We start from the raw sequence: 122042 nt of genomic DNA, 5'->3' as shown, positions 1-122042 counted from the left end.
ATGGATGTTTGGACCCATACCTTGACTACTGTAGTTGTGTGGCAGAATATGAGTGTTCAGGTTTCTCTGTGGTATGCTGTCTCAGATCTTTTGGGTGTATATATATATATATATATGTGCCCGGGAGAGGCATTTCTGGATCATATGGAAGTATTTATTTACTCATTTTTTGAGGGACATCCAGACTAATTTGTTGCTAAAATTCCTTCCCAAGAGAGACAGAAACAATTGCCATTTTTCCTAAAGTCTCAGCCACAAATCTAGCATCATTCTGCTTGAGTTCACGCTGGAGAACCAATATTCCTTACAGAGCATAGGTGAGAGGCTGAGTCTTCCCCAGCAGGCCACACCCGGAAAGCCTTAACCCAGCAGAGTTGAGGGCTTCCCTACCGCCTCAAAGGAGCGAACTTCTCCCATGTATTCTACCATCTCCTGGAGGCTACAGCAATTAAGGCAGAGGTACCTACAACAGTCGGTAGGGAGTGGCTGGACACTTGGTGAGGTTTTGTGACTGCCCCCATGGCCCCAGGGCTGTAGGAAGCTGGAAAGTTTGGCTGGGACAAGCTTTTGTTAGTGGCACAGCTGAAAGCCCAAGGCTGGAGTTCCTTGGCTGGGAAGACTGTCACTCACAGCAGGATTTCCTAAGTGACAGCACAAGTTTCCAATCCCACCCACTGGTTCTCTTTCTCCTTGTCATTGTCAGTGTCCTTGATGGTAGCCAGGGTGACTGGGGTGAGAAGCAATCCAGAACATTTAAAATTAGCCTCTAGCCTTTTTTTTTTTCTGCCCTTAAGGATGTTAGACACCTTTTCAATAAGTTGTTTTGGCCACTTGTATTTCTTCTTTTGGAAGCAGCACGTCCTATTCACCAGCCCATTAATTGGCTGGAGGATTTGGGGTTTTAGAATTTAATTTCTGCAGGTTTTTTTTTTGTGCATTCTAGGTATTATTCTCCTGAGACTAAGACTAGGTTGCCAAAGCTCCTTTCTGTTTGTTAGGCTGCCTCTTCATGCTGCGATTGTTTACTTTGCTGTGCAGAAGCTTTTTAATTTCACACAAATGCAATTCTATCTATTAATTCTTGGGAATATTTCTTGTGCTATTAGAATCCTTTATAGGGACCCCCCCTACCTTGTTTTCCCTTAAAGTTTTTCTCTTGAGATACAATTTCGTACAGTCTTAAATTTGGTATGTATACAGCTTAGGCTAGCCTTGAACTCCCTATTTTCCTGACGCCAGCATTGCATCATAAAGCATTCGGCATGGTTGCCTTTAGCTGTCTCAAACCTTACACTAAGGCCTTTGATCTGTTTTGGATCGATCACTGTGTGGGGCGAGACAAAAGAACTTGATTTCACTCACGAGGTCATTCAGGTTTCCAAGCATCATTTGTGGAAGAAGTTCCCTCCCTCCCTCCCTCCTTCCGACCCTCCTCCCTCCCTTGATCTTTCTTCTTAGCCAGTTTGTTATTGGTGTACAGAAAAGCTGACATTTAAAAGTATTTAAGATAGGGTCTTAAACTGTGTAGCCCTGGCTTACTTAGAACCCACCACACAGAGTGGGCTGGCCTCCAACACAGAGATCCTCCTTACCTAATTCTTGTGTGCTGGGATTAAAGGTGTGTACCACCATGCTCGGTAAGCTGCTAATGGTTTCTATCCTGCTGTATTGCTGAAATGACTCATTAGATCAGTGGTTCTCTACCTTCCTAATGCTGCAACTCTTTGATACAGTTCCTCATGTTGTGGTGACCCCAACCATGAAATTATTTTGTTGCTACTTTGTAACTGTACTTTTGCTACAGTTATGAATTGTAGTATAAATGTCTGGTATGGGACCCCCCCACCCCCAGAGAGATCCCACAAGTTGAGAACCGCTGTATCAGATGGGTGAGTTTTCTGGTGGAGTCTTTTGGGTGTTGCCAAAGAGTCCTGCCATGTGCAGCTAAGGGTCCTTTGGCTTTTTTCCTTACTTATTTGTATCTTTTTGTTTGTTTCATGTTCCAGTACCTTACTAAATAGGAATGGAGAGGGTGAGCATCCTTGCTTTACTCCAGATTTTTTGAGAAAACTTACCCAGTTCTTCTTCATTTCATATACTGTTGGCTGTAGGTTTTTGCATTTAACATTTATACGTGGAGGCATGTTCCTTTTATTCCTGGATCCTTCAGGCCTTTATGCTGAAAGGATGAACTTTGTTGAAAGGTTTTCAATATTGATTTGGATGACCATGCTGTTTCTGGTTGTAATTCGACGTACATGCTATAGCACATCCGTTGGCTTGTGTATGTTGAGCTAAGGAAACTAACTGTCATGATATGTGATTTTAATGTTCTTGACATTCGTTTACAAGTCTTTTGTTGATAATTTTTGCTTGTATGCTCACCAGAGTTGTTGGTCTATAGGATTTCTTATTTCCTATGTGTCGCTTCAGTTTTGGTTTCAGGGTGATGATGGTTTGGTGGAATCAGTTGGTAGTTTCTTCCTTTTATTTCCCCATAGGATTGTTTTGGGGGATCCCTGTTTGCATCCTCACAATATCACCCTTGTTTGATCAGGTTCCTTATCAGTGTGGCTCTTTGAGTACTGCAATCTCACTCAGATGGTCTTTTTTCTTTCCTGTCATATCTGTAAAGGTGCCTTTAAATTGTCTGTTGTCTCAAGCTCTTCCAGGCATATATTATGTATTTCCTGTCCCACATTTAGAGTCAACCATTGCTTCCTGGTTCTTTTTATTGGGGAACAGAGATAGAAAGCACTGGATGTGCCATGACCCCTTGTTTTTCTGACAGTCTTGTATTCCCATTGGGTAAACTAAGGCATGGTTATATATTTTTTTAACCCATCTTTTCCATGTTAGTTTTAAAAAATAGATTTTTCTGTTTCTCTTACAAGCATACTGAGAATTTGACCACTCAGAATCTTTGAAAAATATATTGCATGCAGCTCCATGTGTACCGAAGTATGGATGCCACAATACTGAAGCAAACTTTTCATTTATTTTTATTACATCTTCTTATTTATTTTGTGTGTTGATGTGCGCATGTGTGTGCACACTTGTGCAAGTGCAGAAGTCAGAGGACAATGCGCGTAAGTCTGTTTTCTTTTCTACCTTGAGGGTTCCAGAGATACAACATAAGTTGAAAAGAAAGCATCTCTTTTCTAAGCTGTGTCTCCACTCTCAAACTATTGATCGGTTAATATGTGTTGCTCGCTATATTCTAATATAGCGTGAAATCTAGCGGAGAGTTTAATAGCTCGCATAGAGACTGGGTTAACACATCACAGCTGACATCCTAGCTGTTAGCAGTGCCTTCACTGAGCTCCCTCCTATACAATTAGAGATGTGAGTTTCTTCAAGCTACAGATGACGTTTGGCTGGAAATCACAGGGCAATCAAGACTCTGACAATAGGGAAAAATTACAAAGCAAAGAAGACAAAGTTTCTTCCATAAAAGGGTAAAGACTTCTCTTTTTGTGAATTTGTGTAGTATTCTGTTTTAATAGCTCTCCCCTTTTTATTAGGGCGTCATGGATAACAACATAAGACAAGCTTGGGAAGAGTGCTCACCAGAGAAGGACATCATGAGAGGCGAACAAAGCAAGGTAAAAGGAAAAAGTAGTAGACACTGCAGACAGCTCCTGTCCATTTTTTTTTTAAAAGGGAGAGAGTTTATTTTGGCTTACAGGTCCAGAAGAAGTCCATGGTTGAGAGGAGACCACATCTTCAGTCTCACACAGAAAGCAGAGAGAGCAGAGGGGACGTGGAGTGAGGCCGTGGGTTCTCAAAGCCCACCCTCAGTGATGTGCTTCTTTCTCCAATAGCGTAGCCAACTGGAGACCAGTGTTCAAATACCTGAGCCCATGACAGACATTTCCGATTCAAACCACTGCGTTCCGTTCCCTGGCTCCCACAGGCTTACGGGCATATCGTGTTGCAAAGTATACTTAGTCCAACTTTAAAAGTCCCATATTCTTTAACAGTCTATTCGTTTTTAAGTGAGGAACACTTTATGTTTTTGGCATTGTACGGCTGTTTGACTTTTCAAAAGATCCTTACATGCATTGTACTGGAAAAGCTTCACGCTGACAGTTGTGCTCCTGTTTCATTTCTTAACAAAAAATTAAGTGTTTTCTCACCTCCTTCTTTGATGGGGTTTATACCAGGAAGTGGAGTGAGTGTCTATTGAGGCCCCAAGTGGAAACGGAGGCCCAGGTGCTCAGAGCTGTTAGCAAAGCACATTTGGCCTGTTGCAGGATATTTGAACACATTGTGATCCCCAAAGATTGTGAACTGGAAAAAAATCTTGTTGTGGGGCAGGTCAGCCTTAGCACACACCTTTAACCCAAGAGCTAATTAAAGTCAACTCTTCGTCAAGAGGGGGAGCAAGCAATCAGCTGACAGGGAGTGAACATAAGTAAAGAAAAAGGCGGGTCTTTGAGTTTAAGGCCATTTAAGACAGCGTGGAGAAGGAGAAGGGACTTTTATCTTCTGGGACACTGGTAGAGTAGGAACATCAGCTGGGTGCTTTCCCTGCCTCCCTGAGCTAGCTCACCCCAGCATCTGGCTCCTGTGTCTTCATTGGCAAAAATCGAAAGGCTGTGAGTTTTGTTTTCTAAAACAACCGGCTACTATTGGAATCATTGCTGATAAGAGAAACCAACAAGCAAATGAATAAAAAACAAAATAAATAACCACCCCAAAAACAACAATATAACACAGATGACAAAACAAAACAAACAAAAAGCCTGCCCCAGTATAATCTGTCCCTGATTAGAGTACAATTTAGTCATATAGCTTCAGATAACTTAGGAGTAGTTAGCTAAGTCCAGAATGTCTGGGCTTCATTCTGTGGCTTACTTACAAAGATTCCTGTATGTCTGTGGAAGAGATCAGTTTCTTTGTTCATATAACAGAGCTAAGGTATCTCAGTAGGAATAGAAGATTCATCGGGCTGTAGAACAAGGTGGTAAGTAAGTGAATGCACTGTTAATGTGGGCAAATTTGTTCTGACACTGTCCCAAGGCTGCCTAGGCTTAGGGTAAGGGGACTGGCTTTGAATTCATTTAGAAAAAGGAGCTCAAATGTGTTTAACTTTTTCCCAATTCTTTGGTTTTTTTTTTTTTTTTTTAGGGATTACTTCATGAAATTATGGGGGAAAACAACAAGCTAGACGAGGAGATCAAAAAACTTGAAGCTGAATTGCAGTCGAATGCCAGAGAATTCCAAGTATGGTGATTATTTCATATTTATATACGTTTAATGGACATGTGCGTGAGAAGGTGATTTAGTTATGCGGGATTAACTTTAAAGCATTATAAACTCTCACCACCGGTATTTTTTTTTTTTTGTTGTTGAGATCAGACCTGGCTGGTCTTGAACTCATTATGTACACCATGCTGGCCTCCAGCTCACAGAGATCTACTGGCCTCTGCTTCCTGTGTACTGGCCTTAATGGAGTGCACTGACAGGTCTGGCTTGGGCCACTCACTGTATTGTAATAGCCTCAAATGGAGAACAACCCAAGCGTTCTTCCACAGTAGAACGAACTAATACATTACTGCGTAGCTATACAAGTAAATTCTATGCCAGAATAGAGCAAACGATTGTATAGAATTCTCCGCCATAATGAAAACAAATGATTGCATACAACACGGATGAAGGTGACAGGAGTGACATGGGTACATAAAAGGCAAAGCAGGGCATTCTCTATGCTCCCATTGACATAAAGCCCATGCCGAGCAACCTAGTGGCTCACTCTGGAGGCAGGTGAGACCCTTGGGAAACCAGGAAGACTTCAGTGCCACTGTCTATTGTCTGGGTATTAGCTTCATATGATTTCTTCACGCACTATACTTGTGATGCATATTTTTTCTTACTACCTATGGACAGCATGATACAACTTACAAAAAACCCCAACAAAATTAACACAATTAAAAAAAAAATCCAGAGCCTTGCTTATTGTAGATTACTTTCGGGTTAAACATTTAGTCTTCTCACTGGCTGCACTTACTGTCTTCTTCTGAGATGATGAAGCAATTTAAATGAATGTCACAGCTTGAAGAGTTTGCCATAATATGGACGTAGGGACACAGCTTTAATCCTAGCACTCAGGAACTTGAGTCAGGGAGATCCCTGTGGGAGACTAGCCTAGTCTTCATAGCACGCTCTGGGCTAGCCAGGGCTATACAGTGAGACCTTGTTTCAGAGCAAACAAGTCTGGAATATATTAATTAAGCTTTGTCATTTAAAGTCTCTCCTAAATTTTCCTATGTTTGGATCATCTGTTAAGTGTTTATCCCTATTTCTTCTTGACAAACAAGGTTGTTACAACATTGAAACGGTCACTGTCTTTGTTTCTGGGAGATAGGATGTTCTGAGGTTATAAGATGGGTGACCAGGCACAAGACTGTTAGGATTTGGTTACTTGTCTGGCTCTGGCCAAATCAAAAGGCCCTGGGAATCCTACCAGCCTGGTGGACCCACTTTACAGAGGACTGAAAGTGGGATATATTTTTGTCTTTCTCTAATTCTGGAAAATGCTTGGAGTCCGAAGGTTTGAACACTGTGTGTTTCCACGTTATTGGTAAACACTGCCTCTCTTCAGGCTTGGAAGAGGGTTTGGAAGTTAGCCTACTCTAACTAGAATCCTATTGATTTTTTTTAAAGGTATGGTAAGTTTTAAAAATCATCCAAAGACTCATTGACTTGCAGTTTCTTTCTTATAACACCTTTTATTTCACTGTGTAAAGTAACCATGGTGGATAGATATGTGTACATATAACTCAGTGGTACATTTATGTATGCTTACATATTTGCTGATACCAATAATTTTAAACAGGTAAGTATAACCACCCGCTTTTATTCCGTGGGTTACGATTCTTTTTTTTTTGGTTCTTTTTTTCGGAGCTGGGGATCGAACCCAGGGCCTTGCGCTTCCTAGGCAAGCGCTCTACCACTGAGCTAAATCCCCAACCCCGGGTTACAATTCTTGTTGGCAGTATTTATGTCATTGTTACATAAATTTAAATTATGAAAATGGCTAAAGAGTTGATGGGTAGGTTAAATGTGGTAACTTGACCATATCAGCAATCTTAGCACTGGAAAGGCTGAGGTAGGGAGAATCCTGAATTCAGGGATAGCCTGGGTTACATAAATCCCACCCTTACCCCCCAAAAAAACCCAAACGGTCTTCAGAGATTTGGGGAAAGTTAGAATTTAACTTTGGCAATTTTCGTATCATATATATCATATCTGGATATGATATATCAGGAGTCTTTTTATAAGAGTGGAATTAACTGGACTTTTTTCCATAAAAATTAAATTACCCGTAGTAATAGGGTTCTTCATCCTAAAGGGAACATCTCCGTTACCCAATGCAGGCACAAGGTACGTTGCTGAAGAGAGTGGAAAAATGGAAGGGCCAGAAGCTGGGGTATATAAGCAGTAAAAAGATGTCCTCCGATATGACATGGCCATCATGAACTTGATGGAGATGTAGTTATCTGCCCAAGATTGGGCAGTTAGCAATTCACCACCAATGGAGGAAGGGCCTCGAGGCCCCACCCCTCCCTAAGAGTATATTGACTGTTAATCTTTGGTGGGGGTGGGGTGCCATTTCCCTCAGGTGTAGCCCCTGATAAATTGCCTTGCTCAGATAAATGACCCCGCATCCGCGGGTTGGGGATTTAGCTCAGTGGTAGAGCGCTTGCCTAGCAAGCTCAAGACCCTGGGTTCGGTCCCCAGCTCCGAAAAGAAAAAAAAAAGAAAAAAAAATGACCCCGCACCCATGCTCAGACTCAGGGGTCACCATAAGGTATGAAGGCACGGAGACTTATTGGGTTGAAGAAACGATGTCATCAGTAGAGAGGAGTGAAATGAGAGAGGGGAAAAGGGTGACAGTACACGCCACGGCGTGCGTGTATGGAGCTGAACGAATATGAGAAGCCCCGCAGTGTGCACGGCCTGAAGCTTATCTCACTTCCTGTGCTTCTTCTCCGTGAAACTAAACATAGCCTTTAGCAATTTGCTTCTGAGATCGTGCCTTACTGGCACAGTGATGTAAAAGGTACGTATTTCCATAAACAGTGGGCACTTTGGAATTGAACACTGTGTGATATTGATTGGCCTAAACATTGGTTAGGGAAAGTGAGAGGATTGTATGTTTATGAGTTCATCTATAAGTGACATTAGAGGATCAGTACATGGGAAGAAGCAATTACCGTAGATGCTAAGTAAGACCACAGCCGGTAGATATCCCATGAAGCTCTAACGGCAGGGGAGAAGGGATCACTGGGTGACTAGATCGTGCTGTCACTGGAAGACCTTAAGTTGTTTCTTGTTTTGGTTTTAATCAGACACATCTGTTTTAATTAGATTAAAGAGAATGTACCAGAAAGAAAGCTTAAATTCACCTCTGTGGAGAGACCCGAGGATGGAGACCATTTCTCAAATAGCTCCTGTTCATTTCAAGTGAGGTCGCAAATTCTTTATGAGGTACAGAGAGGACAAGCGCTTATCACCTTTGAGAAGGAAGAAGGTATGGCTGATCTTAAAAACATGGTGGTGTCACTTTTGTAAGCATCTTCCAAACCTTCCTTAGATGTTTGCCTCTCGCTTTACAATTTGGGTGTTTGCACTTTCTTCTTGTCCTTGTAGAGTGGCACTGTGGGGCAGATGTGATAGTCTCAATTTACAGAGAAGGAAACCAAGCACTAGGTATGACTAGATGTGGGTATATCACCTATAATATATAATGATATTATATATATGTAATATATAGTACTATGTATATAGTAATGTGGAGTACTGACAATGTCACATGTACAGTGATAGTAAAGGACACATGTTTTTCACACATTCAAACAGCAATGACTCTGAAAATAAAATATAGGAATTGGGGTTTCTAGTGTCAGCCTCTTTCTAGTCCATATGTCCAATAATAATAAGCATATTAGAAGATTGTAATAATACTGTAAAGAAGTTGAACTTGGCAGGCATAGTGGTGCACAGCTTTAATCATAACACTCAGGAGGCAGGAGCAGGCCTATCTCTGTGGGTTTGAGGCTAGCCTGGCCTCCATAGTTTTAGGCTAGCCAGGGCTACATAGTGAGACCCTGTCTCAAATAAAAAAAAATGAGTAAGTAAGATGTTAAAAGTATAAAAGTAGCAGACTGTACTTTTCCTGGTGTTTTTTGAGACATTTTATTTCATGCTTGTGCAATTCTATAAACACAGGACAGCAAAAATACTTGTATATTTTTGATTGGCAAGGAAACAGATCCTGGGCTTAAGTGATTTAGTAAGTGGATTAACTGGTAATTAGCCTAGGAACGAGAGCTTTGGATGGGACCTGATGTTGGTCAAGTTAAAAAAAAAAAAAATGGATCCCTGGAGAGCTTGGCTCCCTTCTGGAGCACAATTTTGGCTTTGTCCTCTCAGGATTTTGCTCTCTGTAAGCCTCATATTTGGATGACAGGCTTTGTGGTCTCCCAACTTCATGAGCAATTTGTTTATGAAGTGAGAAATGTGCACAGAACGCACACACCAAGCAATACACCCATGTCAGCTGCCATTGCTGCTGCTGTTTGAGGGGTTTTCCAGATAAGGAAACAGAAGTCTAGAGAAGGGCATCTGCTGCTGAACTCCCGGGCTGAGAGGGTAGCTCAGGACCTGAGTGCTTCCTACCGGACTTAGACTCCCGAGGGCAGGCCACTGGTATTCTGGTACTGCAAAGCTCCAACATGGGCTCTTGTGCTCCTCTGGGCCCTTTCGGGTGTAGGTCCTTAGAATCTGTGATTTCAACCTGTGTCTTCTGGCATCTGGCCCCTCACGCTGGCCTGGAAATAAATGGTAAAAAGGAAGCATATACAAAGTCAAGACAAACAGAGATGAGGGCTCCACCCATTGGGTGATTTTGTTCCCTCTGGAATCCATACCTGAGGGGAAGTTTTGCTGGAAATGGGCAGTCACTGGAATGTTACTGACAGATGTAAGGGATGATAAGGGAGCAGGTTTCTGCATGGCAGTCACCTGGGCTTGCTGGGGTTTGGAGTCGCCTCAGAAGCAGCCTTGAGGCTGCTTGCTCCCTGGATGTGGTTCGATGTCCCCATGCCAGAAGCAGCTCCAGGGGAACAGAAGTAAACAGGAGTTGCTTTGACAACCATAGTCACTAAAGTTGGGATACCAAGGTCCCACTCGGTTGAGTCAGATCACCAGATGTTAGGGGTTTGGGGATAACGAGAGGATATCCCAGTGTTACTTCAGTGAGGGTTTCTGTTGTCATTCTGTTGCCATTAGCAAGACAAAAACAAAACATCTAAACTCTAGGCTCATATTGTGGTCCAGTGAGCTTGGATTCCCACCCAACGAGGTTCTCTCTCCTCTACCCTGTTTCTTCCTCAGCCCGTGGTGTGCTCCCTGGTGTCATAAATGCACACTGCATTTATTTATTTATTTATTTATTTATTTAGGTTCTTTTTTTCGGAGCTGGGGACCGAACCCAGGGCCTTGCGCTTCCTAGGCAAGCGCTCTACCACTGAGCCAAATCCCCAACCCCGCACACTGCATTTACAATGGAGGAGGAAGCAAGCATCTCTTACCTTCATGACCAATTAGAAGAAGAGACTCCTCATACAACAGCTGGAGTGTTACATAACGTTAGAGCACGCAATTAAGAAGACACACCTACCCATACATTCTAAAGGAGTACGGTGTTGTTCATAGACAACATAGTTATATGACAGAACCTCTCTGGTCTCCGTGGAGAAATGTGAGACCCCTCTGTGATGGGGACCACGGGGCTCTCAATGTTTGTGGAAAAAAGAAAAAGATCAAAGTAATGTTTTTCCCCCCCCTTGGAAAGACAGAGGCTAAAAAGATCATTTTCTTTGTTGCTAGCAATGTATGAGCACGGCAGAATCAAGTAAGATAAAACTGATAATTGAGGTGACGCTGGCCCACAAAAGTATTGATAGCTCACAGAGCAGGGAGGGCATTCTGACTGAGAATTTACTGTATTAGAGGAATTCCCTGGTCGTGCTGTGGAAGGGAAGCATGTATTGGACCAGAAGGGTAAAGAATCTGCAGAATTATTAGGCTTATGTTATAAAAGGGGAAAAAAGGTAGATTCATCCTTTAAGATAAATTTAGAAATTGAAAATTTCTATGTTGTCATTTTTGCTTAAACACCGTGATGCTGAATTTTCCTATTTTGGTGATAACGCTATAACTTGGAAATCCCAAGGTGGGGGGGTATGTTAAAATTTGATCCTTTAAAGCTGAAGAAAATGGGGCTAGCAAGCTGCCTCAGCAGGGAAAGGCTTTTGCTGCCTGGAGACCTGACTTGCATCCCTAGGACCCACATCCTGGAGGAAGACAACCAACTCCCAAAAGTTGTCCTCCGACCTTCACACAAATGCCCCCTCCCCCACACAAATGAATGTAATAAAACGAAGTTGAAGACAATGTAAAAGACAATAACTTGCCCTTGAATAAAAAGCATGGCGTTTTCGCAGGCTATCATGAACGAATGCTTCTAAAATTATTTTTCAGTTGCACAGAACGTGATATCGATGGGGACGCATGTCGTGCAGATGGAAGGCACCTCAGTGAAGGTCTCTGCACATCCAGTCCCACTAAGCACAGGTGTCAGATTCCAGGTGAGACCGTCATTACAGCTCTGGCCCTTCCATTGGACACAGGCATTTTTTTTTCCTGACCTATATTCGTGACTATGAAATGCTTTCCCAGGTTCATGTGGACATTTCTAAAATGAAGATCAATGTTACGGGGATTCCCGATGAACTGTCTGAGGAGCAGACAAGGGACAAGCTGGAGCTGAGCTTCTATAAGTCCAAGAATGGCGGCGGAGAAGTGGAAAGTGTAGACTATGACAGGAAGTCCAGAAGCGCTGTCATCACATTTGTGGTAGATGGAGGTACGCAAACACCTCGCTGCCCATTGCAGTATTTCTTCCTGGCTGTACATTTGAAATGCATTAGCCTGGTAAATGGGGGAGCTTTCTGTTTTTGAATGCTCTCTAAAAACATTTATTTTCTTAGATTTATTTATTTACTTAATGTCCATGTGTATGTGGGTGGAGGCTTGGGGGCCAGCCAAGGAACTAGTACGGAGGTCAGGGGAGAGCTGGCACCTATTGGCTCTTTTCTTCTACCATGGGAATCCTGAGGCTTGAACTCGGTTTTGGCAGCAAGGACCTTTTTCTCTTGAGCCATCTTGTTGGCCCATCTTGGTGTTTTCTTATTCTTATATATATATAAAAAAAACAAAAACAAAAAAAACTACAGCCCAGGAAACAATTTCCTAAGTGCTCCTGAGCATGTTGCAATTACAAATACAACTGCATGAACTGTAGTACGTGAGATCACATGCCAGGCAGGACAGTGGATGTATGTATATAGCCCCGCCCCCGTCATCACAATTCCTTCTCATCATAACTCTGACAAAGGGGATACATTCACGCCACTGACAGGAGGCAGAGGTCTACAGAAGATAAGTAACATTCCTAAAATTGCACAGTGGGTGTGCAATTTTGGCTGATATGTGGTGCACACCTCTGCTAGTCTCATTAATATAGTTCTATGGCCTTTCCTGAATTTACAAATGATAGAAATCCTGCTATGCCACTAAAACATGGACTGATTAGGTCATTTTTTCCCCAGTAAACTAGTGTAGCTTTTCTTATTTTATTAAATGTCTTTTATTCGTCTTTCATACATTACATCCTGACCACAGTTTCCCTTCTGCCCTTCCCTTCTCCCAGTCTCTCCCCCTACCTCTACTTTCCCCCAGGTCAATTCCTCCTCTGGTTCCCTTCAAAATAGAAAAGGAAACAAGAAAAGGCCTCCCAGGGATGTCCCCTGAACCACATGACCTGACAAGAAACGATACGACTGGGCACAAACCCTCCTATCATAGCTGGACTTAGCAACCCAGTAGACAGCAGAAAGGGTCCCAAGAGCAGGCAAAGGAATCAGAGACACCCACACCCCTATTTTTGAGAGTCCCACAAGAACATCAAGTCACACAATCTTAAGGTATATGCAGAGGATCTAGCTCAGACCAGTACAGGGCTTGTGTGTCCTTTCCATTTCCTTGTCCCTTTGAGCCCTTCATAGTTGATCCTGTGGACTGTGTTCTCCAAATGTCCTCCACTCCTTGGATTCTACCATTTTTCCTTCCCCAACTTCTGTGGGGTTCCCCTGGATCAATTTCTTTCTTTATTTCTACACTTATTCCTTTTTTAAAATTCTATGACCCAATATTGTATCATTCAGTAGAGAATTGTTCAGTTTTCATGAGTTTGTGGACTTTCTGTTGTTTCTGTGGTTGTTGAAATCCAGCTTTAATCTATAGTGGTCTGATAGGATGCAGGGGTTATTTAAATTTTATTGTATCTGTTGAGATTTGTTTTTTTTACTAAGTATGTGGTCAGTTTAGGAGAAGCTTGTGTGAGGTGTTGAGTGGAAGGTATATTCTTTTGTGTTTGGGTGAAATGTTCTGTAAATATTTGTTAGGTGCATTTAAATCATGTCTGTTAGCTCCAGTATTTTTCTGTTCAGTTTTTGTCTGGATGACCTGTCCATCAGTGAGAGTAGGATATTGAAGTCTCTCACTATCAATGTGTGAAGGCTGATGTGTGATTTAAGCTCTAGTAGCATTTTCTTTACAAATGTGGGTGCCTTGCATTTGGGATATAGATGTTAAGAACTGAAAAGTCGTCTTGGTAAATCTTTCCTTTTATGAGTATGAAATGTCCTTTTAATTTTGTTTGAAATCTATTTTGTTAGACAGTAGACTGGCCACACCAGTTTGGAAATGGCCACACCATTTGCATGGAAAACCATTTCCCAACCCTTTACTCTGAGGTAATGTCTATCTTTGATATAGACGTGTGTTTCTTGTATGCAGTTGGAGAATGGATCCTGTTTTGTATCCATTCTGTTAGTATGTGTCTTTTTATTGGGGACTTCAGACCATTAATATTAATATTGAGAAATCTCAATAATCAATGATTGTTATTTTGGTGGTGATGGTTTTGTGTGTGTGTGTGTGTGTGTGTGTGTGTGTGTGTGTGTGTGTGTGTATACATGCTTCCCTTCTTTTGGTTTTCTTGGTGTGAGATTATTTCCTGTGTTTTCTTAGGTATAGTTAACCTCCATGGGTTGGAGTTTTCCTTCTGGTATCTTCTGTAGGACTGGATTTGTGGATAGGTATTGTTAGAATTTGACTTTATCATGGGATATCTTGTTTTCTTCATCTATGGTGGTTGAAAGTTTTGTTGGGTATAATTTGACAGATGTGTCAATTTTTTCAGTGCCTTAGATTCTCTCTTCCATCTCTTGTATTCTTCTATTGGTGATGCTTTCAACTGTAGTTTATGTTTGCTCATCCAGATTTTTCCATCTCCTTGATTCCCTCAGTTTGTGTTTTCTTAATGCTTCAATTTCCATTTTTAAGTCTTGAACAATTTTATTCATTTTCTTCATCTGTTTGTTTGTTTGTCTTGGCTTTCTTTAAGGACTCTATTTGTTTCCTTTGATAGTCTGTTTTCCTGGCTTTCTCAGAGGCATTTATCCATTTCCTTCAGTTTGTGATTTCCTGGATTTCTTTAAGGGATTTATGCATTTCTTCTTTCGGGGCCTCCTTCATCTTCATAAAGTTGGTTTTAAGGCCTTTTCCTGTGCCTTGGTTATGTTGGAATATTCAGGCTTGCTATATGGGAATGATTGGGCTCTGGTGGTGCCATTTTACCCTGACTGTTGTTGATCGTAGTGTGCTGGCCTCTAGGCATCTGGGTTTGAAGCAATTATAGATTTAGGTGTTGATTTCTGAGTTTGTCTTTGTTGGATGGGAGTTTTTTGTGTGGCAGTAGACTATGCCAAGAAGCTTGGTAAGGTTGAGTGGGTTCAGAGATCCCAGCACCCAAGCACTCGCCTGAGACAATAGGTGACTCCCTGCTGCGGTCTAGATTCTTGGCCCAGAACACATGACTCCCCACATCAGTCATGTGGCCCAGAACAGTGTTCTCCGTGCTAATGAGGTGGTAGACCCTGAGGGTTTAACCAATAAGCTTCCCTTCCTGGACATTCCTTCCTGCAAAAGGTATTTTCTTGTTGAACAATGATTAAATTGTTTGAAACCAAGGGCCGCTGTGGGGAGCATGGAGGAAGCCTTTGTCTACAGAGTTGCAGTGTCTAAATCTCCTGAGAAGACCCCTCCCAGACAGTTGCTACTAAGCTAAGGATAATTACTGATGAACTAAGCCTGAGCTTCTCATCCCTGTAGCCTGGGGCTCCTCAGCCAGCGGACTGAACCCCATTTCCAACTCCCTGAGACCCAGCAGTATCTGGATGTCCAGGAGTTTGGGAGCCCCTGGCCTTGGGCTTCTCATCCCAGACCCGTGGACCTCCCAACGACCCTACATTCCAACTCCTCTGTGCAGTTTCCAGTGGCGACTGAACGCCCGGGAGTCAGGGAATCCCAACTTTGGCCTCCCACATCTTACGCTGTGTTTTCCCACCTCATGTGCGGTATATTGGCGCAGGGTAAACGCAGTAAATGAAATCTCTGCGTTTCATCTGCGCACCAGCATCCTGCACTCCAGTGTCGGGGCAAAGGGGAAACCACACTCTTGGTTTCTCTTTCCTCTCTGGTCTTCTGGCTTGAGTGGCCTGGGGTTCTGGTGGCCAGTGAGTCCCCTGGTTCAGTAAGGTGCCTCTGCTGGGGTTCTGAGTTCCAGCATGGCCTCAAGTAGAGTAGGAGGCTTCAGCTGGAGTTGGGAGGTTGGGCAGGCCATGTATAAGTGTTGAGAGTTTTTGGGAGGGGCCTTATCTGGGGTTCTAGAATGGCCTCCGGTAGAGCAGGGCAAAAGAAATATGTGTTTTAAAAAAGAAACTGTAACGATGACAGTGAAGTATTAAGTAGTATCTTCTCAAAATTCCCTTACCTCTGGTATATAAGTAGTTCTGGTTAGTAGCAGATGTCTCCAGATCTTTCTATGGGCAAATGCAAGCCCACCCCTATGCATTTTTGGACCTGAGTCTTTGAGTAATGCTTATGAATTCTCCATGGGTGTGTCATAGTGAGAAAGTCTAAATCTGTACGTTTAATTTGTCTGATTGATGTTACTTGCTCCATCCCTTAGATTTAGAAACAACCAGGAGAAACTCAGCTATAAATCACCATGTAATTTGACACCCTGTGAGCTCGGAAACACATGTTATTCTCTGCTCTGGGGAGTCCTTCCCAGAGGTGGTGTCCAGCCAATGTTAACAGTTTTAGATAATTTTGGAAGTGTATAGTTTTCTGGTCACTTCATAAGTAGTGTCCTATGGCCTTACTGTAACCAGGTAGGTGTTGTAACCAATTCCTCAGGACGCCAAAGCTGCACGTGTCACAACCAGTGTAGTTGGGACTGAGGCAGGCCTGTTCATGTGAGGCTCTTCCCTCCTTCCTCCCCCTTCCTCATTCCCCTTCCTTCCTCCCCACTTCCTCCTCCCCCCTCCCTCCTCTGCTCCTGTCTCCCCTTACCACTTGAAGCACTTTAATTGTAATATTTAGGGGTCTCGAGATGGCTTGGCTGGTGAGTCTGCTGTCAGGCCTGTCAACCTGTGGTCAACATCTGGAAAACGCAGGGTAGATGGAGAGAACCAATTCCCACCTGCTGTTCTCTGACTTCTGGTACACCATGGCATGCCTACACACATGCACATACAAGCACACACAAAGTTAATTGAAAAACATGTGTACAGTTTAGTGGCATTGAGTAAAAGCATTCACAATACTGTGCAGGTAGCACCTTATCCATTCCCAGAGTGCTTTATCATCTAAAGTAGAAACTCTTCCCATCAAGCAATTATTCCTTTCCACTTCCTCTTTCAGTCTCTGGTATTCCACACCCCCCACCCTTGCCCTGTAGTTTGTCTCTACAAATTCTCCTGTTCTAAGTTCTTCCCAAAATGGATTCATGCAATATTTGTCCCTTTTATATTTTCCTGTTCAAGACAGAGTGTCCGGCTTCCTTATTGTGTAGTATTGTATTTTTCAAAATTATTACTGTGAAGTCCTCAATATGGACTATAGAGTTTCTCAGAAATGAACTGTTCACCTCACTGGTTATTTTGATAGTATTCTTTTGGAGGGAAGTTTTAACTATGATTAAAAATGTTTATGATATAAAAGAAAAACACCCCCTTTTTTTGTTTACTTTCAGTTGCTGACAAGATTTTGAAAAAGAAAACCTATCCTCTCTACATGAATCAGAAGTGGTATAACGTGACTGTTTCCCCATTTATAGAAAGACGCTTGGAAAAGTACCAGGTAGGGTGTCTCCCCTCCTGCACCTTGGTAGGGCAGAACTGCATCTCACTCCACACAGACCGTAGAGTGGACAGTGTGTGATGTGCATCTTGTCACTGAGGGCTACCAAAGCAGTTTCCTCACTTCAGTGTTGCTTGGTTGGTTCAGAGCGAGTTTGCATTTATGAACAATATATTAGTGCAAGGCTGTGCCTTATTTTAAAAATTATGCCGGGCTTGGCGGTGTGTTCCTGGAATCCCAGCCATTCAGGAGGCTGAGGCAGGAGGATCTCAAGTTCAATGACAACTTGGGCTAATTTAAAGAATTCAAAGATGACCTGGGCAACCTTAAGATCCTGTCTCAAAATAGGAAGTAGAAAAGGGTGTGGGGGTCGGCGGTTGGGCTATAGCTCAGCAGTAGAGTACCTTCCTGGCGTGTGCAAGCCCCTAGCCTCTATCCCAGTATGAAAACAACAGAGACTCCCACACCATCAGAACCCCTGAAGTCAGTCGGATGATATGATTGGTCCTTATCTTATAAACAGAGACCTACCTAGCAATATTTTCCCATATATCTATTACTCACTGGGCTTCAGACAATATTTTGCTTAATGTCACTCAGCTTCCTTTTATTCTAAACCTGTACTACCTACCTACTTTGTCTACCCACTTTCTGAAAACTATAACACATAACTCTCCCCCCCACACACACATTTTGGGGGGAGTCTTGAACACTGAATCCAGGCCTTCATGTAAGCACTTTTTTTTTGTAACCACTCTACCATTTCCCCATCATTCACAGTTTTTTGAGTCAGGTGAGTCTCAAACTCACCATTCTATTGCCTCAGCTTCCAGAGTTCAGGCATGTGTCACCCCACCTGCTGAAAACCCATATCCTAGTCTGTGTTTTTAAATCCTCCAGCATTCATCGGGTCCTTGGTATTACCAATCAGTCACACCTCTGACTGCCGGTGGACTGCTCTTTCTGTCCTGTGAGATGCTCCCCTCCCTTTATTTTCTTTTTTAATTTTTTTTATTTTTTATTAACTTGTGTATTTCTTATTTACATTTCGAGATCCCTTTATTTTCATAATTGTCATCTTTCTCAAACAAAAGTCTCCTTCGGGAATTCTCTTGCTTGAACATATCCCTTCAGTTCCCATAATGATTCATCTCTTTCAGAAGCTGATTTTTCTTCCTTAGGTGTTTTCAGCTGTGTCCAAGAAGACAGTACTTCTGACTGGATTAGAAGGCATTCGTGTAGATGAGGAGACTGGGGAAGACTTACTCAACATCCACTTCCAACGGAAGAATAACGGAGGGGGAGAAGTGGAGGTGGTCAAGTGTTCTCTAGATCAGTCCTTCATAGCATGTTTCGAAGAAGAGACCAGAAAAACCACATGAAACTTACAGCTCTGAGCCCAAGTCATTGTCAACATTTACGAAATATTGTTTTCCTTAACAATATTTTTCATTTGCCAGTGTCTTCTTATTCTCTGATGCAAAATCTACTCCTAAGCCTTAAAATTCTTCTTTGTTTGCTCTACTGTGGATTTAGAAACGCCAGAGTGGCCTGCGTGGGAGGAGTTTGTTTCCTAATCTCTGTGGCTGAACTCTTTGACTCTCAGGAAACACTCAGCCGTGGGTGCCCTTTGCCCCTGCTCTCTGTCTCTGTCGTAATCATATGAGCCAATTCCATTTTGGGCCCTTGCTCAGAAATATGTAGATCTGATGCATAATGTCTTCCAAAATAAATCCAGTTCAATTTAGCAGTCTTTGGATTTAGTAGGACTTAACCAGATTCAAAAGGCTGTCCCACTTTGCCTCTCAAAACTCCACAACTCCCAGGTTCTTTGGTTTTGTTAGAAAAAGGACATCTGCCTCCCCACCATTACAAACTTAGACTAGAGCCAGGTTTTCTACTTTACTCAGAGCAGCTGCTGACTCCCCAAACACCCCGTAAGGCCGGCATTTCCCTTTTTTTACATCTTTCCTGATTTCCTCCTCCTCCTCCTCCTCTTCCTCCTCCTCTTTCTATTGCTCCTCCTCTTCTTCCTCCTCCTCCTCTTCCTCCTCCTCTTTCTATTCCTCCTCCTCTTCCTCCTCCTCCTCCTCCTCCCTTCCCTCTCCTGCTCCTCTTCTTCTCCCCATCCTTTTCCTTCCCTTCCTTCCCTTCCCCTTCCTTCCTTCCTTTCTTTCTTTTGGAAACAGGGTCTCATTGGGTAGCCCAAGCTGCCCTTGACCTCCTGATCTCCAACCTCAACCCATGGAATACAGATATCGCCACCATGCCTGGCTTCTTTTACATTTTCATTAGGAAGACTCAGCATAAGAGATTGAAAGTTTTGGAATGTATCCTCTGGGGGTGCCAGGTGCTGTGGAATGCCTGGAGTCAAAACTCAGCACGTGCCTTCTTGCAGCTTCTTTAGTGGGAGAATGTGCAGAAACCTTAATGATAAAATTAAAGCTCCCCCAGAGAGAAAGTGAATTTCTTTTTGCCAAGGAATCTTTGACAGGTTTTATTCTGACACATTTCATGACCTGGGAGTAAGATGACATTCAAGTCAGGCATGGTGGTGCATACCTTTACTCCGCACTCATTCTATGGTTGGTTTTGCAAGTCCATTGATAGCATGTTTTCTTTATAAAATTGTTAAAGCTTAGGTGAAGCTCGATCCATGTATTTTCCCCCAGTACTTGTGGTGTCATTGTTTCCCAAGCCCTGGCCAAATCCAATGTCATGAAGTCTTCCTTGTATGTTCCCAACTTAGCACTTACATGTAGGTCTTTCCATTAGCTTGGGTTAACTCTGTTGATTTTCATGTATGCTTTTAGGCAAAGGCCTACCTTCACTTGGGGGCAGATTGCTGGCTGAGTTAGTGCCTACACTAAGTCAAACAAACCCTCAGACCCTTCATTACTTCGTATGTAGATATACTATGTCTTAAAGTCATTTATTTCCCCATTGAATAGCCTTGGTACTCTTCTTGATAATTGTTCAACCACATAGTTTATTGGAGAAACATTGGCTTGTGTTGCCCATAGATAGGGTTTTGCTATGAGGGTTTGTCTCTTGAAGGGAAGCTGATGATATGACTCTAGTCTAAGTTTGTAACGGTGGGGAAGCAGATGTCCTTTTTCTAACAAAACCAAAGAAGAAAAGATAATTAATAAAAATAGGTTGAATTTGGCTGAGTGTTGTGCTATATACCATCGTTCCAGCCCTTGGGAACTGAGGCAGAAACAGGAATGGTCTGAGCTCAAAGCCAGAGTGGGCTGTGTAGTCTTAAAGGGTATCTGTGGTAGCTTTGCCTTTCTTCTGTTTTGTTCCACTGGACTCACAGTAGAGTAGACAATGCTACACATTGGCGATGGGAGAGCCTTTTTATTTTTATCCACTCTACCAATTAAATGCTTATCTTTCCTGGAAACACTCCCTCGCATATCCAGAAAGGGTGATTTACCAGTTTCTTGCTCATCCTTTAGCCCAGGGTAACAAGTCAACATTCCATCACTGTAGTAGTCAGCTTTCTGTCAGGGAGAAAGCGTACCTGAGAGAATGACCTTTAAATGGGGATAGAGTGCTTTTAGTTCAGCTTCAGAGACGTCATTCTATGCCCCCTTTGCTTTGTTGCTTTGGGCCTGTGGCATGGAGGTGTACATAGGGCCGAGAGTGAAGTAGAGTAAAGCTGCTATATTCCTGGTGGCCAGGAAGCAAAGGCAGGGGAAGAGGCCAGGGTCCCAGTGTCCCTTAAAGGGCATGCCCTCATCAACCTACCTCTGATGAGGCCTCACTTCCCAACAGCACCTCAGATCAAACCTTCACCATGTCGTGGCCTTTGGGGGCCTTTTGGATCCAAACCATCAGAGCCATGTAAATGGGAGTTGATTTCTGGCTGGACTTATCTTTATGTCATTCCCGTCTTAGTTCAGTCACTGTAAGTTTGAGGTAATATTTAAAAATTGAGATGTGTGAACTGTCCAGATCTGTTCTTTCTAGAGACTGTTTTGACTATTTTGAAATGCCCTGAGGGTCCATAAAACTTTCATATAAAAAAGGAAATTTTTTCATCATCCAGCAGAGAATGCAAAATCGAAGCACTTACTAATGTAAGGAGACTATAAAACCTTCGCCTACAGAAGTAAAGTTGTTCACTCATGTTGGTCTTCATCTCAGCCGATTTTCTTCTTGGAGGCTTGTACCCCTGAGATGGTTTAGTCATGATGGTTGACCTGATCCACTCTAAGAACAACAACTGCAATATTAGTAGCCAACTTAATTGCCCAATATTCTTCCAAGTCGGTATCTAGAATACCGCATCCAACATGGCTTGTACAGCAGAATTTCTGCCTTAAGATCTAACCCAACAGTTTTATTTCCTTCTTGGTTCACTACACATATTTTAGAGATTACATCATTGGCCTTAACTCTAGAATTTTCTAACAGTGCCCATGAAATAGCTTCAAATGCTACAACAAGCTTCTTTCTAGTATACTGTTCAAGTCCAGCCCTTGGCTCTCCATATGGTGTGATGTGTTTGGCTAGTTCAGTTTCTGATCTTTCACCCCACCAAGCAAGATGTTTATCCCCTGTGAGAACTTCAATGCATCAACACCATCATCTCTTGCTCTTCCTATATCAACCATCAGATCAACTATAGAACCTCAACACAGTATAGTAGAAATGGTACCGTCTTCTTTTTCATGATTGAAAACAACCACCCATGCATCTCTAACTTAATAGAGGCAAATGCTGTTACCTCCATACCTTGAAGAAATGCTCTATTTCTTCAAGAGTAAGAGGAATCAATCTGGGGAGAGCTGTAGCTCTAACTCTTTTATTGTCTCTTGAGATCCCATTTTGAGTCCAGCCTTACCAACATGGTATTGCCTTTGTTTGCATAATGAAGAGCCATGTTTGTCAGTTTGTCACCTGTTTTAATGTCGTCTTCATCACTTCCAACAGTAGCTTTGCTTTGTGTACCCATGAGATTTTCTTCTCCTTTAATGAAATCCAGCAACTCTTCAGCAGTCTTTCTCGGCACCGTTCCCTCATCTCTGTTTTGCCTTCAAAAGGATAAGAGTACTTTCAGTTTCTTTCTTAAAAACCAATCCATGGGTTACCAGATCCCAGAAGTTTACAACTCTGATGTTTTTATCATTGAAATTATGAATCAGGAAAAATAGTCACTGAGTAGTAAGTGTGACCAAAAATGTGTTGTTCGTAGTGTGCACTCGTTTCTGGGGTAAGAGGTAGGGACGATACTTCATCATCATCCTGAGAGATTTACAGGACCTCATCGTGTGATCAGAAGGGTGCTCATAGGCTTTTGTCGTGTGCCATTTCGTAACTTATCATCTCTGAAACTGAGCAGCTAGCCCTGAGAAGGTATTCAGCTTGTTCCAGAGGACTTCAGCAAACACCAGAACGGAATTTCTGCCATCTCCAACTTCTTGCTCTTGAGGATGAGAGACCATGGTGTCATTTGTGCATCAGGATGCTATACTTCCAGATCTTCAAAATGGGTTCTGTATCATTTATCACAAACCACTCTCCAGGTGACTTAAAAATGTTTAATTCATTCCACTTGGTCCCTATGCTGTATGAAAGTTTGGGAAGATTCCTTGCAAGCTTGTGTTTTTATATAGAAGAGGTTTCCAGCCTCTTCTAAGGCTCAAAATGTTTTGTTTTGTCCTGGAGCATCTGGGAAAAGACCGGAGGCTTGGGGGCTTGAAGTGATGTGATCAGCCTGCAAGAAGCTTTGGAAATCTGGAGGAACTAAAGAGCAGGCAAGCTCAGCTACTTCCTTTCTTCTCTCTCCTCCTCGTCCTCCCCCTCCTCCTCCTCCTCCTCCCCCTCCTCCTCCTCCTCCCCTTCCCCCCCCCTCTTCCTCCTCTCCCCCCTCCTCCTCCCCCCCTCCTCCCCCTCCTCCCCCTCCTCTCCTCCTCCTCCTCCTCCTCCATCTTTCTTTCTTTTCCTGTGAGACTGGGTCTTTCTATGTAGCCCAGGCTGTCCTTAAACTCATCATTGAGCTCAGCAGCCTCATGAATGCTGGGATCTGGTGGTGTTACCACACCAGTTAAAATTGTTTTTTCAATTTCTATATATAGTGCTTTAGAGATTTGGGAAGAACAACATTGAGTCTGTAGGTGCGTGTGTGTGTGTGTGTGTGTGTGTGTGTGTGTGTGTGTGTGTGTGTCCAAGCACACTGTATAGCACATATGGAATCTGAGGACAATTTGTGGACTCTCTTTGGGGGCCCCATGGATCAAATTCAGGTTGTTAGGCTGGACAGCAAGCAGGTTTACCCACTGAGACATCTTACTGGCCCTATACATGCGCCTGCACACACACACACACACACACACACACACACACACACACACACACACACACACACGGGATTTTAAAATTGATTAAACGACCTTTGGCACGCACGGATCCTGCACGCACACACACACACACACACACACACACACACGAAGGGAGAGAATATGTCTAAAATTGATTAAAGAGTTGGTGATTGAAATTTTCCCTTTGCTTTGTCCCTACCCCTTTCTATGCTGCGTCCTGGGGACTGTGTGTCAAGATCAAATTGAGTATCTCCTTCCCAGACACCAGCTATCAGAAATGCACCCTTTCTCCATTAACCTGATTATGTATTTGATCACAGCAAAAGGAGAGGAAGCGAAGACACCACGCTGTATCAAGAACATAAACGTGGAGTGTAAACAAGATGTAAACAAGGGTTTGCAGCAGGGAGTCAGGTGGATAGCGCTTGCCTATCATGCACGGACACTGGCTTCAATCCAAAGCATAGGGGGAAAAGTTCTTTCTGTTTGCTCTCCTTACATTTTAGATGTTTATTAGACATTCAGATTGGCATAGTGGTGGTGGGGAGGTGTCAGCATGGTGGCATAAGCTTGAAATCCTAGCACTTTGAAGGCTGAGGCAGGAGGATCTGGAAATAAACTATAAATTGGGCAACAATATAATTACACGGAGTTCTATCTCATTCTGTCCTAAAATCTTCATAGCCTTGAAGTACCATCAAGCACGTAAGTAGGTTCTTTCATTGATAAGCAGTGTAAGCTCCTTACTACAAGCAGCATATATTCATTTCTGTATAGCCCCTTAGACTCACTCATGCACTACCATTGGAGGGGAACTTCTAAGAGTAGAACTGTAAGTTTGAGGCTGTCTGCACATTTACGCCTTTGCACGTCATTGTGTTTTGATAATACTAGAACAGGAAGACCTTTACCTTAGCCATGGTAAAGGTAAAAGCTACCAGACATACTGGAAAAAAAAAAAAAGAGCAAAAGAACAGCCTACTAATTTTATTAATAGCTTATCAGCATTGAATGTGAACCAGAAGCCATCAGACAGAAACAGCCAAAGGCCCAAAGAAAACAAGTTTTTCTGCTCAAGGTAGATAAATAATGGACAGCTTTGGGAAGGAAGTTCTGCTTTCATGTTCTGGTTGGCTCTTTATTGCTGGGATAAACACCATGACCAAAAGCAACGTGAGAAGGTCTATTTTGGTTTAAAGCAACCTGAAGGAACCTGAAGCAGGAACCCGGCAGGCCTGCTGCTGACCACTTCCTGTCTGCTTGCTTTCTGTTACATTTCATATAGAGCGGGGGGTGTGGGGGTGTTGGGGGGTGGGGGTGTGTGTACCTGCCTAAGGATGGTGCCGCCCACAGTCGGCTCAGCTCTTCTGTATTAATTAGCAATCAAGAAAATACCACACCGCAATAGTGGTAGCACACTCCTTTAATTCTAGCCGAGGCAGCAGATCTCTATGGGTTTGAGGTCAACCTGGTTTATAGAACAGGTTCCAGGACAGCCAGGGCTACACAGAGAAACCAACAAAACAAAACAAAAACAAACAAACAAACAAACAAACAAAAAAACCAAACAAACCTAAAACGAAAAAACCCAAAACAAAAATCAAAACAAAAAACCCCCAAGCCCACCACCACCACCACCACCACCACAACAACAAAACAAACATAAAACAGAAAATGCCACAGACATGCCTACAGTATAGAGGTAGTTCCTCAACAGAAGGTCTTCTTCCCAAATGTATCAAGTTGACAGTCAAGATTAGCCACCCCAGCCTGTCTGGATTCTTCTTTGCTCTGTGCAGCATTCCTTCCTGAAGGAATGAGTCTTCCCTCGGAGAGAGGGGAGTAGGTTTCATAGCCTATTTGGGACGAGAAGTGTATATTTTGTATGACCCACTTTGGGGAAGAGGAATCCTGATTTCTGTGACTGGTTTAGGGTCAGCAAAGGTGCAGGAGAGAGTCAGGAATGGGTCAGAGGGATTTGGCTTCAAGTATAGGGCATGCTAAAGGGCGAATGTGGGGGGTTGGGGATTTAGCTCAGTGGTAGAGCGCTTGCCTAGAAAGGCCCTGTTCAGTCCCCAGGGGAAAAAAAAAAAAAAAAGCTGTGTTCTGAGTCCCGGAGAGATGTCCAAACCTTAAAAAGGGTTGTACTTAAACCGGCTTGTGCTAACATTGGGTAGCTGCTAATTTGGGCAAACTGGTTGAAAATTGGTATCTCATGATTTCACTTTCCACTTCTTTACATGGGAGTTCATGCTCTCTGCCTTTGCCTTCATATTTCTTTTGATTTCATTGGGCTAGATTTATCCAGCACCGCCCGGCCATATGGTTGAGTTCGGAGGGCAGGATCATAGGGTCATCCTGCCCTGGGCTCTGGGCTCTGCAGCCTGGGCAGACCCCGCGGGTGGGAAGGAGGTGTAGGACGTCCGGCTTGAGAGAGCGCTGTTGAGACTGAGTGAAGCCCAGATGCCCCCAGGACGTCTTGCGCAGGAAACGCAAAGGCGCGGAGAGACTAACCTAGCGGGGCGCCGCCCTTTCAAGCTGTGTCTCCAGGGCGACAGGAACTAGAAAACGAAAGTGGAACCTACTCGCTGCCAGCTTTTAGGCCTTCCCGCTGCCTGAGCATCTCCTCCCTGCCCAGGCAAGTAGCTTTTCCCCTGGTTTGCAGTGCAGGGAGGCGCGCCGAGGGTCCCAAAGCATGTGTTCCGCGCGGTCGCGCGCCCCGAAGTGGCCATCGCGGGAGCGGCAGGTCTGGCTCCCACGGGTGGGGACACGGGGGCCTTTCTAACCCCACTGATGAATAGGCAGGGACTCGCGGGTTTCGTCCGGAAGGTGGTTTGGGCGGGACTGCGGTGGTTTAGGAGTAGGGGCGAGGACAGTGACCCAGAAATGGAGGCCCTAGCTAACTACTGGAAGGAGCTAGTTAGAAGAGTCTGAGCTGAGGGCATTGGCTTGCTGCCCCTTTCTCTTGGTGCTAGGCCTTTGCTCAGGGACCCGGGTTTTGTCTAAAGACCTAGGTGATTATGTTTTGGAGCAGTTACTGTGCGTGCGTGAGTTTCTGTATATGTTTCACCTGATGAGTGTGTGTGTGTGTGTGTGTGTGTGTGTGTGTGTGTGTGTGTGTGTGTGTGTGTGTTTTACTTGGTGAGCGTCAACGTCTAGTCCTTGAAAATAAACAAGTGTTTGAGAAAGTAAATAGAAACCAAAACAGCAAATGAAATGTTTCTTCTTAGTGCCACATTTAAGAAGTTTTACTTTACACCATTGTCTGTCTCCCTCTCCTCTTCTCTCTCTCTCTCTCTCTCTCTCTCTCTCTCTCTCTCTCTCTCTCCCTCCTCTCTCCTCTCCCTCCTCCCTCCTTCCTTCCTCTTCCCCCCACACCTACCTCCCCCTTTTTTTCTTTCCTTTCTTTCTTTCTTTCTTTCTTTTCTTTCCTTTCTTTCTTTCTTTCTTTCTTTCTTTCTTTTTCTTTCTTTTTCATTATAAAGGCCAGAGCCCCTTAAAGCGGAGCATGGGAACTGTAAAATGCCACCATACCTCTGCTGAAATCCCCTTGTTTCACAGTATTTGAGTGGATTTTTTTTTCCCAGGACACCCACTTTTCTTCTTTACTGTGCACAGAGGAGACTGGTAATTCTCTGCTCACAATGGGTCTCAGAAGACCTGCAGCCATATGTCCTCAGACATGAGTGAGTTAAGGAAGAAGACGCAGGGCACTGAAGAGATCACAGAAGGAAGTGAGGTCTTGCAAAACAAGCTCCACAGGGAGCTTCTTTGATTCTAAAGATAAAGTGCGCCACGCCACGTAGACACTTGAATTAAGAAACACAATAGTGCTGATGAGGTGTGGAGCTTTCCTGAGCTCAGATGGATTTTTGTCTTTGCTATTGATGAGCAGCTGGAAGGGCGGTGCCACCATTTACCGAGGAGGCTGGTGTGGGCTGTCAGGACACTGAGCTGCAGGGATAAAAGTCAGGGAGTCACTCAGCCTGGAGATCTGAAAAGTCAATTGTAAGGGACTTTTCAGTTGTAAGGGACTTTGCAATAAGTGTCTGGGGACTAGACTGAGGAACACTTGGGTCTGCGTATTTCCATCTTTATACTATACCATCTGGAAGACAGACCGTTTACTGCCATGAAAGTGTCCTCTTTGTCATATACCTGCCATATATTTTATCTTTGTCTTGTATTCTATCAATATGAAACATATGCATTCCGCCACCTCCCTGCCCCAAACGACACCCTCCTCCTCCTCCCTTCTCCTCCCCTTCCTCCTCCTCCCTTTGGATTGGTTGTCCAAGAGAGTGTTTCTCTGTGTAGCCCTGGCTGTCCCGGAACTTCCTTTATAGACCACCATGGCCTCACACTCACAGAGACCCACCTTGCCCCTCTCCCAGTGCTGGGATCTAAGGTGTGCACCGCCACCGCCCAGTCTGAAAATGTCTTTTACTTGCTATTTGGTTGTATGGAGCCTTCAAGGCCTCTCGCTCACGGAGCCTCTCTTGTACTGTATCCAGAATTAATCTGGCTTCTTAATCCTGGATGGCATTTACTGTAGTTTTATAGTAAATATTGTGGGTGAGATGTGTTTTAAATGAGATATTCTGTTTCCTTCCGTAGAGCAATAGAGAGCCCTCTTTTCTGCAAACCAAGCTCCTTTGAAATGGCTTAACTGTACTTATCCACGAGCTAGAAGTCCCTCGAAATATGAATTATAAAGCCCATCAAATGCTTCATGGCAGAAAGAGGACACAGCCATTTTTATTCATTAAGTTTATTTTATCATATTTTATGTGTGTGTTTTGCCTGCGTGTATGAATGTATACCACATGCCTGCCTGGTGTCTCAAAGTCCAGAGGAGGGTACCAGATCCCCTTGAATTGGAGTTACAGGCAGTAGTGAATCACCATGTTGGTGTTGGGAACCGAGCCCAGGTCCTCTGTAAAAGTAGCAAGTACTCTTAACTGCTGAGCCATTTTCTAGCCCCCTACAGTACATGTTTTGAAGAGAACAGAATTTCATAGCGACCATTTTCTTTCTGCTCGCCACTTGTAGTGTAGTGCCCAATGTATTGTCAGATGTGGAAGGTAAGTTTGATGAATACGTTTTTTTATTAATGTCTTAAGTTATAGGATGCATGTGGTGAGAGTGTCATACGTACATTGTAAACTTAAAAGCACAATTTCCTTAGGTAGGACCTGCGTGCCATCTCATCTTGACTCAGCTACTGGTTGAAAGGACAGCGATTCTGAGACCTGCATCTTCTGGGCCATCACCACCACTGCCTTAGTTTTCTGAATTCCACGATGGTAAGTGAGGAGGAGCGACCGCTTTCTTCCATTTTCAACACTGGGAGCTGTAATCTCACTTAAATTTTTTCTTCAGGCTGTTTTTGTACCTTCTATAACGTACTTTGTAGTTGTACCTGTATAGAATATTACATGATTTCTGTAATGTAACCTCATCATTTCCCCCTTTAATTTCTGTCAATGCAGCCTTTATTGCTATGTTGAAAGCATTGGATAGCTTCACTTTCTTTTGTATCCATTTTTTGAGTTTTTGGAATTGCGAAGACTTGGCACATTTAGTGGAAAAGTTAAAACTCAACAGTGGCGCATCCTGAGGAGCAAATACGGTTCCAGCAGGGTCTAACTGCTTGCTAAAGATGCTTTCCTCTTCTGGTCTCATGTCATGTGTTTTCTTAACCACATAAAGGGCAACGTTTCTAGTGATGCTCAAAGGATCTTTTCCATTTTCGCTTTCCCCTTCTACTTAAGATTTAGTTCGCTCGTGATCTTTAGGCCAGGCTCCCTTCAGATGCCAGAAAAGAGGCCGCAGTGCTCATGTGTGCCCGGGCTAGCTAGAGTCTCCAGAGGGTTAATTTAGGTATCTTCCTCAGCTTTCACTGAGGTCTGTTCCAGTGTCTGCCACTATGGGGCTTGTGTGCTCAAGCCTGTGTGTATGTGGGGCTAGACTGTGCTTGGAACAAGCTGGGGCGAGTTTGTTACTGGTAGCCGTTCATGACTTGTGCGTGTTTCTTTCCTTCACACCTGAGGGTCTGTGGTGCAGACTGTCACCTTTACTCCACAACCCCCTTTTCTTACTCTCTGTTTGTTTCTTCTGTCTCGTCCTTACATACACCTGCACATTATTTTTGTCTCCCTGAAAACGGTTGAAGTCTGTCCCAGTGAGCTGATTTTATTCTTTTGCTTTCATTTTTAAGGCCGTCAGGGTGAACAGAACACTGTGTGTACATACGCCATTCCTTTGCTGTCCTGCTGGGGAGCTAGAAGTAGGCTTCTCCCCCAGACAGACCTTACTTGAAATATAGTCCTTGCCTTGAGAGTCCAAAGCTCCTTTGCAGTTGGTTAACCATCAGTAGCTCAGGAGGCGTGGTCCTTCCCAGCTAGTTAAATGGATTATGTCTGAACTTTGCTGCAACTGGTCCTGGTGGATTGCACATATCTTGAGTGAGCAGATGGATTCTCTTTCCTAACTTGAGGTGGGAGACAAATGAAGATGCTAAGCAGACGTGGATTTAGAAGGCGGATCTAAATGAAGGAGCTTTGCTGGGCACTCCACACGGCACCAGCTTCTGTGTGAGCATGTCCCTCTGTGACTCACTGTCACCTCAGATCCCTGGTGGAAAGTGCGGTGTGGTCTACGCAGCCAGCACCTTGCTGCAAAGACTTCCCATTGATGCTGACCATAAGAGGGATGCCCTGCTCACTGGCTTACATACTTGGGTCTCAGTAATCCAGGAAATGCATAGCATCTTTCAAACGTTGTCTTCTTTGTAGTTATTTTAATAAACCAGGACTTTATACACAAGACTCAAGCCCTCTATCACTGAGCTGTATACAAAGCCTCTTTTTTTTTATTTATTTATTTTTATTATTATTAACTTGAGTATTTCTTATATACATTTCGAGTGTTATTCCTTTTCCCGGTTTCCGGCAAACATCCCCCTCCCCCTCCCCTTCCTTATGGGTGTTCCCCTCCCCACCCTCCCCCCATTGCCGAGCTCCCACCAACAGTCTAGTTCACTGGGGGTTCAGTCTTAGCAGGACCCAGGGCTTCCCCTTCCACTGGTGCTCTTACTAGGATATTCATTGCTACCTGTGAGGTCAGAGTCCAGGGTCAGTCCATGTATAGTCTATACAAAGCCTCTTTAAAGTGTTAGAAAACGAATGGTACATCTCCCTGATGACTTTAATCCCAGCACTGGGGAGATGGAAGCAGGGGGATCTCTGAGATTGCAGTCATCCAGGTCTAAATAGCAAGTTCAAGGCCAGCTAAGGCTGCATAGAAAGATGTCATCTCAAAAAACAAAAAAAAAATTTTTTTTTTTGGAGATTTTATTTCCTTTATTGAGAAACTTAAGTCTTGGGTACATCAAAACCAATTTCTGGGAGAGGGGAAAAAAACAGAACTCATAATAGAAAAAAAAGTTACCATCATCTGGGCCACAACAGAACCCAGAGAATATATTCTTATAATTGAAAAATTCTAGGTGCTTCAAAAAATATTTCTTTATTTCTTTTTCATTTTTTTTTCCCCACGACACTCTTCTTTTGGGTCTTCCTAAAATCAAATATTTAATACTGTTTTCTACCTATTGGAAAAAATAAAGGGATCACTGTGCACAGAACTCTCAAATTTGACTAACGTCTATGTTGATAAGTGGAATGAGGCAGACAAACTCCCACTGATCAACTTTGTGGAAGGATGCGTTGTATCCCACTGATGTGATTGCACCTTTCGTAGGCTCATATTTAAACAGTAGCCAACTGTTTTCCTGCAGGCATCAGCGTTGACGGTCAAAGATCCCACAGTTTCTGAGAGAACAGTTGTAGTTTCTGGGCTTCCAGTCGGCCTCTCAAAACACCAGTTAGTGAAGCGCTACTTCCGGGATGAGGGCGGACATGTGGAAAAGGTGATATATCCATCAAGATCCAAAGGAGTTGCGTATATCATCTTCAAGGAAAAGAAAGGTATTTCTTAATCAAGCACATCTGAGAAGTGCTTTCTCAGTGAAATTAAAATTTCATATTGATAAGATCGTCGATGGGATTGGCAGCGTTTCAAGTAGAATTAAAAATTACTCTATTCTGAAAACCGGCCAGTTTTACGTTTGCAAAAATATATGAAAATAGCTCATGAAAATGTCAGTGAGTGAAAAAAACTTGAAGACTTTAAAAAATATTTTGCTTCTTGGGAGGCAGATATAGAACATGTGTAAAATAAAGTTAAATTACATATAATCTCCTAGATAGGACAATTACTCTGGGAGTTTCAGGTGGCAACAACAATATAATCACACTCTGTGCTTCTAATCCTTCAAACTATCAAGTGGAAAAATCTTCTCCTCCCCCTCTCCTTTCCCCTTCCCCTCCTCCTCCTCTTCTTGTTCTTTTTAAAACGATTTACTTATTTATTATATATATACATATATATATACACATATATACACATATATACACACACACACACACACATATATATATATATATATGAATGAGTACACTGTAGCTGTCTTCAGACACAGGGCATTGGATCCCATTACGGATGGTTGTGAGCCACCATGTGGTTGCTGGGATTTGAACTCAGGACCTCTAGAGGAGCAGTCAGTGCTCTTAACCACTGAGCCATCTCTCCAGCACATCAAGTGAAAATTCTAATAAAGAATTTGCTTTGCCACTGGTAACATTGAACTATGGCCTGCACCTGAAATAGGACCGAGCCATTCTGCCTCCCACCTCAGGTTGAAACAGCCAGCTGGTTGGCCGCAGATTGCCTTTGCTACGCCAGCCTGGAGGAGGGATAGTTCTTTTTTAGGCTTAGATACTAGAGGAATAGGTGCCAGAGAACATTCTCCATGCTCTACCCCATCAGGAGTGAAAGTTCCATGCAGGTGTATTAGCACACACACACACACACACACACACACACACACACACACACACACACACACAGCACACACACACACAAAGGCTCTGTTTGAGGGGTGTTCAGGTATGTGGTTGTGGCGAGGGCTTGGCATATCTTTAAATATTTGGCAGTAGTGGTGCAAGATGATATTTTATATAGCGAATATTGAAAATACTATTCTGGATGATGTTGAGAACACAACCATGCATGGAATACGCAGTCTTTTTGGTTTTCATGTACATCAGTGAGGGTGGGTGTTGATTAGGGCAACGGATGTACATATGTTTGTGCTTTATTTATAGCTATACATTTATGTTTACATCTGTTTCTATGTTAACATATAAATGTTATGAAAAAGTGTGAAGAATAGTAAAGAGATAAAAGTGATTGGGTGGTATCGTTTTAGGTAGACTGGGTTGGGAAATTTCTTTTGCTCTTGAAAAAAGTTCTCTCTGTTATTTTTATTTTGTGGTGCGTGTATGTGTATGTGTGTGTGCATGAGTGTCTGAATGTCATGTGTCTAGAGGTGCTTGAGAAGCCCAGAAGAGGGCGTTGGATCCCTGAAGCTGGGTTACACACAGGAGATTGTGAGTCACCGGATGTGGGTGCAGAGAATGAGACTGAGGTCCTCTAGGAGAGCAGCAAGTGTTCTTTCCTGGTACATCATCTCTCCAGCCCTCTTTCTCATTTATTTTTTGAGATGGAATTTTATCATGTTGCCCAAGATGCCCAGGCTGGCCTTGAACTAAGGGCCTTCGGCTTTAGTTTCCTGACAGTTGGGATTACCAATTTACACTACCAGATCTGGTTGGAAATCAATGGGTCAGTGTCGCTCTCTCTCTCTCTCTCTCTCTCTCTCTCTCTCTCTCTCTCTCTCTCTCTCTCTCTCTGTGTGTGTGTGTGTGTTGGGGATACATCCAAGGTTTCATGTACACTAGCCATATTGGGGATAACATACCCAATACCCAAGGTTTTATCTATGCAAAACATGTGCTGTACCAACTAGGTGTGTTCCCAGATCTGAAATACTCTGTTTCTGTAACAGTTGAGCAGAGACCAGAATGAAGCAAAAGGGGGTGGGGTTAGGGGATAGAGAGGGATTCATAAGGATAAAGGGGAAGAACATTCTAGGATAAATGGACTGGTAAAAATTGTTGTGGTGGGGAGTGCAGTGAGGAGGGATGGGGAGAAGTATGTTGAGTGTTTGCAGAAATAGGAAGGCAGGGATGCGTGTGAGCAAAGTAATAGGTATGAGGACCTTGAGAGCCGGGACCCCTGTGTGCTGAGCAGCCTGTGGTCCCGGAGACATTTCTGGGTTGTTTGTGGTGAGGTGGGAGCTGTTGGAGGTTCTGAGTAAGGGACTGAGGAGTGGAGTTGCTGTTCTGAAACAATGTTGCAGTGTGGAGAATACGATTTATCAGTGGCTGCGGCTGTAGAGAGGCTGGAGCAGAGCCCGTGAGTACTTAGGACGCCTCAGTTTTGGAGACCTGGAAGACGGTATTTGAAGATGCTCAGGGGAACGCTGACCAAGAAGTGAGCTTTCCTCGATGTGACACCTGTTAGGACAATGAAGTAGGAGCAGAAGTTTGGAAGTGATCACGTAGAGATGTCCAAAGCCATAGAGGTTGAGATTAGCCATGGGTGGTTATAGTGAGCAGAGAGGCCCCAGGTCTGGATTTGTCAGTGTCGAGAGAAGGGCAGGGATGGAAATTAGCAGAGAGTTAGACAAAAAACTTCAGCTGTGTGGAGTTTCCGGAAGGCGGTAATCCTCTGATGGGTGGCATGGAGCATTGACATTAGGCTCTTGCTTTTTACTCGTGTATGGATTTGTGTGTGTTTAAAAATAGAATTAGTATCTTATTAACACCTTTATGGTGAATGTTAGTGTGGTAAAGCTCGAAGGAAAGGCTATTTGGATGTCAGGTGTAGGAAAAAAATGTAAAAAAAAACTTACTTTGCAAACAATAGAACTGAAGGTCTCCATTTGTTAATTAAGGTACTTGTTGGTGTGTGTTGTCATGGCATAAACACTGTTGATGCTAATGTTTCCATAGTTGCACAGACCGTCATCAGACAAAAGAAACACCCTCTAGGCTCAGAGCCTCTGCTCACAGTCTCTCACTTCAGTGAAAAGGTGAGCGTGGGCCCTGGGCTGTATTTTGAGGATTGGACCCCTTTTGTTTTGGGAAGTCTTTTATATATAAGGATACACAAAGGGCTCTAGTCCCATGGCTTCTTAGGAAAGAGAAGTAACTTCTCAGTTCTCAAAGGCAAAAGCTGCCTCTAGAAATTTTTTTTTTTTTTTGTTTTGTTTTTTCCCCTCGGAGCTGGGGACCGAACCCAGGGCCTTGCGCTTCCTAGGCAAGCGCTCTACCACTGAGCTAAATCCCCAACCCTAGAAATGTTTTTATATTTCAATATTATGTGTGTCCTGTGATGCCTTTAAAGTGACTATGAGCTTTTTTGCTGTCCTGGATGATAGCAGGGATGAAAGTTTTATACTAGGGAATAACAATTAAGATGAATATTTAAAAAGGAACTTTGAAGGAACGAGGAAAGTGGGTAGAAGAATGAAAGTTAAAATCCAGGCTTCTGGTGTAGCCACTATTGAAATTTAAGTTGGAAGATGTAGGGCAGGACTGACTGCAGGGGGATATCTGGAGTCAGGCTTATACCAACAGTTTACATATCCATGGATTCTGAAAAGCACTTCGATTCAAAACAGAATTTTGTCTTAAAATATTGTTTGACTTCATTTCTGGGATGTGTGGTATGGGCTGTGAATCCATGTGGAGCAGTGTAGGCCCCTCTGGAGGGGGTGAGCTAGATCGAGAACTGATCTGAACCCCTGGGAAGAGTGGCAGGAGGCAATGTGTGCCACTTGCTCTGCGAGGCAGTGCTGTCTTGACTTTTTTCTCTTTCTCGTTGTAGGTCTTCAACTATGTGATGGCCATTCTTGATTTGTCTGTTTTTCGGCCTCAGATTGTGCTAGAAAGCCTAGTAGTAGACCTGAAAAAGAAAATCCCAACTTTAAATTTTAGCCCATTGGGACGCAGTGGGAAAATCTCTGTGCAAGGTTCATTTCTGGCCATCCTGAAGCTCAAACAGGCTTTGATATCAAAAGCTAATTCCGCTTTAGAAAACAACAGGAAATACGCTGGTGAGAGGAGAAACTGGACTGGACAGAATCTTAGACAGGTCCTGCAGAAAAACGAGAACTCTGCACCGACTCTGGGGACCTCTGTACCTGAGCCTGCCGGCAGCCCGGAAACACTTGTGCTTGATACAGATGTTTTTCTTTACCTGAAACACAAGTGTCAGTTTTATGAACCAACACTGAGCAAATACCACGTCCTGTGTCAGGAGAAGGTGGATGGTGACATCACTACCCTTTGTCTACAAGATGCCCGGGATGGGTCTTACCCTGGCAGCGTCAGACATGTGAAGGAGCTCATTGAGGAGTGGGCCCAGGAGTTCCACCTTGAGCTCAGAAAAGAGCTGCTGGTTTTGGAAGGAAGGAGAGAGAGCGAGAAAAGAAACATGAGGCAGGTTTTTGAACAACTGTGTTGCAGATATCCTAGAGTTTTGATGAATGTTCACAGAACACATATTGACCTTATAGGACCTCCTTCTGACACGTCCCTGTTTAAGACACAGCTCATGAAGTCTGCAGGGCAAAAGGTCACTTGAAGTCTCGGCCACAGTTATCATGGTCACTCCCCCCGCCCCTCCCCCACCCAGGGTGTAGGTGAAGATTTGGATATGAAGATATGGATATGAAACTACTTATCCAAAGTTATCCAGTAGATAGTGAATGGGACTGGCATTGAATAAAAAGTAATGTCTCAATCAAGCCTTGAAAAAAAGAACTCACTAAATGTTGACTGATTTCCCCTGCAAATCAAAATTATTAGGAGAAGAAGTCTTCCCCTGCATAGGTTTGCATGACTAGTGTGCTGTTGCTAAGCTCTCGGGGTTTGTATTCACCCCACATAGCATGAGAATGTTGGCCGAGCTCACTTGGGAAGTTGTGGTTCTGTCAGAATTGTGGGGGAATCTTGGGAGAAGTCTGTGTGAACGCTTTTGTGTATGCTTCTTGCTTTCCGATAGTATGGTGTCCAGATGAGCATTGTGAGTCGAAAACATTGTGAATCAGAAATGCCTTTAATCCAAGTAATTTGCAGAACATGCTAGATTTGCCAAACTGCCCACAGTGAGGAGATGACTACGTACCCCGGTTGCTTCGTTGACTGACAGATAGGCTCATCGATGCTCTGCACTGCTCGACAGCATCGGGTAGTGGATCAGCACTTGTCTGGAAGAGATTCAGTGTCCGAAGTACGATTTCTAGACTATTCCTTTTGCACCATAATAAAGGAAAATGTACAGAAAATTAAATTGTGAGCTGCATCGTTATTGCGTGAAGGATCATCTGCGTTCTGAGCATCCGCGATCTTCCTCCTCAAATGCTATTACTTTAGTTGGCACGGTAATAAAGACAAAGAGAAGCCACAGGGATTTGTTTCCAGGTCTGCGACTCCCTTGACTTTTAGCCTTAGAATAAGTCAATTTTACATAACAGAGCTCTGCAGAGCTCATCTTGGTTAATAAATAATAAAACCGTATCTGTTCCTCTTCAAGTAAACAAACATGCCCATGGTTGTTGTAACTGCGTAGGAATCTGTTGGGTCTTTATTCTTCTTTGCCATCTAAATCCCAAAACACTTTGTTTCCTTGGTATATTTCTGACACCAAAAAACACAGGCCACCAATCCAAAACTTGACAAATGGGACTACATCGGTCTGAACAACATGTGTGCCCCAGAGAATGTGATCAATCTGTTGAAAAGAATGCTTCCACTTGTTTGGGCTTCTGTAACAGGTTTTGAGAGGTGACTTAAACAATGGACATTTCTCAACAGTTTAAAGGCGGGGGAGGCAGATCAGGATGCAGTGTGATAAGGCTGGACTGTGATAAGGGCCGGATTCCTTTAAGAAAGCAATGTAGTCCCCTGTCTCTTAGAACACTAATTTCATCCTGAGGGGCTTCCTTCATAACTCAGTCATGCCCTCTCAGGGCCCCACCTCCAAATACCATCTGTGTTAGCTTCTCGTTGCTGTGACAGTATACCAGAGCAAACTCACAAGCAGGAAAGTTTGTGGCTCCCAATTTTAGTCCATGGCTGCTTGACCTCGTCTAGTGTGGTGAGAGTACCCCACCGTTACCATGTTTCCAGTCATTAGGGCAAAGGGGAAGGGAGGTATACCTCCCCCTGGGTGTTTTAGGATATAGTTAGCGTTGCACAGATCCAGCTGGGACTGAGATGCTCACTTAAAGCATAGCTGTCTGGGGCAGGTATGAAGTCACATAATTTATTATAAGCATCTTCCAAAGGGTTCTTACACACTTCTGCATGAGAGTGGGGAGGAACAGCTTGCTTCTGATGGGTAATTATGGGAAATACCCACCTTTCTGCCTTTTCCCGGAGAGCTGGGTTTTAGAGTGAAAGTCCCACGTACTCCTTCCTGTGTTCTGTAAATTGCCGAGCGCTTTACTCTTCACCTTGGAATAAAGCTTCCTTGCTACGTCGCTACGTCTTCGTGCACCTTTATTCACTGTCTCCTTGCTTAAGACGTGGTGATGGTTTTAGTGAGAACCTACCACAGCCTGAGTAGGAGCCTAACCTGTAAGATTGCTCAGATTGCCTAACCTGATGGGGGAGCATCTTCTGCAAGCCAAGATTTTAAAACAGAAAAGCACAGGAGGAGGAAGATTTCTCATCTTTGGCTCACCGGCCTTCTGTCTTGCTACTGGGGGCTAAGGGAACACTGTAGGAAAGGCGGTGGAGGGGAAGACAGTAAGATCCAGCCGTGGGCAAGGCTGGGGCAAAGCAGTGTGTTCCAGGCATGACAGCAGGATGGGTACAGTCAGGCACTCATGGTGGCCGTGCTTGCCTGCATGAACTCAAGCCACTCTGCATTCCAGGCCTGATGGGCAGGGGGCACATGAGCTCCCACTCCTGACGGAGGTGGTCAGTAGTTGATGGCTGCTAGAGGAGGGAGAATCAGTATCCTTCAGGGTGTGGTCCTTCAGGGAAGTTGGCCATGCTTCAGTGTATGGTCGTTCACCTGTGCACATGTGGGCAGCCTGATTGCATTCAGTGTGCTAGTTGAAGAACATGCATGAAGAACATTCATGAAGAACATGACGTTGAGTAGGGGGTACGGGGGGCATACATGAGACCTGGGAGGAGCGGGGAAAATAGAGAAATTGAATATGAATGGAATACATTGTATGAATCTTTAAATTTAAAATGTCCGTCTGTCTAACTATCTACTGTCTTAGTTAGGGTTTTATTACTGTGAAGAGACACCATAATTAAAGCAACTCTTATAAAAGGACAATATTTATTTGGGACTGGCTTACTGCTTCAGGGGTTTAGTCAATTATCATGGCAGGAGGTATGGCAGGGTGTTAACTAATTAACTATAATTTGAGATCTTGCTATATGGAGACCAGATTGGCCCAGAACTCATGATCTTGCCTCAACCTTCCTATTGATGGGATTTTAAAGTGTGTACCGCCAGAAACAGTTCTTTTCAATCTTGTCCAACTGGGACAAAGGCTAATGCCTTTGTTTGTCATTTTGTGGGTATCAGCAAATGGTTCATTATAGGTACGCCTTAGCGCATAGGGTTACTCATAAACATGGAGTCAGTGATAAATGAAGACAGATGTACCCAAAAGTTGAGGTCTCTGCTCATAAAGATGCCTGCACCCGGGGGGCCAGCTCCCTAGGTATTTTTGATTGATACTGTTGACTATACCCTGCTTTCTTTACTTGTAGAACCTACACATCAATGATGGCCACCAGACAGTTACCTTAATGAGAATGACAGGCCAATGGAGACGAACAAATGAACAATGAGAACAAACCCAGTGTCTTTGATAGGGTTTTACTGCTTCGAACAGACACCATGACCAGGGCAACTCTTACAAGGATAATATTTAATTGGGGCTGGCTTACAGGTTCAGAGGTTCAGTCCATTATCATCAAGGTGTGAGTATAACAGTGTCCAGCCAGGCATGGTACAAGAGGAACTGAGAGTTCTACATCTTCATCTGAAGGCTGCTACAAGACTGGCTTCTAGGGAGCTAGGATGAGGGTCTTAAAGCCCATGCCCACAGGGACACACTTCTTCCAACAAGGCCACACCTTCTAATAGTGCCACTCCCTGAGCCAAGCATATTCAAACCACTACACTCATACACCCAGGGTAACAAAGTTCTTTTCCAGCCTTAACCTCTTCCACTCAGGAATCTTTAACAGACTTTTAGTATCACGTAATTTTGTTCTACAAAGCCCTCTGTCATGATGACTTGCTTTGCTATGAGCTGAAGGTGATGGGAACCAAACAATTGTGTATGGACACATTTGAAACCATGAACCAAAACAAACATTTCTTCATCTAACTTGGTTTCGTTTGAGTATTTTGTTACAGGCATCAAAGACGGCTTATACAAGGAGCTGTGAGAGGCTGTCTCCGCTACGATTCTGCCAAGGGAGTTGGAGAGTAAAACTCAAACATCAAAGAGACCAGGTTCTAGAGAGCTTGACCCTCAAGGATGAGGAGAGGGTCAAGGGTCAAGCCATCACTTCCTTGTAGAGGAAAACCCTAAGGCAGCAGCATAATAGACAGTACATGCTTTCATTTATAGGCAAAGTATGGAAAGAAGTCTCTTCTACTTTTTATTTATTATTCTCTCATTCTGTCTCTCTGTCTTTCTCCTTCACCCCCACCACTCTCTCCCTCTCCCTTTCTCTGTCTCTCTACTTTCTCTCAGTCTCCATGTCTCTGTCTCTTTCTTTCTCTTTCTCTCATACACGCACGCACGCGCGGAGTGTGCATGTGTGAACTATAGTGTGCATGTGGAAGTCTGAGGACAAGTTTCAGGAGTCAGTTCTCTCCTTCTGCTGGATTCTGGGGAGCTAACTCTGGTCCTCTTAATCTTTCTGGTCCGGAAGTCTTAATGGTGTTCCCTGGATAGCTGAGTCTTCATGGCCCTGCTGGATGGAACAACATTATTGAGAAAAAACAAACAAACAAACAAACAAAAACCAAGGCATAGTCAACTGGGCTGACTGAATCCAAGAAGAAGATAGGAGCCACCATATCATGGGTTCCAGATAATTCTTTTTTATTAGGTATTCTGAGAAGCTTGGGAAGCAAGGAAGCATTTCTGTTTTCGCTAGGATTTTTTTCATATCTTCTTGTTCTCAGAGAGAAGTCTTTCAATTTCTTTCTTTCTTTCTTTCTTTCTTTCTTTCTTTCTTTCTTTCTTTTTTTTTTTTGTAGCTCAGACCCCCAGGAACTCAACCACACCATGCAGATTATGCTTCCTAGAGGAGAAGAGATTAAGATATGCAATAAAAGGTTCTCGAAAATAAATTCAAGAAAACATGGTTATGAATTGATCAATTCTGAAACTGACACAAGACTCATAGGATCCAACCCTGTGTCTTTCCTAGGGGCGATAGTTCAGTACTTGCTAATTCAGTGTTCTTGGAGACTTCGTAGGGCATAAATACCAACAATGAAGTTTGTAATGTCAGGGAGCCTGAGTCAGCAACCATTCTCGAGTAAGGGCCTGGTCAGGGCCAGATGCTGCTAGTTCTCAAAGGACCTCACAGAGCCTCTTGCTGTTCTCCAGTGGGCTCTGCACTCTCTTGACAAGGGAGCCATGTGCCCTGTCTTCACCGTTATCTGAGTAGGGGTGACAGAAGAAGATAAGGTAATCTTCGGCTCAACAGTGTCACCCGCTCTCACTCATTTCGGCCGACTGCTGCCAGCCTGCAGCCTCTGGTTTTTCTTTGGGGTCAGATACAGAGAACATGTCTCATTCTGGCTTTGGGATGATCTGGAGCAAGAATGTCCCTCCCCACCCCTTTTTTACTCTAATACATGATTAAAAAAAAAAATAAAGCAATCACACAATAGACTGTTTCTGAAGATCTGAGCTGAGGGAGGGTAATGTGAAGACTGAAACAGCCACCAGGGATGGATGGAAGCTTCGAGTGATTCTGCCTGGCAACCGTCAAGGCAAGTTCACACTGGGCTGGGGATTGAAGTGACACTGAACCGAAACTGTAGTGGATATACTGAATCACACCCTTTTTTAAAAAGGATTTATTTATCATGTGCACCCGGTTTTCTGCCTGCATAGAAGCCTATAACCTAGAAGAGGGCACTGAATCCCATTACAGACGGTTGTGAGCCACCACGTAGTTGCTTTGAATTGAACTTATGACCCCTGGAAGAGCAGACGATGCTCCTAACCTCTGAACCATCTCTCCAGCCCTAAAACGTAACCTTTGAGGATGAATTTAAAGGTGACAATGTTGTAAACCTGACTTTCTCTTCTGTATTTATTAAGCCTTGAAAAGTTGTTACCACTGGGCTCCTGTGTGTGTTCATCTGGTGTCCAGGAACGGAGCTGTGTTTATATTTTGCTGCTCTTCTTACTACATCGTCTCCTCCTCTTCCTTTCTTTTCCTTCTCTTCCTCCTCCCTTTTCCCCTCTCTTTTCCCTTCCTCCTGCTTCTTCTCCTCTTACAGGGTTTTGCTACGTACCTCAAGCTGGCCTGAAACTCAGGATTTTCTTGCCTTAGCCTTTCAAGTGTTGGGATTCTAGGTGTTCACCACAAGGCCACCTCAATTTTACCCAACCCCCCTCAAAATATGTATTTTAAAGTAGCTCATGGCATTGTGCTGGTTGGTAAATGTTAACTTGATACAAACCTGGAAAGAAGAGAATCTCAAGTCAGAGACTGTCTCCATCAGACTGGCTCAAGGGAATGTCAGTAGGCCATTTTCCAGATGAATGATTGATGAGGGAGGGCCTAACCCACTGAGGGGGCTGTCATCTCTGGGCAGGTGGCCCTGAGTTGTATAAAAACTCAGGTTGAGCAAGTCAAAGGCAGCAAGCTAGTGAGTGGCATTTCTTCTTGACCGCTGCTTAAGTTCCTACCCTGACTTCCTTCAATGACAGACAGTGGAAGTAGGAACCAAATAAACCCTTTCCTCTCTGAATTGGTTTTGGTCAATATTTATTGCAGTCACAAGAAGCAAATGAGAACAGTAGCAATTATTTAAAACACATGGATAGAAAAATATGCTTTAATGTAGTTGTAGCAGAAAATGCAAACTTTCCATATACTCAGGGATTTGGAATTACCCAAGGTACATCAGTGTTTCTTGGTTTGGTGTTCCTTTTATTTTCATATTAGTTTGACATTCTATATAATCAATTATTACTCAAAATATGTTAATTTCAACATCTCATTTAAAACACACCATTTCTAAGACAGTCTATACTTCTTTTGTCCTGTCTTCTGGTCATGTGGCTTGGTCTTAAGAATTTTTATAATGCATTCATTTGGCTTTCTTTAATATTGCCTCTCTACTCTGTTCTTTTGGTGTGCCATGACAAAAGCCAGGAACCGTTCATTTCCTTTTGAGTAGGCCTTCTTTACCCTTTCTGGACCAACCTGAATGTAGTTATGAATGCCGTCAAGAAGCGGCAGTTTGAAGCATGAGAAGTAAACACAGTGGAAGTACGAGGGAGCAGTGGCCAGACGCTCCAGCTCCAGCATAAACAATGATGATGTCACTCTGAGTGATGGGCTGTGACATCCTCCTTAGTAATCTGAGGGCTCGAATGAATGGGTAAACTGTTAGCTCTGAACTTGGATTTCAGTGTTATCTCTCAATATTAAAGAGACGCACTGCTAAGGAGTGTTCTGTAAGTAACTTAGCTGAAACGGCCTTGAGTGGGAACCAGTGACACCAGGGTTTGTTTATTTTTGTTTCAAAAATTGGGTTGAGACTCAGAGGCAGCTACAATCTGAAAAAAGCACTAGAGGGCGCCAGACCCCTTTGTGAAGAATTCTTTGTCCTGCAGAACACAGCCCCTTTACATCAGCCTGTCAACCTGCGAATTCAGGATCAGCCTGAGTCCGCAGGCGCGATTACACATGCATTAGAAATTTAACAATCACAGACTTTAGAGGAGAGTTACGACTGCACATTAAAATGGACTTGAGAGGCCTATTACCTAAGACAATCTATGGACCTTACTCGAGTCATGGTGCGAACATCGTTCTTAAAGTGATGTTTGTGAGACAACCAGGGAAATTTGATCACGAATAAAAGTTATATTGCAGAATTATTATTTGTTTTATTAGGTGTGGTAATGGTATCTTGGTGATGCTAAAAATTCCTTAACTATTAAATGTTTGCATGGAATCACTTGATGCCAAAGCTCATTATAAAATATTCTACAACAAGGGTGGGATGCAGCTTGGTTGTAGAGTTGCCTAGCATCTACGATAAAGTGATGAAGCGTGTGCATGTGTCTGCCTCTCTCTTTCTCTCTGTCTCTCTGTCTCTCTCTCTGAGCAGTGAATAATAGAAGATGTGGGACAGATAATATCTGGATAGTTGTTGGAACAGGAGTCCATTAGAGCATATGTTGTACTTTTGTGGGTTTCTGAGAAATTCTATGAAAAGTAAAGAGGAGGTCTGGAGGGGTGTTTCAGCTGCTGGGGCGAGATTGGCAGTCTGCGGTTGATTCCTGGAACCCACAGGGCAGAAGGGAAGAATCCACTCCACAGCCTGCCCTCTGATTACCACACATCCACACATGCAGTATGGTACACACACACACGGACACACACACACACGTGTACACACACACACACATACACACACACACACACACACACATACACACACACACACACACACATACACACAGACACACACACATACACAGACACAGACACACACACACACACATACACACACACACAGAGACAGACAGACAGACAGAAACTGACTGACTGCTATCTCTCCGTGAAGCATGTGGCTTCTCATCTGGTGGATAGGTAGAACCCTCTACAGACGTACAGAAAAAGATTCTACAGTCCTTCAGAGCTCTGGCTGCCCAGGAAGGCCATGAGCTAAAGGGCTTATGAAGAAAACTTCGTTGCTTAAGGCAATAATGATGTATGATCGCATTGAGTAATCGTAATTAAAAACTTAACGTTTCCTTTTACACAGGAAGAAACTAGGGAAGCATTAGGAAAGGCTACCAACATGGCGGAAGGCTAGGGTATGGGCCAGTGTTATAGTGCATGCTTAGTGTGCACACAGGCCTGGCTTCAATCCCTAGCACCGTACACACAAAAGGTAGTTAGGAACGTGGGGTCCGGACCTGAACAGACCTGTATCCTGATCAAGACCCTATGCCTTTTAAAAGTGGGTATCAGGTACATATTTAAGTTTTTCTTATGCAACATGTCAGTATTTAAAAAGCAGAGTTTTGCTTAAGCAAGACTATGTATAGCAGATGCGCAGAGAGAATTTGGCCCTTTGTATAAAACTCATCCATGACAAGCATTTAGAAATATTGTTAACAAACAACAAGCAGCAAAAGCCTCTTATCTAATTTTTCCACCTGGTTACTGGATCTTTCTCCTAAGACTTATTAAGCTATTAGCTCAGGCCTTAAAGGGCTGTGTGGGAATCCAGGTGGAGCCCCAGGCAACGAAGCTGCCACGACTTAGGAAAAATGTTCTCTCTGGCATCCAGTCCAAGGTCTGTGGAGCTGAAACTCCCCTGGTATTTCAAGAAATAACTGGGAAGCTTTCATTCCCAGTGAGGCCCATCCTTTATGAGCTGTCAGTGGAAAGGAAGCAGATGAAAGGAGGAATTCTTACAGTATCATGTCACGGCGGCCTCAGGAAACAGAGGGAAAGAAACCCAAACAATTTATAGTGGACGGGCTTCCAGATGTTTACTGTCAAGACCTCTGCTCAGGATAGAAAGAAAACCTAAACTGTGCTATGCCCCTCTCCTGCCCTGTAAGAAAAGGCCACGCTTCACTCCTCAGGCCTTCCTGCCTTGATGACCTTGGCATTCTGGTCAGGAGAGAGAAAATGGTGGACGGCTGTTCTGTTTCTCTGGGACGCCTTGACAGAAGCTCCAGGCTAAACCGCTGCTGACTCCTTTCTGATCTTCGACGTTAGGTCCCAGCCCCTCCGGAAAGAGGTGTCCAGCTACAGAATGAGTTTTCTTCTACATGCAGGATGGTGTTGAGAAGGTACCAAGAATCAGCTCTGCGTGAGAAATCCCAGGCTCACGAACATGCTCTACATCCAGATGCAATCTTTTAATTAATCATAGGAGCTCAGAGCGCTCAGCTGCATTTTAATGCTTTTAAAGTAAGTTCAGTGGGGGAAAAAAGCTTCGTTTTTCGAAATCAATGGTCATTATACCGTTTCTTAACAGAAATCTTTCAAGTTAAGGAAAACTTAAAGAGTGCATTTGGGGTGGGGGGAGGGCCCTGTGAAAGTTTCCTTTTAATGCTATAAATCTTGTGATTACATTGTGTGCCCTCAGATAATCCAGATAAGTCCTGTATCACAGAGCCCACAGCATGTTCACATCTGCAAAGTCCTTTTGCCTTATAAGGTAGCATATTTATAGCCTTTGAAGACTAGGGGTGGATTTTTCTGAACCATTATTCAGCCCACCACAGTCTACTTCTGACCACCAACGATTTATTTCCCTTCCTCACGCAGGGTATGTACATCCTAGCCTACTTGTGAAAGTCTCAGCCCAAAATACAAAATGTCTTCAATTCAAAGTCTCAGGTCTCAACAGGCCTGGGTGAGGCCCATACAGGCCATTCTGAGGCAAGAGTCCTCGCAGTCAGCGAACGCTTGCATCTCAAGAAGCGCTTTGTCTGCTCCACACAGTGGTGGGGCTGGCCTAGGATAGGAAAAGCTGCATTCCGGAGAGTCCTGGGAGGAGTAAAGATACCGCAAGGTCAAAACCCCGCTGGGATGTCAGCATCGGATTTCATAGCCTGGGAAAAGTGCCCCGCCCCGAGCCCCATTTTGTAGCTCCATGCTCTGCGCTTGAGCCTTTCTCTATAGAATATTCTTCGTGACGAATAGTCTGTATTTGCAGCTGAGCACTTTTGTAAGTCGGCTTCCTGCCTGGAGAACTTTTGAAGTCTTAACACTCCCCCACCCTCTCCCCCAATCCCTCCACTTCTTCCTTTTGGTCCCAGTGTTGGCTGTCTTGTAAATGAAAACGAACCGGGTTTTACTTTGGCCTGCAGTGTTGACTAGAGGCTTTACTTCGGGGTCGGTTGTGATGCTTTTGGGTCTGTGGTACCTCAGCAGCTGTGGTGGAGCGTCTGTGAGGGAGCAAGCTGCCCAGCTTGTAGAGGCCAGGAGGCAAAAAGAGAGGAGACCAATGCCCCACAGCCCCCGTCAAGGGGAAGAGTTCTAGTGACCTGCAATCAGTTCCCATCTCCATTTCTTGAAATCTCCCCCACCTCCCAATAGCACCACAAGAGCTTATAATAGATAGGCCCTGGGCACCATTTTAGATCCAACAGCAGCTGTCTCCAGATTCCGAGCTGGCTGTTTCTGCAGCTTCACGTGAACCTTGGGAGCCTCCCATGTTTGTCGTGTGAGGATTTACTCCATTAGACCAAAAGGCTTCTCTGTAGTACTTTCTAACTTCCACTGAGATGTTGAGGGGACCCATGAGTCACAGGAGTAATCTCTTCAAAGAATCCTCCTGTAACCGCGTCCTTCTGTCTCGTCGTTCTTTCTGAAGCATTAGCGAAAGATACTTATCCACTTCCTTAGCTTTCTCCTCATTAGACATCAGTCTCCTAATTTTTGTGTGTTTTTTAAAGATCAGAATAGGCTTCAAGCCCTAAGTCATCAACGGCTGGCTTCTCTTCCATTCAACAGTTCTGGCAATCCACCCTTTTCTCTTGCATTTTACTACAAGGACTAAGACACAGGTTAGACCTGCAGCACGTGGGAATCTCAAGTTCCTACCCAAATTTATTGCTTGAATTTTCTCTCCATATGACTATAGGACCCGGGCCACTGAGGCTTTCTGAGACTACATAAAAAGATTTTTTTTTCACCTATAATTCTCAGTCACAGATTTCAAACTACTTTGAGCCCAAAGGGCAGTGCCTTTAACATCTGCCTTTTCACCCATGTTCTTTTGGTGACCATTTAGGTATTATTTGAGAATATGTTTTTTTTTTCTTCCACCATATTCCCCACTCCCTTGGGAATCTTCACTAGCAGAATTAATTTAAAAATTTAGTTTTAAAAATGTACCACAGCAATGTAAGATTTTAATAATAGGGGAAACTTGAGGGTAGAAGAACATGAGGTTGCTTGGTTTTCCTGAAGCCTTAAATCACTTTACAGAACCTACTAAATGGGGCTGGAGAGATGGCTCAGTGATGAAGCACACTTGATGCTCTTGCAGGGGGCTAAGATTTTGTGTCCCACACCCACTCAGTAGCTTACAACTATCTGCAACTGTACTCCCGGGTAATTCAAGGCCCTCCTTTGGCCTTCCCTGGCCCTGCACATACATGGTGTGCATATATACACGCAGATGAGTAACTCAGACACCTGCAATAAAAATAAACTTCAAATGGACCACTAAACTGATAAATTATTAAAAAGCAATCCCGCGCAAGTCAGCTAAGCAGTAAGTCCAACTTGAGACATCAGAGAATACTGCAGAGAGTTGGGACACATGACAGGGACAACTAGGACGCGGGTTGATCTAGTTGTGGGCTCTCCAGTGCTTTTGCTGGTAGAGCTGGAAGGAGAGAACTCCCTAAATGTATGTCCTATTTGTTGGTCTTTACCCCTAGAGGAAAGACGAGAGTTTTTATTTTGCCTTTATCTCAGTCCTATCGGATCAAAGTAGTACTCAGATAAAATTTAAAGTAGCCCGTTTTGGAACATATTTGAGTGTCGTAAAATTATAATTAATCTTTAATTATCTTTTATTCCGTCTAACACATTCAGGACGTAGTTTATCCTCTTCTAGTGTGGGGCCGGGAAAGTCTAGTCTGGTAGTCAGGAGAGAGAACAGTTCTCTAGGGAATGCAGGCCAAGTTTGACACGGTGCAAGGGGAGTCTGACATGGCCACGTGGCACCAGGATTTGCAGTAGATTCCCTCAGAGAAGTGTGTGTGTGTGTGTGTACATGTGCATGCACACAGATGTTGGAACAAAATCACACAGCACTGGGTTAGGGAGACGCTTACAGCTGTTCTTGCCCAAGAGACCAACATAGACTACTGAGCTGAAGTTATAAGTTCAACCATTTCATTCTCCTTTCTTACCAATATTCCCTTACATTTCCATGAATATGGGCCCAACAATATGGCGTATTAGGGATATCATACTTTTCTGTGGGAATATGCATGTTCTTAGAAAGACTCAGCCAATCTGTTTTGTTTTTTTTTCTCAGTGATACTGTGGCTAAAGTCTGTCAGAGAAGACAAAGCCAGCGGCATTGAAGACACCCATGGTTCATTGCCAGTAGCAGAGTGATTAACAGCCTCTCTCTAGTAATAGTCTGACAGCATCCTAGGCTTTTCCAGCCTCTACCTGTTGCTCAGGTCCGAAGCTAGCTTTGCAGGTGTTTTGTTTACAGCAGCGCCCCCCTCAGGTTCCTAACTCTATATGCATCTTCTGTTGGACCACGTTTCTAAAAACTCAGTGACTTAAAACAACTCATATTCCTTGCCTGGAGAGCAGAAATGTGAATAGTGTGTCACCAGGCTGCAGTCCACGTGTTCCTCAGGGTGTGTTTTCTGAGTCTCCAGGCGAGGAGCTTTCCGGCTTGCAGGAGCTGCTGGGGTTCACGCATTTATATCCCCCTTTCCAGAATCACATTGCTCCAACCTCTGCTCTCTTCACGACAGCGCCCTTTCTGAATCGACTTTCCTATTTCTTCTATAAGCTCTTTATGGGCGCTGGATGGAGCTAGCAGAAGAACATACTGCTGCCCTAGCATGTTTAAGGACTGATCTTAGTCACCTCAATAAAGGAAAAAAAAATCATTCTTATGATTACGTGGTTCCCATGGTTTCTTTATTTAAAATCTCTTTGTTAATTACACTGGTTTGTTTTGCAAGCAAGGCTACGTAGTATAGGTTCTAGGGCTGAGGACACTCTAGCCTGCCTGTCTTCCTTCCTTCCTCCCTCCCTCCCTCCCTCCCTCCCTCTCTCCCTCCTTCCTTCCCTCCCTCCCTCCTTCCTCCCTCCCTTTTTTTTCCCTATCACATCTCGGCAGTCTCAGCTTGAGTTTTCTGGAGTCGGACCTGAGAGCCTGTCTGGACTGTGAAGATACATCAGGAGTTAGGTACTGAGGTACAAAGGTGAGCGGCGAGACATGCGAAGTGTGGTGCAGGCCTGATTGAACTCTGGCTCCCAGAAGGCCGGCTGCGGTCAGAATTGTTCTGTGTTGAAGCAAATGTTCAAGCCTCCGTTCCCATGCTGTGCGCAGTCACGGCAGAGGTGCTGTGTGCAGCCAGACGGCTTTCTGCAGCCACAGCAGACACGGAAGGAGTTGGTGGCTGGCAGTGGGCAGCTGGCTGCAGTCCGAAAGAAGCCCTTTCTAGAAGGGAGCTCTGCCCGGTGCATCTCTGTGTTTCGGACTCATGATGGGTCCATGCGAGTGTTCAGGGCTTGGAAGGTGTGTACTCATGCTTCTGTGACCTTTCAGTGTTAGGCTGGAAGCTTCTGGGCCAGCTCAAATTATCCAAAAATCACGGTAGAATTTCACAGCTTTTACAGTCTTTCCATTAGCTCGGGAAAGAGCTTGGTTAGATTCTTGGTATCTGCAGGTATCTTGGAAGATTTCTTGCACGATTTAGATCATTAGAGGAAGTCTAATTGATTCAAGGCCAAGTCATGACCCACGTCTCTCACAAATACTCATTCAGGGATAGAGAGCTTCCTTGGCATATATACATAAAGCCTTCAGGGGAAAATTCCCAACATTTATGCCAATATTCACAGTCATCATCAATAGTCATCATCAAACTAAATATTAATATTTAATTAATTAATTAATAGTTAATTTAATATGTGTCAAATATTAAATATTTGCAAAATGTGCAAGTATATGTAAAATACCAAATATTTTGCATGTATTATCTCATGTGATCATTTCAATATATTGAAACAGTTCAGGAAGTTGGTATGGGGTCAGCAAGAGGGAGTATCTGAGTTCTATGTCTCCAGTGCTTCTTCGTGGGCTGTGACATCACAGCTTGGTAGTGACACAGTGAGTAGCACTCATTTTGGCCTAAAGCCTGACATGCAGCATGGAGTTCAATTGTTTGAATTCTAGAATATAATTTGAACAACCAACTCTAACACCAGCACGTTCTAGTATTCTTTTGAGGGTGGGCACATTCTTATCCTTTGAAGTAGAACTGGGAGGCAGGAGATAGCTCAGTGGGTGATGTGCTTGCCACATAGGTGCAAACACCTGATTTCCATGTGCAGAATCCATGTAAAAATCCAGGTGTGGTGATGTGCACCTGTAATCCCAGCATGGTGGGATTTACTATGCTGAAAGAGTTCAGGAAGTTGGGTCTGTGGGGATCTAACTAGGTTCTGGTTCTGATTAGCCTCCAGTTGGTGAGCTCCAATGAGACATCTTGTCTCAGCACGGCAAGGTGGACAGAACGGGAAACCTGAAGGACACCCGAGGTTCTCTGACCTCCACATGTGAGTATGTCCTCATGTGCACACACAGACACATACACACAGTAAAACTGGAAGCTATGCCTATAATTTCAGCATTTCAGAAGCTGAGGCAGACTGTCTGCCACGAGTTAAGGCTAGTCTATAAGACCCATAAACACACACACACACACACACACACACACACACACACACACACACTATGCATTGTGATTTGTGCCTTTTTCTTAGAAGGACTAGGATGTAATAAAAGGACAGATCTGGCGTGCTGCCTACATCATTAGAGTCTAATTGCAAATTAACAGTGCTAAGTGAGACTATCAGTCTGGAAGGTGTAAGAAAATATGACCCTCCAGGTTTCTCTGTTGGTGTGAATTTGTGTGTGTATTCTTGCTTTTGCCCACTATTTGTAGTGATCACACAACAACCCATCCTATCTGACATTGAAACGAAAAGCTGTTTGCAGACATGCTTGAGGTTTGTAGGATGTGGTGTCTTTTTGAAGTTTCGGGCTTAGCTATGAAAATCTGCTCCACTCTTGTGGAGCTAAACATTCTGCCTCCTTGTAAACTATGGTGGCATATCCGTGGGAGACAAATCAAACCCTCTCGTTTTGTAATTTTGGACTCAAGTATTTTAGGCTACGTGTTTGAAGTCTCTTGCGTGATTACAGACTGCGAGCATAATTTCTCCATACTCTCTTCCTAGTTCTGTAATCAGATACGTGTCTGGAGCTTTCAGACTCCAGGCGTGCGTAGACTTCCCATTGCTTTGAATCAGGAGCTTGACTCTTTCTCTTAGCAAGGACACTTGAGAGGGCAACTTTCTTGTAGAAATCAGATTATTTAGTTCAGCCATTAAGGTCATACGCAAGAGAGAAAGGGACACAAATAACTACTGATCTATGCTATGAGGTAAGTCTGTAACAGTGGAAGGTACCTGATAAATCCCTTGTCCCTAGCCTTTCTGAATTTAGGCTGTTGCTACAAGTGCCCTGTATCAGATTGCTGCTTCTGCTGTAACAGATTTCTGCCAGTCGGTGGTGGTTTCTAAATGACACAGAAGTCCAAATGTACCTTGTGGAAAATCAGGGTCCCTGCAGTGTTCGTTCCTCACAGATAATCTAGAGCATCCTTATCTTGCTCAGCTTTCCCGGGTCACCTGTGTCCCTTGGTATACGGCTGCCAATCACTCTGACCTCAGATCCTTTTCTCTTGTTTCTGTCTTTTGTCTCACTCTGAATCTGGCCCTCTTTGTTTCTACAAGGAAGTCATTGGTTATATTGGATAAGCCTCACAGGCTACATAACTATTTAAAAAAAGGCATTTATTTCTCAGGGTTCTGGAGTTTAGGAAGACCAAGATCAGGGCATCAGCAGGTTAGAGTCTGGTCTCTCTGCTTACAAGGTGGTACCTTAAATCGTGCATCCTCTAGAAGGGGGAATACTAGGTCCTTGTGCAGCAGAGAAGCAGAAGGGAATCACCTACCCACCAACCTTTTATGGTGGCATTGCTCTACTGACCTAGATGCCTCCAATAGGCCCCAGCTTCCAAGCCATTGCATTTGGAATAGGCAATAAAGGCTTCTACTGCATGAATTTTGTAGGGACTAAAAATACTTACAGCCTAGCAGATGCAGATGTCTTTGGTGGACTTCTAACTTACTCAACACATCCTCATTTGTATTGTACATCCTATATAAGCAGGTTTCTCCAGATGACTTTCTAGCCCCCACTTCTTCCTGCACCACGGTCACACTTACTTGAGTGCTTTGTGAAGCCTTTAGATTTTAGACCCACGTCTCCTTCCCAACATTAGCTCTTACTCCTTAGCATTTACCCTCTGCTTTGCCGTATCTGGCTAACCGCAGCCCCATGTCTGTTCTTTCATGAGGATGCCTGCTCTTCACTTACTCCTGAATCTTCCTCATTTCACAAAGTTTATGATCAAGTCTTGCCTCTAAACTGAGACTCCCCTGATAACTCTTCCCATTTTGTTTTCTTCTTCGTGGGTGTCCAAAGCAGTGGTTCTCAATCGGTGGGCCATGACCCATTTGGGGGGGGTCAAATGACCCTTTTACAGGTATTGCCTATGACCATGTGAAACCATAGACATTTACATTGTGATTCATAACAGTAGCAAAATTGCAGCTATGAAGTAGCAACAAAAATAATTTTAGGGTTGGTATCACCATAGCATGAGAAACTGTATTAAAGGGTCAGAGTATTAAGAAGATTGAGAACTGCTGATCTAAATCATTCATTATTTGTGGATACAATTTGTGTTCATGTCTGCACAGAATATGGTTTTTATGATGCTTGCTTCCTTACTTTGATTGTAAGCTCTTTGAAAGCACCCTGTTTGTCCTGAACATTGAATCCCTCTTGACCTAGTGCAGTTGGATAATATCAAGGAAACTATTTGTTTACTGTCTTGTTTAGAGCTGAGTTCTGTTAAATCCATGTTTTCAGAGATGTTCACTTAGAATATAAGAAACAGAATCTAGTCTATCATCCACCGAAGAAACAACAGGAGAATCATTTTTCCATTTTGTAGTCTAATATCTCCATGTTGTGAGACTTTTCCTGGAGAGATATGTAACACAGTCTATTTACCTTACAGAAGAAACTGATGGCAGACTAAAGAAATTATCCCTCCTTACATCTAGCTTGGCAAACCAGTGAGTTTATTGGAGTTACTTATAGGAACACAGGGGAAGAGTTGCTTACAGGAGCAGGGACCATTCAAAAGCAGCAGCCTCGTGGGCCAGTCCACGCCAGAGAGATGATTCCTATACACTGCATCCCTGGAGCACCCTGAACAACGTGTAGGCACCTCTCAGGGAATACGTTCTCCTAGCAATTGCCTGTTGCTTATAGAACCTTGAAGGGACCCTTGTGAGTCCTGTACTTTTTTGAGTTTCCTGAGCCTGGAAAGTTCCATGAGCTTCCTGAGTGATTTTAGTTTTGTTGGCTTCCCAAGCCGATGAACGTGCACTCCCAAGCCTCTGCACTCCAGGAGGGAGTGTTTCAATCTGGAGGCAATAGCTATAAATCCCTCATTTGCATCTTGATTTCTTCGATGCTCTGTGTTTCTATTCAAACTCTCCCAGCCCTGGGGTAAGAGTTCCATCCCATTCAGTTCTGGTTCTATTAAAATGCTCCCCCTTCACTGTCCAGCGTAAGGAGGGTTCTGCCATTTTTCTTGAGTGGGTAGTTGGTGCCTGGCTCTCAGAAACTGTCATGTTGCCCTCAGTGTGAGCTGTTCATGCTGGTCAATTATAATGATCTGACAAACTTAGAAGAATGGACCATATGGCTTTGCCGGCTCTAATTTTTTTCCTTTTGCCTATGGCTTGTAGTAGTTTATCACTGTGGATGGAGCCGCAGAGGGCTTCCCACTTACTTCTAATTCTGAATCTATCAAGGAGGCTTTCGATATTTGCCCAAAGAATTTGACAGCTGCTGAATGGCCATTTTGGCTTAAGTCAGTTTTGAATAATGAACCTAGAAGAAAGATATTAACATATTAACCTCATTGTATATATAAATTAACAGAAGAATACACTAAGGAGTGACAGATCAGTGAGAATGTAAGGGTTGGGATCTAGGGAATGAACATGGAAATGTCTATCTTTATACTAAACAACTGAGCTGGGAGGGTCCACATAACCTGTAATCCCAGCACCCAGGATACTGGAGAGATTCAGAGTCCATCAACAACAGCACAGAGATTGAGGTATATTTCCACTCATCGTACATAGATAACCTGTGACTTCTCATGTGAACAACAGACTCTTCCAAATAGAACAGGACAAGAAAACACTATAGGATTGGAAATGGCTGGCGTAAGTGGCTTTTCTTTGGCATGAGCAGCATTGGAAAATAAGGCACGTCTTTTGACATTCAATAAGTGGACTTTGTTTCCTGCTCTCTTTGCACTGGAAGAGAAGATAAGTAGAAAGGAAGCTATTGATTTCCTCCCAGGCAATGTTACTAGTGGAATTTTTCCTGAAAGGGAGTTCTATTGTTCCTGCCTACCAGGGTGAGAGACCATTATTGACAGCAAAATCACACTCATGTAGGAGCCGGTGGTCCATAGACACTGATTCCTGAATGCACACACACACACACACACACACACACACACACACACACACACACACACACACACACACACACAGACACACACATTATTGTGAAGATGCCCATACATGTGTTACATAGAGCTATTTTGATTTATGTCAACCAATCCAATAATATTTTTACTCAGAAGTTTCAAATCATGAAGCTGTCTCATATTTTTCTTTGGTGCCAAAATATCTGTGCTTTTACAGAGTTAATCATCGACTACATGAGAATGCCACTGTGTTATTTGGCTTTTGTATAATTAGGGTGGATATTAAAGGATAATAACAGTTGATAATCAATTTTAACCAGAGCCGTTTACATTAGGATATCATTTTCGGTAAAATGTATGAAACATGAAACACTTAACACAGCAAAATAAATAATAATTTGGCTCTTCCGGGTAAGAACTGATGTCTGATTTATGCTCTGTTCACAAATTATGATCCAGCCATCTGCATCACTGTAGATTCTGGAAGACTAGAGTAATAGCCACCCTTCATAAAAAAGTGGAGAAGCATAAAATGTTAGTCTTCTAAATTTCCTTATTGACTGGTAAACCCATCTATAGTAAAGAGCATCCTCAATCATCATCACAGAAATTGCTGCTGTTGCCTCAAAACACAGTGTGCGGAGTCGTCCACCTGATACGCAGCCCCCTGCAAACCAATGCCTACCCTGCTTGAACCATTGAGCTAGGACTTTTAAAATTTGAAAGCATGATTTGTTTTTATGTTCCAAGAATCCTAAATATATAAGATGTGTGTTTCCACACTGCAAACCAACAGTATTTTATGCTTCAGTTTTAGCTGTTCTGGGATGCTTGCCTGCCCATGCCATAGCTTTGATGTGTTATTTATGTTCGAGAACAGTATTCTTGTAGCTGGTAGTTTTCCCATCTAGGTGTTTCTACATGTAAATCCACATTTGATAAGAGTCTGATCGGGCCATTCATGCCTGACATAGAAACAGAAAATGGATGAAAATTTATAATTATTTTTTAAATAAAGTAGAACATGAGAAATGGAGACTGACTGACATAGAAAGACAACGCAATAATGTTAACCCTTAGACTGCTGAAGGATTGGACAAAGGCAACCTGATAAACTTGAACAGAAATTAACTCAGAGTCACATTCTGGGCACTCAGAACATTCCATGTAAATAAAGGCTGAGGAAAATGTCGTTGGAATGAAGTAGCTTTTTCTATACCTTTCTAACATCTACTGGGCCCTTGGAGCCACCAGAGTAGAGTCTAAGCCTGCAGGGGTAGCAGCTTCTCATTTGCCTGAGTGAGTCGCTCAGGGGACCACCCCTTAGTCAGCCCGTGCTTGTACTGTTGGGGCTTCAAAGGTTGGTTCTGAAGCAGTCCAAGCATTAAGAGGCCCAGTATTTCAGTCAGGATCATGGATACACTCTCTAGACAGGAAATAGCATGCACAGAGCTTTCGGCACTAGAAGAACAGTTAATTAGTCAGCACTCACTCTGAGAACCTTGTAGGGAGAACTTGCAACAGGTTTTACAGTCACTGCCAAAAGTACACTTCATTTGTAGATTTAGTTTGTTTTAAAAGTTTTTTAATATAATAGCTTTGTTTTTTTTTTTAAAAACCTTTTAAAATAATACAAGCACCATTTTGAGGAAAAACCAAATTTCTGGCTTTTGAAAATAGACAACAGAGTTAGAATTTGATCAGGTTTACCTGTTTAACTTTTAGAAACATAACATCGTAAAGAATAGTTAATTCAAAACTTGAAGTAATGTTCCAGTTCACAAATAAGAGGCCAATTAAAAGAGATCTTTCTACTAGATAACAATGTAAGACATTGTTTTCAGTCCTGGTGAATTCAGTTTTCAGGATCCACAGCTCCGTTTTACATGCTCTCTTGTATCAGTATTGAGGGAACTTCTGTGGAATGGTGAGAAGATGTACCTGTCTTGTGTTTGGGTGATTATATTTAGGGATAGCATATATTAGTTCCAGTGTCCTTTAATGACCTGTCCATTGGTATTTTTATGAGTTATAAGTTTAGGGGTTTTCTTAGTTTAGATGGTTTTCATCTGTTCTTCACTGGTGCTCTTATTTTCATTTGCTACCTATGCAGTTTCGGCCCAGGATCAGTCCATGGTATTCTTTGGGTAGTAGCTTTCCCTGCACAGAAGCTCTGGTTGGTTGGCATTGTTGTTCAAATTCAAGTCTTTCATCCTTCCTGATTCCTTCAATGGGTTTTCAAGTTTTGTTGAATATTTGTTGTATTCTGGCTGTCTCTCAGGAGAATCTACATCTATTCCTGATTTTTGCTTCATCCATTTCTCTGATTCTGTTGTTATGTCCTTCCTTTTCTATTTCTGATCCCCTTTTGTTTCCCATTTTAAAGAAGGGTGAAGCATTAGCATTTTGGTCATCCTTCTTGATTTGGATCTACAAGCATTTGGGCTGTGTGTCCCTCATTTTTCAGTCTCCATTTGGTTATCTATCTTGTTGATTTTCTGAAAGGACCCATTTTTAATAAGGTTTGTTGTCTCCCCTGCATTCTAAGTTTGTGATTCTTTGTATATTTTGTATAGCCCTCCAGATTTTGGTATTTTTCCCAATCTGTTGGTTGCCGTTTTGTCCTGACCACGCCTCTGAGTTTGATTTTTTCCCATTTATGGATTCTTGACCTCAGAGCATAAGCCATTGGTGTTTTGTTTCTTTTGCCCATGTTCTAGATGCTTATCTGATTTGATGTGGAGGTCCTGTCAAAGCTTTGCAGGGTGATATGGATCGATCTCATCCTTCCCCTCCATTGAACCAGCACCATTTACTTCCCATTGGATGGTTTTGGCTCTTTGTCAATAATCTCAGGCTGTGAGTTCATTTCTGGTCTTCAATTCTATTCACTGGTCAATCTCAGCTGTCTCTGTACTACTACACAGTTTTTTATCACTATTGCTCTGTAATACTGCTTGGTTCAGTCTTCCCCCAATCCTTTTATTGTTGGGGATATTTTAGCTATCCTGGGTTATTTGCAGATTTTTCATTTTTTGTCTAACTCTAAATTCATTGAATCTGTGGTCTTTTTGGTAAAATGGCCATTTTACATTCTTTATTTTTCCATCTTCTGACCTCTTCAAATTCTTTCTTCCAAGGTTATTCTTATTGAGTTTCAGAAGCACACGTTCCATTATGATTTTTCCCTAATTTCTTTATGTGGGTTTCTTTTTGTGTAGAAAGGCCTTTTATTGTTATTTTATACCCAGACCAGGTTTAAGTAGTTCTCTGGTGGAACTTTTGGGATCATCTGATATACTACTCATCTGCAAATTGATTTTTGATCTTTCTGTATCCCTTTGATCTCCTTTTTTGTCTGATTGTTCTGGCTAGGACTTCTAGAACTATATTGAATAAGGGAGAGAGTGGGAGAGGCTTGTCTAATTTTTCTGTTTCTCTCCATTTAGTTTTAGTTAGCTACTGGTTTGTTGAATATGGCTTTTTACTATGTTTTATATCCTTTTTTTTCAGGATTTTATCAAAGGGGTGAATATTCTCAGCATCAAATATCATGTGGTTTTATCTTTCAGTTTGTTTATATAGTGGATTATATTGATGGTTTTCCATATAATCCATTTCATTCATGATGGATGATTCTTGTTTTAGTTTGTTGATATTCTATGTTCTCTTTTTTATTGGGTTTTGTGTGGTTTTAGGTATAAGATTGTGGCTTCATAGAAGTCCATCTGTTTCAATTTGTGTTGAATAGTTTGGATAGTATTTTGTGAGGTCCTCTATGACAGACCTATATGGTCTGTTAGAATTCTGCACTGAACCCATCTGGACCTGGGCTCTATTTGGTTGGGAGACTTTTAATGACTGCTTCTATTTCTTTATGAGTTATGGGGTTGTTTAGATGGTTTATCTGTTCTTGATTTATTTGGTAGGTATCATAGATATTTCCATTTCCTGGATTTTTTCAAGAGAATATAGTGTTGTTAGGATCTGATTTTTTTTGAATTTCCTTGATTCTGAATATTTTTGTTAATTGGACACACCTTCCTCTATCTTTTTTCTGATGACTTTTCTAGTTGAAGCTCTGATTTTGATTATTTCCTGCCTTCTATTTTATTCTAGATTTTTATTGAATGGTTCTCTCCTGTTTCTTCCTGCAGGCACTCAGCTTTTTCTTTATTTCATGTGTCCCATAAGTTTGGGTATGTTTCATTTCATTAAATTCTAAGAACTTTTTTCTTTCTTTATTTCTTTTTACCAGAGTTATCATTGGTAGAGCACTGTTCAATTTCCATGTATGTGGGTGTTCTTTCCTTATTGTTATTGAAGACCAGCTTTAGCCTGTGGTCATCTGATAGGACACATGGGATTATTTCTATCTTTCGATATCTGTTGAGGCCTGTTTTTTGACCAATTATATAGTCAATTTTGGAGAAAGTACCATGAGATGGTGAGAAGAATGTATATCCTTTTGCTTTAGGATAGAATGTTCTATAAATATCTGTTAAGTCCATTTCATTCATAACTTCTGTTAGTCTGTCTATGTCTCTGTTTAATTTCTGTTTCATGATCTGTTTGATGAGTGTGAGGTGCAATGTGTGTTTTGAGGTTTCTTTTACGTATGTAGGTGCCCTTGTATTTGGGGCATAGATATTTAGGATTGAGAGTTCATCTTGGTGGATTTTTTCCTTTGATGAATATGAAGTGTCCTTCCTTATCTTTTTTGATGACTTTTAGTTGAAAATTGATTTTATTGGATATTAGAATGGCTACTCCAGCTTGCTTCTTTAGACCATTTGCTTGGAATATTGTTTTTCAGCCTTTTACTCTGAGGTAGTGTCTGTCTTTGTCTCTGAGGTGTGTTTCCTGTAGACAGCAGAATGCAGGGTCCTCATTGCATAATCCAGTTTGTTAATCTTTGTCTTTTTATTGGGGAATTGAGTCCACTGATATTGAGAGTTTTTGCTTCTTGTTATTTTCGTATTTAGAGGTAAGATTATGTTTGTGTGTTTGTCTTCTCTTTGTTTTGGTGCAAAACTATTAGTTTCTTGCTTTTTCTAGGGTGTAGCTTGCCTCCTTGTATTGGGCTTTACCATTTATTATCCTTTATAGGGCTGGATTTGTAGGAAGATATTGTGTAAATTTGGTTTTATCATGGAATATCTTGGTTTTCCCATCTATGTTAATCGAGAGTTTTGCTGGATACAGTAACCTGGGCTGGCATTTGTGTTCCCTTAGGGTCTATATGACATCTGTCCAGGATCTTCTGGCTTTCATAGTCTCTGGTGAGAAGTCTGGTGTGATTCTGATAGGTCTGTTTTTATATATTACTTGACCTTTCTCCCTTACTGCTTTTAATATTCTTTCTTTATTTTGTGCGTTTGGTGTTTTGACTATTATGTGATGGGAGGTGTTTCTTTTCTGGTCCAATCTATTTGGAGTTCTGTAGGCTTCTTGTATGCCTATGGGTATCTCTTTTTTTAGGTTAGGGAAGTTTTCTTCTGTGATTTTGTTGAAGATATTTACTGGTCCTTTGAGCTGGGAGTCTTCACTCTCTTCTATACCTATTATCCTTAGGTTTGATCTTCTCATTGAGTCCTGGCTTTTCTGTATGTTTTGGGCCAGTAGCTTTTTCCATTTTACATTATCTTTGACAGTTGTGTTTATGATTTCTATGGGTTTACGATTTTCATTCTTCTATTCTGTTGGTGATGCTTGTATCTGTGGCAGCTTGTCTCTTCCTTTGTTTTCTATATCCAGGGCCCTTGTGCCTTTATTGTTTCTATTTCCATTTTCAATTCGTCCCCGTGTTGTGTTTTCCTGTAATTCTTTCAGAGGGGTGTTTTCCTCTCTAAGCCCTTGTTTATTGTGTTTTCCTGCATTTTCTCTCTAGGAGTTATTTATGTTTTCTCCTCCATCAGATCAAAATTTGGACAGATCTTGAGTGTGTTGGATATTCAGTTTTGGTTTCCCAGATGCCATGTTTGTTTCTGTTGCCCTCTGATCAGGTTGTCTCTCCTGCTATTTCTGACAGGGATTTGACTGTCCTATAGGGCTGTGGGAGTGCTGTTTGTTTTCCTGTTTCTTTCAGCCAGTTAGGTCCAGAGTGTTCTGCTTTCCGGGTGTGTAGTCATTCTGTCCATTTCAGGTTCCTGCAGTCTGTCCTGAGTCCACCAGGTCACAGGGGTTTTACCTCCGGGCCTGCAGACTTGACTACCAGAAGGGCCTGCCCTCTTCCTGTTCCCAGAGGCCCTATATTTTGTTTCCTCTAGGTCAGGGATGTGGACAAAGGTGGGGAGACATGTTTGCCCCTCTGAAGGTCTCCTGCCCTCCCATCATTTGGGTGTGGGGAGGTTGACCAGATCCATTCAGATCTGGGTTCAGTCTGGACCACAGGGGTCCTGATGAGCCCCTCTTCCTGTTCCCAGGGCCCCTTTCTGGTTGCTGCCCTCCTGCCCTGCAGAGGATTGCCTATAAGTCAAAACTCTCCCATGGGGCCTTCTGCCCCTCAGGAGCAGGGAGTGTCAGGATCAGTGAGGTTCAGGCACCAGCTCTTTAGTAATCTTTCTTTTGCAAATGTGAGTGCCATTGTACCTGGGCATAGAAGTTAACAGCCAAGGAGTCATCTGGGTGGGTTTTTTATTTGATGAGTATAAAGTGTCTTTCTCCATCTCTTTTGATTGATTTTGGTTGACAGTCTATCTTGTTAGATATTAAAATAGCTAGAGTAGCTTGCCTCTTGGGTCCATTTGCTTGCAAATTCTTTTTCTAAGCCTTTACTCTGAGGTATTTTCTATCTTTGATGTTGAATTGTATTTCTTGTATGCAGAAGAAGGAGTGATCCTGTTTTTACATCCATTTTGTTAGAATGTGTGGGTTTTTTTGTAATTGGGCCTTGAGTCCACTGATATTGAGAAATATCAATGACCAGCGACTATTAATTCCTGTTACTTTGTAGTTGTTGGTTGTGGTAGAGTCTCTGTGTGTGTTCTTTTGGTGTTGTTGGTGTGAGGTTATTTATTTCTTGAGTTCTCATGGTGTAGTTAACCTCTTTGGGTTGGGAATTTTTCTTCTAGTTCTTTCTGTAGGGCGGGTTTGTGGATATTGTTTAAATTGTCTTTGTCTCTGTCTGAGTCCTCCAAGCTGTTTGTCTGGTCTGGGTGACCTGCTAATAGCTAACTCTGTCCAGGTTTGGGGGTGGGGCTTGGTAGCAGGGCTACTGGTGCAGGAGAGGGTGTCAGTAGGGTGGGTGTTTGAGATCAGAATCTAACCTTCTTTTTTTGGTGGTCGAAAAAGTCAGTGGACTCTTTATTGCTTCTGGGGTGTGGGGCCCAGGTGCTCTTTGTGGATTGGGTCCATTTCCTCTTCACCACCACAGGCTTCTGGCTTCGACGGATGGCACTGGCCCTGCGGTTAGCTGCCATACGCAGACCAGGGCGGTACTTGTTCTTTCGGATCATGTGCCTGATGCTTCTAAGTGGCAGGTTTCGCTGACCGGATCTGCATTTCATAACCACCATGACCCCTTTGCCATCATCAGCCACGGCTCCACTCTGACGGTCTTGCGGTGAATTAGCCTGTTGTAGCAGGAGTTTTGGACCTTTAGATTATTGGGCTCCGTGCTGCACGTCTGCTTATTCTACTTGATCAAGAAACTGGAGCAGTCCCGAAGGACCATCGACTGCAGATGCGCGGACATGGCGGCGGCTCCTCTCCCTATAGTGGCCGGAGACAGAAAGAGCTTCACCCACTTTTCAACAGTCTTTTTATCTCATTGCTTTTCTACTCTCTCTCTGAGGCATTTGTACACTACAGATATTGCAAGTTTTGTCTTTTACATTGTGGCTGGACTTTTCAACTCTCTCTCTTTTTGACTCTTTAAAATTTGAAACTTCAATTTTACAAAAGGGTGCCAAACCCCAAAACATCACACGCAAAAATCAACCAGACCAAACCCAGCAAAGTCTATACAAACTCAACGAGCTTCTACCCAGAAGAGCCATTCAGAGCAGAAGCGGCGGCGCTTCGCACTGGATTTCATCCTTTCACCGTGGGATAAGTTTTTATGCGTTTATGCATTAATATGAGAAATGGTGACAGACTGAGAACTAGAGAAATATTAGCTTCATTTCCTCTTTCATAACTCACGTTTATTGCCCGCACTCAGCCCTTCCCCGTATTCTAATATTTAGCTTTTCTTGTTCTGTTTTCATAGAACATTGAACACATTAAAATCTATTAAGAACAATAAATAAATACACTCCACCCACACGCACATTTGTTCACTCTCCTAATGGTGCCTTTAATGAACAGAGTTGTAAAACCGAATGCAATCTAGTTATTGATCTGTTCTTCTCCTTAGTGCTTTGAATCTCATTTGAATTTGTTTACCTGGCGTATTGCCAGGAACACATTTTTCCTATATAAGTTTCTAGGGGGTAATTTGTGCTTTTGCTTTTCACGTTTAGCCTTGTGATTAACGTGAATGTTTATATTCGGTATGATCTAGAAATGCACACTTGCGCCCCTCCAAGCTGAGCTGAACCAGTCACCACCGTGCCTTGTCTATCGCCAGCAGGAAACTTTGTGTGCTTTTAGACTCAACATAGTCTGTTTGTCTGGTGTCTGGTGTCTAGGCTTGTGTCAGTCACACACTCCTTATGTGCTGTTGGGGTCCAAGAATCTCTGAAGGAAGACCCTGGACTCACACAGTGTGCTAAAGCAAAGAGCAGGGGTCAACCACTTATCAAAATGGCCATGACCAGAGGGGTTCACAGGACCCCTTTTATGCAGGGCTGGGAGAATTTTCCAGAAGGATTAGATAACCTCTAATGTGATTGGTAGGGGGCAAAGCAGTGATATTAGTACAAGTTTGATTGGTTTGTATGTTAGTTCCATTATAATTGGTGAGACCCTGAAGAGTTTCAGGTCTAGCTCTATTCTGGCCTTACTATCTCCTCCAGCTAGGTGTCCCAGGAGCTGACTCAACTCTGGAGCTAGCCTACCTAATTCAGGGTCTTCACTGACTGAAGTCTCATTGGTAGTGACTCCTTTTAAGGAGTGTACTTCCTGGGGAATTGAAATTTTTATTCCCAAGGTTTTTGACCTTTCAGTGCAATGACTTCAACCTGTGAGACTTCTCCCCTTCAATGTCTGTGTGTTACTTTCTGTAGTTTTGAAATGCAACTTGACATCTTCTGGTGAATCCCTCAACATTGTTCTTTTTCTCAAAGATCACCCTGACTCTTTCTTGATCCATTTGTGGATCTTCCTAATGCCAGCCTCAATCTTCATTGGGTTACCCCAAATCTACTTTTTTTTCCTTTTTCTGAGACCCTGTTTCTCTATGTAGGCCTGGATCTCCTAGAACTCACTCTGTAGGTCAGACTGGCATTGAACTCACAGAGGTCTGCCTGCCTCTGCCTCCTGAGTGCTGGGATTAAAAGTACATAACCACAGCCCAGAAGAATTGATTTTTTTTAATAGTTTCATAACACACATGATACTGTTTCTTCTGTCAAGATCTTGTACAATATTTTTTTATCGTACTAATCTAATACTTTTGTTAGATTTATTTTTCTGCTTTTAATGTATTTTTCCTTTGTGGTATTAGAAATGATATTTATAAAAAGTTTATCATTCATTGAGAAACACATTTGACTTTCAAGGACCAAACTTATGCTTTATATGAATTTGCTTTATTTCTATCTACCTCTGTATGTATCTGTGTATTAGATTATTTAAATTGCTGCACTCAGGGCACTGTTTTCTTTTTTCAGTCTAGGTGGTGTCAGCTGTGGAAATTCTTCTGCTAGTCTCTTAGTCCAATGTCATTTCAATGGGTTTGACAGAAGCAGAAATAGAAACTCAGAAGTACCAAAGCAAAACATTTGAGTGTATTCAAGTCTGTATCAAGGGGGCTTTATTGAACAGAAAGAGTGAAATAAAGACATTTTCAGAAGACGATTCAGATAGTCAAATACTCCTGTTACTTTACTAAGGATAACTATGTGGTATATGCCACTAAAAGAGAATGAAGAATATAATAATATTAGGAAAAAATGGAGAGCAGTGGGGATTGGTGCTGGAGTGTTTTAACAAATATTCTAGAACATTGTGAACAAAGCACTTGATAGGCAGAGGCAGATGAATCTCTATTAGCCTGGTCTCCATAGAGAGTTCCAGGCTAGGTAGAGTTGCCGTCTGTCTGTCTGTCTGTCTGTCTGTCTGTCTGTCTGTCTGTCCGTCCACCCACCCACCCACCTATCTATCTATCTATCTATCTATCTATCTATCTATCTATCTATCTATCTATCTATCTATGTATATATATATGTATGTATGTATGTATGTATGTATGTATGTAACTATGTATCTATATATCTACATATTTACATATCTATGTATCTATCAAGAGGGTGGAGAATATTGTAAACATTTTTTTTGGCAATGCTTTTGAAACTTTATATTAAAAGAACATTTGTCTGAATAAAATTCTAAAATTGGATTCAACAAGTCACAGAACACTGAGCACACCAAAATCTGTTAACAGCAAAAATCTCATATAACAGCAAAATCCAGGGTGGGATGCTTTACCGGTAAATTCCGAGAGTCCTCCCAAGACAGGTTGCCTGCACACAAAGTATTGTGATGAGCAGAAGAGAAGTTTCTACTCCCAAACTCATTTCATAGGAATTGCATAGTTTTGATATTAGACAAAGTATACAAGAATAATACAAGAAAAATATGAACAGAAACACCAAGTAAAATATCCAAATTGGTAACTGTTTGAGATGGCCAAATACACCATGTCTAAGTTGATTTCACTTCATAAATAAAAGATGTCAGTGAGAGACAACATGTAAATGTAATCTGCAAACCAGGAACTCTTCCCATAGCTGAAAAGACCCCCGCGGAAGCCACGGGTAGGCGTCATTCTTAGTGGTGCCTTACGTGAGAAGAAAACGCATGCGCTCTGCTCAGCCGACACAGTGTGTATTTGGGGTTCATTTAGGAGGCTTCAAACTGTTCTCTTTCGAATCCCAGAGAATCCTGTATTTGAAAAGTTTCATACTGAGTGAAAAAGTGCAGTTCACGTCTGAGAATCTGTACTCTATAAATAGTTTATTCCTGGGTGTCAAGGAGTTCATTCAAGCACTCCCAGATACCGAAGCTTCACGTTTCGTTTTGATATTCAGACAAAGACAGACTGCTTACGTTTTAAGGCATTCCAACTTAAACTCCTGCTAAATCTGGTTATATATACATTTCATAAAAGAGCTTATCCATACATAAGTAAGCCACGAATCATTGGACAGCTCGAGACTGAAACACTGCCAGTAAATTATGGAATAAGGTAGAAATGACTGCTATGTAAACATTAGGCTGAAAAGCCTGCTGTTGTATTGCGGCAAGGTAGAAATATAACAGGTATAAAAATCTGACAATCTAAAACAAAAGGGTTGATATTTACAACGATGTGATGTTTGTGTGGGTAATACTGAAGAACTAGAACAAACAGGAGATGCAGTGGTTTGATATATGTAGTGTGGTTATAACACAGTTAATGACATTTTATAGAGAGACCAAAAATGGAAAATATAACTAAAACCGAGCTCCATATTCAGTGGTGACACAAACAAGCAACTTGTTTAAAAGGGATTTCTTCCTTTAAAGTATATGAATGTTTATTTCTAAAATTATATAAATTAATCCAGATGTGGTAGGGAGGCTGGAGAAAGTCTGAGGCCAGCTTGGGCTACAGGATGACTTCTAGGCTATCCTGGGCTACAGAATGACTTCTAAGCCAGCCTGAGCTACAGAATGAGACCCTGTCTCAAACAAACAAGCAAGCAAACAGAATTTGGTACAGGCTTATTGAAAAGCATGAGAGAACATGCAAATAAAGGTTCCCCTCCACAAGTGCCTCCATGCCCATAGGTTACTCAACGCGGTAACTATCCCTAAATTAATTTATGAAAACTGGATTTTATTACGAAACAGCAAGAGGTTTTTCTTTTTTCCATGAAATTCATGAAGCTGAGAAAAATATCTGTTCAAGATCAAGCCCAGCAGATTTTTCTTATAATGTCAATACTTATTACTCTACTATTATGTGTAGTAATTAACCCACTCATATATTTTTCTTTTTTTATTGGATATATAGCTCATATATATTTTAAAGACAGGGTTGTACTCTATTGCCCAGGTTGCCCAAAAAGTGCAGATATTTTGGTCTCAGTTTCCCAGAGTGCTCGGACAGTGAGCACTGTCATGAGTGACTTGAAACATGAACTCTAAATGCAGGCATAGATGCACTTCTGGAACAAAATTGAAATTCTAGAAGCATATGGATATATTGAGCCTTGTTATATTTTTAAGTAGCCTCTAAGCACTTTCCTGTTTGCTAGGGCAGGCTCCTCCACTGTCTGCAAGAGTCTTTTGACAAGATCCTAGCAGATATAGATAGATATCTGACTGACTGACTGACTGACTGACTGACTGACTTACTGTCTGCTAGGACCAAACTTCCTGATTCCGCTGGTGCATTTCTTGTTCTTAGTCCAGAATTAGCTGTTTCTGTAAGAAGTTTTATGGAAAATAGAATCTCAACATTATATTCTACACAGCTGGCATGGACCCTGTCATGCAGACCAGGCTAGCCCCTTATTTGCAGTCATCCTTCTGCCTCTGCCTCCCACGTGCTGGGGCAATAAGTGTGAGGCACAGATTTTTATGCTCTCACATATTAACTTGAATATCTTCTTTGACTTGGATCTTACAGGATTAAAGCATAAACATTTTCAAGTCTCCTATCACCACTAAGAATCGTCTGAGAGGACCGACAACCAGAATGACCACGGAAAAAGCTGGTCAGGTTGTAAACACTGCCTGCGGTTTTGATCTTGCTGTGTAATTGTTTTGACTGCTTTCCTGGGAACTGGGGATCCTTCATATCTCTGCTGCTATTCCAGCAGAGGACCGTGCTGGCTCAGGATCCTCTTTAAAAAGCCTTTGAGATTGTCCCCAGATAGAGGAAACTACTAAAGGGCTGGTGCAGCTGGCTGATGATTGTTGAGTCTAGCAGAGGGTTGGCGTGTGTGGTTTATTACTAAAGGCCCCTGCAATGCAACGGGTCACACCGCCATCTTTCCAGCCTAGCCCTACTGGGGACTCTAGAACCGGGCTGCCAGTGCGAGAGCAATCAAAGCTGTCTTTGGGTTGTGGTCAGGAGAGTCAAAGTATGATTTGGAGAGGTTTAACTGGTGAATAACTTTCAGCAGTCCTTTAAACAACAAATGAATATATAATTTAAATAAAGACAGTGTGATTATTGACATAAAACATTTAATAAAAACCTATAATTGTCCTCTTCAGCCATCTTGCTGCTTAACCTAGCCTATGCCAACATGGAGTCAGCATTTCTGCTAGAGGAATGTGTCTCGTTTGGTTGCCCACTGCCCCTTTCCTGCGCTTATGTACAAAGTCATAAAGAATTTTCCTTTTCTTTTAAGGAAGTACATTTCCTTAGAAATGTCCAGTTTTTGGAAATTGTCTACACTATAAGTCAGAGCCCAACTTGCTGAACCCTCTTGGAACTTGCTGTCTTGGCTGGAGTCATTCAGAGAGGGTGTAAGACAGAGGCCACTCATTGCAGTGGTGCCCAAAAGAATAATTGGGCACTGTCTAATTCTTAGCCTTTTTCTTGCTTGTCTTTCTAACATGCTTCTCTGTCAATTTTACATGTTTTCTTTCCTTTTTATTAATTATTTTATTTATATACATTTCAAATGTTGTTCCCCTTCCCAGTCCCCCTTCACAAATCCCTACTCCATCTCCTATCCCTTTTGCCTCTAAGAGGGTGCTCCCCCACCCACCCACCTACTTCTACCTCACCTCTCTAGCATTCCCCTTCTCTGCAGCATCAAGCCTCCATAGGACCAAGCAAATCCCCTTCCACTGATGCCAGATAAGGCAGTACTCTGTTACATATGTTTCAGAAGCCATAAACCAGCCCATGTATGCCCTTTGGTTGGTGGCTTAGACCCTGGGAGCACTGAGGGGTCTGGTTAGTTGATATTGTTGCTCTTCCTATGGGGTTGCAATCCCCTTCAGCTCCTTCAGTCCATCCCCAACTCTTCCATAGGGGTCCTCAGGCTCTGCTCAGTGATTGGCTGTGAGTGTCTGTATCTGTCTTAAGTTAGGTGCTGCCAGAGCCTCTCAGAGGACAGCCATGCCAGACTCCTGTCTGCAAGCACTTCTTGGCATCAGCAACAGTGTCTGGGTTTGGTGTCTGTGGATGGGATGGATCCCAAGATGGGGCAGTCTCTGGATGGCCCCTCCTTCAGTCTCTGCTCCATTTTTTGTCCCTGCAATTCCTTTAGACAGGATCACTTCTGGGTTAAAATTTTTGAGATGGGTGGGTGGCCCCATTCCTCAACTGGGAGCCATGTCTATCTGCTGGAGGTGGTCTTTTCAGGCGCTATCTTCCCGCTGTTGGACATTTTGGCTAATGTCATCCCCATTGGGTCCTAGGAGTCTCTTGCATCCCAGGCATCTAGGACTTTCTAGTGATTCCCCATACCCAATGCTACATATTTATATTCATTCTCTTGGCTCTTTGAACTTCTTTCCTGTCTCTCCCCATACCTGATCCTGCCCCCCCTTTTTCCCTCTCTCACCCAGGTCCCCCCCTCCCACTGCCTCCCATGATTATTTTGTTCCCTCTTCTAGGTGGTATTGAAGCATCCACAATTTGGCCTTCCTGTTAAGCTTCATATGGTCTGTGAATATCATGGGTATTTTGAACCTTTCAGCTAATATTCACTCATCAGTAAGTACATATATGTACTCTCAGGTCTGGGTTACCTCCCTCAGGATGAGGGGTTCTAGTTCTATCCATTTGCATGCAAAATTTGTGAAGTCTTTGTTTTTAATAGCTGAGTAGTAGTTCGTTGTGTAAATGTACATTGTCTCTATCTATTCTGCTGTTGAGGGACATCTGGGTTGTTTCCAGCTTCTGGCTATTATAAATAAGGCTGCTATGAACATAGTGGAGCATGTGTCCTTGTGATATAGTAGAACACTTTTGGGTATATGCCCAGGAGTGGTATAGCTGGGTCTTCGAGTAGAACTATTTCCAATTTTCTGAGGAAGCACAAGATTGATTTCCAAAGTGGTTATACCAGTTTGTAATCCCACCAACAGTGGAGAAGTGTTCCTCTTTCTCCACATCCTCGACCACATCTGCTATCAAGTGAGTTTTTAATCTTAGCTATTCTGCTTGGTGTAAGGTAGAATCTTAGGGTCATTTTGATTTGCATTTCCCTGATGACTAAGGATGTTCAACATTTCTTTAGGTGCTTCTCAGCCATTCGACATTCCTCAGCTGTGAATTCTTTGTTTAGCTCTGAACCCCATTTTTTAATAGGGTTATTTGTCTCCCTGCAGTCTAACTTCTTGAGTTCTTTGTATATTTTGGATATAATCCGTCTATCAGTTGTAGGATTGGTAAAGATCTTTTCCCAATCTGTTGGTTGCCATTTTGCCCTAATGACAGTGTTCTTTGCCTTACAGAAGCTTTGCAGTTTCATAAGGTACCATTTGTCAATTGTTGATCTTAGAGCCTGAGTCATTGGTGTTCTGTTCAGGAAAGTTCCCCTATGCCAATGTGTTTGAGGCTACTTCCCACTTTCTTTTCTAATAGATCCAGTGTGTCTGGTTTTACGCGGAGGTCCTTAATCCATTTGGACTTGAGTTTTGTATAAGGAGATAAAAATGGATTAATTGGCATTCTTTTACATACAAACCTCCAATTAGACCAGTACCATTGTTGAAAATGCTTTCTTTTTTCCACTGCATGGTTTAGACTTCTTTATCAAAGATCAAGTGACCATAAGTGTGTGGGTTTATTTCTAGGTCTTCAATTTTGTTCCATTGATCGTCCTGTCTGTCTCTGTACCAATACCATGTGGGTTTTATCACTCTTGTTCTATAGTACAACTTGAGGTCAGGGATGGTGATTTCCCCCACTTCTTTTATTGTTGAGGATTGTTTTCACTATCCTTGGATTTTTGTTATTCCAGATGAATTTTCAAATTGCTCTTTCTATCTCTGTGAAGAATTTAGAATTTTGATGGAGATTGGATTAAATCTATAGATTATTTTTGTAAGATGACCATTTTTACTATATTAATCCTGACATTCCATGAGCATGGGAGATCTTTCCATCTTCTGAGATCTTCTTTGATTTCTTTCTTCAGGGACTTGAAGTTTTTTTCATACAGATCTTTCATTTGCTTGGTTAGAGTCATATCAAGATATTTTATATTATTTGTGACTATTGTGAAGAGTGCCATTTTTCTAATTTCTTTTTCAGCCTGTTTTTCTTTTGAGTAGAGGAAGGCTACTAATTTGTTTGAGTCAATTTTATATCCAGCCACTTTGCTGAAGTTGTTTGTCAGTTGTAGGAGTGCTCTGGTAGAATTTTGGGGGTCTCTTACATATACTATCACATTGTTTGCAAATAGTAATACATTTACTTCTTCCTTTCCAATTTGTATCCCTTGACCTCCTTTTGTTGTCTAATTACTTTGGCTAGGACTTTGAGTACTATATTGAATAGATAGGGAGAGAATGGGCAGCCTTGGATTTTCCCTGATTTTAGTGGAATTGATTGCTTCAAATTTCTCTCCACTTAATTTGATGTTGGTTTACTGAATATTGCTTTTATTATGTTTATGTATGTGCCTTGAATTTCTGATTGTTCCAAGACTTTTAACATGATACTGATCAGAAACATTCATCTTCTGTTTAAAGCTGGTTCCTGTTCAGACAACTATCAGGAATCAGGGGCAGTCTCTAGAACATGTTAACATTTACAACCTGTGTGAGTGAGGTCACTTTCCCTATAGTTCTGATCCTCCTTTCTGCATTAAAGTACTTTATAATTTACTTAAGCTCGTTCTCGTTGTCTATCTCTCTCCACTCTGATATGAGCTGTGTGAAGGCATGGATTTTTTTATTTAAATTCATTTCCTTGAGTCATGTTTACCAGGGAACAAGGTAAACATTCCAGAAGTACTTGTGTATTTAATTAATAAAGAGTGTGTGTGTGTGCACGTGCTAGTGTATACATGCATGTCTGTGTGTGCGCCCATGTGCACGTGTCAGTGTGTGTATGCATGCATGCATTGTGTGCCTCTGTGAGTGTGTGTGTCTATGTGTGTGTATGTGGCACTGATAGCATTACATGTATACATGACTCTGTGTATGTGTTTGTGTGTATGTGTGCACACCAGTGCATGCATGCATGTCTCTCTCTGTGTGTATGTCTCTCTGTCTCTCTCTGTGTGTGCATATGCATGTGCCAGTGCATGTGAGCATGCCTCTGTGTGTGAATGTGTGTGTGTGTGTGTGTGTGAGAGAGAGAGAGAGAGAGAGAGAGAGAGAGAGAGAGAGAGAGAGAGAGAGAGAGATGCTCCTCCTTCCACCTTGTTTAAAGCAGGTGCTTTGTCTGTCACTCATTAGTGTCAGGCTAACTGACTCACAAGCTTCTAGGAATCTCCTGTCTCTGTTCCCCATCTTGCTATAGCAACCATGGGACACACATGACCATGCCTGATTTTAAATGGTTTTGGAGGTTTGCACTCAAGTCCTCGTGCTTTTGTAGTAAGTACCTTTCCCATTGAGATGTCTCCCTCACCCTTGATAAAGGTGTCTGAGACATTATCTTTCAAATCCCTCCATCCTATGCACAATGCTTATTTCTTGCTTCACTGTGAGACCTTGGCGTGTTCCTGCTGAAGCTGGCTGTGGTGTGCAATCACATTATGGTTGTGCCAAAAATATGATTCAGCAGAGGATGGTAACCAGTAACTCTCTGCTTCCACGCAAATGAGGAAAGCTGACCCTTGTGGAGAGTTTACATGGACTTTCAGCCCTTGACGCCTACCTGAAGCTCACTTTACTTTGTAAGGGAAAGCTTGAAATTAGCAATGCTGCTGATAAAGTAAAAGAAGATTTGATTACAGGGATGGAAACCATTGCATTCATTTTAATAAAAATGTTAAAGCTTTCACTTATTGAATGGTATTGAGTCCAGACGATGCAATGCCATGGTTAGGAGTGGGATCTTGGGTGGCTAGGGTATCCAGGTGACAGTGGCTGAGAAGTGATTGGTACCATCACCACAGAGACTGAGTGCAGAATGACATTAGTATCCAAATGTGACAGTTGCCAGCAGAAGAGGATTTGAACACCTGATCTTGCACTGAGGAGGAATATGGACATTTATTAAGAAAATATTATGTTTCTGATGAGTTTTACATATATTATTTTATATTGTGAATTTCATATGTATTTTTCACATTATGGTCAAAATAAGCCCATGAGAACAGTTTAATTTTATGGACAAAGGAATGCAAACAGTGAGGGTAGTTGGTTTACAGCTATACAACAAGAGAGGCGCTGACCCAGAATCTGGTTTAAGTTAATTGGTTCCCAGTCTCTCACTCTTTCCCGGGATCACCTCTAGCACCAGAGACATGTTAGGTGTGAAGGCCCAGAAGACAAGAGTGTTCTCTGGGTAAGGACAGGGAAGAGGACATATTCAGGCCCCTTGTCAAGTTCTAAATTCTTTTAGTATCTACTACAACAACATTTTTTAAAAGGCATAACAACCACTTGTCCACAAGAAAATGGGAGAAAAATTGACTGATAAATTAATGGAAAAGTGATGATTGCTGAGCTGTCGCAGGCTGTAAACATCCAGGGGCAGGAAGCTGCAGGTCCCCATCTCTGTACGCATTGATCAATCATTCATAAACATGTATCCTGGGCCTCCTGAGGAAAGCTTTGCTTTCCATTCCTCTTGAGCCTGACTCATATGGGTAACGGCTTGTGAGGTTACCGTGGACACAGTGGTCTCCATGTCCCTGATGCTTGTGAGGTTACCATGGACACACTGGTCTCCATGTCGCTGATGCACATGGGTGGGGCTTTAGGAGGCAGAACAGACCAGGGACACAGGATGCTGTGCCTTTGTCAAAACACGCAGGGCTTCACTTATTCAGTGCTATCTCTACTACCTGCGCCATGTCTTTTCAAAAAGAAAGACCTAATGGTGTTAATATTATGACACTTTCTGTCTTTGCTCTCAGAGTTTCTAATTCTAATAATGTAAAAAACCAACCCTGTGGCATAAAAATACAAAATAAAATTTTGGGATACAGGGTCTGTGTACATAATCCTGGTTGTCCTAGAACTCACTCTGTAGACCAGGCTGGCCTTACTCTCACAGAAACCCAACTGCCTCCACCTCTGGAGTGCTAGAATTAAATGCTCTATCTTAAGGGTTGAGTTCAGAGAATTTACATGACTGTATAGACTAGAACCCTGGAATTCTTACCTTAAAAAACTGAAACTCTCTATCCATCACACAACTCTTATCCTTGCTCCCTTCCAACACTATTTTTCTATTTCTGGATTTAGTAACTTCAGAAATGTAAGTGGAGTTGTACAGGGTTCCTGATTCTGTGGTGGGCTTATTTCACTTAGCGTAATGTCTTTAAGATTCGTCTGCCTTGTAGAAGATGACACCACTGCTTTATTTTCAAAGTGGCAAGGTGCCCAGGGAGCATGCATAAGACCCCTTGGTTTTATTCCTCATATGGGAAACAGTAGGCTCTCTGCTTTAGAGAGAGGGACTAAACACAGAAGCAGTGAGTAAGTTCCCATCAGCAGGACAACAGCGATGCTAGAAGCACCAAGATAACATAGACAACTACGAAGGAATTGAATTCCATAGTAATCCTTATCTAGCTAATTTATTAAGCTGTATTTTATCACCCAAATCCCAGAATCCCAGAATCCTATTAAAGGAAAGAGAGAGAGAGAGAGAGAGAGAGAGAGAGAGAGAGAGAGAGAGAGAGAGAGAGAAAGGGAGATTCTTAAGACCCTTTAAAAGTTAGCATATTGCTTTGCTACTCAGTCTGGTCTCAAATCCACGGACTCCAGTGAATCTCCAGTCTTCTGCCGAAGCCTTCTGAGTTACTGGGATTGCAGGCACAGGCTTCCATTCTGGGTGGTTGTTTTCATGGTTGAAATGGTGAATGCATTTATGAACCAATGTTTATACATTGCCATTAACTCAAGTCTACGTTTAATTACCAGACTTTTTTCTTTCATTTTTACTTAACGTTGTTTTCTGGTCCAGCGTCCATTTGGAAGAGGATGTAGGAGGTGATACCCACTATGTTGCTCTGGGTTATGACAGAGTTATGACGTCAAAACAAAACCTGCTTTGTTATTATGATGGCTCTGAGCAGAAATGAGCAGGCATTTGCAAAAGGGACTTGTTTGCTGTGTTTTCCTGGTTAGACTGGGGTCCTGGGTGTTGGGAACTGTAGAAGCACAGTGCTCTCCTCACCATGGTAGCTGCTGTAGGCTTGACTACCAGAATGAGGGTGTTATCGGGGTCTCACCATGAACTTTGCCAGCTCGGCTTCTTCCTCTTACTACAGCCTTTAAAAGGCATCACTCTGTCCATTTTACACTTAGGTGTGAGCGCTTTGTCTCACTTCTGTAGCATGGGATAGGTTTGTGCAAAGATTTTTTTTCTGCACAGTAGACATGTCCTTTTTCAGTATTTATCCAAAACTTATGTCAGTGAGCATTGTCTCAGGAATAGTTATTTTATGATTTGGGTTATAATTTGATAATTGTAATTTGTTATTTTATTTATTTTTTTTTTGCTATGCATTCCTTTCACTGGGGGCATATTCACTGTATAGTGTTGAGTTGACAATTATGTCAAGCTTGTCATGTACTTTGTTCATATTCACCTTGTTATGCCTCTTCCCTGAAACATCTATTTCAGAGATGCGGTGTCACAAACCTGTAATATTCTTTTGTTGTTTAACTTTTATTGATTCATGCACCCTAATCCCACTCATTTCCCTGTCTCTTTGCATCCACCCTTGCAACCTTTACTCCAAAATAAAAGAAAATGAAACAACAACAACAACAACAACAACAACAACAACAACCCCACATCCAGTCATGGAAGCTGTAGTGTGTTCCAGAGTCCACCATTTTGTTCACGGTTCTTTACTTGCAAATGTTCTTTGCAATGAGTCATTGGTCTGGTTGAGGCCTCTGGCTTCCACTACACCATCTATACTGGATCCTCACAGCGATTCCTCCTGCTGCTGCCCTGTGTCATGGAGATCCTGAAGCTCTGGGTCTGCAGGACAGGCCCTTTCATGTGCTCCAGCAGATCATATATGGGATAGATATTGGGGTGGGTCAACTCAAAGCCCTGGATCTAGGCCTGGAGAGGCAGCTGAGTTGGTCAGTCTGCCAGCTCTCTTGCACCTGCACTACCAGCACATGCTCTCCAGAACTGCCCAGCTTAATGCCACAGCTGGCAAGAGTCAGTGCCAACTCTCCCATGCTCAAACCCTCAGGGCCAACTGTCCTGCTCCTCCAGCAACAGGGTCAGCTCTACTGTTGTGCCCAGGCAAAGTACAGGGCCCGCCCTCCCGAGTGCTGCAACCAGTGAGGAACAGAGACAGTTCTCTTCGCCCAGCTCTCTGACCTCAGGGCCAGCTCTCTCACCTGCTGCAAAGGGGGAGGGAATCTCTCCCTTGCCCACACCACCCCATGGCAGACAAGGGGCAGGACCAAGTTCATATTTTCAGGCAAGCTCACACACTCTACTGCCATCAGGGTCAGCTCTTCTGTGCTGCCCAGGCGAGGGGTGGGGCCAGCTCAGCCCAGTGCTTTAGGAGGCAGTCCAAACCAGGGACATAGGAATGGCCTTTGGTGCTAACATGGGTCTGGGACATCAACACAGACCCATCTGCCATAGGACCCGGGACACAGATATAACCCAGCAGCAAGCAGCCAGAGACCATGTTGACGACTGAGAGATACGCTGCCGCGGGGGGATATGCTGATCAGGAATCTGCTGATCTGAGTGTTCTCTGGCGACAGCCCAAACCATGGATATCTGCTTGGCCTTGGTGGTAAATCAAGCCACAGATATTAACAAAGACCCCAGCTGCAACAGGACCATGGACCCAGACATGGCCTTTGGTAGCAGCCTGGGCAGGACCTTTCTAGGACTCTTCATATCCACCAGTTCCTCTCCACTGTTGAGTCTCTAGTTCCGCCTTTCCTCACAGTGCATGGACCCTTTGGCTTCTCTTCCCTTCCCTCTCTCCACCACTCATTCGTTCATCTCAGTGGTACCCTGGGCCATTGCTTGCGTGTCTTTCTTCAGCCTTTCTTCTGGCCTCCCTGGGTCACTGTAGCTAGGGAGGGTGCTTGAGTGTCTGGCTGCAGTCAGAGGCACTGGCCTGGAATATTCTTTTTTGTTAGTTTTCTTCTTCTTAATCCCTTCCTCCTTCCCTCCCTCCTTCCTCCCTCTCTCCCTCCCTCCCTCCTTCCCTTCCTCCATTCCTTTCTGTTTTACAGGTCTTGCCATACAGCTCAAGGTGGCTTGGAACTCACTATGTATCTTAGGCTGGCCTCAAGATCTCAGTATCTCAATGTTCCTGCCTTAGCCTCCCCAGGGTTGGGATTACCAACCCTTCTTGAGACCCGGAATAGTCTACTTGCTTTCCTTCTCATCTATAGCCTTCAGTCTAGACTCCATAACACATAAAATTGATGTAGTGAAAAATTATCCTCCGACTTGTCCACAAGTCATAGACTTTTATTAGAACAAATGCAGCCATTGTTTTGTGTTGAGCATTGAAAGCTATTCCACAGAGGGCTTGGTGCTCGTAAAGATCTTGGGCTGCTCGCATGCTGTGATGCCATTTCTCCCAGTCTGCTCAGTGGAGGTGAATTTATGCTGTGTATTTAACTGAGCTGGTGTGGAACCTGAGGCATTAGGATTCTCAGATGTTCTGACTGGCAGGAGGCTTACACGCCTGGCAAACAGTGTCTATACAAAAGCATCTCTAACTTTTAAATGTTTCAGCAGAGCACACAGAGCTTCATAATAAGGGTTAGAAACAAACAAACAAACAAACAAACTTCCAAACAGCCCTCAGAAGACTTAGATCTGAAATGATGGATATCTCTTTAAACATTATCTGTGCTTTACACTTCTAACTAGTTTTTTCCATATGTGGTCCTCATGATATAGACTATGTCTTTAATTGTATAAACTACAAAGTGCTCAAGATAATGACTTACAGTGTGCCCATAACCTGGGCAAGGCTGAGACTAGGAAGTCACCCTAGACTTTAAAATTTAATAATATAAAGATTTATATGTTGTCTTAAAATTAAAAATAATATTATTTACCTGTCATATAATGTGTCATTTATCTTAGTCTAAAATTATTTTTATATACTTCTCTTTTCATCAGACTTAGCAACATTTTCCTATTCTATTGGTTTCTACTAGTCAGTTTAAAAATTTACTTTGTTGTGTTAATGATTTATACTATTCTATTATTATTAACATCACTGAGTTTTACAAATATAACCTGAAGTAATCATATCAAAATTTGTAGAAAAGAATGGCTTGAAGCATTTGTGATTGTGAGGAGAGATCAAGGCAGTCAGTCTCTGGTTCTTCCCCTTGCATCCCAGCAGGAATGAGGGGAGAGATCTGTTCTCCCTGAGTGTTCATAGATCTCGCCTGTGTCACGTGGAACCTTTGGGAATGTCGGCTAGTCATGTTCATTTTTGTCTTTACCAAATTGATGAGGCTACAGCAGTGCTGGTTCCATTATGCAGAGCTCTCCAGTTTCTTCTGGTCTTGACTTTGGCCACAGTGTCAGTTCCTATGCTCCCAGAAGAGAAGCATTAATGTGTAAGGGTTGAATGGAGCAGGGATGTTACTCTTCGAAGATGGAGGACTTCTATCTCTCCTCCCTGTGATTATCCCTTTCTCTGCATGTGCATGCCCTGATGGAAGGGTGTGGTTGTCATTGTCCTCGTTGTCCCCAATGTTGTCAATGTCCTCCTCCTCCTTCTCTTCTTCTTCTTCTTCTTCTTCTTCTTCTTCTTCTTCTTCTTCTTCTTCTTCTTCTTCTTCTTCTTCTTCTTCTTCTTCACTTCTGCTTCTTCTCCCTCTTCTTCCTCCTCCTCTCCCTCCTCCTCCCTCCTCTTCCTTGTCCTCCTGCTCCTCCTCTTCTTCCTCTTCCTCTTCCTCCTCTTCTTTCTCCTCCTCTTCCTCCTCCTCCTCCCCCTCCCCCCTCTTCTTTCCAGAATTCACTTGACATGGGTGCTAGAAACATGTGGCCTCTGCAGGAGAGGTAGATTCTCTTAACCACTGCACTCTCCAGCCTCTGTAACTATAGTTGAAAAGATCGCTAAGGGAGGCCACAGCTGCACTGTGCATATTGTGTGGAAGTCCTGAAGCTGGATCCAGCTAGAGCTGACCACTACAACCTGTTGTTCCTTGCCTCCTTTGTGGGGCCTGAACTAGTCCTTGTTAGAGAAACAATTACTACCTGTTATTTATTCTTTATGTCCTATTTGGGGTGGGGGGAAGATTGAGAGTCCTTACTCGAGCTAACCTCCTGCCCAACAATATCACGTATGGACTCTCCTGCTACTTTTGGTGTTCTTGTAGCTCTCTCTTCAGTACATGATGTTTCAAAGGTTTTGATAAAGGAGATCATATGGCAGACAGCATGGAAGCTCCTTGGCAGGCTGACTTACATAGTCAAATGGACAGACATGTTTACCCTAAGGTTGTGTGTCCATTTTGAGCCACTTAAAATGCCATGAGAGATTGTCCTCTCAGTAATACTTGAGAATTGTTAAGTTGGAGATGTGGCTAAGTGGTTAAGAGCATTGGTTCTTTTAGAAGACTAGAGTTCCATTCTCAGCCCCTACATGATGGCTCACAACATTCATTAGTCTCCTATCCAGGGTCCAAAGCTCTCTTCTTTGTAGGCACCAGGCATGCATTAGGCACAGGGCATACATGTAGGGGAAACACCCGTGCACATAAAACACATAAATTAATCTAAACAGCACAGCAAGCATACATGCCTCTTCTTTTCTGCCTCTGGGTCTGTTTACGACCACCCTCGTGGGGAAAGTTCAGTAATGGAGAACATGAAAAAAAATCTGCATTTTAAATACACCTTTCCATCCCTTTCTGATTTGCTTTTTAATTCTTCATACATACTTCTATAAATGTTAAAACCACTACTGATTAGAGGTAGAGTTCTGTGGCCACTCAATCCATTCCAAGTCAATGAGCCTGTTTGGAAGTTGGAAATTTATTGTTCTGAGTCAGGCTAACACCTAATTGTGTCCACCTTGTGAGAAGTGTAAAGGCCATCGTGACAATGGGGCCAAGAGTTTAGTCGGTTTAATTTATTTAACACCTCATAACATCCTGAAGTTTTTTTCTCTCTGTCCAGGCTTGTAAAAGTTCTTATGAACCTTTAATCCTTCCTTCTGCTTTCCTTAGATTTTAAAAGCTGATCTAAAACAAAGCAAACAGCCTATAAAAACATGTCGTCTGTAGCTGCACTCCTGACGACTGTTGCATGCCATGCAGGTTGGCGAACCCCTATTAACACCTGCTCCAGACATCCTCCAGCCCTGGCCTTTTTCTGTAAAAGTGATTCCAACAAGAAGTCAACATTTGAGGGAACTGTGTTATTCATTCTGACTTTGCTATTTAAGTACTATGATTTGAAATATTAGGTTCATATATGCCTAGAAATAAAAAACAATCTATTAGTTTTACAAATGAGACAGTATATTTACATGGAAATAAAATAAGACAGGACAGAAAATAATAAGATCGTTCTCTTTTATTTGATTATATAACATACTAGTTATATATTAACATAATTACATTAAAATAGAAATGTTTTATATATTATAAATTTATATTATATAGATTATATAAATGTATAATGTACATATTTATTATATAAAATATGCCATGTATTATATAACATATAATCATATTTCAAATATATAATATATACAAATATATTATACATATATAATTTATATTTAACTATGAACGATGTAAAAATTGTATAAAGTACTTTTTACTTCAGAACTTAAGGCTTTACAAAACCAAAGTAATCACCACTAATGAGGCTAACAAGACAACCACTAACTACACAAACCCAAAATCAGAATAAAACCCAGAGGCAGGAAGATTTCCAGGAAGGCCAGTTACTAGGTGTCATTTCCAAGGGCAGAAGATGACAGCTTCTGCTTTTGTTCTAGCAAAAAATTAATAATAACAACACAAGCAAGCAAATGAAGCCCCAGGCCATCACCCATACAAGATTCTTTCCTTTGATAAAAGACACTGCATTCTATCACTTATCATCTAAATGAGGGGCATTTGTGGATCAATGGAGACTTTCCTCATTCCTGTTGGATTTAACTCAAGCTATGGGGTGTTGGGCAATAGAGTTTGTTATCTCAATTTTGTGAAGAATAAGGAGGTGCAGACGAAGAATGTGCAAGAGAGACTGTAGATCTATTCATTAAAAAAATGAGAAAGGAAGAGACACACAGAAAGAGAATGAATTAGTTTGCATGAGAGGAATAAGGACTGTGGTCCTGCCCAGTGGCCTTGTATGGTTGAAGACTGGAGTCATCTTCATTGAAATTGCTCATCTTTCACAGTTAAGAGTCACAAACACTGCTTACATGCCTTCTCTGCCCAGCTGGATACATGATCATGTGTTATTCTCCCCGGGGCCACACACTGTGGTCACCCCCATCCACCGTGCTTTCCAACTCATACCTGTTCTGTAGGGTACTGATTGCGTCACTTTCTACATGACTTCCTCATGAGCAACCATAGACCCCGCTCTTCCTTCCTTTCTTATACGGGAGCTAACTGTCATCTCATAGCAGGGACAAAAGACATAAACTACAGCAGTGCTGGATAACTGTCCCATGGCCCCTCAGTTTACATCAGCCCTGATTATGACCTGCAGACTCTTGTTATTTTGTAGTTTTGTGCTCCAGATTCTAACTCCTAGTTACTTATCAGTTATTAATAAGTAACATGCGTGTCTTACACTTCAGAAGCACCCATCTTCCCTTACACCCTAAACTGTCAGGATTGTAGCTGTACTTTGTGGACTGCTTCCTTTTTGCCCAAGGTTTTTGGCAAAGCTCTAAGATGCACACTCAAAGCCCCCTCGCCTGAGTCTAGATTAGGACTCCCAGATGCCTGTCCCTCTGAGACAAATGATGGCATCAGGATATTGCCCAAAAGTTTGATGACATTCTCAAATGTTAGGTCTGCTATATAGTGATATAGCTATAGTTATAGCATGCAATGTGTGTTACCTTAGGAGGCATTCAACTGCATGAAAGCTAACAACAACAGATTAGAAGGAGGCAGGTCTAGAAGATGCAATGACCCTTAGAGGAAAGACCTAGGGAAAGCTTGCTTTGGGATGGAAATGCTCTTTTCCCTGGAATTCCCTTGTTTTAACTGATGATGATGATGGTGATGATGATGATGATGATGATGATGATGATGATGATGATGTTGATGATGATGGTGGTGATGGTGATAGTGGTGGTGGTGGTGGTGGTGGTGATGGTGATGATGATGATGATGATGAGTGCCAACCGTCATGGTGGACTTCCAGAGTGAAGTTCACATTCTTGAACATGGCCGGTTCTCTAGAGACACAGACTCAGCAGTATCTCTATGTATATGTACTAGCAATGTGTATTAGCATGCTACAGTGATCTAGGGCAAAGATGAATGAGGACACAGTTCTCACCTTTCCTCTTCTCCAGGTTTCCCCTCTGTGACACAGGTGTTAAGTGCTGTGGACATACTAAGTTGAGAACTCTGTGTCCCCCTAGCTAAAATTATTTCCTGTTCCCTTCTTGGAAGTGGTTCCTTGTCCCCTTGCTCTACTACTGACTGACACACATGTCAAGGGTACACTTCAGGAGGATTCCTGGCTTCCCATGATTTTTACAGCTGTGCTTTTATGCATATCATTCTGTCTGAGATTATACCACTCCTCAGCTCACTGCATTGGAAAGAACTGTTAGTTGTTCCAAGATGGATCAATGCACTGATCTCTTCCCAGACAGGACTCTTCACTACTTTTGTAGTTTGATGGTCAGAGTGCCTTTTGACATAACACCGTCCAATTAATGTTCACTGACCAACTGGCAGATTTTTCAGAACATAACAACTCCATATTGGAGTCCAGTACAGGGTAGACAGTGTAGATGAAGACAAAATCTAGACTTCCATTGGTTATGTTAAACAACAAGAAACTCAAGTCCACCAGAGAACTTTAGATTCTCTTGGGAAAGTGACTCTGAGACTTCTCATTGGGCTTTAGGAATGTGTGTACAGCATGAATTTCTTCCTCATGTGTTAAGAAACATCTGGAGGGCCTATATTTTAGTGCCGGGATAGGCCTAAAGATTCAGAGCAGGAAGCAGTGGTTTTTGTTAACCAATAGATACAACCAGCTGATTCTTGCAAAAGTAAGATTATTATTATTATTATTATTATTATTATTATTATTATTATTGTTATTATTGTTCTTTTTCGAAGGATTTCAAATGATGACTATCGCCAGGTTGTTTTTTTGTCTTAAACTTAACACACAGTCTTTTCCCTGCAAGTCAGTCCATACCTTACACTGTAGTACCCGAAACCATGGAAACCATGATTTTTGGAAGAAATTTAATTTGGCTTCAACATCTAGAGGCACTACTCTGCCAATTATTTCTGGAAATGGTTTCAAGACGTTTTGATGGTTGCATATTTGTATTCCATCTCTGCCCTCCTCCAATTCTTGTGTTTTTCTTCAGATCCAGTAGCCTTCTCCTTTTCGGATTGAGAGATAAAAGTAATGTTCAGCCACAGGCTATCACTGGGCCATTTACATTGCATCAGGCTCACAGAACTTAGTGGGTAAAAATTGGCACCTCTAAAGCAAATCATAATGCCCTATCCTCATTTACCTATGAGTTAATACCATGGGGAATTTGAAGTAACTTTAAATATTGAAAGGCAAACAATGATAGGAAAATCTCTACCATAGTTTGCACATGTGTTGGAGCAAGGAGAAAGACAAGATCACCTCATTAGAAAGTGATCAACCATGGGAGAAGGAATATGCAATTCCAAATGGCATCCTTCTTGTTAAATCTTCCTGTATTTTCCCAAACACATGAGCTGAATCATCTGTAGATTACTGAGACTGGTGTCACAAAACAACACCAACAGGCTGGGTTTCAATTCTTAATGCTTCTCACAGTTTGAATTTAGAAGCTTTGGATAAGAATGAGTCAAGATGAATTCTCACATTTGTCAAAACTTGTGGACATACATGGAAACTTTCCTTCCATTCAACTGGAGGAAGACAATTTTGCCTCCTCTCAAAGTCAGCTAAAGCTTCTTGTTGATACAATATTTACGAAGCTGTACTCTCAAAGCTCTGATCATGATGGCAAACACGTCTACAAAGAGTTTAATGCAGCCAAGTGGGAGTTCGGTTAAATGCATCCTTAGCGATTTTGACAAGTTAAACACAAAGGGAGGGGGGTGTGCTTCTAGGTCATTTTGAGTAACTATTCAACAATTTATCTCTTAACCCTTTTGTAATTGCAACTAGAGAGTCATGTAAATAATATCGATATTGAGATATTTTTGCAAATACTTGTGTTATTTGCAAGTATCCATTATGGCTTAGTTTTCTTTGCTTGGACCTTATGCTTGGCTCAGTCTATACTGAGTCCATTAGTAGCTGAAATATTTTATAAGTAAGAAATTAAAAATTCTTCATTTCTGTGTGCAAACATTCGTTCCTCAGGGGATAGCCCCATTTTACTTTTTCTTTTCTTTTTTCTTTCTTTTTTTTTTTTTTTGGTTCTTTTTTTTTTTTCGGAGCTGGGACCGAACCCAGGGCCTTGCGCTTCCTAGGCAAGCGCTCTACCACTGAGCTAAATCCCCAACCCTCTTTTTTTTTTTTTTTTGCTGTCCTTTTGTCTTGTGAGAGTTTTTTAAGGCAACCAGGAACATTAAGAAATTATGCAGACAGTGTGAGACTCCAATAAGGGATCTCTGCCACAATCTTCCCTGGGGCTCAGGTTCTCCAAGGCAAATTGTACTTAGCAAATTCACTGTTGGTATTGTTCACCCCCAACATTGTTGCAGGAACCTTATACAAGCTTTAGATGTCGAGCTGGCTGGTACAAGTGGCCTGACAAATTCACTTTGGTTTTTGAAGTAACGGAGTTTGATGGCTTTTTAATTGTGCACTTTAAAGGGCATGCCTGCTTCTTCTCCCCCACCCCTCCTCCTCAGGAAACTCCTGTTCAGTCTCCTTGTTTACTTAATGGAGGGGCCTGGATTCCCTCAGGTGTTCTGGACACTTCCTGCTGCCTGATTTCTCCTGGTATGTCACGCTGCCACAGTTGCCTCACATAGAGGAGTGCTGGCTGATATTACTGCACCAGATGGCAGGACTCCTGCTGGCCAGTGTTGCCGTATCGGTGGTCTCTGATGTTGGCCACACTTCTCTTGAGCTCAAATTTAGCTACTTGAGACCTGGTAGCCACTGAGACGGTGCTGCAAGCACAGCAAGGTCCCTCTACCAGTTTATAGGCTGGGGGCCATTTGCATCCACTCAGACTGGGTGGATTGTCTTTTGATCCATTGCATTGAAGAATTGCAAGGAAGCATGAAGACTTGCTTGTGCTTTTTATCATGGTCTGTGGTCCTGAACGGATGCCTATTTTCTTAAGTGGAAAAACACCTGTTCTTGGCTTTTGACTTCAGTCTTAAAATATTCGTCACAAACCGAGCCAGTCCCCTGCTGATCTCATCCCTGTGATCTCACCCTGCTCATTATTTAACCCCTCAGTCCTCTTCTCAATGTCTCATCTCTCCATCTCCTGGCCGCTATGAATGTATGACATCAGAAACAGACTAAGTGATTACAAATCAGAGAGGAAACAGAGCTCTCTTCCTGACAGGACTTGAGTTCATAGCTCTCACTGGCAGTGGAATACAACCATGCCATGTGCTGTTCTACGGTCCGCTGTAGTCTAAATGTTCCTCTGTAGATATGTCATCAGATTCACACACGACTCTTTGCTACAGCATTGTTCCCCACTCCTCTGAGACCTCTGCTTCCCCTCACACAGTCCCCTCTTCTATTTCATTGAGCTTCATATTCTACCATTGGACATGGAAGACAGCTGGGAGTTTATTATGTGACTGAGTTTGAGGTGGGTCACCTCCCCTCACCCCAGGGCTAACAAACTCCACTTTTAACGGCTATGGTTGGATCTCTATGCATGGGTAGCATCCAGTGTCATAAGATCCTAGGATGGTCTTCTGTGTTTCAGCTAGAGCCCTAGGATATGACTAGGGAGTTCTTTGGGAACTCTACTGTTAGCATTTTGTCTAGGCTCTGCCCCACAGTTACCTGGCAACAGCCAGGTGTGCCTAACTCACTATAAAAGGGGTTGCTTGGCCCTTCCTCTCTCTTGCCTTCTTACTCTTGCTCTGTCCTCTCCCTTCTGCTCCCCTTCTCTCCCCATTCCCTCCCCTCCACCTCCACATGCTCAGGGCTGGCCTCTCTGCCTCAACTTCTCTACTCCCTACTCCCTCTCCCCTCTCCTCTCCCTCTCCCTCTCTCTCCCTCCTCTCTCTCTCTCTCTCTCTCTCTCTCTCTCTCTCTCTCTCTCCCTTTGTCTGCCTCTACTATTCTCTCAACTCCCCTCCCCATGCCCCGAATAGACTCCATTCTATACTATATTGGCACTGTGTGGCTGGTCCCTCGGTGTGTGTATGTGGGGAAGGATGCCTCAGCATGGGCCCACGGGGCACCACCTTCCCTCACACGTGACTGCACATCCACTAAACATATTCCTTCTCCCTATCTATAAAGCACAACTACAGCTTCCCCTTCCTTCCTTTCCAGATTTTGAGAGCTCCATCATACTTGGTGTTTAAAAATTAGAGATGATATTTGCCTAGCCCCCCCGAGCCCACTCATTTTCCTTTCCCAGATAACTGTTTTTCATACCCCACTGTGGCATCACTGTGGGTCCCCTGCTCACGATCAGCAACCTTTTCCATTCAAATCCACAATCATAAGCTCTGCAGAGTGTCTCAGGCATCAAATCCCCTCTCAGGACAGCGGTCGTTAGAGTGATTTTCATTCTTCTCCAACAGAGTTCCTCGGTTTGTGTTAAGTTGCTGTACATTTTGTTATTTGGAAGGGGAGGAAGAAAGAGAGGAAAAAAACAAATCCTTACATCCTTTCTCCAGTTAGGTGTTCATTGAACAGTTTGTAATTTTGAGGTGTGTGTGCGTGCGTGTGCGTGCGTGCTTTGAAATCATATTTTACATCTTTATAAAGTTAAGCATCCATGTTAGAGTAGCAATAAAAGCCCACTATTGTCAAGGTAATAACATCTTTGACCTGGGTGGAGATCTAATGTTTTCATTGGGCCAGGTTAGTCAGTTGGCAAGGAACCAACCCTAAAAAGGTAAGTTCAACATTCGAAAGAGATAGGAAAGATAATTAAGTGTTTAACGAGATACTGAATCTCATGGCTGTAGCCATGTAGCTTCCTAATTCTACCCACTGTGCTGGGATTAAAGGCTTATGACAGTCTTCTCTTAACATGTTGGATTTCCCCAGCCTTTTGGACTTCCTTATTCTTTCTCTAAAGTCCCCCCACCCCTTCTCCCTCCCACCCCATCATGTGGCTGCTTGTCCATGGCTTTTCCTTGTCTCTCCTCCATGCTTCTCCTTTGGCACACTGATGAGGTTTACAGTGTGCCTGCCCTGGAGTTTTTCTGTTTCGAATGCAACAAAATTGTCTTTGAGCTTCACTTTGAGTTCATTCTTAAATTCTTTTACTAATGAGTCGAAGAACCCCCTAGTGGAGACCTAACGAACAGATCAATGTTAGTGAAAACATGGCTTTTTGAGGAGAATCCATAATCACTAATTTACTCAGCCAGCACAATCCCTAACAACAACCTACAAAATTTGTCCTTATACCCACAGAGCAGCGTACTATTTACCCCTCATCAAAGAAACCTCTTTCCAACAGATGGAGACCACCTCAGAAAACCATAACCAAATCAAAATGTGGAGCCCAATCCCAGTGGATGCATATACAAAACGTTCCAGCACTCAAGGCTCAGGGAACATTGTAGAAGAGGAGATGGATAAGTGGTATGAGCTGAGGATCAGGGAGTCTACCATGAGATCATCCTTCCTAATAACATCAGGAGCTCTACACATAAAGTCTCACCAACACGATGGACCAAACACAAGCTGAAAAAGGATGACACCAATGAACATGCCAGATTGGGCAAAGTTCACAAGGCTTCAACCCTCCACAAAGAACTATAGGCATCTAGGTAAAGCTGGGGGTGGGAGAGGTGGACCTATCTAGGGAGGAGTGCACCAGTTGGTTGCCCAGAGTCAAACATTCCTGAAAATATGCATACAAGTTACATTATATGTACCCAACAGGTTAAGTCTAGGAATATATATATATACACACACACAAATATGTAAACAAATACACATATGCATGCAATAACAATTGACAATAAAAGAGGCCATGAATTTGGAGTTTCAAGGAATATATGGGAAGATTCAGAGGGAGGAAAGGGGAGGGAGAAATGTGATTAAATTATGATCTCAAAAATAAAAAAAATTCCTTCTAATTTCAGAAAGGAATAAGAAGACTCAGATCTCAGCTGAGATCAGAATCCTTAAGAATTGTCTGTCTGTATCTATTAGTAGATTATATCTACTAATATCTATAATAGATATATCTGATGATATATCTAATAATAAAATGTCTATATCTAATAATAGATTCCTATTAGTAGAGGGATGTAAGAAACTAGAGAATTGAGACAGGATGTCAAAGAGTCCTATCCAGGAACATTGTACTATTAGGAGGCTTAGCACTAGGCAAAGATGTCCAGATAGAGCATATGGAGGAAGCTACAGTGGAGCAAGATGTAGACTCTGAAGGGGAGGGTGGGGGTAGAGGCAGGAGTTGATATGAAAGGACCTGCTATGGTGGTACATGCCTATAAGACCAGTACATGGGAGACTGAGGAAGGCATACTTCAAGCTGCAGGTCAGCCCAAGCTATATACTGAGATCTTGTCTGAGAATAACTGTTAGCATTCTGTCTAAGCTCCATCCCCACAGTTACCTGGCAACAGCCAAGTGTGCCTGACACTATAAAAGGGGCTGTTTGCCCCCTCCTCACTCTCTTACTCTCTTTCCTTCTTGCTCTTCCCCCTTCCCCATATCCCTCCCCCTTTTTCTCCATGTGCTCATGTCCAGCCTCTACTCCCCTCCCCTCCCCTTCTCCTCCTCCTCCTCCTTCCTCTCTCTTTCTCTCTCTTTCTCTCTCTCTCTCTCTCTCTCTCTCTCTCTCTCTCTCTGCCCTAATGGACCCACTAAGGCACCCCCTTTCCTCAGACCTCTATAGGAAATAATCCCTGCTTTCTCTACCTTTTATAAATACAACATTGGTGCTGAAACCTGGACATATCTTCTCTTTATCTTTCTATGAACACATCAATATCCAAACCCAAACCCAAACCCAAACCCAAACCCAAACCCAAACCCAAACCCAAACCCAAACCCAAACCCAAACCAAATCTGTGCTGGTCATAGCTGCCAGAAGAGGGCATCGGGTCTTTGGAGTTGAACTTAATGGATGGTGGTGAGTCACCATATGAATGCTGGGAACTGAACACTTGACTTTCTTAGCAAGAGCAATGAATCTCATTAAAGACACTGCTGCTGCATCCTTGTTTTTGACTAATGATTGATGTCAGAGGGCCCAGTCCACTCTGAATGGTGCCACTCCTGAGCAATTGGTCCTAGGTTGTATAATAAAGCAAGCTGAGCAAGCCATGGGACGCAAGCTGTAAGCAGCACTCCTCCATGAACTCTGCCTCTGTTCCTACCTCCAGGTTCTTCTCTTGACTTCCTGTCTGGGTTTTTCCTGATGGTAGACTGTAAACAGTGAGCCAAATAAACCTTTTACTCTCACAGAAGTAGACAACAAATCAAGACAAAACCCAAACCAAGCCTCTACCACCAATAACAAGCCCTGCCTCACCAAACATCTCAAAAACAAAATTAGGTCAAGGGTTTATAGGATGTGACAAGCTGACAGAGATGGAAACAAAACAAGATGCTCACTGAGAGGATGGAGAAGAGAGGAAATGGAAACTGGCAGGGTTGGGGTGGGAGTCAGAATCTAGGCCAGGTATTTGTTAGGAGTTAAAGAGTATGAGGGGGAAAAAACCCCAACCAACCAACCCCAAACCATCCTGAGACAGAGACCACCATCTCTCTGTGCATGGTGAAGATGAAGAGATTTATGATTAATGCAAAGGCCTCTCAGCTCAAGTCTCTACAGTATATCTCCTACAAGCTAATGTTGAATGCATAACTACATGCATGCATGCATAAGGAGAGGGAAGACTGGGCAATCACAGATCAAATATTCAGAAGCCATCTCTGAGAAGCAGAAGGGACATTGGATCATTTCATTTCCCTTTTCTTTTTGCTAGCACACTTTAAAAATTGACTGCCATGAATATGTGTTATTATTTTGAGAACAATATTAACAATGTTCCTGGATGAACTCTATTCAAATGAACTGCTGTGTCTTCACAGACAATTTGAAAGTTTGGTATTTTATTTAATGGCTGGGTGACTATTCCTGTCTAGATGGGACACAGATGTAAAACCAAATTACTGCTGGACATAACAGATTCTCCCAGACCTTGTAAATTTCCACATTCAATACACTGCCTTTCATCTTATTATGGAAATTTTTTGTTTGAGAGAAAAGACACTTTCTTCCAAAAATAATCATGTAGGGTGGGTCTCTCTAGGACAAAATAAAAGAGTATTTGAAAATGATTGAGCCAAAGTGATTAATTGCAAGGATTTCAACAGAATAAAGTATGCTGGACCCCACTTCAGGCAGCCAGCTGGATACTTTTTATTGGCTGGTTGAGCCCATAATAGGATTATAGAATAAGAATCTTGAGTTTTGTTTGCAGTTCATTTTGCAAATGAGAAAAGCCTTGGGCAAAATTTCTTTTGTTCTTAATGCCAAAATACTTCATCATCACCCCCACACAGAATGTACTAGGTAACAATACTTAAACAAACTCACTGACCCCACCAATAAACTTCATAGTACTTAAAAATATTTCCCATCCCCAAAGTTTTCATTAAATCCCTATGCTACAAATGGGGTAAAACATGTCAGTACCAGAAAGATAAAGAGATTCTCTTACCAGTGAAATTCTCTACTCATATTTGTGAATTGGGTTATATACTATACAAAGAAAATTGGCTATTTGAGTTATATGCACACGTATGTCTGTCATGATTCTTTGGTCTAACTGTAGTGTTTGGTTTGAATGGCAGGTCAGACATTAAGCTATCCTTGTTTGTGGGCACTGTCCAAATTTTGGGAGGTCACCAGTTGCATTATGCTAAGGTTTACTTATGCACTTGGATTTTAGATATGTGAATGCTGGTCTTTTGATTGAAGGATTATAATTAACATGGATAACAAATGCGATGTTTTTAAGCTCATAGGTTCCCATTACTTTTACCCATAGGTTAGCCAGGTAAGGCTCACAAATGAGCCTTATTATGATGATGCTAAATGGACCCTAACTAACTGTTCTTTACCTAAGCAGCAATTGAGATCATTGAGTGAATTTTGTCAAAACTCTGCTAATTATAAGTTCTCCCCACTCTTTGCTGGACTGAAGTACATTAGTACCTCAATTAATATCACTGCTAATGTCCTGTGAACTCTGATTATCTAAATACACAAATAGTCACAGTCATGGACTGGGCTCTAGGTGTATGTCCCTAGCAGCTATCTGTCACTTCCAGCCTTTGAATTAGGCTGATAGATTTTGGTTATTAGGAGGACATGTCTGGACCAAAGAAAGCAAACATTCCTTATACTCTGTTTACCAGAGGTATCTCCTGGGGATGCCAGTCCCTGGGTATAGAAATGACCTTCTTTCTTGGTTGGTCCTACCATTTAATTGTACTTCTGTACATATTCTCGCAGTCTTTCTAGCTTCCAGGAGATAACTGTGAGCTTGTCCCAGCCACCCCTCTTGTATGGTGGGTATTTGTGGACATACTATATTACTATCCCTACTTGTTGGTGCAGGATAACTCATTGATCAATAAAGAAAAAAGAGACAATGCAGGATGAATCTAGTCTTCTCAGCAGCCGTGGGATCAGACTCTCAAGGATTGAACCTGAAAGCTTCCTAGATAAAGGCATGGCTAGCAAGTCAATCTCCCCCAGTACCAAACCCCTTATCTCATCTAGGGGTTATCTTGAAAGACCTAGGCAATTCTCAACCTTAAAGACTTCCTGGTTTGCCAGGTCTCTAGTCTAAGCTATTCTAAAGCTCTGAGAATCCTTCAAAAGAACAACACCATAAAGTCTCAGACAACAATCACTGATGAAAGGCTACTTCAAAGCTGAGGTGCCGCCACTCTGGCCCTCAGTCTTCCTAGTACTGGGATTATAGGCATGTGTCATCGTGCCCTGATCTTTTTCATTTTTTAAAAAAAGTAAAGTTTCTCAGGTCTAGGTTTTAGGCTATGTTGAATTCAACCATAGCCCTAGACAAGTTTTGTGTGAAGTATGTATGTATGTATGTATGTATGTATGTATGTATGTATGTATGTATGTATTTATTTATTTATTTATTTTTGCCGTAAGAGTAATTGGTGGACCAAAACAAGCACAGCTTCGCAGGATCACTCTCCAGGTAGCCTAGGGCTTACACAGACAGTCCTCCTTCTCTTGGATAGCTTGCAGGTCTGGGGAATAACTGTAGAATGCAGTTCAGAGTTGGGAGTTGGGAGTTGGGAGGGGACAGCACAAAATAGCCTTGGCTCGTTCCTGTCCCTTTTGGGGAATGCAACATCTGGAGAACAGCCTGGGATTTTTTCTCCCATTTTCTCTCAGTAATGCAATGTCCTTCAGAGGCTTAACCTAGTGAGTCATGTCACCCAGGAGGTGCTGCCTCTCAGTGTCTCCCGGGATGGTTCAAATGGGGCATTCCAAGTTTGATTCCGCCTGTTTTGGGCTCCTTCTCTTAGACTTGGGGGGAGAGGTTCACAATGGATCTGGCTGCCAACCTGTGATTCATCTGCTGCGTGTTACCTGTTGGGTGTGTGCTCTGCATCCCTGGATGCAGACAAACTGATACCGAGTACACAGACCCTGTGCCTTCTCCACGCTCCGCTGTGTTACTAATCCTGAGGGAGCTCATTATGTCAGAGGAGCCCTTAGGGAAGTTTGGTAAAACAAGGAGTCCTGTTCTTCTCCTCTATACAAACCATGGCTTTAGATTTATCTGATACATATGTTTACATTTTTGTTTGTATTTTCTTTAATGTAATTATATCTATAAAAGGAGGAAAATGTTTTACAGTAGCTAGCGCCCGAGTAGAGGTCATACACAATACGTTCATCCTTAGTTGCTTTCCTACCTTTTGGAAGAGGGACTGTTTTCTTCAGCAGGTCTCCTGGTCACCCGAGAAGATGGATCTTCTGCTCTTCTCTATTTCACGAGTCTGTTCGGCTCCTTTGAGAGGAAACAGAATGAAGCGGGAACACCGAGTTTGCTTCACATATTGAGCCTTAGATGACTGCATGATTTGAATGGTCAGCAAGCCTCTCTTCCTCTCTGAGTTTCCTAATCCCTGGAACAAGCAGAGGAGGTTTATAAGATCAGTGAATCTGCACCTGGCAGTGCAATTCTAAAAAACAAACACTCAAGAGTCCGTTTTTGAAAAACTACCAAATCATGAATCTCTCTATTCATATTCTAATACTGCTAAAGACCACATGTGTCCTTTTGTGAACTAAAAATAAATGGTTCAGAACTTTGGGGAAACATATATTTAATGCTGCTAAGTGATTCATGTCCAGCCCTGACGAACTGCATTCTTGTGTAATGGTGGAATATATTTTCTCAGGTGGTAGCTCAGACTCGGTCCTACTGAGGCCTAATTAAGGTCTACTGTTTGTAGTCCTGAGACGTTCTGTAGAGTCAAATCATGGAAGAAAGAGAAATGCCAGGAGACAGGGCCAGTCTTTGGCATTGGAGACGAAACCTGATTTAGCTGGATTGGATTATTGTTATTATTGTTTTTGCTGGTTTGGATTATAAAGTCTGAAGGAAGTTTGGGACTCTGGTAGATGGAACTGTGAAACTCCCAGTGGTCACGGCCTATAGCACAGAGCTCCAGAAGGTGATTTTGGGTCTGGACTATTGAGTAAGTTGATGAAGTGAATTATCTGCTGGAGATGGTGCGCATCCTTTTGGAAATAACTGTTGAGCAGAGAGCAGTCACATTATTCTGATGTGGAAGCCTGCTTTTTTTTTTTTTTTTTTTTTTAAGACAGGGTTTCTCTGTATTTCCCTTTAGACGAGGCTAGCCCCAAACTTGGGGTTCTACCTGCTTCTGCTGGGATTAAAGGCAGATGCCACCATCTCCTGGCATAATCTGGGTCCTCATTCATCAGGTCTTTGTAAGGAAACCATAAAGGCTTTAGGGGTGCAATGGGCTTCTGATGGGGCTAAGGGACAAGGCAGAAAACATTTGGAACTAGAAAACATCATCCTGAGTGAGGTAACCCAATCACAAAAAAACACGCATGGTATGCACTCACTGATAAGTGGATATTAACCCAAAAGTTCAGATTACACAAGATACAATCCACAGACCACATGAAGCTCAAGAAGGAGGACAACCAAAGAGTGGATGATTCAGTTCTTCTTAGAAGGGGGAGCAAAAATATTCATGGGAGGAGAGATGGAGACAAAGTTTGGAGCAGAGACTGAAGGAATGGCCATTCAGAGTCTGCCCTACCTGGGGATCCAGCCTATATACAAACAGCCACCAAAACTAGACGATATTAATGAAGCCAAGAAGTGCATGCTGACAGGAGCCTGATATAGCTGTCTCCTGAGAGGCTCTGCCAGACCATGACAAATACAGAGCGAATGCCCACAGCCAACCAATGAACTGAGAATGGGCTTCCCATTGGAGGAGTTAGGGAAAGGATTAAAGGAGCTGAAGGAGCTTGCAACCCCATAAGAACAACAATACCAACCAACCAGCACCCCTAGGGACTAAACCACCATCCAAAGAGTTCACATGGACAGACCCATGGCTCCAGCTGCATATGTAGCAGAGGATGGTCTTGTTGGGCACCAATGGGAGGAGAAGCCCTTGGTCCTGCCAAGGCTGGAAGCCCCAGTGTAGGGGAATGTCAGGGCAGGGAGGTGGGAAGGGGTGGGTGAATGAGTGGGGGTATACTCTAATAGAAGAAGGGGGAGGGAGGCTGGGATAGGGGGTGTTTATGGATGGAAAACTGGGAGGGAAGGGAAAGGGAATAACATTTGAAATGTAAATTTAAAAATCTAATTAAAAAAACATTTATGACTGTGATTTCTCATGACAACCTCCCAGCCCCCCACCCACGTGCCAGATTTTGATGCTGGAGAGAGAGTAGTGAGATCAAGCCTGAGCAGTAGATTTCCAAAGCACAGCATGTATGGAGCTATATCCCCTGCTTGTCCTATTGAAGGAGGAGGAAGGCAGGGGGCATCCTCAGAGCTCATCCTGTGCATGTTGGTTGCTAATGTTCAATTGGCACCTAGTATAGGCTTTTGCGCTTCCTAAGCTTTGTCGGCCTCCTCAGTGTTGAGCATCTAACATACTAAAATGAAACCGGATGTGTCATGTGGAATGTGCTCAGATTCACACTGTTCACAGGTCTGTAAAGCCAGACTGTTTAATTTCCTTATTTATTAATCTTAATTTTTGTTGTGTAATTTGTTCAATTTTATACACCGCTAGAGTGAGAGTTAGGTGTGTTTTCCTGATACCATTCTGTGTCTTCTTATTGCTTATGCAAAGGAGAGCAGATGAAGGGTTTTTGTAAGGTGTCTCTATGTGAGTCTAAGACACAACCTCATGTGACTCTAACCTCCCCTGGAGGGTGGTGCCTCACTTCCTCTCCATGAAATTTCTATTCATTCGGTTTATGTGCCAAGAGAGACCAGACTGCTGCTTTCTCTTCCCACCTCCCTACCTAACTCCTGTTCCCGTAACCTTTCATTAACCCTTTAGAAGTTAATGGAGCATGTAATTATTACACCATATAGAAACGGGGGGGGGGCAAGCAAAAGGTGAAATTTATGGAGGGAAGTCATTCAGAAAAACATGGAAGGAATGTTCAATTTATTTTAAATTTCTTAATAAGTATGGTTGACTTTTCCCCTTTCATTTCTGTATACTAAATTCTTTGAGTAACAAGAAAAGTGATTAAGTGCATGCTTCTATGAAGACCCCACAGAAGTTGTGATAAAAATTAAAATGTTCCAATTTAAACGATCATGGGAGATCAGCAGAGTCTTGGACATTTACTTCTTTGGTTCAAATATATGACTATACCTGGAGGGCTGGCATTTTCATCTGTCAGTAGCTTACATTACCTCTGGCAGATCTTAGAAAGGTGCAAAGGTGAGCCCTTAGCTTGACAGAGCTTTGTCATTGTGCACAAATGCATGGGCGCTTGCATGTGCACTTCCAAGGGGATGCGAGGTACTAATAAAAGGTTGCTGCTAATTTTGCCTGAAAACTCAACGAAAAGGACATAGAACTCTAGTGGAATAAAAGGTATGTGCAAGCATGATTATCACATGCATGCACATACATACATATGTGTGTGCTAAGATTAACCTGTCTTCCTTTAAGGGTTTTCTCTTTTATATTTGGGGGTGTTGAGGGTTGAACCTCGGGTCCTGCACATGCTAGGCATCTGCTTTCCCACAGAATTTCACTTTAAAAAATAGGTGTATATAATCATGTACATTTAAGAATACTATTTTTGCATGTTTAATTTCAAAATATGCAGAGCAATCTGGACATAGTGACACTTGAGTCTGTCGCCCTAGCCATTTTGGAGATTGATGTGGGACGGTCACCTGAACCCCTGAGCTTGACAATATAGTAGGATCCTGTTTTAAACAAAGCTGAAATAAATAGATGTAGAGTATGGTATCATGAAGAGCATTAGTTTGGAGAGTTTAGTAGAAGGTTTGCTTATATGTCTTCTACTAAGTCTTTATTCTGATCTATGGGTGTCCACCTCTTTAATTCAGAGGTCCCAACAATGGATTCAAAAGAATCAATGAGTGAGATCTCAAAACAGTTGTCATTTCTAGACTCCACCATTGGACAAACTGATTTAATGGGGGCTGGGAGTGAATTTCTCAGAGATCCCTTGGTGACTCTAACGTGCAGTCAGGGCTGAAAGCCACTCAAGCAGCCTGTGTTGAGACACAATCATGGGCCATGTCCAACAACATCTGCATCTTGACCTGGAATTTGCTGATGTCTTTCTTGCCTCTTCATGATCATTGCTGGAACCTAGAGATGCCCCAGCCTTTGGAGATGGATTAAGAAGGTCCTAAAGTCAGGTGACTTGATCAAACCTAGAAATCTAACTGAATCATATTGATAGCATGTGGACTAGTGAGGAGGGCTCTGGAGTTAGAATTGATCTTAAGGGTTTCTTCATTAACTGGCTGGTTGAGTGATGATAGACATATTAATTATATGTGACCATGATAAAGACACCTTATTTCTTGAGCCATTTATGTTGAAGGAGGATTTAGTCTTATGTGGCAGGTCTTGGTTACTTAACCTCTCTTGGCCAGAATTTTTAAACATATAAAATAGGGATAGAATCATTATGCCTTCTTTATAGGTTAGGATGTTGAGCAGATTAACTGAAGTAATAAAAATAAAGCCACTTTTGATAATTCCTAGAATGTAACATCTCCCAAATATTTAATATTTATTCAAAGGCTAATTTCTTCTATTTACTTAGACTATGTGCAAACCTCAGTGTGATGGTCTAGTCTTGGGATATGGGAACTTTCGCTCATTGGACCTGAAAAGTAAGATTCGTTATATCATCAATTTATTTGAAGATGGAGTCCACATCTGTTGTCTTTGATAACAATACCTTGGGTTGCTGCCCCCCTCTTTCTCTTTCTCTTTTTCTTTTCTTTATGCTTGTGTGTTTGTTTGTCTTTTGAGACAGGGCTTCATTGTATAGGCTCTGGCTGTCCTGTGCAGGATGGTATCATACTCAGAGATCTGCCTGCCACTATCTCCTGAGTGCTTAGATTAACCACTATAACCTGACTTGGTGCCTTTTCTTATAAGGCAATTATAGATGCAGAAAACAAGTTCACATAAGCCAGTGTCTTAGTTGGGGTTTTTATTGCTATGATAGGAAACTATTAATTATTTTGTTTATACTTCCTCTCCACAGTTCATCATCAAAAGTAGTCAGGGCAGAACTCAAACAGTCCGGGACCCTGGAGGCAGAAGCCCACGCGGAGGCCATGGAGGAGTGCTGCTTGTGAGCTTGCTCTTTCCTGACTTGCTCAGCTTTCTTATAGCATCCACGGCTGCCTGCCCAGAGATGGTACCACCTACAATGAACCCTCTCACATCAATCAATAATTAAAAAAAAATGCACTATAGACAAACCTCATAGAGCCATTTTCTTTCCAATTGAGAGCCTCTCTTTCTAAATAACTATCTCGTATCAAGTTGTCATAAAACTAGCTGGTACTGCCAGCCAGCAGAGTTCAAAGCCAGGTAGACTATTTATCTGTCTGGTTCTTAACTGCTCTGACTCATCAGCTCCCCAAGTGAAGAAACAATGCTGACACATAGCAATGTCTTCTCTGGATATGGAAAGGTCCATGCTTTCGTGTTGTTAATGTCTTTACCACATGAGTATCCTGCTGTGAACTGTTATCTAATTTGCCTTTTCAATAGTATGGACTTGAGCTTCTAAAAGAACTGAGTTTGAGTTCATTAGTGATGTGACTTTGTATTATTTATGATCTATGAGCTATAATTACTTTGTTTTATGATGGTACACCTCCACTGGGGGAGTTATAGCAAGGACTGAGTTGATGTACACAGAAAACTCTGCTCCATGCTGTCTACATATTGAATAGAATGTGTTAAAAATATGGGGTACTTAAACTAGGCAGTTAATTATTTAGGAAGAGAACTGTATATTTCCCAGAGTTTGGATATCTTAAGATCACTAATATGGGGGGATTCTTTTATACCATTGAAAGCACGTAGTCTACCTGACTAGCTAGGCAGTAGTCTTTCGAATAACCAGGAACTGACAAGATAGAATTCAGTGTAATGGATTTAAAAATGCCTTCTAGTTTACAGGAGGGGAATGGTCAATTTGTTAAATCCAAATAAACACTGTCTGTGCTAGCTAGGCTCAGTAAAGGAGCATCCATTTGAGCTTCTTTAAAATAATTTCCACACCATTGGAAAGTGCAGTGAGAACTCTCCTGGAGTCATGGAGTGCACACGCACATTCTTTGAAGCTTGGCTTCTTTGAGTCCACCCTTCATCTGGAGCCCACATTGTGAATTTTTGGTGAAAATGTTAAGACCATGGGAATGTAAAAGATGTGTGTGTGTGTGTGTGTGTGTGTGTGTGTGTGTGTGTGTGTGTGTGTGTGTGTGGCCTTCTAAAATTGATTATAAAAATTTGTTTTTACTGAGAAGAGGCCCAGGCGGGCTGGGATCCAGCGTGTTGGGTCAGTCCACCCCAACTTCTATTCCATCTATGAAGTGCTGAACCCCACCCCAACATCTATTCCTCTATGAACTGCTGAACCGCAGGGAGGAGCTGGTGTGCCAGAACCAAATGTTATAGTGAATAGGGCTGGCCCTAGGCCTGGTGGCCAGGCTGAGTATGGGGCTGCTACAGCTGTGGCCTGCACTGCTCTCACGGCTAGGAGTCAGAGAGCACAGGGCAGAGGCGCTGCCTGGAGGCTACAAACACGAAGGTCAAGCTCATGGAACCTCAAGGTAGCAGATACAGCAACCTGGAGCTCAGGCAAGGATCCTGCCTAGCTACGAGATCACCCTGACTCTGGACAACTGCAGTATAAACGAGACAAGTCTTTGTGACAGCCCGGTATTTACGCTGTGCCCCAAATCAGAAATCTTAAACAATATCAACGATTCTTTGCAATGAATATTTGCATGTGAGGCTGCTTGGGAAAAACATATCCTGTGTGACACTTTGGGATTTCTTTTTTTTTTTTTTTTCCGGGGCTGGGGACCGAACCCAGGACCTTGCGCTTCCTAGGCAAGCGCTCTACCACTGAGCCAAATCCCCAACCCCCACTTTGGGATTTCTAAGGCCACTGTAAGTAGTGAATGAATATGAGATGGAAAGGTGAGAAAGAGGAAGGAACGGAACCGTGGATGTAGGGTAGAGAAAGGCAGAATTAGAGACACTACAGTGGAGACACACGTGAGAGAAGGCTACAGGAGACCGGCAACAAGTCATTGCTGAGTGGGGTTGGCGGGGTGATGTACAACAGGCTGGAGCCTGCAGAGTCAGCCCCTTAACGTGCAGCCAGTGGCAGCATATGCCCGCTCCGAGCCATGACAGGACATGTGAAATAAAGAACGGTTCAATTTCTTGGATTGGACTCGCTCGAAAGAACCCTGTGGTCCATGCTGCTTCCTGGAGGCCGTGTTGATATTTGTAGTCCGCTGCCCAGATTGGGTTGAAGCTTCTGATCTGGGCTGCCAGTGGAGGCCATGTAGAAGTCCAAGGCCTGTTGTGGATCCCTGCCGTAGTCTGTGCTGCTGCAGGAGGCCATATTAGTGTCTGTGGTCCGGGTTGCGCTGGAGCCATACTGATGTGAACAGCTAGTACTGCTGCCTGAGGCCATGTTGGAGTCCTTGTTGCCGCTGCAGTAAGGAAGGCGGGGTGGGGGGGTGGAGGTGGGGGGGTAAGGTGTTGATGTGAGCCCTGTTGCCATCAAAGCTATGCAGATATCCTTGGTCTTGCTGCCACCTGAAGCCACACTGATATCTATGGGTGTGTCTGCTACCAGGGACCGTATTGGTGTCCTTGGTCCATGTTGCCCCAGAGACCATGTGATGTCTTTAGCTTGTGCTGCTGCTGAGGTCTATGATGGTGTCAGTGATCCAGGCTTCAGTAGAGGGCCGCACGGATATACTACTGTAGGTAGTATAATAGGGCCTGTACTACCACCAGAGACCATGCTGAGGTCCGTGGCACATGCTGAGGCTGGAGACTTTGTGAATGTCTGAGGTCTGTCTTGACGCTGACTCCAAAGGGCAAGGAAGCTACTTTTGCAGTTGTGTCCATGATTGGAGACTCACAGTTGAGAAAGGGGGACATAAAAGGCTTCTGAGACAACCCTCTTCTCCCTCTCCGCAACTGACAGCTTCTGGAGGGCGAGCTAGTTTCCTTTAAGGGACTGGCCATTGGGAGTTTGACCATCCTCCAGTGAGTATAAGGGCCAACACAAATCAGACATTTTTGTTGTTGTTATTTTGCCGGGGAAGGGGGTGAACCTGAGAAGTGAGTGTGATTGGGGTGCACAATGTAAAATTCCCAAATAATCAATAAAATTTTTTTCTTGGAAAAAATGTTTCTAGATTACCTATTTTGGAATTTATGTCCCATTCCTATATACCACTAATTTTGACAACTGAGGCTTGATCACATGTAGCATGAATTCACAGTGTGAATTCTTTTCTTCACAGCATCTGAGCATGACCTTCATCCAAGGATGGTTTTATTTTTCTTGTTCACACTGGCTCTCCTCAGTGTTTATGTTGAGCAGTGTACCCTTGTCAAGGCAAATGCAAGCCCTTCCAGTATTCTATTTGGTTGGTATCTTGCTAATTCTAAGGCATGTGATTGACACATTGTAACACTTTGACAACAACAGTGTTCCTCTTAGAATTCCCATCAGGCAGAAATAATACCCACAAACTTGTTTTCTCCCTCTTTTCGTCTTTGTTAGGTGATTTTGATTTACAAGCAGAGGCTAAGCTTCACTCTCACCTTGAAGCCATCCTTCCTCAATGATGGAAACAAACATTTAAAAATCCCTATAAACACAGAATTTGAGACTTTCCCCCTATGTCTTTTATAGCATTCTCTTTGGCCCAAGCCTTCTTGCTACCCCTGGGTTTGGGGTTTCTTCAAACCCATGCACACCTGCATCATTTTCCATGACAAGCAAAGAGAAACTTGTTGAGGATGCTGATTTTTTGAAATTCTCCCCGGAAACCAAGCCTCTTGTCTCTCACTGTGTGAATATGGGTGAGGGGTTGGGGAGGATCAAGCTGTTTGCTTTTCCTATGGCCATGTCAAAGTGATAATTTGTGCCGTGTGATTAAACTCTTTGCAGGTCTTAGATGACAGGCCAACCCTTTAGAATCTTGCACCCATGATCTCTGAATGAGACAAAACCTCCAAATTATATTTGGCTTAGATAATTTGATCCTAGGTGTAAAATTAGAAAAATAGGAACACTTGTGTGTCATGTGGATTACTTAGGCTTTGTGGGGGATGGTCGCTTCTTTTGTCTAGTTGTCTCCGCTATCTATACCTATCTTTTTATAATTACTGTTTTTTAAATATACACTTAATTAAATGAAATCTCTCAGTTATAAGTGTAGAGTTTGTTGAGTCTTGACATTTTTGTACGTTTAGGTAACCGGTCCTCCAAACACGATACAGAAATATTGCCTTCAACCTTTCCTGTTGGCCCTTCCGAGGTGGCAAGGAAAAAAGAACACTTATTAGAATCTGTCATTCTTAGAAGAAAACACATCTTCAAACCTATTTATAACTTCCCGGCTTTTCTTTAACAAAAGCAACATTTGCTGTAATGACTTGATTATAAGCAGAAACATGCAGGCAGTAAAAGTGCTCCTACAATGATTGACAGCTCCAAGTAGGGGGGGGAGGAGGTGAAGTGCGCTGATGGTGGGCAACAGTTTATTGCGTCTCCAATCAGCTCAGGAGGCTCTAACTGGCTTCAGAGGGACCTAGTTTCCTGTGGCCTTAGCAAAAGGGATAAATTATAGTCTACGTCTTCAATGAAAGACAGCAAGATGACCTGGGGGTACAGTGGGGGTAGGGCACAAAACAACGGATGTGGCAGAAGTTAGAGATCCTTGTTGAATTGTTATTCAACAAATGCAGGTTTGTTTGCCAAGACCAAAGAGGCAAACCTTGCAAGGTACGTGTTCAAATAAGAAGCAGCAAACAGGGCGCACCAAATATTGGCCAAGGTAACAACCCATCATTAAATCAAGTAGAATCAGGGGGCAGTGCGTAGGGAAGAGTTCAGAGTCATTGGTATAGTGGCGTCATAGCCAAGAGGCTAAGACCCAAGCAAGGGAGTTGTTGGACCCAATTAAACAGGCATTCTTGCCATTGAGATAGTGCTGAGATCTTTTTCTGCCTCTCCGTGGGTGTTTGATATTGTTCAGACAGATCAATTATAGGATCCTGATGCCTTTATGGCTCAGTCAATCATTCGGAGGAGGGTTTGGATGCTTGAGTGCGGTATATGCTGAGGATGAAAGCGATGGCTCTCTCATTACGAGCAAAGTGGGGATGCAGCCGAGGTAATATTCAGACTATTCCAGATTGAAACTGTCTGCATGCAATTAGATCTGAAAAGAATAGCGTGCGAGACAGAGTAAGATAAAAGGCTCGGTTTTTCTCACATGCCAGGCCATATTTAATTGTATTATGCTATTTATGCAGCATCATTCAAACCAAAGCGCATGCACGTCGGTCCATAAGACGCCGAATGAACAAGAACTTCTGTGTGGAATGGGTTGAGCTTGATTAGCACAGAGTCACGGAAGGAGGCAGAGAAGAAGGGATGGGTGCAGTTACTGTGGTTGAGCATCGCGGTCAAGTACAGATTAATTTTCCAAGCCAGAGTATCTCGCTGGTGTCAGGACATTGGGCAGATGATGAGGGTACCACTAACATTAGTCTTCTATCGGTATTCTCTGCCATCTTGCCAGCTGTCTAGCTGGTTATAGCAGGCTCCCCATTGGGTATCTAAATCCCTCCTGGGGATGGTCGTATTGTCTTACACTGTGATTTAATTCACTGAGTTTTATGATGGAATTGTTTCCATCTCAGAGGTAGAGAAGAATGTACCTTTTCCAGTGTGTGAAGGCATTTTCTTGCCACATGGTACGTATAATCCTTATACACGCAGGCAGGTTTTGCAGACATGGGCTTGAATTACCAATGATTTGTTGTGGATTCGGTCAATATGCAGCAAGCCAGCAAGCCGGTCTGATGGCTTTATTTCCTCTACGACAAAAGTTTGTTATAGTGCTTCTAGTACATTCTAATTCTTTTTAGTGCCCTTTCTTTGAATAGAGGAAGAAAGTCTTGGATTTATCAGGATCAGACCATAGTCCTGCCCAGGAGATTTTAATTATGAAATGAAACCAATCACATTCTACTGTGATGAAGCAAAAATCACATAAGCCTTGCCCTCTAATTCTCCAAATCACCTTTTAAATATAATATCTCTAACGTGCGGATATTATTCTCTCTCAATTTTCTGTTTGCATCCTTTGAACGTATCTGGCTAACAATGATTTTACCTTTCCACCTTACAGCTATTCAAGACCTTGACCTGCTGGTCCTAATAAAAGAGTTATGAACCATGCCCTGCTGAAATGACTTCACTCCCCCTCCCCTTTTCCCTTTTCGCCTCTAAATTCCCTTGGTGAGTGATAAAGCTTTGCATTGAAATGGACGCATTTGGTCTCTGTTAAAGCCATTTATGGTGATTTCTCCGCCACAAGCATTATTCTTGGGGCAGACAGATGCTCCTCATTCAGGACCCATCTCATAACATATTCTTTCAGGATTCCATAAAGTCCTTTGGGGCCAGCAAATTATCCCTTTCAGCAAGTGTGGTCACACAGGGCATCTTCATCTAGGGAGTCAGCAGATGGGGAGGAGAAAAAGTGCACGATGGGAACTCTACCTTTAATTTTTGAAAAGAAAGGAACCGAAACCAGCTTTTGATTTCTCTTTGTCCTCCTCCTCCTCCTCCTCTTCCTCTTCCTCTTCTTCCTCCTCTTCCTCCTCCTCCTCCTCCTTCCCCTCCTCCTCTTCGATCCTCTCCTCCTTCTTTCTAAAGAAGGGTTTCCTATAGCCCAGCTTAGCCTTGAACTCCATATGTTGCTGAGGCTGGCATGAGTGTCCTATGTTCCCGGTCCCATTTCCCGATGCTGGGAATACAAGTATGCGTTATCACACTGAGCTTCATATTTTTAGCTTCCTCTAAGTGATTGGCTAGCAGTTGTCTAGAGAGAAGAGTATTTCTATGTTCTGCTATTTTGTTTCTGAAAGGTCACAAAGTGGGTGAGCATGCTATAGGCTCGGGCAAACAGGCACTCATGCTTTGTGTTCGATTGTGGGACCAAGCATTGTCAGTTAATCAGATAAATACATCACACCTTTCCCATTTACTGTCTTGATTTTTACATCGTTCTAAGAAATTGAAAGTGAATGCCTGGGTTGGGCTGAGGGAACAGTTCGGTTGGTAAAGTGCTTACTGTGCAAATTTGAGGACCCAAGTTTTGGATCCTATCACCCAGGTGAGAAGTCAGGTGGGTGGCACATGCCTATAATCCCAGTCAGTGCTGGGGAGACTATAGGAGGAACCCTGGATTTGCTAAGCAACCAGCCTTACTAGGTTAGAGAGCACAAGGTTTGCGAAAAGATCCTATCTCAAAAACAAAAAAATCTCAAAACGTTTAACCCAGAAATTGCTCCTGTCTAAAGGAAATACAGGGATGAAGAGTGGAGCAGAGACTGAAGCAGAGGCCATCCAGAGATTGTCCCACCTGGGGATCCATCCCATAGGCAGACACCAAACCCAGACACTATTGCTGATGCCAAGAAGTGCTCGCTGACAGGAGCCTGATATGGCTGTCTCCTGAGAGCTCTGCCAGAGCCTTACTGATACAGATGTGGATGCTCACAGCCAACCATTGGATTAAGTACGGGGGCCCCAAGGGAAGGACTGAAGGAGCTGAAGGGGTTTGCAACTCCATAGGAAGAAGAGCAATATCAACCAACCAGACCCTCCAGAGCTCCCAGGGACTAAACCACCAACCAGAGTACACATGGAGGGACCCATGGCTCCAGCTGCATATATAGCAGCTGCCATCACTGGGAAGGGAGCTCCTTGGCCCTATGGAAACTCGATGTCCCAGGTGGGGGAAATGCTAGGGCAGTGAGGCTAGAGTGGGTGGGTGGGTGGGGGAGCACCCTCATAGAAGCAGGGGGCGGGATGGGATAAGGGTTTTGCAGAGGGAAAGCTGGGAAGGGGGCTAACATTTGAAATGTAAAATAATAAAATAACAAATAAAAAATAAGACATCAATAACAACAACAACAACAACAACAACAACAACAACAACAACAACAAAACTGGAGTGGAGAGTAGGAGAAGGCATTTTCAACTTTAACCTCTCACCTATATCCTTGAGTGGGCATGCGCGCACACACACACACACACACACACACACACACACACACACACACAAAGGAGTAGAAGAAGAAAAGGAGAAGTGGGGAAAGAAAGAAAGGAAGAAAGAAGGAAAGAGAGGGAGGGAGGGAGAAAGAGAGAGAACTCTTGGCCCCATCCCAGTTTTCCCCAAGAACATTAGGCTTTGAAGCTGCTGTAATTTCTTAAATATATTTTTAAAGAACACATTCATAAGATTATTGTATTTCTAAAATAGAATTAAGTTTTTATTGCAATTTTAGGTTTAGAGCAAAACTGGAAAGAACAGATTTCTGTCACATTTTATGTCATGTCTCCCTCCACTAGCCTCAGCCCCCATCTCTAGCACGGTATGTAACATCCTCCACTACCCACTTGCCTGCCAGGGTGGTCCAGTTGTTACAACTGAGGAACTGGTGCTGGTGCACGCTTAGCATTCCAAGTGCATTATTTAAATCAGGCTCACCCTGCTTTACTTTTTGGCCAAAACGACACCGAGAGTCGTAGCTCCGAGATCACTACTGAACTCCCATTTTACTTAGCAGGGCAAGCTTTTGAACCAGGTTCCCAGGTTGTGGACGAGCTCATCTTAATTACTCTGCTTGTGGGGCAGCTGGGAGCCCAGAGGGACAGGCTTGGTGAGGAGGGGCCAGGTCATCCTCTCCCTCCTTGTCACTTCCTGTTACCATGTCTGCAGCTCTACAAGCAGACTGCACGGTCACCAGCTCCACAAGACAACATGCCCGAACAGATGATCCAATTTCACTGAGGCCAGATTCCTTTCTTCTACTGTTCCCAGAAAATAATTTCCATCTGTGAGCTACAGGGAAGTGAGTTCTGAATGCCGCCGCATGGCAACTCTCTTCCCAAAAGCTGCGAAAAGTTGAGGCCGTGTGGAAGGAGAGTTGGAAGAGAACATCTGTTTCTGTTTGTCAGGGGGAAAAGTCAGTGTGAAGATTGGATGGTGTCCTGCCCCCGAGCCACCTGGAGTCACTAGCACAAAGTCTGGCGCAATGGGGGCAGTCACATATTTCCTAAAGTAAGATTTCTGTGCTAAAATAATTTATGAGCCAAAAGAATAAAAATAGCATTTTAAATATCAAGTTCCTCTAGGAGCTGCGCTAGGGAGAAGACAAATGATTCTGGTTAATGGGCACAAATGTCTACAGGGTGTTTACAAAATGATTGTGTAGAGTTAGCAACTCTTCCTTTTATGCTGTGATTGGATGGGATTTTCTTTTTCTATGGTTTGATCTTTGACTGTTCCCATTGCTTTCTTTGAAACCGGTGTTCACATTCCTGTGTGAAAAAAAAAAAAACAAGTTTAAAAATTGATTCAGAAGCTCTGACATCATCTTTTGGAATTCACCTTTCTAAGTTTGACATATATATTTAGGAGGAACCCCCAAACAAAAAGGAGTACTCACTTGTCAAAATTCCTTTTGGGATATATAGGATTATCTATGTGTGGTGGAGACATAATTCAAATGAGGTCATTATATTTGTCAAATTAAGTTCAGAAAAACAGAGTACAACCTGAACCTCTCCTATTATGGAAGAGAATCAACAAATTTTGTCAGAATATTCTTTTTGAAAATAAGACTTTGATTTGATTTGGTTTTTCTTAAGTCTACTTAGTAGACACTTTCTTTGCCCCTGGACACTCTGTGGAAGGCCACACTTGATGGGTGATGGGAGTTCCCCTTCTTTTCTTCAGCAGCTCAGTGGGAAGAATGAATAATCCTATTGATTGTCACCTCAGCATGGCTGCCTGCTGTTTTGTTCATTTCTGTGGGTCCAGCTTCTAGAATAGTTTCTGGTGCACAACAGACGCTCAATGTTGCATATGGAGACTAAGGGATATTCTATCATGTTGGAAAAGGATTCTGAATGATCAGATATTTGTGGGGCAAACAGACGCTAGTACAGAAATCCTCAGGCCCTCACCCAAGCCCGCTGTGATTGCTGTGATCTGTAGCATATCATCGAAGTTACCACTGTCTTCTCATTCTGCATCAAAAGTTAGTGTGTGTAGAACAATGGAGAGGTTCATGTAGCGTTGACTTTCTGCACAGGAAGGATACAATGGAAATCCAGGATTTCCTTAAGGCAGCCAAGTTTCAAGAAATTTCTTATAGTAATTGATTCTTAGTAGTAGAAAGAGTTCATGTCATGGAATATGGTCTGGAAATGTTAAACTAATAGTATCCTGAGATGGACCACGGGCTATGCATCATTTTCGGCAAGTAGATTTCATGACTAGAAGAGTGACCACAAGTGGAATCAGAGTAGCTGGACTCCTATCTGATGTGACCAGACCCATAAAGTCAACTCAGTCACAAAAGGGGCTGCCTAATGACTTACACATGTTATCAAATGCCTTATAAAATGTGAATGAGCAGTCATTCAATGTCATGATGTAGGGTTTGGGCATGTTCTAGATATTGTTTTGCTGATTGGATAACCTTTCTTTCTGGCATAAAGCATGTTTATACTGCATCTTCCATAACTTCCAATGTAGGTGCCTTTAAATAGAGAACTGAAAGATTTAGACAGAGAATCTGAATTGAGATTTAAGCACAATTGAATGTGAGTTCCAAGTCTTCCTTTGTATCTGTGACATTTGCAATGTCATTGTGTAAAACCTCCTGACTCCCCACCAACTCATTTTAAGTTAGGGTTGCCTCTATTGAATCTTTTGTGAAGGAATAAATTCCCTTTATCCACCAATGGACAGAATCTGCTGACCTCTGTGGTTGAAGTAGGGAAAAGCTAAAAGAAGCTGAGGAGGAGGGTGACCCTGTAAGAGGACCAGCAGTCTCAACTAATCTAGATGCCTGAGATCTCTCAGACACTGGACCACCAACAAGGCAGCATACATCAGATGATATGAGGCCCTCAATACAAATATGGCAGAGAACTGCCAGTTCTGGACTCAGAGAAGATGTACCTAACCCTCAAGAGACTGGAGGCCCCAGGGAGTCAGGAGGTCTGATGGGTTGGGGTGTGGGGATAAGGACATCCTCGTGGAGATGGGGGTGAGGGGGAGGAGATATGTGATGTGAAACAGTCAGAGGGTGGACCAGGATGGCCTGGGAGAGGGATAAAGTCTGGACTATAAAGAAAGATTAAATAAAATTAAAAAAGTTATTTCTCCCTAAGAAAATGAATTCCTTTTATATTTTACCATGTCACATTAATTTGAAGTGACAGATATATGGGTCAAAAATGCCTTCCAGAAAAAAAAAAATGCCTTCCAGAGCAAATACAACTGATTCTTAGACTTCAACTCAGTGGGAGGGAGGAGAGAAGTAGATTACCACTGCCAACTAGCCACACATGGAAATGGTGTTATAGTTTTGTTAGGCTTTTGTCACGGGCGACCTGTAAAGTTGCAGTGTTAGTACTGATCTATATTGTGTGACAATGAGAAATGACATGAAAGGTTTTCCTTGGGCAAGTAAGTACAGCTCATACTTTAAATATAGTATTACCTAAATAGAATTAAACTTACTTTAAGAGAATACAAAATACAGCATTGAGGCTGGGTTGGCAATGCAGAGGGATTTGTTTGTTTTGAGAGCAACAGCACAGTGTAAGGCTGCTTGGTCTTCAGCAAGAAGACCTGGTCCCATGACTCTGCTTTGTCCTTCCATCACTGGGTGCCCTGGGAGTTCAGTCATCTCTGTGTTTCCCTTAGAGGCCTGATGGTTGTGCCCTGGACATCAATTCAGACTCAAGCTACTAGGAACCAAGTTGCAGTGTTAGGACCTTTGAAGAAACACCTCCCCTTTGTAAAGACGCTACACACTAGTCACCCATCTTCATTGTAATAGACATCGTCTGCATGCCTAAGCAAAAGCTTGGCCCACAGGAGTTGGGAGTAGCTTAGTGAATCTTCGGGGAGGCTCGCAGTATGGAACCAGAGGGTAGGCTGCCAGAATGAGTGTTCCCAGCCTGCCTCAGAACCAGTCCTCAGCTGCAGCCAAGACAGATGCAAATATTTGTATCACCTCAGTACTAGAAAGGCATTTTAACCTAACCCATGCTAATAGCATACCATATGTCCCTTCTACTTGTGTGCCAAAGACCGCCTGTAGCATTTTACTGTCACCAAGAACCAGAGCAAGACAGGAACTGACTTCATGTTCTTTCCTGTCATTATCCTGTCTATCCTGAATTAAGTCCTGGCTAGATGACTGTCTTCTGTGGTAGCCTTGCTATCAGAAGTGCTAAGACAGTAAGTTTCTGTCATTCTTAGCATTCATAGCAAGCACTCCAGCTACAAATGCATCAACCCAGGAAAATCTGAGCAGTATCAAAGGTTTGTGAGGGAAAACGCAGCCATATCTAAACTACCAGGAAGGGTCCTCCTGGAAAGATATGTGTCTATGCCACTAGAAAGTGTCCAGGAAAGGGTTCAGAAACCTGTCTTTACTTTTGAAGGAGACAATCCATAGCATTCAAGCCTATCAGGAATTCTCTCATGATAGCTGAGGGCTGCTGCTTTATGCTTCTTCTCAAGGTAAAGCAGAACCTTGAGATGAGTGAGCAGACCTTAACTTAGCACCCTCACGGGTGATGGATGAGTACTTCCATGTGCCTGCTGGAATGGACGCAGGAATAGATGTATTCCTAATAGGATAATGGAACAGTCCTACAGTGCTCTCAGTCACCAGTTTGAGGAGGGTTTGGGCAGCTGTGATTGACTTGACAAATCAAGGAGACGATGGCTTGAAGGGATCCAAACAGCTGCACCAATCTGGCACACCTCTCCTTGCATCCTTGAGGGCCTCATCAGACAATGGCTTGGCTCCATTCTTGGTATCGAGTCTCTGTCAGCGTTCCAAGCATAGGTCCCAAGGATGTTGGTTGTTGAAATCAAGGCCAAGATTTTCTTGGCTGAGGTCCTTCGTGTGCCCAGGGAGGCTGTTTCTAATCCTAATTCTGGAACAGGGTGCAATGGGGAAGATCGAATTGACAGATAATCAGCCAGCCGTTATTATACCCAAGGTGGCCTTTGGATTATGAGACATTTATCTTTTTAGAAAATATTTATTGAACACCTACAATGCTCAAAACACAGGACCAGGTACCCTGGTGGATACACACACACACACACACACACACACACACACACACACACACACACACACACACACACACACACACACACACACACGAGAGAGAGAGATGTGAGAGAGAGGAGAACACAGATCACAGATCTGGGGGACTTCAAAGATTAAAGGAATGGACTCCCTGGGAGGAACTTTTTTTTTTAACATGATAGTATAAAAACAAAATGTGGACATTTTCATCTTGGGCTATGTTGGGCTGAGAAAACTCTCATTCGGGAGTTGGTTATGTCTGTAGATGAAAGGATGAGTGCTAGACTTGGTTGGGACTGGTTAGTCATGGTGAAAGACAGCCCCAAGGCATATAGCACAGCATTCTGGAAGCCACTGCTGCCCAATCCCAGGTGTGAGCAGGTGCACAAGGCAAGCTCATTGGTAGCCTTTCTCTTGGCAGTTTAAGGTTGAAATAATATTCTTATGTTTCAACTTCAGTCAGATGAACTCCTTTGTGGCCGACTTTGCCTCCTATAGGTACACAGTGGAGTGAGCTTGGTGGTCGGGAGGATTCTAATGAAGTCAGCTTCTACTTCAGTTGCTGTGTATTTGAGGCTCAGACTCTCCCCTACAGAGAAGAGCTCTTTTTCCTGGGTCCTGCCAACTCCTTTTATTATAAAAGCAAGACGGCTTTTCCTCAGCTTCTGCAAAGACTGGCTGCATACTGGGACTGATCTGAAGTATTGGATTTGGGATGAGAAACAAGTCTTTCTTCAAAGACAAATCCTTAAGGAGAAACGTTGCAGGCTTTGATGGAGAAGGTCCAAGTGTTACAGGAGGATGAGTATCAGGAGGTGCTGTCAGATGAAACTCATAACTCGGCATGCTAGAAACTAGTGGTGGCTGATACTCTCCTGCTTGCTGTCTGGTACAGTCAAAGTGTGTGCATGTGCTGGAACCAAAACCAGTTCTATGAGGCTGGTGACTGTCCTCGCCACTCTCCCATGTCACTGAAAAGTAAAGGCATAGTTGCTTTAGTTTCCCCCGGAGACATAGGAGAGCGGGTGCCAGCTGAGACCGTTCACCACCATGATGTAATGGGTTTGGAGGCAGCTTTCTCTTGAGAAGAAGGAGACAGTGACTCCACAGTGAATCACTGCTGCCATGGTCAGGAACTCAATGCCATTATGGCCTTGTCACAACACCTTTGCTTCTCCTACAGCTACCAACTTCCCTGAATGTGGCAAATGGAGATAGGACAAGGAACAGAGGACCATGCCCCTCCTTCTCCATATAGTCAGCCTCACACCCTCTCTTTGTCTTTGAGATTAGGGATGACATTCATTGCAGTTTGCAACTCTAGTAGCTGGCCCATTGCCTAGGCATGGCATGTAGGAAGGGAAGTGAATGGAATGCCCTGTGTGGAGCCCTCCTCGTCTGACACAAGGCTTTAGGAACATTTGGTGGCACCACTTTTCTCCTTTTTCTGTGAACAGCTGTGTTCACAATTCTTGAGTTTTTGATTATCACATATTAATGACTTGGTGATACGGAAGTTCTTACAGAAGAAGCGAAGAGTACTTGCGTGCTTTCTTTGCAACTAGGTCAAGTTGTGGCTGATTAGGCTGAACACTCCAAGGACCATCTTGATGCTCTTTTACTGCAGGAGCTGAAGTCCATGTTGGGCCATTCAAGTCCAACACTGAAGTACATGCTGGAAAATGAGTTCCCCCTCCATCTTCTGTAATAGAATACCAGTTTGGGGGAGAGGGCAGGTTACACTTATGCCTAAAACCTGTCCATCCTTTTGAATGTTGGAAATAGTTGTTTTTTATAGTGTTAGCCAGGGATATTGAGGTTCTTATGACAAGCTCTTGATTTCTGGGATAGGTATCGTTTCCTCCTCCTACATTTGTGATTCTTTCTGACTGTACAGGTGAGAAGACTCAGGGAATTCTTCCTTCCTATAGTGCAGCGACGAGTACGTGGACTAAATCCAGTGACATTCACAGAAGGGCAGCGTAGGAAGCAAGATCAAGATCATGGCCTTCAGGTTTGAAAAGCTGCAGTCACTCTGGAATGATCTAGGCTAGGTTTCTTGGGAAGAGTAAGCACATGGGAGAGAGCTTCTAGGAGTCCAGGTTTTCTGTTTTGTTGTTCCCGATTATAGACACATGTGCTCTTTTACTATTCTAGGAGGCGTTTCCAAATTCAGAAATTAGCAAAAGGCCGAGGATGGGAGTAGAAGCTGACAATATTTATTGTTCAATGTGTGGAAATAACAAAAACAAATATACACCAAAGCCATACATTTAGGAGATCAGTTGAAACCTGTGGTTATAGTGAGACAGTAACATTTTCAAATAGGTTTGGCAGAAAAGTGTAATCCAAAGCATTCACAGTTCATGGTAAGTTTTTTGAGAATTATGTCAGCAGGTAAAGCTGTCCCCAGTTGACTCATGAAGAATTCTTACTGGGAAAGTAAAAGGTTTGCGAATCCAGTTCTTCAGGAGAATGGCTTCAGTTCTACACACCGACACTACTCTATGCTGAGGAAAAGGTCTGTTTCTGTACTAGTGTGATTCATACAGTTCCCTGGACTGGCCTGAGACCCAAAGCTTGCACCTCACTTGGGGATTTGTAAAAGTATCGGTTCTTGGATACAATTACAGACCCACAGATTAGGAAATGCTAGGGGTGGCTTTAGACATCTGTCTTAACAAGTCCCTAGGTGTGTCTGAGGTAGCTTAACGAAGGAGAATCGCCTCTGTAGACTAATTTCTGTCTGTTAGGCGAACCAAAAGCACACCCCTCCCCCAAATCCGAGGCAATCAGCATCTCCCTGATTTGTGACTTCTCTTCTGGTGATCTTTTCCAGAGAGACTGTCCTGCAGTGGTAAATTAAGAAGTTCACGTTCTGTTTTTCAAATCAATCTGTCATCTAAGATGTAGTCCCTTCCTCCCAGGAGCCCGAGGTGAACCACTAATATTACATTTCTAAATCTGAGTTAATCTGTTTTATGGACAGGAGCCTCAGTCTGAAGCAACCAATCTCCCTTTATTCATTTTCACTACACAACAAGCTCTCCAACTCATATAAAGGTATATGACTTTTCAAAGTTAAAAATGAAGATTTGCCACCAGTAATCTAGAATGTAAATAACCAGCATCAGATAAGTATGTAAGAGGAAAAACACAGAAAGCAGATCTTTCTAGCAGGTTGATTTTCTAGCATTTATAAGAGATGATTTCTACAACTAATCCCACAATACATTATATAATATATATATATATATATGTATGCTTTGTTTATCTATTTATACTAAAAGCTATCAAAATTAATGACCTGTTTTTCCCCTTTCATAAAAAGGTCTTTAAAATGAAATGTACCTACCTTTAAATTAGGTCGGATTTGATTTTTTTTTCCTGCCAGAGAGTGTCTTAAATCTTCTCTGCTTCATGACTCCGTTATAATTCTGTCCCCAAGGATGGAAGGAGGTATCTGCTGAAGGAGGATTTGGTGATAGTACTGCTTCCATTAGAGAATAATTATTACCTGCGTGGTAGCATGTGGAGTAGGACTTGGTTAACCTTTTGTTTAAAATATATGACTTTTAGAAGTGAAATTAATTCCCTATTTTATCATATGAATTTTTTTCTGGGGCATGTTTATGGCTATACTTTTGTGTGGTCAGGTGTGGGGGTCATGTGGCTCAGTTAAAAAAAAACAAGGTGGTATGCCATAAATAAATTTATGTTGATTCTTTGTGGTATAATTGGTTTTACATGTATGTATGTATGTATGCATGTATGTATGCATGCATGCATGTATGTATGTATGTATGTATGTATGTATGTATGTGTTTGTATGTGCACCATGGCACATGTGTGGAAGGTAGAGATAATCTGCAGGAGTTGGTTTTCTTCTTCCACCACATGGGTCCCAAGCCAGGGCTCAAACATAGGTTATCAGATTTGACGCTCTGAGCCAGCTCTGGAGTCTATTTTAACAATGTATTTAAGTCTAACTGGATCTCTCCCATGTGGCATAACCCTAAGCATAGCATTAAACTTGAAAAAAATGAAAATGAGGGTTGGAGATATAGAGTCAGTAGGCGTGCTTGCTTATACGGTCATGAGAAACTGAATTCAGATCGTAGCATCCATTACACACTAAGGGTTGGCTGCATAACAACTGTAATCTCATTAGACTATAAGTTTTCATCTGATAGCCACACAGATAGTCCTAGTGAAATTCAATGTTTCACAAAACTAACCCAAAAGACAGGAATCTAGTCAAAGGATTATAGGGATAGGGGATGGTCTTAATAGAGTTGGGAAGGAGATACAAGAGGGTGTGTAGGAGAGAATAATGAGAAAATAGTATATACATGCATGAAGTTGTCAGTTAATCACAAAAATTAAAGTAGAGTTTAATAAAATCACATGATATATATAATAAAAGTTTAAACATTTCCATTTTTATCTCTTTATCAGCATTTGGATTGCTATTTAAAGAGTTTATGTCAAAGATTGTAGAAATGTTTGTAAAGAGAAGTAGACTGATGTTCTAGTACTAGTAGGACCATGGGTTCTCATTCTATTCCTGTCCTTAAGTGTTTTAATTGTTAATCCTGCAGGAATCTCCTTAAATCTTGTATAGCTGAAAAAAAGGCTAAGAATTGAGTGAGGGTGATTGTTCTAATTTTATGTTGGAGAACTGATAATTAAAAATTATATTTAAGATGAGGAGGAAAGAAATACATATTAAGTGGAGACAATGGGTAAACTAAAGATATAGCTTTATAAACATTAGGGAAGACATAGGGAAGTGGGTCTGTTTGGGGTAATCAGTCCCACATAAGTATCTCCATTTTCCCCATCTGTTGGGCCAAATGTGCTACCTACATATATTTCTATTCTGAATTGTCTTTCTTCACTGATGTGCTTCCTTTTTATAGCGACCTTCTGCTGGTTAGTGATATAAGGTCTTAAATCTAAACATCAAATCATGTAGCTGTAAAAACATTTATGCCATGGGACCCAGTTCCAAGCAGTTTAATTTTGAAGCCAAGACATAAAGGTACATCTGGTCTACCTTCTCTTCACCCTAAGGAAAAAATAAACAGAAAAAAAAAGCTAAGAATAGCGATGGACTTAATCTCTGTAGACTTGTACATAGAACGAAGGCCAAATATGAAGATACGCTAATTGGCTGACTGACAAAAGAGAGTGCCATGTAGTATTAACTTTATGTTATTCTTTGCATTGTTATGAATTATGCTGATAGTTCTTATTCCATCATCTATAATTTGAGGATCAAAATATAGTCCGCCCTCTTATCTTCGTAGGATTCAGTCAGTGTATCACAATTGTATATTTTTTTTCTTCTACAAAGTAAGATCCACCTTCTGAATGAAAAATTAAGGTTGATGATAGACTTAAGGTTACCTAGTGTTTTTCAAACTACAATCTGAAGAGCTCCTTCAGGGACTGTGGTTGGTGAGTCATGAGAACCCAAAGGGTCAGTCCTGGCATTACCTTTTCTAGAACTTCTGTCTGCAATCTGACTTATAATTCAGTTTTAAGTACAGTTTTGTTTGGTCAGTTTCCTGTTCCAGTACTAAAAATTAAAATGTGAAGATTTTGATGATTTAAAAAAATTGTTTTTAATGTGAACTGTGGGAACTCCTACTTTCCCAACTACATTATTGCATTATAAGAGTATGTCTGGTGGCTAGGCATCTCATCTCATTCTCCTGTCCAAGTAAACTTTTCTTTAGTGACCCTGATCCAGACAAATCCTTCCAATTTTGCCAACCTGGATCCTTCCTCCAAGGTAGGTCTGTTAAGCTGCATTCTCAGTCTAGGGCACATCCTAGATGATGTGGAGGTTCACCTCATTCTTTAAGTTATGCATCCTAAAGCCTTAACTTCCACTCTATTCACACACACACACACACACACACACACACACACACACACACACACACACACACTTGGCTTCTTTGCTTCTTACTACTGTAGCAATAGGATTCCACCTTCCCGTGCTAGTCTCCCATCTTCTCCAACTTGTTAACTTGCATTAATAAACCCAAGAAGGTATTGATTGAACGAAACCCACCCTTTACTTGATTTATCCTGTCAGAAAGCACTTATTGATCACATTTCTTCTTCCTCCACTCCCCACTATATAACCCAAAGCCAACTGGGTGGCAACAGATTCTATTCTCATAGCTCTAGCGAATGTTAAATGTTACTGTGACAATCTTCTTGTTTCAACCTGACTGCTTCCCCCCTCCAAAAGAAATAAATAAAGAAAAAATTTTTTGGATGTTTCTTTTGCCTTCATAAATCTCCATTCTCTTTCCCTTTTCCTTCTTTGTAGACAATGGAGATGAGGGAAAGTTCCAGGCAGGCAAATCTTTTTTCATTTTTCTTTTGTCAGCATCCAAAAGGATGAGTTTGGTCTCCTTCATTTCCAAGTATGTGATAAGTGAAACATTGTACTTCAAATTTAATAAAGATGGGAAATTTTCTTCAAGGAAATTCATCCTTCAAATGTCAACAGACAACTTGAAATTTGTGTTAGACTCCTCTAGAAATAAGAACTGCTGGTGCTTAAAGTAGCTTGGGAGTGACTTTTGAACGTGTCCAAAATAAGGAAGTTTTTACTTTACTTGACAAGGAAATAAAGACAGTGAATAGATTATTCAGTGGACTGCTGATGTGGCCTAACATCCCTCTTGGCAGGTGCACTGTGCTCAAATATACATGATAATGCTTCAAATGTAAATAAGGTTAATGAATTTTAATATTGCTCTGGATCTTGTATGCGTGCTCCCATTTGCATAGTGACTTATTTCACAAGTCCCTTTGTAAATATTGCAATGAAATAAACATAAGAGAAGAGCACAAAGAAGTGCATACAATTAACTCAGCAGACAGCCCTCCATAAAGGCAGATTGGATCATATCACAGGATCACAGGCATCAGGGATGCAAGAGTCCCCTAAGCAGGCCAGCTGATCCTTCTTTACAGTGGGAATTATTTTTTCAGGGGCTTTCACAAAATTAGCTTGGTTTAAATCGATGTGCTTCAGGTGGCAGGGTTTGCCTTCAAAAGGACATTGGCTGTGTCTGCATTTGAAGTACTGTGTTCTGGAAGATGTGGTGTAAGGGGTGAAGAAGGGAGGCCCTTATTGGTGCCCTCTGGGCACACACATAAACTATGAATGGGGTAGCTCTCTGTTGGGCATCCTCACCAGGCCTTGAAGTTATTCTGGAAAGCATCACAGCACAAATATTGTCTAGAATGAGTGTGTGTTCACTTGGAATCATTAGGGTCTCCCATGTGTCATGTGTCAGTGGCTAGGTACAGAGAGAACATTAAAACCATGTGGAACAGTTAATTTCAGGGGAATGTACACAATAAGGTTTTTATTTTTACTTTATTATTATTTTTTTTAACCTATGTGCTTCCATAAGGTTGTTTGGTAGGCAAGTTGCTGGGGGCATTTTCTTGATTTGTGATTGACAAGGAAGCGCTCAATCCACTGTGGATGGCTTCATGCCTGAGCTGGTGGTCCTGGGTTATACAAAGAGCAAGCTGGGCAAGCCATGGAGAGCAGGTCATTAAGCAGCTTTCCTCTATGGCTTCTGTTTCAGCTTCTGTCCTATTTTTTCCTTCATAAAGGACCATAATCTGTGAGAAGCCTTTCCTCCTGGAGTCCCGATGATATTGCTTTTGTTATGGCATTTATCACAGTACTAGAGAGCAAACTAGGACAGTGTAGAAGAGCGTAGACCACAGTCTCTAAATATTGTCTTGAAACAAGGCTGTTTGGTCAGCAGAGGGAGCTCGGATCAGGAAACCAGAATGAGGAAAAGAGAGGAAGCCTGTATTTCAGAGGAGGCAGCTTTCCTGCAGGGGTCAGGAGTTCAGTGAGAATTTTCTGAAGGAAAAACAAAATGAAACCGAGAGAAAGGAAAGGGATCAGAGAATTGCTGCAAGAGTAATAATAATAAATTTAGAATGGGAGGGAATTAGAAGGCATGATTAGCAGCTGTCACTACCTCGATCAAAAAAGCTGGTTAATTGCCCGTGTAATACAGGCGCATAATTTCCTACCCATACACTCCACCCGAGACTCACAAAGGAACTACATGCCACTTCTATTAGGTTGCTGAGGATGTAAGTCCAAGCCATGCCTTCGACTTAGAAGGAACTGCAGTGGTAAAAACAAGTTGCTTCCTAAATGCATACAGAAGTGCTGTGTGTGTGTGTGTGTGTGTGTGTGTGTGTGTGTGTGTGTGTGTGTGTGTGTGTGTGTGTGTGTTTCCAAGGCTTTGGATTTAAAGTAGGGATTATGATTTACTTCTTTGTTGCAGAGATTTGAGAAGGAAGTCCTGAGGTGTTAAACTGCTTTGTCCTGAATGATGGGTATCACAACACAAACAGCATGAAATTCATCATTCGATTTATTGCTTTGTCTCATCTAAGTATCCCACAAAAGTCCACAAGTTTCTACAAGCATCCCACTCCTACATGCCCAGTTTTCTCTCCCTCCTTTACTCTGACTTCCAGCACTTGGTAATAGGCAATGGTCCCCGCATAGATTCCAACCAATGTGGGACAGAGTCCAAGGGGGAAAAAAATCTTTGTGGGTATTTGTTGATCTTTTTTCTTTTTGTTCATCATTTTTTAATGCCTAACAGATGTCAAACGCAAACAACAGCAGTGACTTCAAAACATGTTCTTTCTCTCTTTTAAGGCTATTCTTTAAAATAGTCTAGTCCTAAAGACTGGGCAGTACCTTCTATCATACTTCAAGCATACAGAAGCACCCCTCATTGTGATGTTTAAAGGAAGTGGAGCCCTTTTCCCTTTATATGTTTTTGGATTTCTTTTTAAAAATTGAAATTGGTTTCCTTCATGTAACGTATTTTGATCATTTCTCCCTCCCCCAACCCTTCCCAGATCCCCTCCACCTCCCTATCCACCAAACTTTATGTTCTTTCTCTTTATTTCAACAAACAAATAAAAAATAAAAAATAGAAACAAAATATAAAAACAAAAAGCAAACACAACCCCCCCAAAAGTCAAGCATCAAGACAAAGAGCAATAAGAAAAAAAAAGCCAAAACAAATCCTAATGAAACAGAGTCCACAAAAAGTACAATTTTTTTTTCTGGGGTGGCCAACTACTCTTGGGCACAGGACCTGCCCTGAAGTGTAGTTAACAAGTCAAAGAAACTCCTCTGGAGAAAATCGATTTTCCTTTTGCCAGCAGGTATCAATTGTCAATAGATTTTTGGTCAGGGGTGGGACACTATGTTCATTACTGAGTCTCAGAGCTGAGACCCCATTTGGCTCGATCACGTATGTGTAGGTCTTGTGGATACTCCCACAGCCTCTGTGAGTTCATGTGTGCATCAGTCCTGTTGTGTCAGGAACAGGTTTCCTTGTAGTCATCTATCCCCTATGGCTTTTAGAATCCTTCTGCCTCCTCTCCACATAGATCCCCGAGCCTTGAAGAGAGGAGTTTGATGAAGGCATTTTGTTTAGTACTGAGACCTTCAAAGTCTCTGCATAGCATCAAATGGTGAGTCCCTGTGCTCTTTAGCAGTCATTGTATTGCTACGTTCTTTTAGCAGAATGATAATATAGGCTTCCCTTTAGGCCCATCGTCTATCTGCTGTAAGGTTCTTGTTTACTTTAGCAGCATCTGGTATGTGTCCCATCTCATAGAGTGGGGCTTAAATCCAATAAATCAGTAGTTGTTTACTCCTACACCATTTGTCCTACTATTACACCAGTTCACCTGTCAGGCAGGTAGCTGCTGAAGGTCACAGGGTCTGTAGCTAGGTGATATTGATGATTTCATTTCTCTTCTGGAACTTTTAGAATACTTTCTAGCACCACAAATGCTAGTCGGTAGAGATTAATCTTCTACTTAGGCACTAGCTTGATTTCTCTGTGTTTGAAGACATAAGTAAGTAAGCTATAGGGCCTTACCATTAGGTTGTAGGGAGCAACTGATAGCTTTAACAATAGCCTGTGCAAATGGTTGGAACTGGAAAATA

General features: G+C 42.6%; 2 protein-coding genes and 2 pseudogenes across 3 annotated transcripts; 2 read left to right on the top strand and 2 right to left on the bottom strand.

Moving 5' to 3' along the window:
• The first annotated feature begins 3287 nt into the window (after positions 1-3287).
• On the top strand, positions 3288-19090 carry Nmi (N-myc and STAT interactor). The gene is made up of 8 exons (XM_032903278.1): positions 3288-3458; positions 3525-3605; positions 5134-5229; positions 8377-8539; positions 11554-11660; positions 11752-11938; positions 17237-17343; positions 18525-19090. Exons 2-8 carry the CDS (start codon positions 3531-3533, stop codon positions 18723-18725), a joined length of 936 nt encoding a protein of 311 aa, XP_032759169.1. The 5' UTR covers positions 3288-3458; positions 3525-3530; the 3' UTR covers positions 18726-19090.
• Positions 19091-21473: 2383 nt separating this feature from the next.
• Positions 21474-26407, bottom strand: LOC116900810 (annotated as a pseudogene).
• Rbm43 (RNA binding motif protein 43) lies at positions 26150-38197 on the top strand. 2 transcript variants are annotated; one of them, XM_032903277.1, is made up of 5 exons: positions 26150-26313; positions 28864-28981; positions 31477-31666; positions 34658-34737; positions 35535-38197. In XM_032903277.1, exons 2-5 carry the CDS (start codon positions 28979-28981, stop codon positions 36291-36293), a joined length of 1032 nt encoding a protein of 343 aa, XP_032759168.1. In that variant the 5' UTR covers positions 26150-26313; positions 28864-28978; the 3' UTR covers positions 36294-38197. The 2 variants fall into 2 exon arrangements, with proteins under 2 accessions (XP_032759168.1, XP_032759167.1); XM_032903276.1 differs by lacking the exon at positions 26150-26313 and adding an exon at positions 26320-26421.
• Positions 38198-62603: 24406 nt separating this feature from the next.
• LOC116900809 lies at positions 62604-63043 on the bottom strand (annotated as a pseudogene).
• Positions 63044-122042: the final 58999 nt, after the last annotated feature.

Source organism: Rattus rattus, chromosome 5 (genome assembly GCF_011064425.1).
Source record: "Rattus rattus isolate New Zealand chromosome 5, Rrattus_CSIRO_v1, whole genome shotgun sequence".
NCBI classification, from domain to species: Eukaryota; Metazoa; Chordata; class Mammalia; order Rodentia; family Muridae; genus Rattus; species Rattus rattus.
Note: the sequence above shows the minus strand (reverse complement) of the source record. Positions and strands in the feature narration are given on the sequence as shown.

Bases quoted from the DNA above. Each gene is read 5' to 3' on its own strand.
- Nmi (XM_032903278.1), top strand. From the start codon at position 3,531: ATGGATAACAACATAAGACAAGCTTGGGAAGAGTGCTCACCAGAGAAG. The intron at 11,661-11,751 runs GTGAGACCGTCA...ATGCTTTCCCAG, and splicing joins GCACAGGTGTCAGATTCCAG to GTTCATGTGGACATTTCTAA. The intron at 17,344-18,524 runs GTAGGGTGTCTC...TTTCTTCCTTAG, and splicing joins GACGCTTGGAAAAGTACCAG to GTGTTTTCAGCTGTGTCCAA.
- Rbm43 (XM_032903277.1), top strand. The intron at 31,667-34,657 runs GTATTTCTTAAT...ATGTTTCCATAG, and splicing joins CATCTTCAAGGAAAAGAAAG to TTGCACAGACCGTCATCAGA. The intron at 34,738-35,534 runs GTGAGCGTGGGC...TTCTCGTTGTAG, and splicing joins TCTCTCACTTCAGTGAAAAG to GTCTTCAACTATGTGATGGC.